Consider the following 107,540-nt stretch of genomic DNA (forward strand, 5'->3'; position numbering starts at 1 on the left):
TAGATCTGAATGAAATAAATAATCTTATTAAATACTTTTTTCTTTACATAGTTGAATGTGCTGACAACAAAATCACACAAAAATAATCAATGGAAATCCAATTTATCAACCCATGGATGTCTGGATTTGGAGTCACACTCAAAACGAAAGTGGAAAACCACACTACAGGCTGATCCAACTTTGATGTAATGTCCTTAAAACAAGTCAAAATGAGGCTCAGTAGTGTGTGTGGCCTCCGCCTGCCTGTATGACCTCCCTAAAACGCCTGGGCATGCTCCTGATGAGGTGGCGGATGGTCTCTTGAGGGATCTCCTCCCAGACCTGGACTAAAGCATCCGCCAACTCCTGGACAGTCTGTGGTGCAACGTGGCGTTGGTGGATGGAGCGAGACATGATGTCCCAGATGTGCTCAATTGGATTCAGGTCTGGGGAACGGGCAGGCCAGTCCATAGCATCAATTCCTTCCTCTTGCAGGAACTGCTGACACACTCCAGCCACATGAGGTCTAGCATTGTCTTGCATTAGGAGGAACCCAGGGCCAACCGCACCAGCATATGGTCTCACAAGTGGTCTGAGGATCTCATCTCGGTACCTAATGGCAGTCAGGCTACCTCTGGCGAGCACATGGAGGGCTGTGCGGCCCCACTAAGAAATGCCACCCCACACCATGACTGACCCACCGCCAAACCGGTCATGCTGGAGGATGTTGCAGGCAGCAGAACGTTCTCCACGGCGTCTCCAGACTCTGTCACGTCTGTCATGTGCTCAGTGTGAACCTGCTTTCATCTGTGAAGAGCACAGGGTGCCAGTGGCGAATTTGCCAATCTTGGTGTTCTCTGGCAAATGCCAAACGTCCTGCACGGTGTTGGGCTGTAAGCACAACCCCCACCTGTGGACGTCGGGCCCTCATAACACCCTCGTGGAGTATGTTTCTGACAATTTGAGCAGACACATGCACATTTGTGGCCTGCTGGAGGTCATTTTGCAGGGCTCTGGCAGTGCTTCTCCTGCTCCTCCTTGCACAAAGGCGGAGGTAGCGGTCCTGCTGCTGTGTTGTTGCCCTCCTACGGCCTCCTCCACGTCTCCTAATGTACTGGCCTGTCTCCTGGTAGCGCCTCCATGCTCTGGACACTACGCTGACAGACACAGCAAACCTTCTTGCCACAGCTCGCATTGATGTGCCATCCTGGATGAGCTGCACTACCTGAGCCACTTGTGTGGGTTGTAGACTCCGTCTCATGCTACCACAAGAGTGAAAGCACCGCCAGCATTCAAAAGTGACCAAAACATCAGCCAGGAAGCATAGGATCTGAGAAGTGGTCTGTGGTCCCCACATGCAGAACCACTCCTTTATTGGGGATGTCTTGCTAATTGCCTATAATTTCCACCTGTTGTCTATTCCATTTGCACAATAGCATGTGGAATTTATTGTCAATCAGTGTTGCTTCGTAAGTGGACAGTTTGATTTCACAGAAGTGTGATTGACTTGGAGTTACATTGTGTTGTTTAAGTGTTCCTTTTATTTTTTTGAGCAGTGTATATGTCCAAAATAGGGGAGGGTTGTCAAAGTTTTATATAATCTAGGTTTGACATGAAGGTCAGTCATATATATATATATATATATATATATATATATATATATATATATATATATATATATATATACACACTGCTCAAAAAAATAAAAGGAACACTTAAACAACACAATGTAACTCCAAGTCAATCACACTTCTGTGAAATCAAACTGTCCACTTAGGAAGCAACACTGATTGACAATAAATTTCACATGCTGTTGTGCAAATGGAATAGACAACAGGTGGAAATTATAGGCAATTAGCAAGACACCCCCAATAAAGGAGTGGTTCAGCAGGTGGTGACCACAGACCACTTCTCAGTTATTATGCTTCCTGGCTGATGTTTTGGTCACTTTTGAATGCTGGCGGTGCTTTCACTCTAGTGGTAGCATGAGACGGAGTCTACAACCCACACACGCGGCTCAGGTAGTGCAGCTCATCCAGGATGGCACATCAATGCGAGCTGTGGCAAGAAGGTTTGCTGTGTCTGTCAGCGTCGTGTCCAGAGCGTGGAGGCGCTACCAGGAGACAGGCCAGTACATCAGGAGATGTGGAGGAGGCCGTAGGAGGGCAACAACCCAGCAGCAGGACCGCTACCTCCGCCTTTGTGCAAGGAGGAGCAGGAGAAGCACTGCCAGAGCCCTGCAAAATGACCTCCAGCAGGCCACAAATGTGCATGTGTCTGCTCAAACGGTCAGAAACAGACTCCATGAGGGTGGTATGAGGGTCCGACGTCCACAGGTGGGGGTTGTGCTTACAGCCCAACACCGTGCAGGACGTTTGGCATTTGCCAGAGAACACCAAGATTGGCAAATTCGCCACTGGCGCCCTGTGCTCTTCACAGATGAAGCAGGTTCACACTGAGCACATGTGACAGACGTGACAGAGTCTGGAGACGCCGTGGAGAACGTTCTGCTGCCTGCAGCATCCTCCAGCATGACCGGTTTGGCGGTGGGTCAGTCATGGTGTGGGGTGGCATTTCTTTGGGGGGCCGCACAGCCCTCCATGTGCTTGCCAGAGGTAGCCTGACTGCCATTAGGTAGCGAGATGAGATCCTCAGACCCCTTGTGAGACCATATGCTGGTGCGGTTAGCCCTGGGTTCCTCCTAATGCAAGACAATGCTAGACCTCATGTGGCTGGAGTGTGTCAGCAGTTCCTGCAAGAGGAAGGCATTGATGCTATGGACTGGCCCGCCCGTTCCCCAGACCTGAATCCAATTGAGCACATCTGGGACATCATGTCTCGCTCCATCCACCAATGCCATGTTGCACCACAGACTGTCCAGGAGTTGGCGGATGCTTTAGTCCAGGTCTGGGAGGAGATCCCTCAAGAGACCATCCGCCACCTCATCAGGAGCATGCCCAGGCGTTGTAGGGAGGTCATACAGGCACGTGGAGGCCACACACACTACTGAGCCTCATTTTGACTTGTTTTAAGGACATTACATCAAAGTTGGATCAGCCTGTAGTGTGGTTTTCCACTTTCATTTTGAGTGTGACTCCAAATCCAGACCTCCATGGGTTGATAAATTGGATTTCCATTGATTATTTTTGTGTGATTTTGTTGTCAGCACATTCAACTATGTAAAGAAAAAAGTATTTAATAAGATTATTTCATTCATTCAGATCTAGGATGTGTTATTTTAGTGTTCCCTTTATTTTTTTGAGCAGTATATATATATACACACACACACACAAGTCATATATATATATATATATATACATACACACACAGTACCAGTCAGAAGTGGAATATGGAATCATGCTGCAACCAAAAAAGTGTTAAAAAAAACAAAATATATTTGAGATTTGAGATTCTTCAAAGTAGCCACCCTTTGCCTTAATGACAGCTTTGCACATTCTTGGTATTCTCTCAACCAGCTTCATGAGGTAGTCACCTGGAATGGGTTTAAATCAACAGGTGTGCCTTGTTAATTTGTAGAATTTCTTTCCTTCCTAATGTGTTTGAGCCAATCAGTTGTGTTGTGACAAGGTAGGGATGGTATACAGAAGATAGCCCTATTTGGTAAAAGATCAAGTCCATATTATGGCAAGAACAGCTCAAATAAGCAAAGAGAAACGACAGTCCATCATTACTTTAAGACATGAAGGTAAGTCAATCCGGAAAATCTCAAGAACTTTGAAAGTTTCTTCAAGTGCAGTCGCACTGTTAGCCAGCCTGCCAGCTTAGTGGAGTCTGCCGCTAGCACAGTCATTGTAGTCAGCTCAGCTATCCCCATTGAGACCGTGTCTGTGCCTCGATCTATGTTGGGCAAAACTAAACATGGCGGTGTTCGCCTTAGCAATCTCACTGGAATAAAGACCTCCATTCCTGTCATTATTAAAAGAGATTGTGATATCGCACATCTCAAAATAGGGCTATATAATGTTAGATCTGTGTTGGCCTGACTGAAACATGGCTTAAGCCTTATGAATTTACTGTGTTAAGTGAGGCCTCACCTCACTAGATACCATATCCCCCGCGGAGGTGTTGCTAACATTTACGATAGCAAATTTCAATAAAAAAACAAAAACATTTTCATCTTTTGAGCTTCTAGTCATGAAATCTATGCAGCCTACTCAATCACTTTTTATAGCTACTGTTTACAGGCCTCCTGGGCCATATACAGCGTTCCTCACTGAGTTCCCTGAATTCCTATTGGACCTTGTAGTCATGGCAGATAATATTCACATTTTTGGTGACTTTAATATTCACATGGAAAAGTCTGCCGACCCACTCCAAAAGGCTTTCGGAGCCATCATCGACTCAGTGGATTTTGTCCAACATGTCTCTGGACCTACTCACTGCCACAGTCATACTCTGGACCTAGTTTTGTCCCGTGGAATACATGTTGTGGATCTTAATATTTTTCCTCATAATCCTGGACTATCGGACCACCATTTTATTACGTTTGCAATCTCAGTAAATAATCTGCTCATACCCCAACCAAGGATCATCAAAAGCCATGCTATAAATTCTCGGGCAACCCAAAGATTCCTAGATGCCCTTCCAGACTCCCTCCACCTACCCAAGGACGTCAGAGTACAAAAATCAGTTAACCACCTAACTAAGGAACTCAATTTAACCTTGCGTAATACCCTAGATGCATTCGCACCCCTAAAAACCAAACAAAATTGTCATAAGAAACTAGCTCCCTGGTATACAGAAAATGCCCGAGCTCTGAAACCAGCTTCGAAAAAATTGGAACGGAAATGGCGCTACACCAAACAGGAAGTCTTCTGACTAGCTTGGAAAGACAGTAGCATGCAGTATCGAAGAGCGATCACTGCTGCTCGATCATCCTATTTTTCCAACTTAATTGAGGAAAATAAGAACAATCCAACATTTATTGTTGATACTGTCGCAAAGCTAACTAAAAAGCAGCATTCCCAAAGAAAGGATGGCTTTCACTTCAGCAGTGATAAATAAATGAACTTTTTTGATAAAAAAAATTCTGATCATTAGAAAGCAAATTACGGACTCCTCTTTAAATCTGTGTATTCCTCCAAAGCTCAGTTGTCCTGAGTCTGCACAACTCTGCCAGGACCTAGGATCAAGGGAGAGACACAAGTTTTTTAATACTATATCTCTTGACACATTGATGAAAATAATCATGGCCTCTAAACCTTCAAGCTGCATACTGGACCCTATTCCAACTAAACTACTGAAAATGCTGCTTCCTGTGCTTGATCCTCCTATGTTGAACATAATAAACGGCTCTCTATCCATCGGATGTGTACCAAACTCACTAAAAGTGGCAGTAATAAAGCCTCTCTTGAAAAAGCCAAACCTTGACCCAGAAAATATGAAAAACTATTGGCCTATATCGAATCTCCCATTCCTCTCAAAAATGTTAGAAAATGCTGTTGCGCAATAACTCACTGCCTTCCTGAAGACAAACAATGTATACTAAACACTTCAGTCTGGTTTTAGACCCCATCATAGCACTGAGACTGCACTAGTGAAGGTGGTAAATTACCTATTGATGTCATCAGACCGAGGCTCTGCATCTGTCCTCGTGCTCCTAGACCTTAGTGCTGCTTTTGATACCATCGAACACCACATTCTTTTGGAGAGATTGGAAACCCAAATTGGTCTACATGGACAAGTTCTGGCCTGGTTTAGATTTTATCTGTCGGAAAGATATCAGTTTGTCTGTGTGGATGGGTTGTCCTCTGACAAATCTACTGTAATTTTTGGTGTTCCCCAAGGCTCCGTTTTAGGACCACTATTGTTTTCACTATATATTTTACCTCTTGGTGATGTTATTCAGAAACATAATGTTAATTTTCAATGCTTTGCGGACGACACACAACTTTTCACTGCTATGCAACACACATTGGTCCTGCCGTACATACCTACACGTACGCTACGATCACAAGATACAGGCCTCCTTACTGTCACTAGAATTTCTAAGCAAACAGCTGGAGGCAGCGCTTTCTCCTATAGAGCGCAATTTTTATGGAATGGTCTGCCTATCCATGTGAGAGACACAGACTCGGTCTCAACCTTTAAGTCTTTATTGAAGGCTCATCTCTTCAGTAGGTCCTATGATTGAGCGTAGTCTGGCCCAGGAGTGTGAAGGTGAATGGAAAGGCACTGGAGCAACGAACCGCCCTTGCTGTCTCTGCCTGGCCGGTTCCCCTCTCTCCACTGGGATTCTCTGCCTCAAACCCTATTACAGGGGCTGAGTCACTGGCTTACTGGTGCTCTTCCATACCGTCCCTAGGAGGGGTGCGTCACTTGAGTGGGTTGAGTCACTGACGTGATCTTCCTGTTTGGGTTGGCGACCCCCCTTAGATTGTGCCATGGGGGAGATCTTTGTGGGCTATACTTGGCCTTGTCTCAGGATGGTAAATTTGTGGTTGATGATATCCCTCTAGTGGTGTGGGGACTGTGCTTTGGCAAATTGGGTGGGGTTATATCCTGCCTGTTTGGCCCTTTCCGGGGGTGTTGTCAGACGGGGCCACAGTGTCTCCCGACCCCTCCTGTCTCAGCCTCCAGTATTTATGCTGCAATAGTTTATGTGTCGGGGGGCAAGGGTCAGTCTGTTATCTGGAGTATTTCTCCTGTCTTATCCAGTGTCCTGTGTGAATATAGGTATGCTCTCTCTAATACCCTCTTCTTTCTTTCTTTCTTTCTTTCTTTCTTTCTTTCTTTCTTTCTTTCTTTCTTTCTTTCTTTCTTTCTTTCTTTCTTTCTTTCTTTCTTTCTTTCTTTCTTTCTTTCTTTCTTTCTGAGGACCTGAGCCCTAGGACCATGCCTCAGGACTACCTGGCCTAATGACTCCTTGCTGTCCCCAGTCTATGAACATTTGAACATCTTGGCCATGTTCTGTTATAATCTCCACCCGGCACAGCCAGAAGAGGACTGGCCACCCCTCATAGCCTGGTTCCTCTCTAGGTTTCTTCCTAGGTTCTGGCCTTTCTAGGAAGTTTTTCCTAGCCACCGTGCTTCTACACCTGCATTGCTTGCTGTTTGGGGTTTTAGGCTGGGTTTCTGTACAGCACTTTGTGACATCAGCTGATGTAAGAAGGGCTTTATAAATACATTTGATTGATTGATTGATTGGTCTGATGAGTCCAAATTTGAGATTGTTGGTTCCAACCGCTGTGTCTTTGTGAGACGCAGAGTAGGTGAACAGATTATCTCCACATGTGTGGTTCCTACCGTGAAGCATGGAGAAGGAGATGTGATGGTGTGGGAGTGCTTTGCTGGTGACACTGTCTGTGATTTATTTAGAATTCAAGGTACACTTAACCAGCATGGCTACCACAGCATTCTCCAGCGATACGCCATCCCATCTGGTTTGCGCTTAGTGGGACTATCATTTGTTTTTCAACAGGACAATGACCCAACATACCTCCAGGCTGTGTAAGGACTATTTGACCAAGAAGGAGAGTGATGGAGTGCTGCATCAGATGAACTGGCCTCCACAATAACCTGACCTCAACCCAATTGAGATGGTTTGGGATGAGATAGACCGCAGAGTGAAGGAAAAGCAGCCAACAAGTGCTCAGCATTTATGGGAACTCCTTCAAGACTGTTATATAAAATATAGACCCAGACCCAGCTCCATTAGCAGTCCATGTTGCTGCCCTTATTGGAGCCCTCACAGACCAGCTCCATTAGCAGTCCCTCTTGCTGTCCTTAGTGGAGCCCTCACAGACTCAGCTCCATTAGCAGTCCCTCTTGCTGTCCTTAATGGAGCCCTCACAGACCCAGCTCATATAATCTATTTGCATGATTTCATATAAGGCACAGAATATGTAAGGCTAGGTTTTGGGGGAAATTATTTGGTAAAAAGATCTGAGTGTGTCCCTCTGTCTCTGCACCTTCATCCTTCTCAGGCTCGCCCTCTGCCGACCTCTTTACCTCAACGGCCATTGAAAAATTTGAATTCATGACAACATAACCAAGACCACTGCCCTCACTGTTCTTCCACCATTTCATCTATCATCCTCAGAGGCTCTGGGTCCTGAGTGATGTCATTGTCCCAGGCAGTGGTGGTTCTAGCTTGTATGGCTCCCTGGGCGAACCCCATTCTGCACTAACTGTCATTTTTATTCAGACATGTGGAACAACACAAATAAATAATCATAACATTTAAAACTATATAAATTTAAAATTATATACAAAAATAAGACTCATAAATATTGTTTTAAAAGTAACAAAGACAAATAGAAACAAATTGTAGTATATAAACCCAAACAAAAAAGACGGCTGGCAGGTAGCCTAGTGGTTAGAGCATTGGGCCAGTAACTGAAAAGTTGCTAGATTGAATCCCTCAGCTGACAAGGTAAAAATCTGTTGTTCTGCCCCTGAACAAGGCAGTTAACCCATTGTTCTTAGGTTGTCATTGTAAATAAGAATTTGTTCTTAACTGACTTACCTAGTTTTAAAAAATTACACTATTGCTAACAAAAAACACACAAATAAAACTAAATTGCTCAAATCCTATATCACACAAATAGAATAACATACTTATGAAGAAGAAGAGAACCTGATTTTTACACTACTGCACTTCCAACAAGAAACACACAAACTAAATTGCACAACTAATTGCATTAGTACTGTACAAATTTAGAGGTGCGTTATTTGATAGATTCTCCCGCTCCCCCAACCTTGGGCTTCCAGAGGGGAGACCTGAGGTAAACCTACCCCCGCCTCCCTCCCCATCTCGTACTTCTGAGTCGGAGACCTTCCCAGGCAGTAGCCTGCCTAGCTCACAAACTAGAATCAGGGCGCCCACTCCGACAAGGTTAATTGACCCACAGTCCCACACAGTGACATGATATCATTGACGTGACGTGCAAATAAGCGATATAAAACCGATCGTGCAAATGTCACCATTCCGAATATTATAATATAATATATATTATTGTTATTATATATATTTTTTAATTGTGCGGGCGCCCCGTGCCACCCCCGGCAAGATACCGCCCTGGGCGGCTGCCCATGTTGCATATACCTAAATCCGCCACTGGTCCCAGGCATTGCCCTGGTGTTAATAGCATGGTATCTATTTCTCCACTTCTCCACCATCTCCTGGAGAAAATCCATGTCTCGCTTTGTGTTCATCTAGTGACCTGCCCCTCAGTGTCATGTGCCTCCACAGTGTGGTATAGAAGCTCAAGGAGGCCCCCTACTGTCCACTCCCTGCCTTTGTGTGAGTTTACAGGGAGGACCATGACAAAGGCATGGGGACCTGGTTGACACATGGACATCCTGGCTTCTATGCTGCAGTGGACAGTGGTGGAAAAAGTACTTACTTGAGTAAAAGTAAAGAAACCTTAATAGAAAGGTTTATGATCTAGGGTTAGGTTTAGGGTTAGGGTTAGAATTAGTGTTAGAATTATGATCTAGGGTTAGGTTTAGGGTTAAGGTTAGAATTAGTGTTAGGTTTATGATCTAGGGTTAGGTTTAGGGTTAAGGTTAGAATTAGTGTTAGGGTTAGGATCTAGTGTTAGGTTTGGGGTGTGCTAAGGTGAGAAGAATAAGAGTAGGTGGTCAGTCTGTTTAAAGTGTTCAGCAGTCTGAAGGCTAGTAGATAGAAACTGTCTCAGCCTGTTGGTATCAGACCTCATGCTCCAATAATGGAGAGAACAGCTCATTGCTGGGGAGTGTGGGGTCCTTGATGATGTTGCGGGACTTCCTCAGACACCATTTCAAGTAGATGTCATGGATGGAACACGGACCCAATGATGCACTAGAGTGCCTTGTGAACACGGACCCAGTGATGCACTAGAGTGCCTTGTGAACACGGACCCAGTGATGTACTAGAGTGCCTTGTGAACAGGGACCCAGTGATGCACTAGAGGGCCTTGTGAACACGGACCCAGTGATGCACTAGAGGGCCTTGTGAACACGGACCCAGTGATGTACTAGAGGGCCTTGTGAACACGGACCCAGTGATGTACTAGAGGGCCTTGTGAACACGGACCCAGTGATGCACTAGAGGGCCTTGTGAACACGGACCCAGTGATGCACTAGAGGGCCTTGTGAACAGGGACCCAGTGATGCACTAGAGTGCCTTGTGAACACGGACCCAGTGATGCACTAGAGGGCCTTGTGAACACGGACCCAGTGATGTACTAGAGTGCCTTGTGAACACGGACCCAGTGATGTACTAGAGGGCCTTGTGAACACGGACCCAGTGATGTACTAGAGTGCCTTGTGAACAGGGACCCAGTGATGTACTAGAGTGCCTTGTGAACAGGGACCCAGTGATGTACTAGAGGGCCTTGCGGTCGTGGGTGGAGAAATTCCTGTAGCAGGCCGTGATGCAACCGGTCAGGATGCTCTCGATGGTGCAGCGGTAGTATGTTCTTCGGCCGCCTTAGAGACGCTGTTGAGCCCTCTTGACAAGAGTGGTGGTGTTGCTGGTCCATGTCAAGTGCTTGGCGATGTGGATGCTGAGGAACTTAAAACACTCTCTATGGCAGTCCCATTGATGTGGATCGAGGCGTGTTCTCTCCTCTGCTTCATGAAGTCAACAATAAACAAATTTAAATACAATGTGAGACAACTAAAAACAATACGCTGAAAAGCTTTGAAATAAATCAGTAACTGACCATTGTGTCTGGAAGCCATTTAGACCCTCTCTCTCCCGGTGTGGACTTCCCTGAAGTATACTCATTCAACCTGGCTATCACTTCCATTCATTTAGGCTCAGTATCGAAGGAAACGGTCACCCCCCAGGCTTTGTCGACACTCTTCTACACTCTTCAATGTCATTTCGTGTGATCGTTCAACAGCCAAAGATCAAATTTCTCCTGACTGTAATATAAAGCCACCCACGTTGCTGAGAAATGCAATAATTTATTTTCCAGTAAAGATAACACATATCTAACTATTTCTTTAAACAGTAAATTACATGGACTGACACATACAGGGCCTTCAGATGTATTTACACCCCTTGACCTTTCCCACATTTTGTTATGTTAAAGCCTGAATTTAAAATGGATTAAATTTAGATTTTGTGTTACTGGCCTACACACAATACCCCATAATGTCAAATTGGAATTATGTTTTTAGAATGTTTACAAATTAATACAAAATGAAAAGCTGAAATGTCTTGAGTCAATAAGTATTCAACCCCCTTTGTTATGGCAAGCCTAATTAAGTTCAGGAGTAAAAATGTGCTTAACAAGTTACATAATAAGTTACATGTACTCACTCTGTGTGAAATAATAATGTTTAACATGATTGTTTGAATGACTACCTCATCTCTGTATCCCACACATACAATTATCTGTAAGGTCCCTCAGTCGAGCAGTGGATTTCAAAACTAGATTTAACTACTAAGGCCAGGAAGGTTTTCCAATGCCTCCCAAAGAAGGGCACGTATTACTAGATGAGTAAAATAAAAAAGCAGACATTGAATATCCCTTTGAGCATGATGAAGTTATTAATAAGGCTTTAGATGTTGTATCAATACACCCAGTCACTACAAAAATACAGGCACCCTTCCTAACTCAGTTGCCAGAGAGGAATGAAAACGCTCAGGGATTTCACCATGAGGCCAAACAGTAGCAGAGTTTAATGGCTGTGATAGGAGAATAATGTTGTTGATCCATCCTCAGTTAAGTTACTCCACAATACTAACATAAATAACAGAGTAAAAAGAAGGAAACCTGTACAGAATAAAACATTTCCAAAACATGCATCCTGTTTAAAATAAGGCACTAAAGTAAAACTGCTAAACATGTGGCCAAGAAATAAACTTTATATCCTGAATACCAAGTGTTATGTTTGGGGCAAATCCAACACAACACTGAGTACCACTCTTCATATTTTCTAGTATGGTGGTGTCTGTATCATGTTATGGGCATAGCCGTGGGTGTGCTGAGGGTGCTGCAGCACCCTCTGAAAAATCTGAATAAAACATATTTTTAAATAAACAATTCACAAAGGTAGTTCACTGGGCCTCCCAAGCGGTGCAGCGGTCTAAGGCACTGCATCTCAGCGCAAGAGGCGTCACTACAGACACTGGTTTGATTCCAGGCTATATCACAACCGGCCGTGATTGGGAGTCCCATAGGGCGGCGCACAATTGGCCAAGCGTTGTCCGGGTTAGGGTTGGCCGGGGTAGGCCGTCATTGTAAATAAGAATTTGTTCTTAACTGAATCCAAGTATTTGGTTTCCCTCTCTAAGCGGTGTATGTTGATGTTGTGTTTATTGGCCTTGAAAGACATGTTTTAAGTTTAATGTCATTAGCCATTTATTAATGTACATATACAGACCACTTCACTTGTTCCACATTCTGTTACGTTACAGCCTTATTCTGAAATTGATTAAATCGTTTTTTTCCCCTCATCAATCTACACACAATAACCCATAATGACAAAGCAAAAACATGTTTAGAAATGTTTGCAAATTTATTAAAAATAAAAACCTGAAATATATCATTTACATAAGTATTCAGACCCTTTACTCAGTACTTTGTTGAAGCTCCTTTGGCAGCAATTACAGCTTTGAGTCTTCTTGGGTATGACGCTACAAGCTTGGCACACCTGTATTTGGGGACTTTCTCCCATTAATCTCTGCAGATCTTCTCAAGATGTGTCAGATTGGATGGGGAGAATCTCTGCACAGCTATTTTCAGGTCTCTAGAGATGTTCGATCGGGTTCAAGTCCGGGCTCTGGCTGGGCCACCCAAGGACATTCAGAGACTTGTCCCGAAGCCACTCCTGCGTTGTCTTGGCTGTGTGCTTAGGGTCGTTGTCCTGTTGGAAGGTGAACCTTAGCCCCAGTCTGAGGTCCTGAGCGCTCTGGAGCAGGTTTTCATCAAGGATCTCTCTGCACTTTGCTCCGTTCATCTTTCCCTCGATCCTGACTAGTCTCCCAGTCCTTGCCGCTGAAAAACATCCCCACAGCATGATGCTGCCACCACCATGCTTCACCTTTGGTTTCCTTCAGATGTGACGCTTGGCATTCAGGCCAAATAGTTCAATCTTGGTTTCATCAGACCAGACAATCTTGTTTCTCATGGTCTGAGTCTTTAGGTGCCTTTTGGCAAACTCCAAGTGGACTGCCATGTGACTTTTATTGAGGAGTGGCTTCCATCTGACCAATTTACCATAAAGGCCTGATTGGTGGAGTGCTGCAGAGATGGTTGTCCTTCTGGAAGGTTCTCCCATCGTCTGTCAGAGTGACCATCGGGTTCTTGGTCACCTCCCAATGCCCTTCTCCCCCGATTACTCAAGTTTTGGCTGGGCGGCCAGCTCTAGGAATAGTCTTTGTGGTTCCAAACTTCTTCAATGTTAGAATGATAGAGGCCACTGTGTTCTTGGGGACCTTCAAAATGTTTTGATACCCTTCCCCAGATCTGTGCCTCAACACAATCCTGTCTCGGAGTTCTACGGACAATTCCTTCGACCTCATGGCTTGGTTTTTACTCTGACATGCACTGTCAACTGTTGGACCTTATATAGACAGGTGTGTGCCTTTCCAAATCATGTCCAATCAATTGAATTTACCACAGGTGGACTCCAATCAAGTTGTAGAAACATCTCAAGGATGATCAATGGAAACAGGATGCACCTTATCTCAATTTCGAGTCTCATAGCAAAGGGTCTGAATACTTCTCTAATAAGGTATTTCAGTTTATTATTATTTTTTAATACATTTGCAAGTATTTCTAAAAAACCTGTTTTCGCTTAGTCATTATGGGGTAGTGTGTGTAGATTGATGAGGAAAATGTTTTATTTAATCCATTTTAGAATAAGGCTGTAACGTAAGAAAATGTGGAAAAAGTCAAGGGGTCTGAATAGCCGCTGTACACAGGCCGCCCAATTCAGATTTTTACCCCCCACTAATTGGTCTTTTGACCAATCAGATCAGCTCTTTTGCCAACAATTGGACAAAAGATCAGAATTAGCTGCCTGTGTAAACGCAGCTAAAGGGCATGCTCTGTGTAGTTCTGCAATTAACCATCAGCTGACCTAAGACAATGACACCGTGGTCTCATTAGAATGACATCATCGGTCTGAAGACAGTGTGGTTCTGTTGCATAAGTACACATTGAGAAATTCATTCAGACAAATTCAAACAAACTGAAAGAATAAGAATTGCCTGATTAAATCCTTTATTATTCTTGTTTAATTAAAGAAACAACAGATACAAATAGACTTAGAAAAAAGACAAATGTAAATTGAGTCAAGATGCCACTTTTAAGTGAACAACTTTCATGCCAAAAAGGTTCAAATTTCAGTGTTGAAATTCTAACATTACTTGTTTCTTTAGTTCGAGAACTTTAACAAAAATAAGAAAATCAGAAATTAGTGGGATTTTTTTGCAGTACAAACCTCCAGTGTTAGAAAATGTCAAATAGTGTTAACTTCTCTGCATTTGTCCTGTTGATCTGGAATAGATACACCATAGGCTGCGTTTACACAGGCAGACCAATTTGGATCGTTTCACCACTAATTGGTCTTTTCATGTAAAATCTTTTTCAGAGCTGATCCGATTGGTCAAAAGACCAACTAGTGAAAAAAATATCAGAATTGGGCTGCCTGTGTAAACACAGCTGACTGATAGATACCTGAGGGAGTGGTGGGACTGCACCAGTGCCTGATGGGTACTGTAGTTTGGAATTACAGTATGGGAAGGACACTGGAGATGAGATAAAACGTATGGCCCACAACTTAGAACAGGGCCCGTATCCACAAAGCCTCTCAGAGCAGGAGGGCTGATATAGGATCAGTTTAGCCTTTTAGATCAGAATTAATGAGAATATATGGAAAGATCCTAGATCAGCACTCCTACTGTGAGACTGTGGATACGGGCCCAGATCTCTCCTAAGCTACTGTAACAGTTGTATTGACAGTTGAGAGATGTAACAGGAGTTGTAACAGAGGTATCGAACACAGAAGCATCATGGGACACGGAGTCTATTATTAAACATGGGGCCCTCTTAACTATTACTGTAACAATAAGCAGAGTCTCATGGAACCCCCATCTCTTCAGCCTTAACACTAACTATACCTTATCAACTAACCCAAAAAAACACTTGTTTCCAGGATTCTATACTGAGAAATAAACAGGAGTTCCTTTTCTTTTTTAACAGAGGGCAGATGTATGTGAATCTGACTAAATCAGTCTCCCACACCACTTGCCAATCCAAATGTACTATAAGAGGGCTGAGGAAGCGTGGTCTGCCTAAGTTCACACAATATAATGAAGCTGCACTCTTAAGGCTTGCATGAATCTGTCCTGGTTAAAAACCATTTAAAACGCTACAATAAAATAAAAGAACATTATCAACATACGGAGAAAAGCTGGCGACGACGTAACACAGAATGGGTGTCTTCTCCAGACAAGGGATGATGATGACGATGTGCTGCTGCTTTTGTTGCATGTTGCACTCAAGAAATACCAGTCACCTGTAATCTGACGTCTGCTTTCATGTCAATCCCAGTTTGTAAAGGAAAGTCAGCACCCTCCCTAATACAACCCTTCAGATCACAGATGGGACGGGTCATCAGAGTGTAAATAGATAAACAATGTGAGATGTGTTCAAAGCAAGTGCAGGTGTGTTGGAAAGCAAGTGCAGTTGCAGTGCCTGAGCCCAGGGTGGTGCTGTGGCATGCAGGGAATAGCAGCAAAAAATAAACAACGGGGCAAAAACCTCCTTCCTGTGCAGCTCAGGACCTGTAAGCAGCTTTTAGTAACATATCGCTGGCTACTGAGATGTAGAACAGTACTGTTAGGGACGGTATTATAAATTGCTCTGGATTAGAGCTTCTGTTAAATGACACATGTACATGTGTCATTACAATTCAATAAGATCCTTTTGCTCCTGCACCATGTCAACATACACCAGGGCCTAATAAACATACCAGTACTAACATGGAGAAAATTAAACTACCCACAGTGCACCATTACAGATTAAGGATTGGTGGAGTGTGTCTGAGTACAAGACTTTAGTAGATGAAGAGATGAGGTAGGAATGGAATTTAGTAACCAATCAAATCACTCTTGCTTAAGAGATGAGGTAGGAAGGGAACTTAGTAACCAATCAAATCACCCTAGCCTAAGAGATAGGAACTTTGTAACCAATCAAACAGTCACCCTTGCAGAGGCAAACATTACTAGAGTCTACAGCTGGAGAGGAGAATCAGTAGCGAGTGCATTTCATCTATAAAAGGGTAGGTGGGGTTATAGTCTGTTTTGACTGGAATTGGTTATTATAAGAGTCACACTGACACCGGGGGGTGGTCGAGCTGTGTAAAGACACCGGGGGGTGGTCGAGCTGTGTAAAGACACCGGGGGGTGGTCGAGCTGTGTAAAGACACCGGGGGGGTCGAGCTGTGTAAAGACACCGGGGGGTGGTCGAGCTGTGTAAAGACACCGGGGGGTGGTCGAGCTGTGTAAAGACACCGGGGGGTGGTCGAGCTGTGTAAAGACACCGGGGGGTGGTCGAGCTGTGTAAAGACACCGGGGGTGGTCGAGCTGTGTAAAGACACCGGGGGTGGTCGAGCTGTGTAAAGACACCGGGGGTGGTCGAGCTGTGTAAAGACACCGGGGGCGGTCGAGCTGTGTAAAGACACCGGGGGGCGGTCGAGCTGTGTAATACAGAAGAAAAGTTGTTCACTCAGGAAACTGGCTAGTCATAAAATGGCATGGTAATGTGTGTGCAGACATCTACTTGTGAGCAAGCATGGGAGAATGCGGTAAAAACCTACATAACATAATAATTAGTCAGAACTTGAGGGCGTTGGAACAGTGGAGTTGAATATCATGTCAAAGATAACAAAATGTTATTAAGTAGTTAGTTAGCGTGTAGTTAATGAATACAGAGCCCTTACTGTAGTCTTAACACATAGAAACCTGCCTCAGTATTTAAAACACTGGAAGTCCCATCTCTGCTGTTGTACATAGCCCAGATGAAAATAAGTGCCGTAGTAATATTCAATAGTGACCAGAATGCATAGACTTGTAGAATCATGGAAACGCCCCATTATATTTGATCTTGAATCTGGACAACAAATATAAAAGGGGGCGGGCTCCCACAGCAGAGATAGGAAGCACAGTGAAAAATAAACACCTTTTTCTTAGAGGTTAAAAGCAAAGTGAAAACCAGGCTGAGCCTCAAGAAACTGGTTCCCATTTGAAGTCCAGTCATTTGGTAGAATGTGGGGGAGATGTACTGTATGTTGTTACAAGAGGAGAACACTAGTAACAGAAAAAAATCAACAACAAAAAAAGGACCAGAGCATGTGACAGGAAGAGGAAGTGGGCAGCTCAGAACAGGAAGTGGGCTTGCTTCTGTGTGGTGAGCTGATTAGTTGTCTGGTGGTGAGGACCCCAGTGGTCAGGAGGTGAAGAGTGGGCGGGGCCGGGGACATCCGAGGGAGTTGTTAAGGGGGCAAAGAGCCTGGTCATAGCCTCTCCTTCTGCCCTCTCCTACTCCCCAGAGAGCTGGCTCCAGACGGTCTCATACCTCTCTCTTTCTTTCCTCTCATTATCCAGATCTCTCTGTTTTATCTCTAGGTGTAATGTTTTGGTCCCCTACAGATCTATCTGTTTTATCTATCTATAATGGTTTGGCTCCCTCCAGATCCATCTGTGGTATCTCTAGGTGTAACGGTTTGGCTCCCTCCAGATCCATCTGTTTTATCTCTAGGTGTAACGGTTTGGCTCCCTCCAGATCCATCTGTGGTATCTCTAGGTGTAACGGTTTGGCTCCCTCCAGATCCATCTGTGGTATCTCTAGGTGTAACGGTTTGGCCCCCTCCAGATCTATCCGTTTTATCTCTAGGTGTAATGGTTTGGCCCCCTCCAGATCCATCTGTGGTATCTCTAGGTGTAACGGTTTGGCACCCTACAGATCTGTTTTATCTCTAGGTGTAATGGTTTGGCCCCCTCCAGATCTATCCGTTTTATCTCTAGGTGTAATGGTTTGGCACCCTACAGATCTGTTTTATCTCTAGGTGTAATGGTTTGGCCCCCTCCAGATCTATCCGTTTTATCTCTAGGTGTAATGGTTTGGCCCCCTCCAGATCTATCCGTTTTATCTCTAGGTGTAATGGTTTGGCCCCCTACAGATCTATCGGTTTTATCTCTAGGTGTAATGGTTTGGCCCCCTCCCCGGTGTGCTGACTGCACTTGCAGGACAACAGAATAGAGGGAGGGGAAATGCAGGAGGACCGTACAGCAACCAACAAGGGGGAGGTAGAGGTCTAGTTCTGTTTCTTGGACCCCTCGTCGCCGTAATTGGAGCCTGTCTTCTTTACCTCGGTGACACCGATCAGGCGCCGGATGGCTATGGAGGCTGAAGAGGACCAAAAAGAAAAAAACAGAGAGATGAGGGACCAAATCTCAAGAGGCAAAAAAACACTCACAATATTATAATATTTACTTACATGTAACTTTGTTGTCAGGAACTATACACATTAGTCAACATTTCAGTTACATTCATGTCTGTGTTGGAGTTAGCTACTGCATAACGCTCATTGTTATTGGATCAAGGTCCCAGGCCAAGGTAACAGTGGAGAGGAAGTGCTTGCGGCTGTTGTGTACCCTCTACTCACCTACGATGAGGAAGAGACTGAAGCCGAGGATGAGGAGGGGGGAGCCGCTGACCACCACCCCGCAGGCGAAGTTGATGAGGGGTGAGAGCAGCAGGGCCGCCCAGAACAGGAAGTTGAGTAGCGTCCACAACCGGCGAGGAGGGGTGATGGTGGGACCCGGGAAAGTGCCCTCTTTATGGTAGTGCTCCTGCAAAGCATCCTGGAGAGACAATGTCAAGGTACAGTAGGTGGCTACTACCAAACCTGGTAAAACATTATGTTGTTACTTCAAAATAAAGGTAGGTGTAACTCATCTGATATGAGTTTATATGTCTGACTTCTACAGGAAAGAAAGCGTCTCTACATTTAACACTATTCAGTTAAACCTCAAGCACCAAAAGAGCCTTACCTTCTCCTGGTAGAGTTTATGAAGCCAGTTGGCACACTCCTTCTCATCTTCTGGGATCTCCTCTACAGGGAACCGCCTGCAGGCCAGAGAAGAGGAGACAGGCAGTCAACACAATGCAGGAGATAGCAGGAGAATGAGCGTCTGCCATGGCAACAGAATGCAGGAGAATGAGCGTCTGCCATGGCAACATCTCACCACCAGGGAGCAAACTGACTCAAGGTTCAGATGGGGGTTCCTCATACAGTAAAAGTAGGACTGGGCCATAAAAAAGCATCTGTTTTTGCCACACACACCAGGCTACTTTTCCCGTTTAACCTCACACAGGGCTCATTCATGCAGGGAAGCCGTCTTGATCTGCCATCTAATAAAAAAGGCAACGAAATGGAGCCTTTGAAGGTCTCTCAATGTTGTTATTCAAATGGTCTCTATGACTGAAAAGTTTTGCTTTTACATGACGCAATTAGACCTATGCAGGGCTTAAAGAAGAAAAAAATCCCATGACTGAAAACTTAAGTTGATCTCAGATCAATCGTCTGGCCTCAAGTTAATAACCTCCCCTTTCATGTCAGAAAGTCATGACCATCATGCTTTTAGGGAAAGAAGATCATTTTGTGCATGTATCAAACTGCGAGTTTCACCAATTCCAGTCCCTTGATCACGGGGTCTTCCCTGGGATCATTTTTATGAAGGACCGAGAAACTCAGTTCTGTTTACTTTTTAAAAGGGACATTATACTCCAAAATTAAATGAAAATTAAATCATGCTGACACCATCTAAAGTATAATTTCCACCTCTAGAAATGGGCCTCAATATGCATGCCAGTTCAGTGCACCCAGCGTAACAGAGAAAATACAAAATTTGAGAACACATTTATTTGGAAATATATTTTGTAGAACAAACATGCTGCTGTTGGTATTAGGCCATCTCCAAACCAATATTTTCATTTCAGGTCCACAATGATCTCAGAAACAACCTCTCCAGAATCCATATGATGGAAATACGTTACAGTGACAGAGAACTTTAACCCCCGCAAATGGCTCTCTGTAGTCTTACAGTTTAGCCTATTTTATTTAACCTTTACTTAGCTAAGCAAGTCAGTTAAGAACAAATTCTTATTTACAATGACGGCCTACCCCGACCAAACCCTAACGACGCTGGGCCGCCCTATGGGACTCCCAATCACGGCCGGTTGTGATACAGCCTGGAATCGAACCAGGGTTTGTAACGACGCCTCTAGCACTAAGATGCAGTGCCTTAGACCGCTGCGCCACTCGGGAGCCCCCAACTCCCTGTAAGAGTTGATGTCTCTGTAATCTTACAGTTTAGTCTCCTCCCTATAAGAGTTGAGGTCTCTCTGTTATCTTACAGTGTAGCTGATGTTGTAACAGAAACCTGATACTCTGGTATTTAATGATGGTCCCCGGGACATGAGTCAGAGTCATGCTTTTCACCGCAGCTTTTTTGTGACCTCTCTGCCCTCTCTCCACCCTTTCTCTCCCTCTCGCTCATCCTCTCTTTACCCATGTGTGTTGGTTAGGACATGACATGACTATCCCAGCAGCACAAGACTCCAGCTGAGTTAAGCAGTCCATTGTCTCTCTATGATAAATACCAATGTGCTTGGAACAGTGCCAACGGGCTAACAGAGCATCATGGGCTTCCATTTGAAACAGCTCCAGTAATAATCACAGGGTCATACCTATTGATCCGTACCCACCTGATTCTCATATCTGCCAGGTATTTCTTGCCGTTGATGATGCCCAGCAGAGTGGGGACTTGGTGGTCTTTAAAGTTCAGAGTGACATCATACACAGCAGACACTAAAAACAGAAGATGACAGACACAAGAACAGAAAGTCAGTGTGTGTAGGGTTCTCCCCAGGATGTTTTAAAAAGGTGGTGCTGTAGAGTACGGCGTTTTTGAATGGCTGTAACTGCCATTTTCTGCAATCTAGAGCAAGAAACAAACCTATTAGGGTATGGTGCCTGGCCTTAAATGATAAATTTAAATATGTACAAGGTGGCGCGGCCAGTCATCACAAGGTGGCGCGGCCAGTCATCACAAGGTGGCACAGCACCCGTCTTCCATTCTTTGGGGAGAACCCTGGCGTGTGTGTGAATGCATGCCCCACCTGTGCCCTTGAGGCATTTGAGTGCGGTGGTGAAGCCTTTGGTTCTAGGCAGCAGATGGTATTTGAGCTTGGGCAGGCCTTTACTCTCTGCTACCTCCATACTGATCTGGTGCTTCTTCTCTGTGAAGCGGGTGCCTTCACAGTACAGCAGGAACTACAGAGAGAGAGAGACAGAGACAGAGAGAGAGAGAGAGAGAGACAGAGAGACAGAGAGACAGAGAGACAGAGAGACAGAGAGAAATACAGCGAGACACATTGAGCTTAAAAGAAACACTAAGACAAAGTTAAAAATACAGATAGACAAGACGCAAACAACAGGTTTAGACAACACTCCCGTTGAGGTGACCTCCTCTCATCTCTGTCCCTATCAAACTCCCCAACAGGGCCAGGGTGAGTTATGGCCTCCTCTCATCTATGCCCCTATCAAACTCCCCAGCAGGGCCAGGGTGAGTTGTGGCCTCCTCATCTCTGTCCCTATCAAACTCCCCAGCAGGGCCAGGGTGAGTTACAGATCAAGTGCATCTCCAGGAAATTCTGCTCTAAATAAAGTCCTCATCTTATCTCAATCTCCATCGGGGCTGTGCTTTGGCAAAGTGGGTGGGATTATATCCTGCCTGTTTGGCCCTGTCCGGGGGTATCATCGGACGGGGCCACAGTGTCTCCCGACCCCTCCGGTCTCAGCCTCCAGTATTTACGCTGGAATCATTTGTGTCGAGGGGCTAGGGTCAGTCTTATATCTGGAGTATTTCTCCTGTCTTATCCGGTGTCCTGTGTGAATTGAAGTATGCTCTCGCTCTCTTTTTCTCGGAGAACCTGAGGACCATGCCTCAGGACTACCTGGCCTGATGACTCCTTGCGGTCCCCAGTCCACCTGGTCGTGCTGCTGCTCCAGTTTCAACTGTTCTGCCTGTGGCTATGGAACCCTAACCTGTTCACCGGATGTGCTACCTGTCCCCGACCTGCTGTTTTCAACTCTCTAGAGACAGCAGGAGCAGTAGAGATACTCTGAATGATCAGCTATAAAAAGCCAACTGACATTTACTCCTGAGGTGCTGACCTGTTGCACCCTCTACAACCACTGATTATTATTATCTGACCCTGCTGGTCATCTATGAACGTTTGAACATCTTGGCCATGTTCTGTTATAATCTCCACCCGGCACAGCCAGAAGAGGACTGGCCACCACTCAGTCTGGTTCCTCTCTAGGTTTCATCCTTTCTAGGGAGTTTTTCCTAGCCACCGTGCTTTTACACCTGCATTGCTTGCCGTTTGGGGTTTTAGACTGGGTTTCTGTACAGCACTTTGCGACATCAGTTGATGTAAGGGCTTTATAAATACATTTGAATTTAGAGTGGGCACAGCATTAACAGACCCAAGGACTCCATTTGGGCACAGCGTCATCAGACCAGACATCCTCATTCAGACAGACAGTCACTGTGGCCCATTTCAAAGAAACAGTAAACACTCAACATGTTGTCAGAGCTGACCTGTCCCCGTGTCAGAGCTGAGTTGGTGGGGGTTTTTCGAGGTGTCACTAAAAATCAGATCAGACCACTTAATTAGCCGAAGCCCTCTGGTAGTTCCTGGTAACCGTTAACGAGCATCAGAAGTGGAATCTTACAGCCCGAGCGACAGCATGTGTCTAAACCTCTCTAAAGAGGGCCTTTAGGAAGCAGGCCAGAGTCACACTGACCTATAATCCTGTGGTGTCTCGGCCAGTTAAAGAGCACCAGAGATACAGTAACCAGATCTGATCAAGACTGAACTCCTGGACCTAGTCCAATGACTTGTTATAACAGGCTGGGCCAGGATAGAGAAATGTAGCCCTATAACTAAGGAGCCTGAGTAATCTGGGCCAGGATAGAGAAATGTAACCCTATAACTAAGGAGCCTGAGTAATCTGGGCCAGGATAGTTGAAATATAACCCTATAACAAAGGAGCCTGAGTAATCTGGGCCAGGATAGTTGAAATGTAACCCTATAACTAAGGAGCCTGAGTAATCTGGGCCAGGATAGAGAAATGTAGCCCTATAACAATGGAGCCTGAGTAATCTGGGCCAGGATAGAGAAATGTAGCCCTATAACAATGGAGCCTGAGTAATCTGGGCCAGGATAGAGAAATGTAGCCCTATAACAATGGAGCCTGAGTAATCTGGGCCAGGATAGAGAAATGTAGCCCTATAACAATGGAGCCTGAGTAATCTGGGCCAGGATAGAGAAATGTAGCCCTATAACAATGGAGCTATACTCACCCACATAAACTCAGGGTAGTCTCTGAGTCTTTCTAGCCCTCTGAACACAGTCTCTCTGTCCTCCTCCCACTTCCTCTTACAGAACACAATCTCCAAGAAATACCAGGTCCAGCCAATCAGAGGCACCTTCAGCAGCTCGTGTTTGGCCAGCACCTTGGAACTCTAGGTAAACAAACATGGATCATCAGGTCAGAAAAAAAGGGAGGGATGTGAAGAACGCTGGTCCACCTCAATGGTCTACAGTGGCTCCCTCAACTACTGTCCTGTTGATCTGCACTGAAAACACAGGACAAGTCAATAGGACAGGCCAATAGAGTGACAGAGAATTGGAGCGAGCCAGTGAGGGTTGAATATCATTACTGACCCCTAGGACTCCGTATCGCTCACAGATAGTCCAGCCGCACAGGAAGTCAATCTCATAGTTGTGGTTAAGGATGATGATGACGTGTTCCTTGCCGAACTTGTCCACCGTGGCCTGATCTGTGTAGAGGGTGCACTGTGTTCCCGACCACCACTCCAGCAGCATCACCAGCTCTGTACAGGACAACAGGGTCAACACATTCACATCTATTCCCCGCCAAGATCCTTGTTGGATCGAAACGTTGTCCATAAAAGGTGCTAATTGGGAGGTTATTCAGTATGAACTCTGTCACCACTAAATCTACTCTGTCAACATCAGGCCACAACTTGCTTTCTATTACACAGTCTCATACAAACAACTCCATGGCAACAAATAGAAATGATTGACTCTACTAGTCAACTGAGTCACTTATCAATATCACAAGATCCATTCTGTTACAAGGTCTCCCTTTGAGGTGTGACAAAAAGACTTCATATTATACACACAACGCATTACGTACTAACGACGTCTCACCAGGATCTCACAAATACCTAGTCAAACGCACGCACGCACGCCCACACACACAAGGATCTCACAAATACCTAGTCAAACGCACGCACGCACACCCACACACACAAACACCAGGATCTCACAAATACCTAGTCAAACGCACGCACGCACGCCCACACACACAAGGATCTCACAAATACCTAGTCAAACGCACGCACGCACGCCCACACACACAAACACCAGGATCTCACAAATACCTAGTCAAACCGCACGCCGCCCACACACACAAACACCAGGATCTCACAAATACCTAGTCAAACGCACGCACGCACGCCCACACACACAAACACCAGGATCTCACAAATACCTAGTCAAACGCACGCACGCACGCCCACACACACAAACACCAGGATCTCACAAATACCTAGTCAAACGCACGCACGCCCACACACACAAACACCAGGATCTCACAAATACCTAGTCAAACGCACGCACGCACGCCCACACACACAAACACCAGGATCTCACAAATACCTAGTCAAACACATGCACGCACGCCCACACACACCAGGAACTCACAAATACCTAGTCAAACGCACGCACGCCCACACACACACAAACACCAGGATCTCACAAATACCTAGTCAAACGCACGCATGTCCACACACACGAGGATCTCACAAATACCTAGTCAAACGCACGCACGCCCACACACACACCAGGATCTCACAAATACCTAGTAAAACGCACGCACGCCCACACACACACCAGGATCTCACAAATACCTAGTCAAACGCACGCACGCCCACACACACACCAGGATCTCACAAATACCTAGTCAAACGCACGCACGCCCACACACACACCAGGATCTCACAAATACCTAGTCAAACGCACGCACGCACGCCCACACACACAAACACCAGGATCTCACAAATACCTAGTCAAACGCACGCACGCACGCCCACACACACAAACACCAGGATCTTACAAATACCTAGTCAAACGCACGCACGCACGCCCACACACACACAAACACCAGGATCTCACAAATACCTAGTCAAACACACGCATGCCCCCAAACACAAACACAAACACCAGGATCTTACACAGACACAGGACAATTGCAGCGTGATGACTCACGGCTCCAGAGGGAGTAGGAGAGCCTGGTGTTGATCCTGCGGTACAGCTGCTTGTTGAGGGGCCACAGGACGCACGTCAACAGCTGGATGAAGTTGATGAGGAGGCCGCTCACCACGAACACAAAACCCAGCAGGAGCTGCAGAACAAACTGGGTCTTCAGGTAAGCTACCAGACCCATGGCTGCTGCTGCTACTACTGAGGAGCACTCCTCTCCTCTACACACTACGACAACCTGGGGGAGGAGAGAGGAGAGGGGGTGTGCAGGAGGATGGAGAGAGGCAGGGAGGAGAAAGTTGGTAAGATAAAAAGGTGTCATGGAGAAAAGAAAGAAATTAAAAAGAACAGAAGAGGAGAAATTGGTCAAAAAAGAAACAAAGCCCAGGTTGCTACATTAGATGTGGTTGTAAAAGCAGAAATGAAGCCCAGGTTGATACATTAGATGTGGTTGTAAAAGCAGAAATGAAGCCCAGGTTGATACATTAGATGTGGTTGTAAAAGCAGAAATGAAGCCCAGGTTGATACATTAGATGTGGTTGTAAAGGCAGAAATGAAGCCCAGGTTGCTACATTAGATGTGGTTGTAAAGGCAGAAATGAAGCCCAGGTTGCTACATTAGATGTGGTTGTAAAAGCAGAAATGAAGCCCAGGTTGCTACATTAGATGTGGTTGTAAAGGCAGAAATGAAGCCCAGGTTGATACATTAGATGTGGTTGTAAAAGCAGAAATGAAGCCCAGGTTGCTACATTAGATGTGGTTGTAAAGGCAGAAATGAAGCCCAGGTTGCTACATTAGATGTGGTTGTAAAGGCAGAAATGAAGCCCAGGTTGCTACATTAGATGTGGTTGTAAAGGCAGAAATGAAGCCCAGGTTGCTACATTAGATGTGGTTGTAAAGGCAGAAATGAAGCCCAGGTTGCTACATTAGATGTGGTTGTAAAGGCAGAAATGAAGCCCAGGTTGCTACATTAGATGTGGTTGTAAAGGCAGAAATGAAGCCCAGGTTGCTACATTAGATGTGGTTGTAAAGGCAGAAATGAAGCCCAGGTTGCTACATTAGATGTGGTTGTAAAGGCAGAAATGAAGCCCAGGTTGATACATTAGATGTGGTTGTAAAGGCAGAAATGAAGCCCAGGTTGCTACATTAGATGTGGTTGTAAAGGCAGAAATGAAGCCCAGGTTGATACATTAGATGTGGTTGCTCAGAGAGAAGATTAAAGAAATACATTTCAAAAAGGGATGATGTGTGTGGTTGGTTCTGAGAGTGATTCGAGAAGACATCAAATATTCTTTAATTCTTACCAAGCAAGGTGGGTTCTCTTTATAAGTCCCTCTCGCACAGCCCTTCACTCAGTATTACAGACCTGAGACAGAGAGACAGAGAGGTCAATATAAAAAGGCAAAACAAAGGGCAGGAGACAGAAAAAGTATACTGTACGGTTGCACAACAGGAAGAGGTAATGAGGAAGCTGGTGTAGCCAACCTCATTAACAACCAGAATCTACTGAACTGGAAGCCATCAGAGACCAGAGGGGAAACATACAGTTTCCCACTAAATCTTTCTGGCAGAGCATGATAATGTGCTATACTGTGTGTGTGTGTGTGTGTGTGTGTGTGTGTGTGTGTGTGTGTGTGTGTGTGAGACAGAAGAGTATGAGTATAGGTCCATCACAGACTGAAGTGACAGTGTTTGACAGACAAGGAGGATTACATTTTGTGTCACAGCAAATGCATGCGTTTTAGTGTCTGTGTGTGTGTGTGTCTGTGTCTGTGTGAGTACAGTGACTATCAGTCTTTGTGATGTAGACCTACGCTCAGTCAAACAGAGCACTGAGTCACAACATCACACAGCCCTCCAGCCCACCGTGACCTCCCGTGCAGGCTAGCCTGGTCCCAGATCGGTTTGTACTCCCATGTCATTGCCAAGACAATTCCATTATGCAGCTGAGAGCAGAAACAGATCAGGCGTCATGCACTGCAGACAGGATCAACCCTGAATACCAAGAGCTTCCTCTGCACACTCCACCTCTCCTTTTCATTCTATTACATCCCTCCATTCGACTAACTCCTTAACCCCTACTCATCCTCCCCTTCATCCCTCTAATCTCACATTCAACTATCCATTACCTCTCCATCTCTTCACTTGTCTCTCATCTTTCCCTCCTGTTCTCTGAGGTGTTTAAGCTCTGGTTTGGGTTATAGACCAGACAATGCCTGGAGGCTGCATGCTCTCATCTCATAGGGGATAGAATGTGATGTAAGGGTGTGTATCAGTGAATCTCTCAGAGGAAAAAGTATTTTGTTCCCTCACAGGACAGGACAACCATGTCGTCTCCATTTTTCAGGGACCAACACACCAGCTAGCCAGAGAGGGAGGAAGAGAGACAGAGATTGTGTGCAAGTGTGATGATATGTATGTCTGTTCGTGTGTAGAATAATTTGACAAAGTGGCAGAAATAGCAGAGGGTCATTCAACCTCAAAAAGCACCAGAAAGAGGACTTGGACACCCACCATCTCAGATTGTTCTGTTAGAAACAGAAAACATAAAAAAATCCTGCAACATTAATTTGTTTAAATTTAATTAGATCTCTGAGAAATTAATCTGACTGCACCTAAATTGGCCATTATAGACACTAAATATAATATATATACATGATAGGATTCATATAATATCCAATAAATATAGTGCCTCGCTAGCGCTGCATAGTCTAGCTCTCCTCTTCCCTGAGATATCATCATCATCATCATCATCAGCCAAATCAGACTTTAACTACAGAAATTATTTCAGAACAATCTGAGATGGTGGGTTTGTCATGGCTAGCTGAAATGGCATGGAATGACCCCAGAGTCTCTAGATCACAAACACGGTTCCTTCCTCAGTACAAATAAGTTTTAAGAATCGGTTGTCGTCTCACGGGCTCTCGAGTGGGCGGAGCGGTCTAAGGCACTGCATCTCAGTGCTAGAGGCGTCACTGTAGACACCCTGGTTCGATCCCGGGCTGTATCACAACCGGCTGTGATCTGGAGTCCCATAGGGCGGCGCACAATTGGCCCAGCATCATCCGGGTTAGGGGAGGGTTTGGCCGGGGTAGGCCGTCATTGTAAAATAAGAAGTTGTTCTTAACGGACTTGCCTAGTTAAATAAAGGTTAAACAAATAAAAAAAACATCACTGAGTTTATCTATATTCTTCGTAGCTGTCAATTTACAACCACAAACCGATGCTGGCACTAAGACCGCACTCAATGAGCTGTATACGGCTACAAGCAAACAGGAAAACGCTCATCCAGAGGCGCCACTCCTAGTGGCCATTAACTTTAATGCAGGGAAACAAATCAGTTTTATCTAATTTCTACCAGCATTAAATGTGCAACCAGAGGAAAGAAATAACTCTAGACCACCTTTACTCCACACACAGAGACACCTACAAAGCTTTCCCTTGCCCTCCATTTGGCAAATCTGACCATAATTCTATGCTCCTGATTCCTGCTTACAAGCAAAAACTAAAGCAGGACGCACCAGTGACTCGGTCAATACAAAAGTGGTCAGATGAAGCAGTTGCTAAGCTACAGGACTGTTTTGATATCACAGACTGGAATATGTTCCGGGATTCTTCCGATGGCATTGAGGAGTACACCACATCAGTCACTGGCTTCATCAATAACGTCGTCCCCACAATGACTGTACGTACATACCCCAACCAGAAGCCATGGATTACAGGCAACATCCACACGGAGCTAAAGGGTAGAGCTGCCGCTTTCAAGGAGCGGGACTCGGAAGCTTATAAGAAATCCCGCTATGCCCTCCGACGATCCATCAAACAAGCAAAGCGTCAATACAGGAATAAGATCAAATCGTACTACACTGGCTCTGACGCTCGTCGGATGTGGCAGGGCTCGCAAACTATTACAGACTACAAAGGGAAGCACAGCTGAGAGCTGCCCAGTGACATGAGCCAACCAGACGAGCTAAATTACTTCTATGCTCACGTCGAGGCAAGTAACACTGAGACATGCATGAGAGCATCAGCTGTTCCGGACGACTGTGTGATCACGCTCTCCACAGCCGATGTGAGTAAGACATTTAAACAAGTCAACATTCACAAGGCCGCACGGTCAGACGGATTACCAGGACGTGGTACTCCGACCAACTGGCAAGTGTCTTCACTGACATTTTCAACATCTCCCTGTCTGAGACTGTACTACCAACATGTTTCAAGCAGACCACCATAGACCCTGTGCCCAAGGACACTAAGGTAACCTGCCTAAATGACTACCGACCCATAGCACTTACGTCTGTAGCCATGAAGTGTTTTGAAAGGCTGGTCATGGCTCACATCAACACCATTATCCCAGTAACCCCAGACCAACTCCAATTTGCATGCAGCACCAACAGATGATGCAATCTCTATTGCACTCCACACTGCCCTTTCCCACCTGGACAAAAATAACACCTATGTGAGAATGCTATTCATTGACTAGAGCTCAGCATTCAACACCAGTGCCCTCAAAGCTCATCAATAAGCTAAGGGCCCTGGGACTAAACACCTCCCTCTGCAACTGGATCCTGGACTTCCTGACAGGTCACCCCCAGGTGGTAAGGGTAGGTAACAACACATCCACCATGCTGATCCTCAACACGGGAGCCCCTCAGGGGTGCGTGGTCAGTCCCCTCCTGTACTCCCTGTTCACCCATGACTGCACAGCCAGGTACGACTCCAACACCATTAAGTTTGCAGATGACACAACAGTGGTAAGCCTACAGGGAGGAGGTCAGAGACCTGGCCATGTGGTGCCTGGACAACAATCACGTTGAGGGAGAGATTAAGACAAAGAAGAAGATTGTGGACTACAGGAAGAGGAGGACCAAGCACACCCCCATTCTCATCGATGGGGCTGTTGAGAGCATCAAGTTCCTGGGTGTCCACATCACCAACAAACGAACATGGTCCAAGCACACCAAGACAGTCGTGAAGAGATTTGGCATGGGTCCTCAGATCCTGACTGGTTGCGTCACTGCCTGTTATGGCAACTGCTCGGCCTCAGACCGCAAGGCACTACAGAGGGTAGTGCGTAAGACCCCGTACATCACTGGGGCCAAGCTTCCTGCAATTCAGGACCTCTATACCAGGCGGTGTCAGAGTAAGGCCCTAAAAATTGTCAGACTCCAGCCACCCGTCATAGACTACCGCACGGCAAGCGGTACCGGAGAGCCATGTCTAGGTCTAAAAGGCTTCTTAACAGCTTCTACCCCCAAGCCATAATACTCCTGAACAGCTAATCAAAGGGCTACCCAGACCCCTCCTTTACACTGCTGCTACTGTTTATTATCTATGCATAGTCACTTTAACTCTACCTATATGTACATATTACCTCAATTACCTTGACTAACCGGTGCACATTGACCACTGTACCGGTACCCCTTGTATATAGCCTCGCTATTGTTATTTTACTGCTGCCTTTTAATTACTTGTTACTTTGATTTTCTACTTAACCAACAATGTTTTTTAAGAAAAATATGTTAAGGGCTTGTAAGTAAGCATTTCACTGTAAGGTCTACGTCGGTTGTATTCGGCGCATGTGAAAAATATCATTTGATTTGATTTAGTGTGTCTGCTCTATCCAGAAGTGTCTGCTCGTTATTTAAACCATGGCAATTAAATAACCCAACAGTAAATAGGGGTTCAAAATTCAAATACCTAGTTCAAATACTCCTTAGTCAACAGCTCAAATAGGCTACTGAGTGACTAGTCCACATACTCCATAGTGGATTGGCTACTTCACTGATAGTATTCCTAAATACTTTAAATTCCCCATGATGAATTAATAGTAGGCTACATTTATATCAGTAGCCAGCTGGCCCTTTGCACTAGGAGGAATCTTGGTACTGGTTCCTCCTCTTCAGACACGAGGTAGCCGCCGAGCCAACTCCTTAGGTGACTACCCCGACAGCTGCTGAGTAGGGCCGGGACCATGCCAGTACCGCAATATTCGTTCGCATCGTTGCAAGGAAACAAAACAAAGTGTATTGAATTTCCTTAGGAAAACAGCCCTGATGTTGGATACAAACATTGTTGTCATCCATAGTCAACATTTATTCATTTTCCAAGCTATAGAACATATTTTACATATAATAACAGGGTTTTAAAGAACCAAAAGAGAGTTGCTTTGTGTTTTCATTTTTGCCACGGAAAAAAACATCACGATACTGGTATCGTCACAGGCTATCTGAAGATCCCATCTCACTCTAGGCTGGCCAGACACCATCTGGAACAAACAGAGTTATGACCAATGACCCCAGAGGAAGAGAGAGTGGTGGGATACTGTTACAAAGACAGACTATTCTCTCACTCAGTCAAGTCATTGGCCAAGTCTGAAATGATCCCCTAGCCCCAATCCTGAGACGCTTCTGAACCATGTGCTATAGATAATGTCTTCAGAAAGCATGCGCACCCCTTGACTTTTTCCACATTCTGTGGGGTTACAAAGTTGGTTAGGACTGATTTGAAATGGATTTAAAAAAAATTAAAATTTTGTCAATGATCCACACAAATTCTAACATTTGTATATAAAAAAAAAATGAAGTATGAAAAACACTAACATATCTTGATTAGAGCAGTATTCAACCCCCTGAGTGAATACATGCTAGAATCACCTTTGGCAGCGATTACAGCTGTGAGTTTTTAAGTGCCTTATTGCAAACTTGGTGCATGTTCTGGAATGTTGTTGATCCATCCTCAGTTGTTTTCTCCAATCACAACCATTAAACTCTGTAACTGTTAAATCCCTGAGCGGTTTTCTTCATCTCTGGCAACTGAGTTAGAAAGGATGCCTGTATATTTGTAGTGACTGGGTATATTTATACACCATCCAAAGTGTAATTAATAACTTCATCATGCTCAAAAGGGATATTCAATGTCTGCTTTTTACCCATCTACCAATAGGTGCGAGGCATTGAAAAGCTCTTTGGTCTTTGTGGTTGAAATTCACTGTTCGACTGATGTACCTTACAGGTGATTGTATGTGTCGAGTACAGAAATGAGGTAGTCATTCCAAAAAAATCATGTTAAAACACTATTATTGCACAGAGTGAGTCCATGTAACTTATTATGTAAACCTTGTTAAGGACATTTTTACTCCTTTATTTAGACGTCATAACAAAAGGGGTTGAATACTTAATTACTCACAACATTACAACTTTGTATTTTTATTCATTTGTAAACATAATTCCACTTTGACAGTATGGGGTATTGTTTGTAGTCCAGTGCCACATTTTTTAAATATTTTTAATACATTTAAATTCAGGCTGTAACAACAAAATGTTGAAAAAGGAAAGGGGTGTGACTACTTTCTGAAGGCACTGTAGCTCCATCATTCATCCTTTGCTCAAGCCATGAAATGACCCTCTCCATCTTCAGAGGATGCAGCTTTCAAAGACTTGACCTCTAAACGTTTGACCTTTCATGATGTATTGCTTTTTTTGGGGGGATGCTCGAGGCACTGAGATTCTATGAAAAGCTCTATAGAAATGTCAAAAAATGTAAATAAATCATCATGTTAATGCCATATTGGGTAGGACTACCCCCCACCCAATCATCTCAGATCTAGGCCTACAGGAATAGTCGAGCCCAGTGGTGTCCAAACATTAGGACTGTGTGTATGTGTGTGGGCCAAATTGGAATCTCAGTGGTAAGGTCCAGATGGTCCAGGCACATCTGGGACTGGGATCAGGTAGCCAAACAAGTCAATTCCTAGCCACTTTGAGATGGACACCATTTGGGAGGGAATCTCCCCTCATCCCACCAGGTGAAACATAGAAAGGCATTGGAATTCAGTAATAAAATCACCTACATTTAGGACATTAACCAGAGAGTATCAGAATGAGAGCTGCCTGTGTATCCTTGTAGTCAAAGCTTCCAACTGAGACCAAAGGACAAGGCTGTGTGCTTTGAGGTAAGATAAAGTAAAGAGCGCGTTCTCTCTCTCACACACACACACACGACCACTGGATCAACTTATTTTCCAACTCACTGCAATAAATATTGGAAGAGAATGCTTCCGGTGTGCATTTGTGCACTTAGTGAGAAAAATAAACAACAAAAACAACAATTGGATCACCTTAAAGACTCCGCCCCCTTTGACATCCTCAAAAGGACCATATGGTCACATAGTTACCATGGCAACAGACCCAGGTGTAACACACTAGGGTTATGGGTATTATACATGATCTTCCTGCATCTTTAGCTTCCAGTTTCGAGTTACCTCTAGCTTTCTTTCCCTCTCTCCATCAGTCTGTCTTTCAAGTCAACCAGGGCACAATGTAACACACCTTGTTCCAGGATCATCTGCAGGACCAGGGTTGGTTATCACTGCCTCAGGACTACAGCCCTCAAAGCATCACATAGTAGGTCATCTCTATGGGAAGCAATACCAGTGGGATCCAACTCAAGTAAACCGCCAGCCTGAGCTCCCACCCCGGCCTGAGCCTGAGCTCCCACCCCGGCCTGAGCCTGAGCTCCCACCCCGGCCTGAGCCTGAGCTCCCACCCCGGCCTGAGCCTGAGCTCCCACCCCGGCCTGAGCCTGAGCTCCCACCCCGGCCTGAGCCTGAGCTCCCACCCCGGCCTGAGCCTGAGCTCCCACCCCGGCCTGAGCCTGAGCTCCCACCCCGGCCTGAGCCTGAGCTCCCACCCCGGCCCCTCGCACATGCCTGGGAGAGGATGACAGACACTGGGTTAAAGCTGCGTAGGAAAATAACTGCTGCCCGTCCTTGATCACCTGGCAGCAGGTTCACTGGGGGTTATGGTTATCTATTCTACAAAGGCTAGAGCCCTATTTAAAAATCGGTTTCATTTTTTGCCTGATTCCATTTCATTTTCACCGCATTCTGGTTTTTCCTCTCCCAAGTTTCTGTTTTTCCCCCCAGTTTTCAGGTTTCCGCTCTACAAAACAATGCTTAAACCACATCAGGACACCACTTTTGAAATGTTGACCAATGTAAGAACTTTAGATTTTTGGGTGTAGTTACCCTTTAATTCAACTGTGTACCAGCCAGAGACTGGCTGGTCTGGGTAGCAATATTTCTGTAGCACTCATGTGACTGCAGAGTTTGCAAAACAAATGACCACTGGATTTATGCAAATAATCATGACACCGGTCTGCCAGGTAGGCATAGGCTTTTCGGAAAGCATTTCCATCTACCAGAACACTGCTTTCACGACATTAGCATCATCACTAACAGCTACACACCGTGGTAGACACACACACACACACAACTCTTCAGAAAGTTGCAGGAAAATACAGATCACTGATGCATTTTGTTCATGTCTTCAACATATTTAGTTCAATACATTTACTTCAATTTAACGTAAATAAATTAGAAATGTAATAAGTTAATAGATTAACTTGGGAAAATGTTTCGTATTTTCTAATACATTTAGTTGATTTCCTACTAAGCTATTCAAAGTAAAGGAGGCTCATCAAATAGCCAGACTAAGCAGAGAGAGCAAAGCTGCCCGCCGGGGAAGCCAACAAGACCCCTTGAGTTGAACATACAGTACCAGTGTCAAATTATGATTCACACATGCAGGAGGCGAGAGACAGAAAGCCTGTCAAAGTACCACTGATGTGATGCACATCTCAATAGGTGGTTCAGTTATCCTCATGACATGGGACAAGCGGGGAGATGGGCACTGTCAGACAAACTCCTTAAAATGGCCCACTCCTTGAAGTTTGCAGTTGTGTCTAAAAACCCTAATTTTTCCCAAAACATTTATTTACCCATACGCTTTTATTTTATTTAACTAGGCAAGTCAGTTAAGAACAAATAACTTACCTATAATGACAGCCTACTGGGGAACAGTGGGTTAACTGCCTTGTTCAGGGGCAGAACGACAGATTTTTACCTTGTCAGCTCGGGGATTTGATTTAGCAACCTTCCGGTTACTGGCCCAATGCTCTAACCACTAGGCTACCTGTCGCCCTGAAAGCTGAAATATGTAACTTTTTGGGCGACCCGATCAAATTCACATAGAAATGTGAGTTATAGATCAGTCACTCATTGAAGGAAAGTCTAAAAAGTGGTAGGTCTGTTCTGTGCGCGATTTCTGTTTCCCGTTCTTAAAATGTATTTTGTGCGTCTTTTACTTTCAGATTTCTACACCAGCTTCAAAACAGCTGAAAATACAATATTTTTGGTTATGGAAAATATATTTCACAGCAGGTAAGATGCTACAATGATTTTCTACACTATAGTTGCTTGTTTTGTCAAAAGCTGAAAATAGGCAAACTATTAAAATGCTAGCAAACCGGAAATGGCAGAGCGATTTCACCATAGTGCACATTACCGTATTTATAAGTGGGATATTGTTTTAAAACAGGAAAAGTTCAGAAATAGCTGGTGTGTGTCTTTACCTTTATTGTCCATAATTTTTGGTTATGAGACTATAGGATTATTGTGCCAGCCCTGTGTTTGTGTGCATGCGTGGCTACGTGTTAGAGTGCATTGAACAGGCTAGCTGTCTGTCCTGGCTCTCCCTTTCAGTGTGCTTTCTAATTCACCACAAGGACATGCTTCGTAAACAACGGGTGTAGACTAACAGTGAAATGCTTACTTGCAGAGGGAAAAAATGAGAAATAATAGAAAAATAATAACAAGGAATAAATACACAATGAGTAACGATAACTTGGCTATATACATGGGTTACCAGTACTGAGTCTGTGCAGGGGTACGAGGTAATTGAGGTAGATATGTACAGTGCCTTCAGAAAGTGTCCTTTTGCCCATCTTAATTTTTTATTAGACAATCTGAGATATGGCTTTTTCTTTGCAACTCTGCCTAGAAGGCCAGCATCCCAGAGTCGCCTCTTCACTGTTGATGTTGAGACTGGTGTTTTATGAAGCTGCCAGTTGAGGACTTGTGAGGCATCTGTTTCTCAAACTAGACACTAATGTACTTGACCTCTTGCTCAGTTGTGCACCGGGGCCTCCCACTCCTCTTTCTATTCTGGTTAGAACCAGTTTGTGCATTTCTGTGAAGGAAGTAGTACACAGCATTGTACGAGATCTTCAGCTTCTTGGCAATTTCTCGCATGGAATAGCCTTTATTTCTAAAAACAAGAATAGACTGACGAGTTTCAGAAGAAAGTCCTTTGTTTCTGGCCATTTTGAGCCTGAATCGAACCCACAAATGCTGATGCTCCAGATACTCAACTAGTCTAAAGAAGGCCAGTTTTATTGCTTCTTTAATCAGAACAACAGTTTTCAGCTGTGCTAACATAATTGCAAAGGGTTTTCTACTGATAAATTAGCCTTTTAAAAGGATAAGATTGGATTAGCTAACACAACATGTCATTGGCACTTAGGGGTGATGGCTGCTGATAATGGGCCTCTGTACACCCATGTAGATATTCGATTAAATATATATATATTTCTTTATGCTGTTTCCAGCTACAATAGTCATTTACAACATTTACAATGTCTACATTGTATTTCTGATCAATTTGATGTTATTCTAAAATGGATAAAGAAAAGTGTTCTTCTTTCAAAAACAAGAACATTTCAAAGTGATCCCATACTTTTGAACGGTAGTGTAGGTAGGGATAAAGTGACTAGGCAACAGGATAGATAATAAGCAGTACCATCAGCGTATGTGATGAGTCAAAAGTGGGGCAATGCAAATGGTTAACTATTTAACTAAATAGCTACCCGGACTATTTATCAGTCTTATTCCTTGGGGGTAGAAGCTGTTCAGGGTCCTGTTGGTTCCAGACTTGAGAGGGAAGTGGTGTTGTCGTGCCTTCTTCACGACTGTGTTGGTGTGTGTGGACCATGTTAATTCCTTAGTGATGTGGACCCAGAGGAACTTGAAGCTCTCGACCTGTTCCACTACAGCCAATGTGGATGGGAGCATGCTCGTCCCTCCATTTCCTGTAGTCCACAATCAGCTCCTTTGTCTTGCTGACATTGAGAGGTTATTGTCCTGGCACCACTGCCAGGTCAATGACCTCCTCCATACAGGCTGTCTCATCGTCATCGGTGATCATGTCTACCCCCGTCGTGTAGTCAGCAAACAATGGTGGTGTTGAAGTTGTGCGCGATCACGCAGTCGTGGGTGAACAGAGAGTACAGGAGGGGATTAAGAACACACCCCTGAGGGGGGCCCCACCCCGTGTTGAGGATCAGCGTGGCGGATGTGTTGTTGCCTACCCTCAGCACCTGGGAGCGGCCCATCAGGAAGTCCAGGATTCAGTTGCAGAGGGAGGTGTTCAGTCCCATTGTTTACACAGGTGTTTGGAGTCGCAGATAGCTAATTAGCACAGTTGGTCCACTGTCTAACGTCTGTTTTCCTTAAACATGTTGGCTCATTTATCAGAACATTTTGCCATATGCATGTAGTTTAACAAGTGGTTTATTTTGCTCTTCACTCAGTCACTTAGTAGCCTAGGCCTACTCCCAACCAAAAGCCTGTGATTTCATTTTTTTTTTGCTCGATCAGCGTGTAGGTAACTCCAAAAGCCCCAGAAGGTTGTGAAAAATGAACACGAGAATCAAATGCTTTCAAAAATAGGATTGCTATTAATTTCTATCGGTATTAAGATAAGAAACCCTCCCTCACAAAGTGAGAGGGTAGGAATGAAATGAAACATCCATCAAAAAAAGCATCAGCTTGGGCTCTGTTTTAGAATATCACTTTTTGATATGACAGCGATTCCAGCGAATATTATTTGAATTTTATTCTGTTATATTCTTACTATAAAATAAATGTGTGATGACTGATTGGGGTAGGTGTGTCTTGTCTGTTTGAACAAAATAACTTCATTTAGATGTAATATAATTCAACTCAAAATATGCTAGGCCTGTTTTAAATGGGATCCCCACAAGGTTGTGTGCTCTCTCCTCTCCTGTACATACTAATGACTGTTGTAGCAAATCTGAAAATGGGCACATCAAGTTAGTTGATGACTGTCATTGTCAGTCTACTACAGTATGGAGAGTCTGAGCATGGGCCTGTGGTAGATGACTGTGTCATGGGGGAGCATGGGCCTGTGGTAGATGACTGTGTCATGGGGGAGCATGGGCCTGTGGTAGATGACTGTGTCATGGGGGAGCATGAGCCTGTGGTAGATGACTGTGTCATGGGCCTGTGGTAGATGATTGTGTCATGGGGGAGCATGGGCCTGTGGTAGATGACTGTGTCATGGGGGAGCATGGGCCTGTGGTAGATGACTGTGTCATGGGGGAGCATGGGCCTGTGGTAGATGACTGTGTCATGGGCCTGTGGTAGATGACTGTGTCATGGGCCTGTGGTAGATGACTGTGTCATGGGCCTGTGGTAGATGACTGTGTCATGGGGGAGCATGGGCCTGTGGTAGATGACTGTGTCATGGGCGAGCATGGGCCTGTGGTAGATGACTGTGTCATGGGCCTGTGGTAGATGACTGTGTCATGGGCCTGTGGTAGATGACTGTGTCATGGGCCTGTGGTAGATGACTGTGTCATGGGCCTGTGGTAGATGACTGTGTCATGGGCCTGTGGTAGATGACTGTGTCATGGGCCTGTGGTAGATGACTGTGTCATGGGCCTGTGGTAGATGACTGTGTCATGGGGGAGCGTGGGCCTGTGGTAGATGACTGTGTCATGGGGGAGCATGGGCCTGTGGTAGATGACTGTGTCATGGGGGAGCATGGGCCTGTGGAAGATGACTGTGTCATGGGGGAGCATGGGCCTGTGGTAGATGACTGTGTCATGGGCCTGTGGTAGATGACTGTGTCATGGGGGAGCATGGGCCTGTGGTAGATGACTGTGTCATGGGGGAGCATGGGCCTGTGGTAGATGACTGTGTCATGGGGGAGCATGGGCCTGTGGTAGATGACTGTGTCATGGGGGAGCATGGGCCTGTGGAAGATGACTGTGTCATGGGGGAGCATGGGCCTGTGGAAGATGACTGTGTCATGGGGGAGCATGGGCCTGTGGTAGATGACTGTGTCATGGGGGAGCATGGGCCTGTGGTAGATGACTGTGTCATGGGGGAGCATGGGCCTGTGGTAGATGACTGTGTCATGGTGTGAGAACTGCTTCCTCCAACTGAATGTCTCCAAAACTAAAGACATGGCCAATGACTTTAGATGGCAGCCACTGAACCCCACACCCACTGTGGTTATGGGAAATGGCATTGGGCTGGTCAGTACCGACAAGTGCCTGGGAACAGTGTTGGACAACGTATTGACGTTTGACGAGAACACAGATGCCGTCTGTAAGGGACAGCAGCGTCTTTTTAAATGTTTTATTAATGATGACACTGTTAAATGAGTTCTATTGAATCCGTATTGATGTTCTCGATGGTGGCCTGGCTTGGCAATCTTAATGTTTGCAACAGAAATAGGTTGGACAGTGTGGTTAAGGTGGCCGGCCAGGTCATCGGGGTGCAACAGGCACGGCTCTCATTCAGGAAGTAAGTGGTGAGGAGAGCTAACAGTATCCTAGACTGTCCTGATCACCCTCTCATTGACCATGTTGCACTCCTCCCCTCAGGTCATCGGTTTAGACTTCCCAAAGTCAAGAGCAACAGATACAGGAACACTTTTATCCCACAGGCCAAACATTTCTGAATCTGCACATGAAATGTCTATTTATTGCTGCAATTTTGCAGACTGATTAATCCTTTTTTTTTATCGATCTCATTGTTTCATGTTATGTGTATATCGGTTGTATAGTTGTCACCCAATTGGGACAATTACGTAAGATAAGATGGTGCTGACAGAGGGCTGCCTCGCTTCTTCTAGTCCTTGTTAAAAAAAAAACTTTTCCCTAAGCATTTCGCTACACTTGCAATAACATCTGCTAACCATGTGTATGTGACCAATAAAATTAGACTTGATTTAAAGATAACTTAAGTGCCTTGCTCAAGGGCAGAACGGATGATTTCCCCACCTTGCCAGCTCGGGATTCAAACAAGAAACCTTTCGGTTAGAGCGTTGGGACATTAACCGAAAGGTTGCTTGTTTGAATCCCGAGCTAGCTAGGGTACCTGCCGCCCTTGTTACTTTATGTATTGTATGTCTTTGTTCTCCCCAACGAAAAAAAAGATGGGGGGAAAAAAGCGGAATTGTTTGAAATTAACATTTAAATCTTAATAAAAACGAAAATAAATTGTATTAGTCTTAATGTTTATTTATCTTTATTTTATTTAACTAGGCAAGTCAGTTAAGAACAAATTCTTATATGCAATGATGGTCTACCAGTCAGCAGCACCTGCATTCTGGCATGGGCGGTACAAAAATGTGTATGCGGGCAAGAACGGGGTAAAAATGGGCCTATTTGTAAGGGTGTCGTAAACAATGCACACATTTATTTTTAAAGCAAAATACCATAAATCCTATGTGAAAACAGTATGAGAGTCACGATCATGGGCTACAACTAGCATTAAAACTAATAAAAAGAAGTACCTATAATATTTACATAGTTACGAATATATCCATCCATATGGTGATATTTCTAAATAGTTAAAACACAAACAGAATGTTTTTAGTTAAACATTTTAAATAGTGCTTTCTTAAATTCACTCAAGGAGATTCATTTTACTGGTGCAATAGAATAAAAGGGATTTTGCACCGTTCAGAAGCGCAAAGGCACGCTGGAGAGTTTGCACTAAAGTAACCCCGAGGTGGTACGACAACGTACGCATGCCAAGTCAGCGCAACTGACACAGAACAACACATGCCGTGTCACCGGAACCCAGAGAGTGGATCAGGAATTGCATATTATTTTAGCACAAAGATGTTTGTGATATTCAGTTTGCGAATTCTTCATCAATACACTTCGCACATAATAACCTTAGCTGCATAGCAAGCTTGAAACTCACTAGCTAGATGATTTCTCAGCAAACGTAACTACAAACATCAAATCATGATGCATGAGGAGACCAATCTAGTTAGTTAGTTATTCGTCTAGGAAACGAATATGAGATTGTATTGCTGTAGCATGGAAGGTATACAACTTCACAATAAATATTTTTATTCTAGCTATATAGCGTTAGCTAGCTACCCAACAGCAAGACAACACTAGCTAACGTTAATATTAACCCTTGCTGTAATACGGCGTGAAACGCTAGCTAAAGTTGACGTTACCTGATTTCGGCGTGGGCTGGATCTCCGGATTTGTTTCAGTTTTGCAGAAGCTAGGATTTTCACTAGTGCTGCCACCTTGGTTCCTTTTAGATTCCTATATAAAGTATTCTCAGTAGCTAGCTAATTCACTCAGGATGGTTGCTATTGTTTGTTGCTGAAGCTCCAATAGTGTGTGATTGCGGGCCGCAATTCGGGGCGTTCAAGCATGTGGGCATTCCTGCATATGCAGGAACGCCCCCCCTCGAGCATCCCATTGGTTCCTTCATGAACGCCCCCCACCTCGTGCATCCGATTGGTTCCTGCATGAACGCCCCCCTCGAGTATCCCGTTGGTTCCTGCATCAACGCCCCCCCTCTAGCAAGACATCTTCAAGCTTGTGTGACTCTTTTGAATGTGGGTCAAAAGAGAAATAAAAGTATTATGGGAGTTTTTACCCCTGCCTCCTGTGTACCGGAGTCCTCCTAGCGGGTATAATACGAATCGTGGATTCCGCATCCAAGGTGTTCAACTGTTGTTTTCAACGTAATCTACTCACGTTCACAAATGCCAATTTCCGGACCTTCTAAATAAAATAAATTTGAATTTATCACATGCACCGAATACAACTGGTGTAGACTTTACAGTAAAATGCTTGCTTACGAGCCCATCCCAACGATGCAGAATAGTAACTAACACAAGTGGAATACAATTAAATACACAAGAATGGAGCTCTATACAGGAAGTATCAGTACAAGATCAATGTGGAGCTATATACAGGAAGTATCAGTACCAGATCAATGTGGCTCTATATACAGGGAGTACCAGATCAATGTGGAGCTATATACAGGAAGTACCAGTACCAGATCAATGTGGAGCTATATACAGGGAGTACCAGTTCCAGATCAATGTGGAGCTATATACAGGGAGTACCAGTACCAGATCAACGTGGAGCTATATACAGGGAGTACCAGTACCAGATCAATGTGCAGAGGTACGAGGTACTTGAGGTAGATATGTACATGAAGACAGGGCAGATAATATGTACTTATCTACCTCAAGTACTTTGTACCTCCGCACATCGATATGGTACTGGTACTTCCTGTATTTGAGGTAGACATGTACATGAAGGCAGGGTAAAGTGACTAGGCATCAGGATAGACAATAATAAGGTATTTGAGGTAGACATGTACACGAAGGCAGGGTAAAGTGACTAGGCATCCGGATAGATAATAATAAGGTATTTGAGGTAGACGTACATGAAGGCAGGGTAAAGTGACTAGGCATCCGGATAGACAATAATAAGGTATTTGAGGTAGACATGTACATGAAGGCAGGGTAAAGTGACTAGGCATCAGCATAGATAATAATAAGGTATTTGAGGTAGACGTACATGAAGGCAGGGTAAAGTGACTAGGCATCCGGATAGATAATAAGTGTAAAATAAATAACAGAGTAGCAGCAATTGATGAGTGTAATAGTGTGTATGTTTGTTTGTGTTGTGTCAATATGCATGTGTGTGTTATGCGTGTGTGTGTGCGCGCATGAGGTGTTTCAATGTGTGTGTAAGTTTTTATTTATTTATTTTATTTCACCTTTATTTAACCAGGTAGGCAAGTTGAGAACAAGTTCTCATTTACAATTGCGACCTGGCCATGATAAAGCAAAGCAGTTCGACACATACAACAACACAGAGTTACACATGGAGTAAAACAAACAGACAGTCAATAATACAGTAGAAAAATAAGTCTATATACAATGTGAGCAAATGAGGTGAGATAAGGGAGATAAAGGCAAAAAAGGCCATGGTGGCAAAGTAAATAAAGTATAGCAAGTAAAACACTGCAATGGCAGATTTGTAGTGGAAGAAAGTGCAAAGTAGAAATGGAAATAATGGGGTGCAAAGGAGCAAAATAAATAAATAAATACAGTAGGGGAAAAGGTAGTTGTATGGGCTAAATTATAGATGGGCTATGTACAGGTGCAGTGATCTGTGAGCTGCTCTGACAGCTGGTGCTTAAAGCTAGTGAGGGAGCTCAGTTCAGGGCTCAGTTCTAGGCCCTCTCCTATTCTCGCTATACACCAAGTCACTTGGCTCTGTCATATCCTCACATGGTCTCTCCTATCATTGCTACGCAGACGACACACAATTAATCTTCTCCTTTCCCCCTTCTGATAACCAGGTGGCGAATCGCATCTCTGCATGTCTGGCAGACATATCAGTGTGGATGACGGATCACCACCTCAAGCTGAACCTCGGCAAGACGGAGCTGCTCTTCCTCCCGGGGAAGGACTGCCCGTTCCATGACCTCGCCATCACGGTTGACAACTCCATTGTGTCCTCCTCCCAGTGTGCTAAGAGCCTTGGTGTGACCCTGGACAACACCCTGTCGTTCTCTGCTAACATCAAGGCGGTGACCCGATCCTGTAGGTTCATGCTCTACAACATTCGCAGAGTACGACCCTGCCTTACACAGGAAGTGGCGCAGGTCCTAATCCAGGCACTTGTCATCTCCCGTCTGGATTACTGCAACTCGCTGTTGGCGAGGCTCCCTGCCTGTGCCATTAAACCCCTACAACTCATCCAGAACGCCGCAGCCCATCTGGTGTTCAACCTTCCCAAGTTCTCTCACGTCACCCCGCTCCTCCGCACACTCCACTGGCTTCCAGTTGAAGCTCGCATCTGCTACAAGACCATGGTGCTTGCCTACGGAGCTGTGAGGGGAACGGCACCTCCGTACCTTCAGGCTCTGATCAGTCCCTACACCCAAAGAAGGGCACTGCGTTCATCCACCTCTGGCCTGCTCGCCTCCCTACCTCTGCGGAAGCACAGTTCCCGCTCAGCCCAGTCAAAACTATTCGCTGCTCTGGCACCCCAATGGTGGAACAAGCTCCCTCACGACGCCAGGACAGCGGAGTCAATCACCACCTTCCGGAGACACCTGAAACCCCACCTCTTTAAGGAATACCTGGGATAGGATAAAGTAATCCTTCTAACCCCCCCCAAAAAAAAATAAAAGATATAGATGTACTATTGGAAAGTGGTTGTTCCACTGTATATCATAAGGTGAATGCACCAAGTCGCTCTGGATAAGAGCGTCTGCTAAATTACGTAAATGTAAATGTAGATAAGTGTTTCCAGTTTCAGAGATTTTTGTAGTTTGTTCCAGTCATTGGCAGCAGAGAACTGGAAGGAGAGACGGCCAAAGGAGGAATTGGCTTTGGGGGTGACCAGAGAGATATACCTGCTGGAGCGCGTGCTACAGGTGGGTGCTGCTATGGTGACCAGTGAGCGGAGATAAGGGGGGACTTTACCTAGCGACAGTGTGTGTAAGTGAATGTGTATATAAAGTCTAGTGAGTGTGCTTAAAGTCAGTGCAAGATAGTGCAGATAGTTTGGGTACCAATAATTCACTCTTTAGTAGTTTGGCTTTTTAGCAGTCTTATTGCTTGGGAGTAAAAGCTGTCTCGGAACTGGTTGGTGCGAGAGCCGATGCTCCGGTATCGTTTGCCGGCCGGACGGTAGCATAGTGAACAGTCTATGGCTTGGGTGACTGGAGTCTTTGGCAATTTTCCGGGCCTTCCTCTGACACCGCCTGATATAAAGGTCCTGGATGGCAAGGAGCTCGGCCCTAGTGATGTGCTGGGCTGTCCACCCCACCCTTTGTAGCACTTTGAGGTATAGCACTTTGTAAAAAGGGATTTTATAAATACATTTTATATGATTTGATTGCCAAGCGGTGATGCAGCCAGTCAAGATGCTCTCCATGGTGCAGCTGTATAACCTTTTGAGGATCTGAGGGCCCATGCCAAATATTTTCAGCATCCTGAGGGGAAAGAGGCGTTGACTAGGGTGTCTGGGATGATGGTGTTGATGTGTGTCATGACCAGCCTTTCAAAGCACTTCATAATTACAGTTGTGAGTGCTACAGGGTGATAGTCATTTAAGCAGGTTACCTTAGAGCTCTTGAGAACAGGGACAATGGTGGTGAACTTAAAACATGCTATGATTACAGACTGAGACAAGGAGAGATTGAAAATGTCTGTAAAGACACCTGTCAGCTGGTCTGCGCATGCTTTGAGAATGCACTCTGGTATCTATGTTGAATCTGGTTTATACGGACCAACATCACATGCACACCAACATCACATGCGCACGAGCACTTGTTAACAGAACTGCGGGAAAACAGTGCCCGACAGGCGGGGATGAAGGATACTGTCTACCATTGTTGCCCTCGCCTCTTCTTCTTCTGTGGGGTCTACATTTCCTGGTTGTAAGCAAACCACAATATCCAGAATTCTTAGCAATTTCAGGACGTAGTAACGCCCTTGTCGAGGTGGATCCCTTTGAGAATGGGTGTCAACAGGTAGCTAGCGTTACTCACTGGACCAGTCACTTGTTTATTAAACATCAGCTTGTGAATCACTATTTACTTTCTTTTGTGTAGACAACAGTAAAGTTTAGTCATGGTGTGGTGCTCAGTACCTAGATGTGCAAACTACAAGCAAACACAGGCTGCTGGGGCAACATTTAATCGGTTACCTTACTAAGAAGTCGAGCAGCGGAAACTCAACTAACTTAGTTAACTTGCTAGCGAACTACATTTGTTAATCTAAACCAACATCTAGCTAGCAATCATAATACGCTGGCTAGACATTCCAAAGCAAATCACTGTATACTGAACAAAAATATAAACGCAACATGTAAAGTGTTGGTCACATGTTTGATGAGCTGAAATAAAAAATCCCAGAAATTGTCCATACACACAAAAAGCGTATTTATCTCAAATTTTGTGCACAAATTTGTTTGCATCCCTGTTAGTGAGCATTTCTGCTTTGCCTAGATAATACATCCACCTGACAGGTGTGGCATATCAAGAAGCTGATTAAACAGCTTGATCAGTGATAAGATGGCGCCGAAGAGGACGGCTGACGTTTTACATGCTCTGAACCAACCGTGCTATTTTGTTAGTTTTATTTTGTACAAAAAGTTTGCTGCTACTGTCTCTTAAGACCGAAAATAACTTCTGGACATCAGAAGTTAAAAATAAAATAAAATTGATGACCTACGATTACGATTATCCTACCAACGGGACATTAAAAACTGTAATATCTTATGTTTCACCAAGATGTGGCTGAACGACGACACGGATAATATAGAGCTGGTGAGATTTTCCATGCACCGGTAGAACAGAGACACTACCTCTGGTAAGACGAGCGGTGGGGGTGTGTGTCTTTTTGTCAATAACAGCTGGTGCGCAATGTCTAATATTAAAGAAGTCTCGAGGTATTGCTCACCTTAGGTAGAGTACCTTATGATAAGCTGTAGACCACACTATCTACCAAAAGAGTTCTCATCTATATTATTTGTGGCCATCTATTTACCACCACAGACCGATGCTGGCACTAAGACCGCACTCAACCAACTCTATAAGGCCATAAGCAAACAAGAAAATGCTAATCCGGAAGTGGCGCTCCTAGTGTCCGGGGACTTTAATGCAGGCAACCTTAAATCAGTTTTACCACATTTCTACCAGCATGTCACATGTGCAACCAGAGGGAAAAAACTCTAAACAAAACTACATGTATTTAATTATAATTTTTTTGTAGGGGGGAAAGTAACAGAACTTAAAAAAAGAATGATACGTTTATATCTATTTTTATGTTTATCTCACATATAATTTAAAAGTATGCATTAAGGTGTCTGTAATAGAATAAAAGTGGCAAAAACAAATGTACACATGAATAGATGCATTTCTACAGCTTCCAAAATATTATTTTACAATGGCGGAGTGCCAAGATGGAGGCCTCCATGGTAACCCCCTGTCAGTCATCTAGTGTATATAAAAAGCAATGGTGACAAGCGTCGATGACCCATCATTGGAGAGCACCATCCCTCCCTCAAAAGAAAATCAGAGCAGAGAAGATATCAAACTCCCTGTCCGGTACCTATCATTTAGCAGTTCCCATGAACTGAGACACAGCAGTTCAGATACAGACAAATGGAGAGAGACTTTCTAAAAGACAATTCTGGGAATGTTGCATTGTATTGCTTCATTGTTAGACACAGTCAAGAAGATTCATGCTATCCCCTTATGATTATTGTTGGTCCTCTGTACAGTCCAGGCCTGAGTAGCAAGGGATGGATCAGGGAGATAACTGTCTCAGAGGCCCTCTGCTGGTTACTGTAACTAACCACACCCTCCTCTACCTCCAATGGGGGTCAGGTGTTGGTGGTGTAACCAGACAGTGTTGTTGCTGGGCAGACACTCCTGACATGGTTACAGTCACACACCCCAAACAAAAAGCATGACTTGTCATTTTGGTTGTAGTTGCCTTGACACACCAGAGTGATCATCTTCACTTGGCCTGCCTGTTTATTTGGGTCAATGCAGGCTATCCACATTGGGATTAGTGCAGTGATCTGATGCTGTGAAACCTGACCCTATAATCTCACCAGAGTACAGGCCCCCACCCAGATGGTAAAATGATTCTCTGTAATATTCCTCCAATTTATTTAATCTCCAACATTCACCTTTTGTGGCATAGTCATATCCATTAGTTCAAGCACAAACAAAATAATATAGAAAAGAGATTCAAAGGTGGCATAAATCATTCATTTCCAGGCACCAATACCTGTGGGATCAATTAATACTGCAAAACAAAGCTAAAGACTGGCCCTATCAACACTCTCTTATAGTACTGTAGAACAGAACACTACTGATCTCACTGTAATCCCACTCAAGGGAGACATAGCAACATGAACATGAGGCATAGAGACCGGTGGGTTTAATTAAAATAATATTTTATTATTCCTCATCATTTATCAGAGCTTCAGCTTTGGCACTTATCTTTCTAACATTGTATAATAAATATTTATTTCATTACCTTTGCAGGCATAGATACAAAACATTCAACGACGGTATTCCTCTAAACGACTCCGCTAAGGCCAAATTGTACTTTTTCTTACCAATATAGGCCTGTGTTCTAGTAACGATATGAAAATAGTAAGACAATCAAGACCATGAAAAGCATTAAATGATTAACATTAATAATAAACATGTTTATCAAGATTATCTGTGCAAATATTGTTACCTCAGTTTGAAATGTGTAAGACATTTAAGAATGACAAGCATTATTATAAGGACAAAGTACATTAATAGTAAAATAAATGTATGAATCATTCCCATCATAAAAAGTATGAAAACAAAAACGTACAAAGAAAATGGACAATTGAAAATCTGATGATCAAACGTGCACGGATTAGTACTGCATAACATGCTTCATGGTAGCACAAATGTAAGGTGTCACTGGATCTGATAAAAGCCTATGATGCATTACCAAACCCATAACTGAAGCGCAGAGATTTTCCTGGTCAGCCCACATTGTAAGGGGAAACTCAGGGCTAATACCTATGCCATATTGAGGGCCAATCAGGTATCTATACAGTCACTATTCTGATGTGTGGTAATATCCACAACCTGTGTTTGTTACTCTAAGATAGGGTTTCTGAAACTATGGGTCGGGACCCAAAGTGGGCCCTGGGTAATGTGAGGTGGGTTGCGAGTTATGAGAATACATCAATAAAATCAGACACTATTCTTAATTTGGGTCATTAGAGGATGAATTGGGTTACGGGAGGACGGTCAATTTCTCAACTGGATCTCAAGCTGAGAAAAGTTAAACAACCCTGCTCTAAGACTATCTACTATGTTTTCAAATGGGTGACAATGCTCAGGTCATAGTAAAGACACATGGCAGTGACTAAGTAAATGTGTGTGTGTGGTGTGCAGGTCAAATACTCTGATGTCCATCATGAAAACAGTGCTCACTACAAGATCCTATAAGGCAAGATGACACCTCATGATGTAAAAGTCCTATACGTCTATTTATGAGGCGTTGGGTGTTATAAGATGGTGGCCTCCACTACGATGTCCGGGTCCTCAATGTCTTTTTTGCTCTGGACCATTCTCAGCTCCAACTGAGCAGGGTTGGGTCTCTTACCAGGGCCAGCCATCTCTGATGGAGAGGAGGAGAGATGTTATAGTGGAATATACACTAAACAAAAATATAAAACGCAACATGTAAAAAGAGTTGGTCCCATGAGATAAAATAAAAAAATCCCAAAAATGTTTCATACGCACAAAAAGCTCTCAAATGTTGAGCACAAATTTGTTTACATCCCTGTTAGTGAGCATTTTTCCTTTGCCAAGATAATCCATCGAACCTGACAGGTGTGCCATATCAAGAAGCTGATTAAAAAGCATGATCATTACACAGGTGCTACTTGTGCTGGGGACAATAAAAGGCCACAAAATGTTGTAGTTGTGTCATAACACAATGTCACAGATGTCTTAAGTTTTGGGGGAGTGTGCAATTGGCATGCGGACTGCAGGAATGTCCACCAGAGCTGTTGCCAGAGAATGTAATTAATTTCTCTACCATAAGCCACCTTTGTTGTTTTGGAGAATTTGGCAGTACGTCCAACCAGCCTCACAACTGCAGACCACGTGTAACCACGCCAGCTCAGGACCTCCACATCCAGCTTCTTCACCTGCGGGATTGTCTGAGACCAGCCACTCGGACAGCTGATGAAACTCGGGGTTTGCACAAACGAAGGATTTCTGCACAAACTGTCAGAAACCGTCTCAGGGAAGCTCATCTGTGTGCTCGTCGTCCTTACCAGGGTCTTGACCTGACTGCAGTTCAGTGTCATAACCGACTTCAGTGGGCAAATGCTCTCCTTCAATGGCCACGGGGGCGGCAGGTAGCCTGGCGGGTAGGAGCGTTGGGCCAGTAACCGAAAGGTTGCTGGATCGAATCCCCGAGCTGGCAAGGTAAAAATATGTCATTCTGCCCCTCGGCAAGGCAGTTACCCACAGTTCCCTGGGCACCGATGACGTGGGAACTGATGACATGGATGTCGATTAAGGCAGCACCCCCACCTCTCTGATTCAGAGGGGTTGGGTTAAATGCGGAAGGCACATTTCAGTTGAATGCATTCAGTTGTACAACTGACGAGGAATCCCCCTTTCCCTTTTCACTGGCACGCTGGAGAAGTAAGATCGTCACGGATGTATCCCAGTTCAACTGTACCGGGCAGATGGCAGACGGCGTGTATGGCGTCGTGTGGGCGAGCGGTTTGCTGACGTTGTGAACGGAGTGCCCCATGATGGCGGTGGGGCTATGGTATGGGCAGGCATAAGCTATGGACAACGAACACAATTGCATTTTATCAATGTCATGCCATTCGTCCGCCGCCATCACCTCATGTTTCAGCATGACAATGCACAGCCCCATGTCGAAAGGAACTGTACACAATTCCTGAAAGCTGTAAATGTCCCAGTTCTTCACTGGCCTGCATACTCACCAGACATGTCACCTATTGAGCACGTTTGGGTTGCTCTGGATTGACGTGTACAACAGTGTGTTCCAGTTCCTGCCAATATCCAGAAACTTTGCACAGCCATTGAAGAGGAGTGGGACAACATTCCAAAGGCCACAATCAAAACAGCCTGATCAACTATGTGAAGGATATGTCGTGCTACATGAGGCAAATGGTGGTCACACCAGATACTGACTGGTTTTCTGATCCATGCCCCTACTTTTTTTAAGGTATCTGTGACCAACAGATGCAAATCTGTATTCGCAGTCATGTGAAATCCATAGATCAGGGCCTGATTTAATTTATTTCAATTGACCGATTTCCTTATGATCTGGAACTCAGTAAAATCTTCGAAATTGTTGCGTTTGTTGTGTAGATTAGACAGTCATACAAACAGGCAAGTAGAGCCTTGTATATGATCTCACCGTTGGCATAGGTGATGGTCCTCTTGATAACATGGTGCAGGACTGAGACAGTCTTCTCACAGGCAGCCTAAGAGAGACAAGTATGTTAGAAAAGATAGACTAGTCCATGGATCAAACCACATTGATTACATTATTAAGGATAATGTAGCTTGGTTGTTATCTCTGCACTGATATACCCAGTCCCCTGTATTACTGACCTTCAGGTCATTAAAGCAAAACAGAGGACACCATTGTGTTCGTGAGAGTCTCATCTTTCCAAAGAGAGGTCATAATATTTTCTATGCCAAGCCGTTCGGACACTACAGATGATTTTGTGAGAAGACCGTTTTTTTGGGATGTCTCGTAGTCTGACAAACACCAATCCAGCTCTATCACCTTTCACCGCAGATGCAGAAGGGCGACATAGGCGGATTGACACCAATCCAATGCAATAATAACTTCTCCATCTTAAAACTGACATTTTTACGTTGTGGAGTTTGATATGCTCATAGAGAACGCTAAGCTCCTCTGCCGTCAGCACTTGCCCTTTCCAATGAGCATAACCTTGGAAACAAGAGAGGTTAAGGGTCAGAGGTGAGGGATCACCTTAAGAGAAAGCATACTCAACTTTACTCAACTGATTGATCGGTCTGCCGATGCCTGCTATTATCCTGAATAAAAAGTTCCAACAACAAAGGGGGTGTTGTTTATTGAGGGAAGAGTGTGGACTGGTAAGTTGGCCAGATGTTTTTTTAAAGGAATTCCAGAGGCAGATTTGGTTGCTGAGGTAATTATAGAAACACTGATCTCTCAGTAATCAATCAATATAGTCTGTCTGTGATCAGTTCTTATGACCAGCAGCAGGCAACGTGAAGTCAGCAAGCAGTTATTTAGGTTTGGATTTGGTCGATTTTTGGGAGCGATAAAGAAGCTGAGAGACAATCAAACATGCTGACAGAGGAAGACTGATTACAATCTCCATTGTTAGACATTCAGTTACCTGCATTAATCATTCACTAGCATCTCTCCCTCTGACATTGGGCTGAGGACATAGCAGCTCATTGAAGAAAACAAGCCATTCACAACTGAGCAAGAAACAGGCCCAGCAACGATTCTAATCTCTAAACAATTCTAATAAACCTCCTGCTGGGGGTATTACTGACCTTTAGGTCATTGGGGTGGTGGTGACTCCAGGCCAGCAGCATGGCAGTGAACAGGTCCCCCGTGCCCACAAAGACTGCATCCACCTTGGGCATCTCAATACGAATCTTCCGGGAGGACTTGCTCCCATCTGGCCTAACTGAGGAAAGGACACAGTGTCAGTATGAGTCTTACCTTTTAACATGTTGGCAAGTTAAACTTTCACCCTCCCTCCCAGCCCTTGCCTTACCCATTTTCTGGCTCCCAAGGGCCACCAGGAACTGGTCCCCATGAGGAGAGGCCAGGTCTGTGCTGGTGAGGACCACCGTATCAGGACCCATCTGATGGAGCAGCTCCATCACCTGAGAGGGCAAGAAGCCTTCATTATAAGTCAAGATTAAAACCATCATCATGTGTATTAGCTCTATAATGGACAATGGGACCCACGTCAAGAGCGTCTTTTTCTGTGCTGATCGTCCTCCCCGTCAGCAGCCTAAGAGACACACGCAGAGAGGTTACAGTACAGGCACAGAGGTGCTAGACATACTTGCACACATGGCGAATGTAATTCCACATTAGTCCAGAGGGTGTATTTTGCAGGCAAATCAAGTCAAGCTGTGTGTGATTCTGAATGCATAAACCAGGGCACAGTTCCCTTAAAGTGTTGGGGAAAGCTTTGGTCTGCTGCTTTATGAATAAAACATAAGGGAAGAAAGAGTTTGTGACCTATAAGAGTTATTATAAACTGGGTGCTTTGAGCCCTGAATGCTGATTGGCTGAAAGTCATGGTATATCAGACCGCATACCATGGGCATGACAAAAAAAAAAAGTATATTTACTGGTCTACTTACGTTGGACACCAGTTTATAACAGCAATAAGGCCCCTCGTGGGACTTGTGGGATATGGCCAATATACCACGGCTAAGGACTGTATCCAGGGCTGTATCCAGGTACTCCACATTGAGTCGTGCATAAGAACAGCCCTTAGCCGTGGTATATGGGCCATATACCACACCACCTCGGGCCTTATTGCTTCACTTTACAAAGGGCTAAGAACAGCAAATAGGTTTTTCTCTGAGGTAGTAATACTGTAGTAAGCATTCATGGTCTCATTACTGTAACAGCTATATTATGACATATTGTGCAGCACTTAGCAACTTAATACATGTAAACCGATGTATCCTAGTAGCCACTGTACTCACTCTGCCTCAAACTGGTCAAGTGTGAGGATATCAGCCACTGTACTCACTCTGCCTCAAACTGGTCAAGTGTGAGGATATCAGCCACTGTACTCACTCTGCCTCAAACTGGTCGGGTGTGAGGATATCAGCCACTGTACTCACTCTGCCTCAAACTGGTCGGGTGTGAGGATATCAGCCACTGTACTCACTCTGCCTCAAACTGGTCGGGTGTGAGGATATCAGCCACTGTACTCACTCTGCCTCAAACTGGTCGGGTGTGAGGATATCAGCCACTGTACTCACTCTGCCTCAAACTGGTCGGGTGTGAGGATATCAGCCACTGTACTCACTCTGCCTCAAACTGGTCGGGTGTGAGGATATCAGCCACTGTACTCACTCTGCCTCAAACTGGTCGGGTGTGAGGATATCAGCCACTGTACTCACTCTGCCTCAAACTGGTCGGGTGTGAGGATATCAGCCACTGTACTCACTCTGCCTCAAACTGGTCGGGTGTGAGGATATCAGCCACTGTACTCACTCTGCCTCAAACTGGTCGGGTGTGAGGATATCAGCCACTGTACTCACTCTGCCTCAAACTGGTCGGGTGTGAGGATATCAGCCACTGTACTCACTCTGCCTCAAACTGGTCGGGTGTGAGGATATCAGCCACTGTACTCACTCTGCCTCAAACTGGTCGGGTGTGAGGATATCAGCCACTGTACTCACTCTGCCTCAAACTGGTCGGGTGTGAGGATATCAGCCACTGTACTCACTCTGCCTCAAACTGGTCGGGTGTGAGGATATCAGCCACTGTACTCACTCTGCCTCAAACTGGTTGGGTGTGAGGATATCAGCCACTGCTACGACTTTGTCTCTGTAAACAGGCAGTATATTCTCAGGGACATACTGGAAAAGAAGAGGGTAGAATGTTCATGAGTGGTTTGAACAGGACTATAATAATAATAATAATAATAATAAGAATGGACTATACACATGGATAAATCTATAATAAAAGGGCTATAAAAGCATGGATACTAACCATAGAGCCTTGGTCTCCCATCACTGGATCACACACTGATAACACAAAGAAAGAAAATATGGAATACACTCACACCCAAGCGCTACATCCATCCACAACCTTGCTGAGCATAGCTACAGTGTATGGGATACACATCTGTGTGGCAATAGTTACTCACCATATACCAGTTTGGGATTCAACCTCTTCAGCTCTTGAACAATGTCCACCACTGTCTCTAAGAAAGATGTGTCCCTGGTGTACCCTTGGGGAGGAAGAGATCTCTGAATTACGCAAAGGTCACTTCGAAAGTCACAAACCTCATGTGTAAACTTAATAAATAAACGTATTCCAAACTTTACAGAGCATAGGTTAACCCAAAAGAGTCTAAACTGGGCGATTAGGAATTTTAAGATCCCTTGAAGTAACAAAAAAATGAATAATAATAGTAATAATTTATTATTTGATGACAAATTATATTTGTCCTTACTGCATCTCATTCCATAATTATGGGCATTAATATGGAGTTGGTCCCCCCTTTGCTGCTATAACAGCCTCCACTCTTCTGGGAAGGCTTTCCACTAGATGTTGGAACATTGCTGCGGGGACTTGCTTCCATTGAGGCATGAGTATTAGTGAGGTTGGGCACTGATGTTGGGCGGTTAGGACCAGCTCACAGTCAGCGATCCAATTCATCCCTAAGGTGTTTGATGGGGTTGAGTTTAGGGCTCTGTGCAGACCAGTCAAGTTCTTCCACACCGATCTTGACAAACCATTTCTGTATGGACCTCGCTTTGTGCACGGGGGCATTGTCATGCTGAAACAGGAAAGCCACAAAATCATCTAGAACGTCATTGTATGCTGTAGCGTTAAGATATCCCGTCACTGGAACTAAAGGGGCCTAGCCTGAACCATGAAAAACAGCCCCAGACCATTATTCCTCCTCCAACTAACTTTACAGTTGGCACTATGCATTGGGGCAGGTAGAGTTGTCCTGGCAGCCGCCAAACTCAGATTAGTCCGTCGGACTGCCAGATTGTGAAGCATGATTCATCACTCCATTGAACGCGTTTCCACTGCTCCAGATTCCAATGGCAGCGAGCTTTACTCCACTCTAGCCAATGCTTGATATTGTACATGGTGATCTTAGGTTTGTGTGCGGCTGCTTGGCCATGGAAACCCATTTCATGAAGCTCTCAACGAACAGTTATTGTGCTTCCAGAGGCAGTTTGGAACTCTGTAGTGAGTGTTCCAACCAAGGACAGATTACTTTTACCCTGCTTCAACACTCGCCGGTCCTGTTCAGTGAGCTTTTGTGGCCTGCCACTTCGCGGCTGAGCCGTTGTTGCTCGTAGACGTTTCCACTTCACAATAACAGCCCTTACAGTTGACCAGGGCAGCTCTAGCAAGCCTGAAATTTGGTGAACTGACTTGTTCGAAAGGTGGCATCCTATGACGGTGCCACATTGAAAGTCACTGAGCTCTTCAGTAAGGCCATTCTACTGCCAATGTTTGTCTATGGACATTGCATGGCTGTGTGCTCGATTTTATACACCTGTCGGCAAACGGGTGTGTCAGATATAGTCAAATCCACTCATTTGATGGAGGGATGTCCACATACTTTTGTATAGCGTATTAGCCCATAGAAAATAAATAAATAATATACTTGTTGGCAATCACAGAGGTCAGACGTTTCTTGTAGTTGGCCACCAGGTTTGCACACATCTCAGGAGGGATTTTGTCCCACTCCTCTTTGCAGATCTTCTCCAAGTCATTAAGGTTTCGAGGCTGACGTTTGGCAACTCGAACCTTCAGCTCCCTCCACAGATTTTCTATGGGATTAAGGTCTGGAGACTGGCTAGGCCACTCCAGGACCTTAATGTGCTTCTTCTTGAGCCACTCCTTTGTTGCCTTGGCCGTGTGTTTTGGGTCATTGTCATGCTGGAATACCCATCCACGACCCATTTTCAATGCCCTGGCTGAGGGAAGGAGGTTCTCACCCAAGATTTGACGGTACATGGCCCCGTCCATCGTTCCTTTGATGCGGTGAAGTTGTCCTGTCCCCTTAGCAGAAAAAGACCCCCAAAGCATAATGTTTCCACCTCCATGTTTGACGGTGGGGATTGTGTTCTTGGGGTCATAGGAAGCCTTCCTCCTCCTCCAAACACGGCGAGTTGAGTTGATGCCAAAGAGCTCCATTTTGGTCTCATCTGACCACAACACTTTCACCCAGTTGTCCTCTGAATCATTCAGATGTTCATTGGCAAACTTCAGACGGGCAAGTATATGTGCTTTCTTGAGCAGGGGGACCTTGCGGATTTCAGTCCTTCACGGCGTAGTGTGTTACCAATTGTTTTCTTGGTGACTATGGTCCCAGCTGCCTTGAGATCATTCGACAAGATCCTCCCGTGTAGTTCTGGGCTGATTCCTCACCGTTTTCATGATCATTGCAACTCCACGAGGTGAGATCTTGCATGAAGCCCCAGGCCAAGGGAGATTGACAGTTCTTTTGTGCTTCTTCCATTTGCGAATAATCGCACCAACTGTTGTCACCTTCTCACCAAGCTGCTTGGAGATGGTCTTGTAGCCCATTCCAGCCTTGTGTAGGTCTACAATCTTGTCCCTGACATCCTTGGAGAGCTCTTTGGTCTTGGCCATGGTGGAGAGTTTGGAATCAGATTGATTGATTGCTTCTGTGGACAGGTGTCTTTTATTCAGGTAACAAGCTGAGATTAGGAGCACTCCCTTTAAGAGTGTGCTCCTAATCTCAGCTTGTTACCTGTATAAAAGACACCTGGGAGCCAGAAATCTTTCTGATTGAGAGGGGGTCAAATACCCATTTCCCTCATTAAAATGCAAATCAATTTATAACATGTGTTTTTCAGGATTTTTGTTTTGTTTTTCTGTCTCTCACTGTTCAAATAAACCTACCATTAAAATTATAGATTGATCATTTCTTTGTCAGTGGGGAAATGTACAAAATCAGCAGGGGATCAAATACTTTCCCCCCCCTCACTATCTATCTAACCACTTATTTTTTGGCACTAAACAGTCTAAGCCCTGTCTAACCCGGGAGAGGGGGGGGGTTCTACTAAACTATATGGAATTGTATTATGAAGTATCAAAATATTTGATGAACATTTTTATTTGGCCTTAGGGCTATTAGCCCATACAAACACATTGAATAACAGAAGTGTCTGTCCTATATCTGAGAGTTATAAGAAAGATTAGGATTAGTAATTTTGACATGTATTTAACCCCTTATATTTGGTACTAAACAGTCTCCATTTATTTTTTGAACTGGCACCAGGGGACCATCAGACGAATCTTGTGAGGCCTGTGGGCGTACTAGAGCAAAACAATGTGTTCGTGAGTCTCATCTTTGCACAGAGGGGTCATATTAAATGTATAGCCCAAACTCTTCGTACCCTACAGACAGAAGTTGGCAGATCGGCTGTACCGACTTCAGATGAGTCCCAAGACGCTTGTGGGCATCAGAGCAAAATGGAGAACACCATCATATTCGTGAGAGAGGGGTCATAATATTTTCTGGGCCAAACCGTTCAGATGCTACAGATGACTTTGTGAAAAGACCAGTTTTCGGGATGTCTCATGGTCTGACAAACACCGCTCTAGCTCTGTCACCTTTCATCGCAGATGCGGAAGGTCAACATAGGCGGATGTGGTGGATTGAGATGCATCCAATGCAAAAAAAAAAAAAAAACACAGATCGCCATCTTAAAAGCAACATTTTTATGGGGATTTTTTGTATTATACTAATTTGATTTCCGCGGGGGTGCGGCCATCGACCTTAGGGGGTTAAAGATCAACACAGCCATAACAATCCTACATACTATCCTAGAAATGTTATAAAAAATTGATTAAAATGGCAGAATCCATATTGCCAATAGAAAGTCTCACCCGTGAGGATGTAGTCATAATGGTTGACGTTGTTGAGTTTGATACCCTCATAGAGAACGTTCAGCTCCTCTGCCGTCAGCACTTGCCCTTTCCAATGAGCATAACCTTGGAAACAAGCGAGGTTAAGGGTCAGAGGTGAGGGATCACCTTAAGACATAAAGCATACTCAACTTTACTCAACAGATTGATCGGTCTGCCGATGCCTGCTATTATCCTGAATAAAAAGTTCCAACAACAAAGGGGGCTGTTGTTTATGGAGGGAGAGTGTGGACTGGTAAGTTGGCCAGATGTTTTTTTAAGGAATTTCAGAGGCAGATTTGGTTGCTGAGGTAATTATAGAAACACTGATCTCTCAGTCATCAATCAATATAGTCTGTCTGTGATCAGTTCTTATGACCAGCAGCAGGCAACGTGAAGTCAGCAAGCAGTTATTTAGGTTTGGATTTGGTCGATTTTTGGGAGAGATAAAGAAGCTGAGAGACAATCAAACATGCTGACAGAGGAAGACTGATTACAATCTCCATTGTTAGACATTCAGTTACCTGCATTAATCATTCACTAGCATCTCTCCCTCTGACATTGGGCTGAGGACATAGCAGCTCATTGAAGAAAACAAGCCATTCACAACTGAGCAAGAAACAGGCCCAGCAACGATTCTAATCTCTAAACAATTTTAATAAACCTCCTGCTGGGGCAAAAAATAATACAGTCCCGGGTTTCAAAGTTCAAACGTCTAAGGAATGTGTTTATTCACTTTAACCCTGAACATGAGTTTAACACATTTAATGGAAATGATAGTTAATCATGAGCAGGGGCTAGGACTTAAACAGTTGGTCAGTCATTTGTATTTATTAGGGTTCCCCATTAAATGCTGCCAAGGCAGCTACATCACATAAAATATAAAACATTACATCATATAATATTATTACACCACTATATATCTACAATACAACATGGAAGGTGAAACTCCAAGAAAAGGCTGCACTTACACCATTACCCAAATCATTTGTTGATGGCAATGAGTGATTTGCACACAAAATAATCTAGGTTTGAGCACAGACCTTATTGAGGCCAAAGTGAAGTGTTTGGGCTACAAAATGTCTGTCTTCTTTTATCCCACATTATCACTCTCCCTCCTTACAGTCACTCCTTCCTTGTCCTCCCCAACACCTTTCTGTTAGTCTTCCCTGTAGGTAGTGAACTCACTGACACATTCAGGTTTCACTTCAGCCAGATAACTTTACCAGATTACTCTATAAAACATTAAACAGACAGGAGAGCAACTCACTGAACTATCAAATTAGATACTAACTACACTGTACACAAGATAACAAATATGGTGACCACAAGCTAGGCCTATTTGGTTGAATCATGAAGAGACATTCCAGGATTAAGAATGCATGAGGGGAAAAATAAAATGTTTCAACCAGGACACACACAGGCTTCCCACTGAGTTTAGTGGAGGCCCCCTTGGCCCAGAACCAAGAACAGAGAGATAAGGGGGACTTGTGGGGTGAAAGGGAAAAGTAGAGGAACAACAGGGCTCCTTCTATAGTTTGTTCCATTAAACAGATTGGGCTGAGGGCTGTAGGCCTAACTTGACATTGATCTTCTCACCATCAAAGGATTCACTGTAGAACATTTAGTCCTTTCATCAACTACCAAGCCCCATATTGGGAGGTCAAGTCATGATTTAAGATAATGTAGCCTACTAATAGTTGAAATGCAACCATCCCAGATGTGATGGCGGACTCTCTGTCACGGATGCCATGGTTGCCCTTAGTTTGAAGATGTAATCTGGAGACAGGTGTTTTATACAACAGCCTTCGGTGTGTTCTCTTTTCGACTCAGTCTGCATATTTGCAATCAAACGCCAGAATGTTCTCCATTTCCTGAGCTATCATACTCTAATTCCACTGATTTCAAAACTCGGTCCTCCAGAAAGTGGAGAGCAACACTTATACAGTTCTACTATGTGATATCTTTTAAAAGAAAAATTAGCATTAGAAAGGATTACCTACACATACTGACCAGCTCATGTTATAGACAGAAGCATGCTACATGGCAGACCAATCCGAACTCATCTCTCGGCATGTCCAGCCCACTTATTTTTTCAGCCAATCATGGCTAGCGGGAAGGTTGCTTTTCTTTTTCCGTGGCTAGTCTCGTAATTTAACCATTTTTATTTGTATTTACATATGGCATACAAGTTTGTTATTAATAAGGCACATTAAAGTTCACATGTTCCAGAAGGCATTTTGATAAAAAAAATTAAGTTTACATTCAAAGGGTAGTGACGGGTGACATACGCATAGTTTCCTGAAACGAGTCACAAATACACTATACCATTCAAGATAGGGAATGTTGTCAAATAAATCATATTCAACGTTCTATTCATAGTATTTATAAATAAATAAAAGACAGCATTAGGATCAAGGATAATTATTGAAATAATAAATCTTCAAATATAAGGAACAGGAAAACAAAAATACTTAAAAGCCTGAAATGAGGTAGGAATCAGCATGGTTGGGATAAAAACAGCAAACAGAAGACAGAAGGCACAGTATGTGGGTATATTGTGAAGGAAGGTGGGGTGTGTGTTTGTGTTTGGAAAAGTCTGGAGTTAAGTGAGTGAAAAAATAAAATGGTTGCAAATGCCAGAGCCCATGTGTGTCTGCGAGCAGGAGTTGTGACAGAGAGAGCTTTCAATTTTGTGCAGATATGGGATATACATTTTAAAATAGATTATAAATAAAGTTTTTTTTATTTGTCTTATCATGATGGAGCGGTCCCCAACCCTGTACCCTAGTCGCCCACCTGAGCGACCCACACACAAAGGAGAAATCCTTATCTGTTTTATAGGCCTACTGCAAGTATATGCAGCCAAGACAGAACGATAAACTCTGTCAGAGACCCACTAAAGCAGCACTTACCCCTCAAGAGTCTGAGCCTGCCTGGCAGGGTTGGTACAACAAAGCCAAAGCCCCCTGATGGGTGAGCATAATAAGGAATTTCTCAAAGCTGCTAATGAGAACCTTGATGACCTTGTACCTAGCAGGTGGGGATTCCGGTGTGGTGCCCCCACCCAGGTAGTGGCAGTGCAGGCAACTCTAGCTGCAGTAACCCATGGGGAGTGGGTCACACTCGGACAATCAGAGAAGGGGAAAATTCTTATGTCCCTGGTGGCACAAAATAATCATAAGGTCTGACTGCTCAGAGAGGCTTGGGAAAATGGTCACAACGGGGGACTGGTGTGTGTGTGAGCGCCATCAGCTAGAACTTCAGATTGATTAATCAAATCTCACCATTCTAGCATGCCTTCTCAAACAACTACAACTGTATATGCATTCGCACATCAAGTCTTCTCTTGAATTGGGCTCGGGATGGAACAACTGTTGAACATCCGAGCTTGCGGTTGTTTGTGGGGGAAGGGCAGGGAATGTGTGTATCCCACATCTGTTGCTATGGGGTAATGATGTTTTGTTTGCCGAAATAATATTTGCTTGCCAAATGTAATTTGTCATGCCAATCCTGGTTATAGGTAACAATCTTTTGTATGAACTGCCAACATTATGACGCATATTATTAGTTCATTGTGGAAATAAAATATGCAAGATTTTTTTACACAGACACACACACACAGAGTACCAGTCAAACGTTTGGATACAGCTACTCATTCAAGGGTTTTTCTTAAATTTGTATTTTTACTATTTTCTACATTGTAGAATAATAGTAAAGACATCAAAACTATGAAATAACACATATGTAGTAACCCCCCCCCCAAAAAAGAGTTAAATAAATCAAAATATATTGAGATGAGATTCTTCAAAGTAGCCACCCTTTGCCTTGATGACAGCGTTGCACACTCTTGGCATTCTCTCAACCATCTTCACCTAGAATGTTTTTCCAACCGTCTTGAAGGAGGTCCCACATATGCTGAGCACTTGTTGGTTGTTTTTCCTTCACTCTGCGGTCCAACTCATTCCAAACCATCTTAATTGGGTTGAGGTCGGGTGATTGTGGAGGACAAGTTATCTGATGCAGCACTCCATCACTCTCCTTATTGGTCAAATAGCCCTTACACAGCCTTGAGGTGTGTTGGGTCATTGTGCTGTTGAAAAACAAATGATAGTCCAACTAAGCACAAACCAGATGGGATGGCGTATCGCTGCAGAATGCTGTGGTAGCCATGCTGCTTAAGTGTGCCTTGAATTCTAAATACATCACAGACAGTGCCACCAGCAAAGCACCCCCATCATCATCACACCTCCTCCTCCTCCTCGCTTCACGGTGGGAACCACACATGCGGAGGATAATCCGTTCACCTACTCTGCATCTCACAAAAACACGACGGTTGGAACCAAAAATCTCAAATTTGGACTCATCAGACCAAAGGACAGATTTCCACCGGTCTAATGTGCATTGCTCGTGTTTCTTGGCCCAAGCAAGTCTCTTCTTATTGGTGTCCTTTGTAGTGGTTTCTGTGCAGAAATTCAACCATGAAGGCCTGATTCACACAGTCTCCTCTGAACAGTTGATGTCGAGATGTGATTGCAGCATTTATTTGGGCTGCAATCTGACATGAAGTTAACTCTAATGAACTTATCCTCCGCAGCAGAGGTGAGTCTGCGTCTTCCTTTCCTGTGGCGGTCCTCATGAGAGCCAGTTTCAGCATAGCGCTTGATGGTTTTTGCAACTACACTTGATGAAACTTTCAAAATTCTTGAAATGTTCCAGATTGACTGACCTTCATGTCTTAAAGTAATGATGGACTGTCGTTTCTCTTCACTTATTTGAGCTGTTCTTGCCATAATATGGACTTGGTCTTTTACCAAATAGGGCTACATTCTGTATACCACCCCTACCTTGTCACAACACAACTGACTGGCTCATACGCATTAAGAAGGAAAGAAATTCCACAAATTAACAAGGCACACCTGTTGATTGCAATGCATTCCATGTGACTACCTCATGAAGCTGGTTGAGAGAATGCCATGAGTGTGCAAAGCTGTCATCGAGGCAAAGGGTGGCTACTGTAAGATTATTTCGAAGATAAATACACAACGCAGAAGACGAGAGGTCAATTGAGTACTAACGATCAATGGAAATAGTGTTTTTTCTGTAATATCAATGGGTCAGAGACATAACTCATAGCAAGTTCTCATTGGTCCAAATTGTTTATACATAGAACCTGAAATAGGATAGTTATTTGGCCATTGGCCCAGTTTTATTGCAAGGAATTCTAATTGGTCAACCACAGGCTAAGGCTGGGTTATGAAACTACATCATGTCCCTTTGTTCTGTGGATAGAATCACAGGAAAGAATCACTGAGGACAGGGGAGCATGAACATCTACCATCTACCTCCCGCATGATTTGTTCTCTTTGAATAAACATATTTTCCGCCCCCTGCTTTGGGGTCTGTGTTATTGGAGAATAACATCAACTGCTATCACTACTTTGAAGAATCTAAAATATATTTGGATTTGTGTAACACTTTTGGATTCAATAATTATTTTTCTAAATATCTACACACAAGACTCCACAATGACAAAGAAAAACCTTACTTACATAGGTATTCCGACCCTTTGCTATGAGACTCGAAGTTGAGCGCAGGTGCATTCGGTTTCCATTGATCATCCTTGAGATGCTTCTACAACTTGATTGAAGTCCACCTGTGGTGAATTCAACTGATTGGACATGATTTGGAAAGGCACACACCTGTCTATATAAAGGTTCCACAGTTGACAGTGCATGTCAGAGCAAATACCAAGCCATGAGGTCGAAGGAATTGTCTGTAGAACTCCGAGACAGGATTGTGTTGAGGAACAGATCTTGGGAAGGGTACCAAAACATTTCTGCAGGATTGAAGGTCCCCAAGAACACAGTGGCCTCCATCATTCTTAAATAGAAGAAGTTTGGAACCACCAAGACTCCTAGATCTGGCCGCCTGGCCAAACTGAGAAATCGGGGGAGAAGGACCTTGGTCAGGGATGTGACCAAGAGCTCCAGAGTACCTCTTGAAATGAACTTTCCAGAAGTACAACCAACTCTGCAGCACTCCACTAATCAGGCCTTAATGGTAGAGTGGCCAGACAGATGCCAATCCTCAGTAAAAGGCACATTACAGCCCGCTTGGAGTTTGCCAAAAGGCACCTAAAGGACTCTCAGACCATGAGAAACAAGATTCTCTGGTCTGATGAAACCAAGATATAGCTCTTTGGCCCGGAATGCCAAGCGTCACATCTGGAGGAAACCTGGCACCATCCCTACGGTGAAGCATGGAGGTGGCAGCATCATGCTGTGGTGATGTTTTTCAGCAGCAGGGACTGGGAGACTAGTCAGGTTTGAGGGAGAGCTGAACGGAGCAAAGTACAGAGAGATCCTTGATGAAAACCTGCGCCGGAGCACTCAGGACCTCAGACTGGGTCGAAGGTTCACCTTCCAACAGGACAACAACCCTAAGCACACAGCCAAGACAATGCAGGAGGGGCTTTGGGACAAGTCCTTGAGTGGCTCAGCCAGATGCTGGATTTGAACCCAGTCAAACATCTCTAGATAGACCTACAAATAGATTGGGCTGAGGGCTGTAGGCCTAACTTGATATTGATCTTAACTTCTCACCATCAAAGGATTCATGGCAACAAACAAAAAAAACTCTTTCATCCACTACCAAGCCCCATATTGGGAGGTCAAGTCATGATCTAAAATAGATCATGTAGCCAACTAGAAGTTAAAATGCAACCATCCCAGGGTTCAATCTCTGAGTGAATGGCATGTACTCTATGAACCCATTACTGAACTGTTCAGTATCTCCCTTCTTTCTGTACAGTTAATAGATTATCAATCATTAACTGTAGGACTATCTCCAACACCTTACTGGATTTAATGTAAGTGCAATTGCTCAGATAGAAAAGTACTTTCTCTGAGTTCATGTAATGCAAAGTTGAAAGAGCGATTGTTTAGACTGCAGGGTAATATACGAGTTCACTGCCTCATCATTTCACTCCAAACATTCAGTCTTTCATGACTTAACTTTGGAAAAAATTTTTGGGAATTGCACTAGTTAGAGACAAAAACACATTTTGAATAAGCACAAAACGCTCAATTCTTCTCTCCGAGTGAACACTGTTTTACTTTACAACAAATGGGTGGACATCCTCAAATTGGAGGGAGACGTTAAAAAAAAAGGGCTCACCAAAAATGTAGAGGGTGAGGCTAGTGCTACACACTGTGGTTACTAAATACAGTCACTGGAATCTTGAATGTGGGCTGAGACAGGGGTTGGCCGAGATGATATTGACTACTGATATGGGCCAAAAAGAATCCCACAACCAGGGATACATTCCATAAGTGACTCGTTTAAGGAAACTAGGCATATACAGGATAGTCTTTTTTGGGGGGCAGAAATGCCTTCTGGAACATGTGAACTTTGCCAGTCACATTTTGTTAAAGGTCCCCAACAGTTTGCTGCAGCTAGCAACTGGAACGAGCTGCAACAAACACTCAAACTGAACAGTTTTATCTCAATCTCTTCATTCAAAGACTCAATCATGGACACTTACTGACGGTTGTGGCTGTTTTACGTGATGTATTGTTGTCTCTACCTTCTTGCCCTTTGTGCTGTTGTCTGTGCCCAATAATGTTTGTACCATGTTTTGTGCTGCTACCAAGTTGTGTTGCTACCATGTTGTTGTCATGTTGTGTTGCTACCATGCTGTGTTGTCATGTGTTGCTGTCTTGCTATGTCGCTGTCTTGGGTCTCTCTGTATGTAGTGATGTATTGTCCCTCTTGTCGTGATGTGTGTTCTGTCCTATATTTATATTTTATTTTTAATCCCAGCCCCCGTCCCTGCAGAAGACCTTTTGCCTTTTGGTAGCCCGACATTGTAAATATGAATTTATTCTTAACTGACTTGCCTAGTTAAATAAAATAATGTGTCTTAATAACAAACTTGTATGCCATATGAAAATACAAATAAAACAAATTAAATGACGATTCTACTTGGTTTAGCCATGGAAAAAGACAAGAACCTTCCCGCTAGCCATGATTGGCTGAAATGAGTGGGCTGGACATGCCAAGAGATGAGTTCGGATTGGTCTGCCATGTAGCATGCTTCTGTCTATAACAAAAGCTGCGCTGTATGTGTAAGTAATCCTTTGTTGCTTTTTTGAGAGATATCACAAAGAACTGAAAAACATTTTTTTAATGCTCTCCACTTTCTGGAGGACAGAGTTTTGAAATCAGTGGAATGCCCAATGGAAGCAGAGTATAAAAGGGATGGAGAATTCATGTGTTTGTTTGCAAATATGCAGGAGTTGAAAAGAGAACTCACAGAAGGCTGTTGTATAAAACACCCGTCTCCAGATTACATCTTCAAACTAAGGGCAAACATGGCATCCGTGACAGAGAGGGAGAAGCATCCATCTAGAGTCTAGCTAGCTACATTTTCAGATATTATAGGTTTAAAATTGTCAAATGTCCTTTTCATTGCAAGTTAAAGCGTACTGTTAGCTAACTAGCTAATGTTACGTGTAGGATCTGTGTAGTAATATTATTTGTATCTCAGACCCATTTGTATTGCTAGTTATATCCTAATGTTAGATAGCTAACATTGAACATGGTTGGTTAGTTTTAGCTACCTGTAGATTCATGCAGGGTAATAATATTATGAGTTGGGATTATGGTTCACTGTTTAGCTAGCTACATGTGTAAACAAAAGACTCCATTATGCAAGTAACCATTTCAATAGAATGTTTATGACGTCACTGTACTGTTTACACCTTCTATATCCTGTGCATGTGAAAAATAAACTTTAATTTTATTTGATATAGTGTGCGTTTACCAGAGACGGTAATGTGAAGAATAACATGATCGTCACCAAAGTGAAATTAGGATACACCGTTAGGCCAACGAGACAATGCCCTGCTTTTATTTTGTCACACTCATAACCGTAAACTATTTTCTGGAATTAGCTCGCCATTAACATGTAAATAATGATCTTGTTGTGAGTTTATTTTCTTGTAATAATGAATACAAATGATCTAAAGTGAAGACGTCAGCAATATGGTATGACCATTGTTTGAACTGGCTAGCCAGCTAACGTAACAAGCTAGAAACTAACCAAAAAAATAGTTTAGAAAGATGCTTTTAGTTGCCTGGTTTGCTAGATTGACATGTACTAAATTCATTTTTAAACGGATTGGTTTATTGGTGTTAAAATACACCAGATATGCTATTTTGAACCACCAGGCTGCTGATGTCATGCAGCCTGTCGTTTGAGTGTTTATACTTTTCTACTGTCGTCCGACAATGATCATGATGTCACTGTGACAACTGTTTACAGACATATCGATAGTCGTAGTATTAAATCAGTCTTTAGTCTTGAAATCTTTGGTTGTTTACTACACTACCTTACTCACGCTGTTTAGCACATGGCCTCACATGTGAATCCTTAAAGAGATGGGTGGGGCTAAGGCTTAAGAGGGTGTGAACGATGCTGAACGAGTGTAGACAAAGAAGAGCTCTCCAGTAGGTGTACCAAAACATTCAAGGGCCATTTTCTCAAAGTGGGGTTTATCATCTTTCAAAGCAGAATTACTTTCGTTGTTCCTCAACTGTAGTCTATGATGTACCATTTTCTACCTCTGAGTCTCTACTTTTATCCAATATAAAAAAACACAATTTCGAATGTTGCTACATAAGACCAAATGGTGTGGGATAGGATTTAATTTGATTCTTGATAACATTTTCTTCTAGTGTACTTCTTATACATAGCCTGTTTACCAGCTGTTTCTGTCAAATGTTATATTGAAAAACGAGCACGGAGTTACTGCCCTGCACGCACCTGTGTGATTGGAGAATTGCACTGAGTTGATGGAGTCCACTTCGAACCCAAGCACCTGTGAGGGGAGACAAGCAGATCATAACAATGCTTGCAAATATTACATCACTTTCGTGGGTTTATGACATATCTTTCTTCATGAACACACACAATCAAATTAAACGGCCTGCTACTCGGGCCCAGGAACTAGAATATGCATATTATTAGTAGATCTGGATAGAAAACACTCTGAAGTTTATAAAACTGTTTGAATGATGTCTGTGAGTATAACAGAACACATACGGCAGACAAAAACCTGAGAAAAATCTAACCAGGAAGTGGGAAATCTGGAGCTTGTAGTCTTTTCAAGTCATTGCCTATCCAACACACAGTGACTTAGGGTTCATTTTGCCCTTCCTAAGGCTTCCACTAGATGTCAACAGTCTTTAGAACCTAGTTTCAGGCTTTTGCAGTGAACAGAGAGTGAACAAGAAGGCCGGGGAGTTGGTGACTCAGGGAAGGACATGAGTTCATTGGCACGGTTTCACGTGATGAGGTAGCTGTGTTCCAAAATGTTTTTCAAGACATTGGAATCGTCCGGTTGGAATATTATTGAAGTTTTATGTTAAAAAGGCCCTAAAGATTGATGCTATACAATGTTTGACATGTTTCAACGAACGTAAATATAACTTTCTTTTTTTTTTTACTTTTCGTCGTGAATATTTGGGCGCGCTTCCTACATTTGGAGTAGCTTACTGAATGCGCAAAAAACAAGGAGGTATTTGGACATAAATGATGGACTTTATCAAACAACAATTATTGTGGACCTGGGAATCCTGGAAGTGCCTTCTGATGAAGATCAAAGGTAAGTGAATATTTATAATGCTATTTATGATTTTAGATGACTCCAAAATGGCGGATATCTGTATTGCCTAGTGTATGTTTCTGAGCGCCGTACTCAGATTATTGCAAAGTGTGCTTTCCCCGTGAAGCTTTTTTGAAATCTGTCACAGCGGTTGCATAAAGGAGATGATTATCTAAAATTCTTTGAATAACAGTTTCATATTTTATCAACGTTTATGATGAGTATTTTTGTAAATTGTTGTGCTGATTCATCGGCAGTATTGGAGGCAAAATATTTTCTGAACATCATGCGCCAATGTAAAATGCTGTTTTTGGATATAAATATGAACTTTATCGAACAAAACATACATGTATTGTCTAACAATGAGTCCTAGGAGTGTCATCTGATGAAGATCAGCTAAAAGTAAGCACTAACCTTTGACGAATTTCTGGTATTTGTGATCCCTCTCCTGCTTGGAAAATGGCTGTGGTTTTTCTTATGTTGTACCTGTCCTAACATAATCTAACTTTATGATTTCGCCGTAAAGCCTTTGAAATCGGACAATATGGTTACATTAAGGAGAAGTGTACCTTTAAAATGGTGTAACATAGTCGTATGTTTGTGAACTTTGAATTATGACATTTTGTTGATTTGAATTTGGCGCTCTGATTTTTCACTGACTGTTGAATAGTGTGAACCGTGGGTGCCCAAAAGAGGTTAAAATATCAAAACAAACTCGCAACCATTTACATTAATTTGGGGACAGGTCGAAAAGCATTAAACATGTTTGGCAATTTAGCATCCACTTGCTTGCTAATTTGTCCTATTTAGCTAGCTTGCTGTTGCTAGCTAATTTGTCCTGGGATATAAACATTGAGTTGTTATTTTACCTGAAATGCACAAGGTCCTCTACTCCGACAATTAATCCACACATAAAACGACCAACCGAATCATTTCTAGTCATCTTTGAACTTATATGGTGATTGCATTTAAACTTTCATAGTATTACCACTACCACTGGCAAAACAGTTCGTCTTTCAATCACCCACGTGGGTATAACCAATGAGGAGATGGTACGTGGGTACCTGCTTCTATAAACCAATGAGAAGATGGGAGAGGCAGGACTTTCAGCTCGATCTGCGAAATAGGAACGACTTCTATTTTAGCCCGTGGCAACGCAGACGCTCGTTGGTGCAACAATTGAGTAACATGGTTTCTAAATTTATTTTGCGACGTGTCCGGTCTGGTCAGCATGTAACTCTGTGTTGTATGTGTCGAACTGCTTTTGCTTTATCTTGACCAGGTCGCAGTTGTAAATCAGAACTTGTTCTCAACTGGCCTACCTGGTTAAATAAAGGTGAAATATATATATATATATATTTATTTTTTTATCCTCTGGCAAGTATAGGCTACACTATTGTTATTCTGAATGACTATTCCGAATTTCTCCAACCTCTTCTATTCGCTAAATACACTACAGGTTACTGTACGCCCATGTAAATTTAGCTAATTCTGCTAATCTAACCAGTTTTGCGAATCTTTCCTAACCCTTGGATACTGTATCTCCTCTTTCTCAGCATGTAGCCAGGCCACTCGTTCAGAGTTGTCGAACGTGCATACATTGCAAACCCCCAGCAAGTAACGTAAACATATTCATTTCTTACCTGCAATGGAAATGTTGCCGATTTATTCCCGACGTATCCCCTGACAACATGACTCTGAATAGATAACACACGACACTCCATTTCAAGGATGTAGTTAAAAATGAAGCTACGAGGGCTGTGGAATAAGATGTGTTCCGTGTACGAGCTAACGAGGCTCACTAAGCAAACAATCCTGTAGACTACACGAGCGTATGCGAAAACTCCACTGTATTATTCAACTGTAGACTACAATAAGGACACGACACAGCATTGGCGATTCAAGAAGACTGACTGGCTGCAATATTGCAGGCAACTTTATGGACACCTAAGAAAAGTCACCGGCGCCTTAAAGTGGATAATGATTTAAGTTTCTAGTACAAATAAATGATTCACACAAACTATTCCAATGTAAACTGACATGCATCCTGATTCAATCATATGTTACATAGGGTCGGAGTCAAACACATTATAATTGAAAGGCAGGGATACAGAAGTGTGGTCCTTTGAACTAGAGTTGCGAAATTCATTTATATTGCAAGCTGTTGCTACTGCCACTGGCTGTCAGCAGGGGTCAGCATAACATACACTGTACATTCAGTATTGCTACTTCTCTGATTATAACATAACATGATGAAAATAAGAAAGAGCTTAATGGTTGTCATTGTCTATCATCAGCAATTATTGTAGCTAATATTTAAAATTAAAAGAATGATCACTGTGTTTTTTATTATCAATCAACAATTCACTTGTCTGAATGATATTTCTATGTCAGACGTTGTCTGTTCAAGAACGCAGCTCACACACATATGTCAGTCTCATAAAGATGAAGACAAGAGGGTCCAAGAGTTTTCCCTTGTTTTATCTCAATGATCAGTCTCACTTTTTACAGACTGAGGGTCTACACAAGAAACGTCCTGTTTCACCACCAGTCTTGAATCTGGTCTTAGAGACTAAATGATCAGCCTAAATGCAACGAATCACACTCTCTGTGTGTCTCTGACTGCAGGCCAGCTTAGACCAGTGGTTATGCCTGATATTCAATCTCAGTGACACTGATACTGTAGTGTACGCTTACGCATGTCAGGTGGGCAGAGTGATATAACCTGTCTGGTGGGCAGAGTGATATAACATGTCTGGTGGGCAGAGTGATATAACATATCTGGTGGGAAGAGTGATATAACATATCTGGTGGGCAGAGTGATATAACCTGTCTGGTGGGAAGAGTGATATAACATGTCTGGTGGGCAGAGAATGATGCATGATATAACATGTCTGGTGGGCAGAGAATGATGAGTGATATAACATGTCTGGTGGGCAGAGAATGATGAGTGATATAACATGTCTGGTGGGCAGAGAATGATGAGTGATATAACATGTCTGGTGGGCAGAGAATGATGCATGATATAACATGTCTGGTGGGCAGAGAATGATGATGAGCGATATAACACATCTGGTGAGCAGAGAATGATGAGTGATATAACATGTCTGGTGGGCAGAGTGATATAACATGTCTGGTGGGCAGAGAATGATGAGTGATATAACATGTCTGGTGGGCAGAGAATGATGAGCGATATAACATGTCTGGTGGGCAGAGAATGATGAGTGATATAACATGTCTGGTGAGCAGAGAATGATGAGTGATATAACATGTCTGGTGGGCAGAGAATGATGAGTGATATAACATGTCTGGTGGGCAGAGAATGATGAGTGATATAACATGTCTGGTGGGCAGAGAATGATGAGTGATATAACATGTCTGGTGAGCAGAGAATGATGAGTGATATAACATGTCTGGTGGGCAGAGAATGATGAGTGATATAACATGTCTGGTGGGCAGAGAATGATGAGTGATATAACATGTCTGGTGGGCAGAGAATGATGAGTGATATAACATGTCTAGTGGGCAGAGAATGATGATGAGTGATATAACCCACCTTTGTATTCTTTTGATCTGATAAAGCATGCATCTTCCCTGTCAGAGGCAATATTGTAGTTTATTATGTATATACAGTGGCTTACGGAAGTATTCACCCCCTTGGCACTTTTCATATTTTGTTGCCTTACAACCTGGAATTAAAATAGATTTTTTGGGGGTTTGTATCATTTGATTTACACAACATGCCTACCACTTTGAAGATACAAAATATTTTTTATTGTGAAATACAGCTGCAAGTCTCTTGGGGTATGTCTCTATAAGCTTGGCAGATCTAGCCACTGGGAATTTTGCCCATTCTTCAAGGCAAAACTGCTCCAGCTCCTTCAAGTTGGATGGGTTCCGCTGGTGTACAGCAATCTTTAAGTCATACCACAGATTCTCAATTGGATTGAGGTCTGGGCTTTGACTAGACCATTCCAAGAAATGTAAATGTTTCCCCTTAAACCACCTGGCTACCCCTTCCAACATCTCAGCACCCCCTGCAGCAACTTGCCCATGGACAGATACTCCAATCTCCGCTGTGGAGCTTTGCAGCTCCTTCAGGGTTATATTTGGTCTCTTTGCTGCCTCTCTTATTAATGCCCTCCTTGTCTGGTCCATGAGTTTTGGTGGGCGGCCCTTTCTCGGCAGGTTTATTGTGGTGCCATATTCTTTCCATTTTTTAATAATCGATTTAATGGCGCTCCGTGGGATGTTAAAAGTTTCTGTTAATTTTTTATAACCCAACCCTGATCTGTACTTCTTCACAACTTTGTCCCTGACCTGTTTGGAGAGCTCCTTGGTCTTCATGGTGCCGCTTGCTTGGTGGTGACTCTTGCTTAGTGGTGTTGCAGACTCTGGGGCCTTTCAGAACAGGTGTATATATACTGAGATCATGTGACAGATCATCTGACACTTAGATTGCTCACAGGTGGACTTTATTTAACTAATTATGTGACTTCTGAAGGTAATTGTTTGCACCATATCTTATTTAGGGGCACCACTTTTCCGTTATTTTTTAATTTCACTTCACCAATTTGGATAACTTGGCCTCCACAATCACCCGACCTCAACCCAATTAAGATGGTTTGGAATGAGTTGGACCGCAGAGTGAAGGAAAAACAACCAACAAGTGCTCAGCATATGTGGGACCTCCTTCAAGACGGTTGGAAAAACATTCTAGGTGAAGATGGTTGAGAGAATGCCAAGAGTGTCCATTACATGAAATCCAAATTAAAATCAACTTAAATTACAGGTTGTAATGCAACAAAATAGGAAAAACGCCAAGGGGGATGAATACTTTTGCAAGGCACTGCAATGCCTTTGGATCACACAATTTCAAGCACCTATGTATGTCAAAGACAAACTGACACAAATACGCATACCCAAACAACGTCATTAGGTTTATCTACAGTGAGGGAAAAAAGTATTTGATCCCCTGCTGATTTTGTATGTTTGCCCACTGACAAAGAAATGATCAGTCTATAATTTTAATGGTAGGTTTATTTGAACAGTGAGAGACAGAATAACAACAAAACAATCCAGAAAAACGCATGTCAAAAATGTTATAAATTGATTTGCATTTTAATGAGGGAAATAAGTATTTGAACCCCTCTGCAAAACATGACTTACTACTTGGTAGCAAAACCCTTGTTGGCAATCACAGAGGTCAAACATTTCTTGTAGTTGGCCACCAGGTTTGCACATATCTCAGGAGGGATTTTGTCCCACTCCTCTTTGCAGATCTTCTCCAAGTCATTAAGGTTTCGAGGCTGATGTTTGGCAACTCGAACCTTCAGCTCTCTCCCAGATTTTCTATGGGATTAAGGTCTGGAGACTGGCTAGGCCACTCCAGGACCTTAATGTGCTTCTTCTTGAGCCACTCCTTTGTTGCCTTGGCCGTGTGTTTTGGGTCATTGTCATTCTGGAATACCCATCCACGACCCATTTTCAATGCTCTGGCTGAGGGAAGGAGGTTCTCACCCAAGATTTGATGGTACATGGCCCCGTCCATCGTCCCTTTGATGCGATGAAGTTGTCCTGTCCCCTTAGCAGAAAAACACCCCCAAAGCATAATGTTTCCACCTCCATGTTTGACGGTGGGGATGGTGTTCTTGGGGTCATAGGCAGCATTCCTCCTCTTCCAAACACGGCGAGTTGAGTTGATGCCAAAGAGCTCCATTTTGGTCTCATCTGACCACAACACTTTTACCCAGTTGTCCTCTGAATCATTCAGATGTTCATTGGCAAACTTCAGATGTATATGTATATGTGCTTTCTTAAGCAGGGGGACCTTGCAGGCGCTGCAGGATTTCAATAGTTCTCGGCATAGTGTGTTACCAATTGTTTTCTTGGTGACTATGGTCCCAGCTGCATTGATATCATTGACCAGATCCTCTCGTGTAGTTCTGGGCTGATTCCTCACTGTTCTCATGATCATTGCAACTCCACGAGGTGAGATCTTGCATGGAGCCCCAGGCCGAGGGAGACTGACAGTTCTTTTGTGTTTCTTCCATTTGCAAACAATCGCAACAACTATTGTCACCTTCTCACCAAACTGCTTGGCGATGGTCTTGTAGCCCATTCCAGCCTTGTGTAGGTCTACAATCTTGTCCCTGACATCCTTGGAGAGCTCTTTGGTCTTGGCCTTGGTGGAGAGTTTGGAATCAGATTGATTGATTGCTTCTGTGGACAGGTGTCTTTTATTCAGGTAACAAACTGAGATTAGGAGCACTCCCTTTAAGAGTGTGCTCCTAATCTCAGCTCGTTACCTGTATAAAAGACACCTGGGAGCCAGAAATCTTTCTGATTGAGAGGGGGTCAAATACTTATTTCCCTCATTAAAATGCAAATCAATTTATAAAATTTTTGTCATGTGTTTTTTCTGGATTTTTTGTTGTTGTTATTACATTTACATTACATTTACGTCATTTAGCAGACGCTCTTATCCAGAGCGACTTAGAAATTGGTGCATTCACCTTATGATATCCAGTGGAACAACCACTTTACAATAGTACATCTATATCTTTTTTTTTGGGGGGGGGGGTTACAAGGATTACTTTATCCTAGCCCAGGTATTCTTTAAAGAGATGGGGTTTCAGGTGTTTCCGGAAGGTGGTGATTGACTCCTCTCGTGAGGGAGCTTGTTCCACCATTGTGGTGCCAGAGCAGCGATCAGTTTTGACTGGGCTGAGCGGGAACTGTGCATCCGCAGAGGTAGGGGGGCCAGCAGGCCAGAGGTGGATGAATGCAGTGCCCTTGTTTGGGTGTAGGGCCTGATCAGAGCCTGAAGGTACGGAGATGCCATTCCCCTCACAGCTCCGTAGGCAAGCACCATGGTCTTGTAGCAGATGCGAGCTTCAACTGGAAGCCAGTGGAGTGTGCGGAGGAGCGGGGTGACGTGAGAGAACTTGGGAAGGTTGAACACCAGACGGGCTGCGGCGTTCTGGATGAGTTGTAGGGGTTTAATGGCACAGGCAGGGAGCCCCGCCAACAGCGAGTTGCAGTAATCCAGACGGGAGATGACAAGTGCCTGGATTAGGACCTGCGCCACTTCCTGTGTAAGGCAGAGTCGTACTCTGCGAATGTTGTAGAGCATGAACCTACAGGATCGGGTCACCGACTTCATGTTAGCGGAGAACGACAGGGTGTTGTCCAGGGTCACGCCAAGGCTCTTAGCACTCTGGGAGGAGGACACAATGGAGTTGTCAACCGTGATGGCAAGATCATGGAAAGGGCAGTCCTTCCCCGGGAGGAAGAGCAGCTCCGTCTTGCCGAGGTTCAGCTTGAGGTGGTGATCCGTCATCCACACTGATATGTCTGCCAGACATGCAGAGATGCGATTCGCCACCTGGTTATCAGAAGGGGGAAAGGAGAAGATTAATTGTGTGTCTTCTGCGTAGCAATGATAGGAGAGACCATGTGAGGATATGACAGAGCCAAGTGACTTGGTGTATAGCGAGAATAGGAGAGGGCCTAGAACTGAGCCCTGGGGGGCACCAGTGGTGAGAGCACGTGGTGCGGAGACGGATTCTCGCCACGCCACCTGGTAGGAGCGACCTGTCAGGTAGGACGCAATCCAAGAGTGAGCCACGCCGTAGATGCTCAACTCGGAGAGGGTGGAGAGGAGGATCTGATGGTTCACAGTATCAAAGGCATCAGATAGGTCTAGAAGGATGAGAGCAGAGGAGAGAGAGTTAGCTTTAGCAGTGCGGAGAGCCTCCGTGACACAGAGAAGAGCAGTCTCAGTTGAATGACCAGTCTTGAAACCTGACTGATTTGCATTAAGAAGGTAATTCTGAGAGAGATAGCAAGAGAGCTGGCCAAGGACGGCACGCTCAAGAGTTTTGGAGAGAAAAGAAAGAAGGGATACTGGTCTGCAGTTGTTGACATCGGAGGGATCGAGTGTAGGTTTTTTGAGAAGGGGTGCAACTCTCGCTCTCTTGAAGACGGAAGGGACGTAGCCAGCGGTCAAGGATGAGTTGATTATTCTGTCTCTCACTGTTCAAATAAACCTACCATTAAAATTATAGACTGATCATTTCTTTGTCAGTGGGCAAACGTACAAAATCAGCAGGGGATCAAATACTTTTTTTCCCTCACTGTATATCTGTACTTTTCCCTGATAAACGTATTCAAAAAAAGTATATTATACCAACTAAAATCAGGTTAGTATTACAGCATTCTAATGGTCTATCTTTGAACATGAAACACTGTATCTGGTGTAATCTGGATTTAAACAATTTGTCACATGGGAAGCAGTGGAGGCTGCTGAGGGGAGGATGGCTCAAAATAATCTCTGGAATGGAGTCAATGGAGTGGTATCAACCACATTGATTTGGACAAGTATCACGGGTTAGATGCACTTTGACAGCCGTAACACCACAATTTGGCTGGTGGGTCTGTTGAAAAAGTGGGCCAATCGGAGGGACAGTGTGCGTGCCTAACTTCACTGTCCCTGAGTGGGGCTTTGCAGTCAACATGGCAGAATGGAACTGGTGCCCATTGATTTGTATCTAATGATGCTCACCAGCTGTGCCCCGTCTGATGATGATGTTACTGGCTATGTTTATACTGGCTGTGTTTATACTGGCTGTGTTTATACTGGCTGTGTTTATACTGGCTGTGTGTATACTGGCTGTGTGTATACTGGCTGTGTGTATACTGGCTGTGTGTATACTGGCTGTGTGTATGGATTATCACTGTGCAGATACAAACAAGGACCAGGGCAGTCGACTGCGAGGCCTATGGAGGTTGTCTATGAAAGACTCAAAGCAGATAACCAAAGGTGAGAAAAGCATGGGATGAAATATCAAGAATCTTGTGCCTTCTTGCAAGAGGCCAATGTTATTACCAGGGTCCAGAGTCTTCACTGTAAACTCTTGGCCCTAGAAACTTTAAGATAATGACCTCCCTACCTGTGGCAGATGATGTTTGTTCATTAGGAAGTTTAAAGGTTGAACAATCAATCACCTGCTGTGAAGTTTCTCTGCCAGACAGCTTTTAACTGCTCTGACTGAGGTCACTTTGTTTAGATAAATATTTGTACCTTATGTAATTGTGTCTGGGCCAGGCTGCCATGATCAGCTATTAAAATACATCAACCTTGGCTTTGCAGTCACCTTGAGAGATCGGACCTTCCCTACCTAATACTCTTACTGTACAGCAAACTTAAACAAAAGAGAAGGAAAACAGAACTATAGATCCACTGATGAGATGAGTGTGTCCACAATTTTATTCCCCCCCCTCTCTCTCTCTCTTCGGTTGTGCCACTTCCTCATCCAATCAAAGGAATGGTCAAACAACAGCTGCTGTACTGCTGTGTTGGGGTTGGATACCATCTCCAGATCCTGGCAACTGTCACCATACAAGACAGATAATAGGGGCTGATGCTGTTTTAAGAAAACTGTCTTAGTTCATCTGTGAGAATTAGTTTGCAATCAATATTCTGTCTGTCTCTGTTTTCTGCTCTCCCTTCGTCTTACTCTCCCTTTCCTGTTGGCCCAGTAAGACTCAGTGCAGCTCTCCTTTTCCTCTGTTTGTCCAGTAAGACTCAATGCAGCTCTCCCTTTCCTGTTTGTCCAATAAAATGTAACACAGCACAGGGACGGTGACTGCAATCAAATGCCTGGGTGAGTGAATATTTAAGGAAAGTGGGAAACTATACACAAAGCTTCCAGATTATTTGGGGTTTTATTAACAGCATGTGTGTTTGTCTGCAGAGTGTGGCTCCAGACCCCAGTTCAGCAGTCGTATGGTTGGGGGCAATGTGTCAACACACTTCTACACGTACACGCACAAACACAATCCCACACCCCTCATACTGTTTCTCCCTCCTCAGGTTTGCATTCCCCACACCGTTGGCAGTGCATGTAGGATTGACAGATCAGGCAGGTGAATGGGGCAGAGCAGCCGGTGAATGGGGCAGAGCAGCCGGTGAATGGGGCAGAGCAGCCGGTGAATGGGGCAGAGCAGCCGGTGAATGGGGCTCAGGCTCTGGCAGTGGAGAAGATTATCTAGCAGCCCAAGGCTCTGGAATGCGACGTCGCTCTGGTGAAGCTGGTCCAGCCATTCACATTTAATGGTAGGTAAGGACCCCACTGTCTTTAACGGTAGGTAGGGAACTCACTGTTTTTAGACATACTGTATCTCTGATCTCTCTCCATGTGAGGGATGGAGGCTTTGTTTCTGTATTAACCTTAATCTTTTCCCTCCAACCCTCGTTTTCTCCCACACTGCCCACTCTTTATTTTAAACCAACACACCCCCTCTTCTCTCAGGGTCCCCTGGGCTCTCAGGGTCGCCTGGGCTCTGACAGCGACATGTCATTATGTGTATTGTCTGTCTGTGATTGAGGCCACAAGGCTCATCTACACCCATACTCTTGTTTCCCTGTGACCCTCCATCTCTGCTCCAGCTCACTTCTCACTATTGAATGCGTTGCTTAGTAGCCATGTGTTAGTTGCCCCAGGAATAAGATTTAGGTTCATAGTAAGTAGTCAATAGTCTCAGCGAACTCTCACTTTATCACTATTTTAAACCCATGTGTTTCTGGGAAGTGTAGTTTGTTTCTCTGAACCGTCCTCCCTCCCTGCTCCCGGTGTTGTGGAACCCATCTGCCTACCTAACTTTGGGGAGGACTTTGAGGACGGGACCATGTGCTGGATCTCAGGCTGGGGGGGCACTTCATATGGGGGTGAGTCAAGGCTGTTAAGCATGTCACATGCTGTTTCTTTATTCACACTTACAGACCAGTAGTCAGTCTAGGGGTCATAATGTTTTTCATAAGTTTAAGCTCTGTCTGAGTGTAGTCTGCTAGTGATTCATTATTCTCTGTCCAGGTCCCTTTCCTCTCCAATAAGGTGTGCAGCACTCCGGGGGTCTACCATCAATATATCCCCCGGGATGATCTGTGCAGGTTACCTGGAGGGAGAAACAGACTCCTCCCAGGTACTGTAAGCCCATGGTGGTGAGCCTTAGTGCAGAGTGGGACATTTTTGACAATTTGGTGTTAAATATACACATGCTGATATGTTTTCATTAATGTTAAATATTTGTTGTTAAACATACTTATACCATGGCATTGTTGAATACTCTTTTCTGATTGGCTTGAAGGGGATTCTAGAGTGTGCATTACTTCCCTATAATGCACTGTATTTTTACATGATATAATTCAATGGCAATAGTTAATTTTTACATGTTTTGTTTGAGCTGCTTTTGAAAGCAAAAGTTGAATTGAAAACAGTATTGGTATTGTTGAATTCGTTTTTTCATAATAGCAAGCTATGTTTGATGGTTCAGTTAGTTAAACTAGCAAGCCTGTTTGTTTGGTTACCACAGTAACTACTGTAGCTATGTAGTAAACTTGCTAGCTACTTCAGTGGATGTTGAACACATAAATATTGGCAAATGAACACATTTCTTGCGGCAAATGTGTTAAATTATAACCATGCTATTAAAGGGATAATCAACTCTGGGATCTATAGCCCCTCATTGATCATCCCTTACATAAAGGCTGATATGTTTTTATAGCTGTTAAAATATTAGCATGCAGGTGTCTTTTCCGGTTGTCCGTTTCCCTGTGTAGCTGTTTGTTGTTGTGTCTGTGAGGGCCTGGGGTTTTACTGTTGTGTTTGTGGTCCCCAGGGGAACAGCGGGGGCCCTCTGGCCTGTGAGGACTCGTCAGTATGGAAGCTGGTAGAGGCCATTAGCTGGGGCCAGGGCCGTGTCGACAGGAACAAGCCTGGGGTGTACACTCGAGTCACCCCAGTCCCTCAAATGGATCCACCAACAGATGGAGGTTAGGAAGGGGAGCAGGGGTTGGGGATTGGATCCAACAGATGGAGGTTAGGAAGGGGAGCAGGGGTTGGGGATTGGAGCTGGCAGGGTTTATGAGAAGGTCGGGAGTTTTGTCCTGACCAAGAACTCTTATCAGGGGACCCATTTATTAGGGGTTAGTGAGGAGAGAGCCAGAGAGTTGGAATTCAAAAATTAATTATTGAAGGAGCAAATAACTGAGGACTAAATTCCTCAGTGGGTGTTCAACAAAGCACAGACTACTTGAAACACAGTGAAGCAGAGAGACTTGAACCATAGGCAGTGCAGCAGTTGAGGGAGAGAAAGGGTGCAATGCTTAAGCCTCCCCTGCTTGTCTTTCAAATTCCGTTTCACGAGCCCAGTTGTTCTCCTGTCCATAAATTCAATGAACTAAGATGAACAGCTGTGTTTTATTCAAATATTGTGCCTTCTATCCCCCAAATCCAGCATCTGGCTGTACAGTAAAGTACAAGGCTGCGCTCAGATATTAAATGACACATATAAAGTAAGAAATCATTTCAGCTCTATTCATTACAATTGTATCTAAGTTCAGTGTGTTGCACATTGGTGAACGTAGATCTGATTTTGTTGGGCTCTGTGTGTGATGTCGGCGCTGCGCTCTCGAGCTCGTTCAGAACTGTTTCCATTTGAACGAGGTAGGCTGTGTTCTCTCCTGGCCTCCCCTTTTTTAAAGGTATAAAATTCACTCAATGGACATTGTAACCTCTGTAAACGTACTTTACTCATAACAATATTGGTCACATACAGTGTAAACGATGTCTTTGTGTGGTGTCAGGATTTTATAAGTTTGTCTTCCTGCGGTATTATGACGAAGATAATGTTAGCGCCTCGCTAGCGTTCTGTGGCTAGCTACAGTATGATTAGTTCATTTTCATCTTCTGACAGCGGAGGCACAACAAATATATAGACTGCACGACATCCAATCCTGATGTCCCCTTTCCTTGCTTTTGCCCTGTGATCCTCATATGGAGATACTGTATGAAATATGTGTGGTTTTTTTCTAATCATGAAACAGTTCTGTGGTAGAGTAAATAGCCATTTGGCTCATTCATTGAACTAAGGTTTTTCCATTGAACATCCTTTTTAACATAGGATTTTGATATTCTATTGATGGTATTAATTAAGAACATGGTTCATATTTGGACAGTATATGTGATTTCATAGCTCTTTTTAGGGTCAAAGACGTATAAAGCTTTTCAAAACCTTAAAAAATGGACAATCCAAGATGGCAGCGGAGTAGGACGTATATATCTGTCTTTGTCTTATCCCTTGTCTTATCCCTTGTAAATAGCCGGTCTTTATCGTATACATCTCAATTTCTATCTATGAACTAAATATACTTTCCTGCAACCCGCCTCACTCAATGTGGTACGGATCTGCTATTTTTATTCCTTATAACTGAAACTTCCATCAGGAGCTAGCCAGCTAACTAGCCCCTCGCCTTTTTTCCCCCGGCATCAGCCAGCCTTAGCTTGGATAACACCTGCCAGTCTTGCACAGCGCAATATCAACCCAGAGCATATCGGAATGCTTTTCTCTACCATATATCACCGGATTCCTGCCGCTCTGGATCATTACACTGGATCATTACTCCGGATCATCGCAGCTAGCTAGCTGCAAACGAGTGGCTACAGTTAGCTCACGCCTCTGTCCCGAAGCAAGCACCAGCTAGCCTTGAGCTAGCCTCGAGCTAGGCCCATATACCAGCTAATTCTAGGGCTACAATACCTCCTTTACCAATTGGCCTGGACCCTTTATTGTCGACACGGAGAACCGCCGATCCATCACGACTGGACTGCCGACGTGATCGCCCAATGTGATCTCAACAGGCTATTCTGTTACGATATCGCCACAGAATCATCTACTAGCCCCGGCCCGCTAGCTTTTCTGAACACTGTGTCCCCTGCTCGCCCAGCATAGTAGTGACTACCGAACAGCACCCTGACTCACCTATTGCTGCTCTTTTGACCCTATGATCACTCGGCTACACAGCTGATGCCCCCTGGACTGTTTCAATAACACGGTAGCTCATTTTGTTTACCTGTCGGCCCCAGCCTTGAACTCAGGTCCTGTAACTGACCCGCTCTGCCCATTCATAGCCATTTACCCGTTGTTGTCTTAGCTCTCCTGATCAACACCTATGATTGCTTTATGCCTCTCTCTAATGTCAATATGCCTTGTCTACTGATGTCTTGGCTAGTTTTTATTATTTTATTTCACTGTAGAGCCCTCAGTCCTGCTCAAAATGCCTCAGATAGCTCTTTCGTCCCACCCCACACACATGCGGAGACCTCAGCTAGGTTAATTGATGCCTCCAGAGATGAAACCTCTCTCATCGTCACACAACGCATAGGTTTACTTCCACTGTACTCACATCCTACCATACCCTTGTCTGTACAGTACATTATGCCTTGAATCTATTCTACCATGCACAGAAATCTGCTCCTTTTACTCTCTGTCCCCAACGCACTAGACGACCAGTTCTTACAGCCTTTAGCCTTTAGCCATACCCTTATCCTACTCCTCTATTCCTCTGGTGATGTCGAGATTCCCCCAGGCCCTGTAGTCCCCAGTTCCACTCCTATTCCCCAGGCGCTATCATTTGTTGACTTCTGTAACCGTAAAAGCTTTGGTTTCATGCATGTTAACATCAGAAGCCTCCTCCCTAAGTTTGTTTTATTCACTGCTTTAGCACACTCTGCCAACCCTGATGTCCTAGCCATGTCTAAGTCCTAGCTTAGGAAGGCCACCAAAAATTCTGAAATTTCCATCCCCAACTACAATATATTCCACCAAGATAGAACTGCCAAAGGGGGTGAGTTGCAATCTACTGCAGAGGCAGCCTGCAGAGTTCTGTCATACTATCCAGGTCTGTGCCCAAACAGTTCAAGCTTCTACTTCTAAAAATCCACCTTTCCAGAAATAAGTATCTCACTGTTGCTGCTTGTTACAGACCCCCCTCAGCCCCCAGCTGTGCGCTGGACACCATATGTGAATTAATTGCCCCTCATTTATCTTCAGAGTACTGTTAGGTGACCTAAACTGGGATATACTTAACACCCCGGACGTCCTACAAAGGCTTCTCAACAGTTTTTACCCCCAAGCCATAAGACTCCTGAACAGGTAATCAAATGGCTACCCGGATTATTTGCATTGTGTGCCCCCCCACAACCCCTCTTTTACGCTGATGCTACTCTCTGTTTATCATATATGCATAGTCACTTTAACTATACATTCAAGTACATACTACCTCAATTGGGCCGACCAACCAGTGCTCCCGCACATTGGCTAACTGTGCTATCTGCATTGTGTCCCGTCACCCACCACCCACCAACCCCTCCTTTACGCTACTGCTGCTCTCTGTTCATCATATATGCATAGTCACTTTAACCATATCTACATGTACATACTACCTCAATCAGCCTGACTAACCGGTGTCTGTATGTAGCCTCGCTACTTTTATAGCCTCGCTACTGTATATAGCCTGTCTTTTTAGTGTTGTTTTATTTCTTTACTTACCTATTGTTCACCTAATACCTTTTTTGCCCTATTGGTTAGAGCCTGTAAGTAAGCATTCCACTGTAATGTCTACACCTGTTGTATTCGGCGCACTTGACAAATACACTTTGATTTGATATTTGATCTAAGCTAGATGCCCTCAATCTCACCCAAACTATCATGGAACTTACCAGGTACAACCCCAATCCGTAAACACGGGCACCCTCATAGATATCATCCTGACCAACCTGCCCTCTAAATACACCTCTGCTGTCTTCAACCAGGATCTCAGCGATCACTGCCTCATTGCCTGCGTCTGTAATGGGTCCACGGTCAAACGACCACCCCTCATCACTGTCAAACGCTCCCTAAAACACTTCAGCGAGCAGGCCTTTCTAGTCGACCTGGCCCGGGTATCCTGGAAGGATATTGATCTCATTCCATCAGTAGAGGATGCCTGGTTATTCTTTAAAAGTGCTTTCCTCACCATCTTAAATAAGCATGCCCCATTCAAAAATGTAGAACCAGGAACAGATATAGCCCTTGGTTCACTCCAGACCTGACTGCCCTCGACCAGCACAAAAACATCCTGTGGCATACTGCACTAGCATCGAATAGCCCCCGCGATATGCAACTTTTCAGGGAAGTTAGGAACCAATATACACAGGCAGTTAGGAAAGCAAAGGCTAGCTTTTTCAAACAGAAATTTGCATCCTGTAGCACAAACTCCAAAAAGTTTTGGAACACTGTAAAGTCCATGGAGAATAGGAGCACCTCCTCCCAGCTGCCCACTGCACTGAGGCTAGGAAACGCTGTCACCACCGATAAATCCACGATTATTGAGAATTTCAATAAGCATTTTTCTACGGCTGGCCATGCTTTCCACCTGGCTACCTCTACCCCGGTCAACAGCTCTGCACCCCCCACAGCAACTTGCCCAAGCCTCCCCCATTTCTCCTTCATCCAAATCCGATAGCTGATGTTCTGAAAGAGCTGCAAAATCTGGACCCCTACAAATCAGCTGGGCTAAACAATTATCCCCACTTTTTTCAAGTCCTGTCTGGTTCAGCGACGGTAGGTTTATGCCCATGGGCAACGTTGTTGCCGGTGATGTCTGGTGAGGACCTGTCTTACAACAGGCCTACAAGCCCTCAGTCCAGCCTCTCTCAGCCTATTGCGGACAGTCTGAGCAGTGATGGAGGGATTGTGCGTTCCTGGTGTAACTCGGGCAGTAGTTGTTGCCATCCTGTACCTGTCCCGCAGGTGTGATGTTCGGATGTACCGATCCTGTGCAGGTGTTGTTACACGTGGTCTGCCACTGCGAGGACGATCAGCTGTCCATCCTGTCTCCCTGTAGCTCTGTCTTAGGCGTCTCAGAGTATGGACATTGCAATTTATTGCCCTGGCCACATCTGCAGTCCTCATGCCTCCTTGCAGCATGCCTAATTGTTATGGGAATTAAGTTATCAATGTTCTTAAACCAAACTTCAATTCTGGTTGATTGAAGCAGAAGGAGAACCAGCCTACAATGGTCAAAACGTTTATTTATGAGAGCTCTATAATCCATACAATGTACAAAGCCTTTTATATTAACACACACACCCAAATGAACTCACATCAGTAGAGAACTCCACCCCGCTTTAGGCGGCTGTATTTTTCCACAGTACGCATACATTCCTTATCAAACCTTGCCACCTGTCTTCTAATCTCCTGCCAACTAAGCCATTCCCAGGCCGTTGTTTCTCTCCCTAACTTAGGGAGGCCTCTTCTCCTGTTCCTTTCCCAAGGTCGTCTTATCAACTCTGCCCTGCTCATTTTGAAGTGGTAACAGTGTCTTAGTCTTAAACAGTGTCTTAGTCTCCTCACACACTGTATTGGATTATAGTTTTTAACATATTATTATAGCCTTATAATTACTAATACATTTCAACATGTTATATGGTTTCTGAGTGAAATCATTTAGTCAAACCTTTAATCATATAATTTCCATTAGACTAAGGCACGTTCACGCAGATGAGCAAGGACCCTGGGCATGTTTCTTTTGGTGTTTTTCAGAGTCAGTAGAAAGGCCTCTTTATTGTCCTAAGTTTTCATAACTGTGACCTTAATTGCCTCCCATATGTAAGCTGTTAGTGTCTTAACAACAGTTCCACAGGTGCATGTTCATTAATTGTTTATGGTTCATTGAACAAGCATGGGAAACAGTGTTTAAACCCTTTACAATGAAGATCTGTGAAGTTATTTGGATTTTTACAAATTATCTTTGAAAGACAGGGTCCTGAAAAAGGGCCGTTTATTTTTTTGCTGTGTTTATATCCATGCTTAGACTGGCAAAAATATAGCTACCCAGACATTTTATTTTGAATACCACATATTTGATGTGTCATGGGTACAACTCAAAATTTAAAAAAAGTTTTTTTTACAAAAACTTCCTGCCTTACACTGTAAACAAATGCTAAAATCTATGAAAATATCTTTCACTTCATCCTTTGAGATTTGTTTTTGTCTCTCTCAGTCAACAAAATACATTTATTGTATTTTAATATAAAATACTGGTGTTATACTGTATGACAATATTTTGTTACCCTGAATGACACATCACAACAGCTCACAAATATTGATTAAATGTGATTCCTTCAGCAATAACAATAATTTCGGCACTGCTCAACTTGGTGCAGCCAGTTAAAGTGATGCCTCACAAGAGCATCCCTTTTCTCGTTGAAGTTTAACCAGGTCAAGCCACGCGCTCGTTTCAGTTTTTTTCACAAAATTTGTGAATGACCTCTCTCCGTTGCTTGATTTCTCCCTTTGCGGCTGTTGTGGCTGTTCCCATGAAAATTGGCATGAAAATTGGTGCATTCTCTCCAGGTAGGGCCAGCTCTATTTCATCATAGCAACACTTTGCAAAAACACGGTACATGCATTGCTTGTTCTTGATATCACAGACAATGGAAGACAGTAACTCGAAACCGCTTGAGGTTTTTAGCAACCCGCTTCGGGTCAACCTGTCATCTTGAAGTTTCACATTCTCGTAATCGAGACATGCACAGGTGTTGCGGTCAGAAGAAAGGACTTTGTTTCTGTCCATTTTGAGCCTGTAATCAAAACTACAAATGCTGATAATCCATTTACTCAGCTTGTCTAAAAAAGTTTATTGCTTCTTTAATCAGAACAACAGTTTTCAGGTATGCTAACATAATTGCAAAAGGGTTTTCTAATGATCAATTAGCCTTTTGAAATTATAAACTTGGATTAGCTAACACAACGTGCCATTGGAACACAGATGGTTGCTGATAATGGGCCTCTGTATGCCTATGTAGATATTCCATAAAAAAATCTGCCGTTTCCAGCTACAATAGTCATTTACAACATTAACAATGTCTGCACTGTATTTCTGATGAATGTGATGTTATTTTAATGGACAAAAAAATTGTTTTCTTTCAAAAACAAGGACATTTCTAAGTAACCCCAAACTTTTGAACGGTAGTGTATATAAAAAAGAATCTCATTTGTCATCTTCAATATTTAGAAAACTTAAATCGGAGCCTGGAAAACAAAGCTGTTAGCTTGAATAACAAACATTTTATACATAAATATTCCATTCAAAACAAGAGGCCACAAAAAAACACATACTGCTTATGTTTGTATATGAAAATAAGCATCTCTTTTTTTTCTCATAAGCTCTGCTGGCCCACAGGGCCCATGTGAAAGCCTGGGAGTCAGTCATTTTCAGAGTGGGCACATCTACTCAGACACTGGCATGCAAAGTGAACAAAGCGACTATTGCTACAACTTCAAAGTGTTGGCATCGAAAAAGAGATGACAGTTTTTCTCAGACACATACAAGCATTTTTTTATTAATGTTGTCGATTTTCAAAAGTGTTCTCAAGTCAGTTATCAACAGTAAAGGCATTTTTTAAAATGTAGTTTGGTCTCAAAATACATTCATTAAAACTACAGTACCAGTCAAGTTTGGACACACCTACTTTATTTAAAAAAAAAAAAAATCTACATTGTAGAATAAATGTGAAGACATCACAACTATAAAATAACACCTATGGAATCATGTAGTAACCAAAAAAGTGTTAAACTAATCAAAATATATTTTTTATTTGAGATTCTTCAAAGTAGCCACCCTTTGACTTGATGACAGCTTTGCACACTCTTGGCATTCCCTCAACCAGCTTGGAAAATTGCTCACCTTTTATGCATATTTCACAAAACAATTTCATACACATCAAATCCAATATTATTTCATATAAAAAAAGGAAAGTCAGCACATTGTGTGCAGGAATCATTCATGTGTCTGTATTCAATACTGTGCAAAGGCTTAGACTTTACATCGGCAAGCAGCAACAGGAATCATTCATCAGCATCCTCACAATCCAAGTCAATGTATTCAATACTGTACAAAGGCTTAGACTTTATTCACTTTACAGTGCATTTTGTATTCATTGATGGCAATTGTATTTACAGTTTTGCAAAAGTGGGTTTAAGACATGCAATCCAGGGACAAAGGCGAGAAAATGATCAGTCTACAAATGTATTTAATCATTTGACCATGGCTGTTCTGCTATTGGTACGTTTAACTACAGTTCCAAAAAACACCAATGAGAAAAACTGTAAATGAAAAATAAAAAATTTATTCACTATTTATTAACGGAGAGTACAAACTTGCTTCAGTGTAATTTTTTTGAACACTTTGTGATTTGTTTTGTTTCTCTTCTTTTTGTCTTTTGGAACTTTCAATAATATTATACAAAAACATAGACTATATAATGAAACATGTTTTCTTATTAAATGAAACTACTCACACACAGCACACTGTTCAGTAGAGGGACATCAGAAGTGATCCTGTATGTGTTGTGGTTGTGCTCCGGTAAACCGATTGACGCGCGCGTATGTGTGACTTAAGCCTTAAATAACCATATTAACTATATGTAGAGTGAAATAATGATCCTGTTACCAGCAGCATCCTCATTGCCAGCAAGTTGATCCATCTGACCTAATAAGTCGCTCTGGATAAGAGCGTCTGCTAAATGACTTAAATGTAAATGTAAATAAGATGTGTGTGTAGGCTACACTATTTCCTATCTATAATTATCATGTTTACTGAGTGGACTCTGAATTACCACTTGTGACCTAGGCCTGTCTTTTCAATAGATTTTGATGCAGTTACTTTTAAATACAACCAGCATAGTGTCATGTACAATTTGCACATGAGCCAGGGGTTGTGTGTTTGTGTCGTCTGTTGAACTATTTACTGAATATTGCATAACCTGTAGCATTTATCGTGTAAAGAGGCTAAATGGATTCTTTGGATGCGAATCAGAGAAGGGCAGAATAGAGGAGATGATTGTGGACTACAGGAAAAGGAGGACCCCCATTCACATCGACGGGGCTGTAGTGGAGCAGGTTGAGAGCTTCAAGTTCCTTGGTATCCACATCACCAACAAACTAGAACGGTCCAAACACACCAAGACAGTCGTGAAGAGGGCACGACAAAGCCTCTTCCCCCTCAGGAAACTAAAAAGATTTGGCATGGGTCCTCAGATCCTCAAAAGTTTCTACAGCTGCAACATCGAGAGCATCCTGACTGGTTGCATCACTGCCTGGTACAGCAATTGCTCGGCCTCCGACCGCAAGGCACTACAGAGGGTAGTGCGTACGGCCAAGTACATCACTGGGGCTAAGCTGCCTGCCATCCAGGACCTCTACACCAGACGGTGTCAGAGGAAGGCCCAGCCACCCCAGTCATAGACTGTTCTCTCTACCACCGCATGGCAAGCGGTACCGGAGTGCCAAGTCTTGGACAAAAAGGCATCTCAACAGTTTTTACCCCCAAGCCATAAGACTCCTAAACAGGTAATCAAATGGCTACCCGGACTATTTGCATTGTGTGCCCCCCCCCCCCTTTTACGCTGCTGCTACTCTCTGTTTATCATATATGCATAGTCACTTTAACTATACATTAATGTACACACTACCTCAGTTGGCCCGACCAACCAGTTAGCACATTGGCTAACAGGGCTATCTGCATTGTGTCCCACCACCCGCCAACCTCTCTTTTATGCTACTTCTACTCTCTGTTTATCATCTATGCATAGTCACTTTAACTATACATTCATGTACATACTACCTCAATCAGCCTGACTAACCGGTGCCTGTATGTAGCCTCGCTACTGTATATAGCCTCGCTACTGTATATAGCCTCGCTACTGTTATTTTTCACTGTCTTTTTACTGTTGTTTTTATTTCCTTACTTACTTTTTGTTCACCTAATACCATTTTTGCACTGTTGGTTAGAGCCTGTAAGTAAGCATTTCACTGTAAGGTCTACACCTGTTGTATTCGGCGCACATGACAAATAAACTTTGATTTAATTTGGAGTTTGACATGGAATGCATAGTGATGATGTAGTTATGGTTGTATCCAGCAGATGGAAGCACATGAATGGTTGATGTAGTTACGGTTGTATCCAGCAGAGGGAAGCACATACATAGTTAAAATGTAATTCACAGTTTGAAGAGATGTTTCAAGAAAACTTCAAACAGCTATGAGCCTGTGCTTCATTCTGACCATTGAAAATGTATTAGATAAACGTATCATACATTTTGTGATAGGCCTACTCCTCCATAAGGAAAGTGGCTAAGCTTATCTAATTCATGTTCTTTGGTGTATTTACTCAACCGGATTTGTTTGAAATCAGATTTTTTGTCATTAATTTCCTTGAACTGTACATTTCTGGGCACATTGTTTGAATCTGTTTTATAAAACTTTTAAAGATCCTGATATTTCCGTGTTTTTCTCAAAATCCATGCACCGTCTTATCGCTGAGGCTACAATGTTTGTGTGTGATTCTGTACTTTTCCATTTGCATTTAAGCTAATCAAAAAACATTTTTTTGTCACTTTTTAATTTGTTTTGCAATTGTGGTTGGCTGATTGAGAATGAGGACTGGCAGTGCTCATACATGGTCATATAGGCTACTGTATCATACAGCTTGAGGAGAGACTGGTATCAAAAATAACCTGTATTTACATTTTTCTGCTGTGACGCAATACCTACGCCAGCCTTTTTTTCCACAATTCTTGATGACCATCTCAGTTTAGTCATCTCGTTATTTTATTGGCGGCGTTGAATGTTTCTGTGGTGACACAGCTGACCTGTTTAATGGGGTTCTCACCTCTCCCAATGCTGACCTTTATCAGACAGCCAAGATAAATGAGAAGCGTCCAGACAAAGCATTTCTGCTTGTCAGACTATGCTGATTGCTCCCACAACCTCTATTTACTGTGATGTCAACAAAACGTAATGGCCATGTTGTGGATGCATGTCATACAATATTGAGGGACATAAAACTGTCCCCAAAATGTTTTGCTCTTGTATTATTTTTCTCAGAGTGAAATATGTTCAAGTCAGTCCCCCTGTTTTCTTCCCCATTTGCTGCATGTAGAATATGTTGTTCCAATGAGTCAGTCAGTAAATTTAGTCACTTAGTCAGTCGGTCAGTCAGTCAGTCAAATCAAACCAAATGTATTTATAAAGCCCTTTTTACATCAGCAGATGTCACAAAGTGTTTATACAGAAATCAAGCCAAAACCCAAATGCAATGCAGATGTAAAAGCATGTGGCTAGGAAAAACTCACTAGAAAGGCAGGAACCTAGGAAGAAACCTAGAGAGGAACGAGACTCTGAGTCAGTCAGTCAGTCAGTCAGTCAGTCAGTCAGTCAGTCTCTCACACCCTGAGCTGTTTCACCTGTCTTTGTGCTTGTCTCCACCCCCTCCAGATGTCGCCCATCTTCCCCATTGTCCCTTGTGTATTTATACCTGTGTTCTCTGTTTGTCTGTTGCCAGTTCGTCTTGTTTCATCAAGCCTACCAGCGTTTTTCCCTTACTCCTGTTTTTTCTCTCGTCTTTCTTTTCTAGTTCTCCTGGTTTTGACCATTCTGCCTGCCCTGACCCTGCCTGCTGTTCTGTACCTTGTGACACTGCCCAGGTGTACTGACCTCTGCCTGCCCTTGACCTGTCGTTTGCCTGCCTCCTGTTTTTGTAATACACTTTGTTACTTCGAACTGTCTGCATCTGGGTCTTCGCCTGAGCCGTGATAGTATGAACTGGCCACAATGAGCGCCGGAGAGAGGGAGCGGGAGTAGATGTGACACACTCAGTCAGTAAGTCACTTAGGTAGTCAGTCAGTCACTTAGTCAGTCAGTCACTTAGTCAGTCACTTAGTCAGTCACTTAGTCAGTCAGTCAGTCACTTAGTCAGTCAGTCACTTAGTCAGTCAGTCAGTCAGTCAGTCCCTTAGTCAGTCACTCAGTCAGTCACTTAGTGAGTTAGTCACTTAGTCAGTCACTCAGTAACTTAGTCAGTCAGTCAGTCACTTAGTCAGTCACTTAGTCAGTCACTCATTCACACAGTCAGTTAATCAGTCAGTCACTCAGTCAGTCAGTCAGTCAGTCAGTCAGTCAGTCACTTAGTCAGTCACTTAGTCAGTCAGTCAGTCAGTTAGTCAGTCAGTCAGTCAGTCACTTAGTCACTTAGTCACTCAGTCAGTCACTTAGTCACTTAGTCAGTCACTTAGTCAGTTAGTCAGTCAGTCAGTCACTTAGTCAGTCACTTAGTCACATAGTCAGTTAATCAGTCAGTCAGTCCCTTAGTCAGTCACTCAGTCAGTCACTTAGTGAGTTAGTCACTTAGTCAGTCACTCAGTCACTTAGTCAGTTAGTCAGTCAGTCACTTAGTCAGTCACTTAGTCACATAGTCAGTTAATCAGTCAGTCAGTCACTTAGTCAGTCAGTCAGTCAGTCCCTTAGTCAGTCACTCAGTCAGTCACTTAGTGAGTTAGTCACTTAGTCAGTCACTCAGTCACTTAGTCAGTTAGTCAGTCAGTCACTTAGTCAGTCACTCATTCACACAGTCAGTTAATCAGTCAGTCAGTCACTTAGTCAGTCAGTCAGTCACTCACTTGGTCACTCAGTCAGCCACTTAGTCAGTTAGTCAGTTAGTCAGTCAGTCAGTCACTTAGTCAGTCACTTAGTCACATAGTCAGTTAATCAGTCAGTCAGTCACTTAGTCAGTCACTCAGTCAGTCACTCAGTCAGTCACTTAGTCAGTCACTTAGTCAGTCACTTAGTCACTTAGTCAGTCAGTCACTTAGCCAGTCAGTTAGTTAGTCAGTTAATCAGTCAGTCAGTTAGTCAGGTAGTTAGTCAGTCAGTCAGTCAGTAAATAAATTCATGTCATGCTCATAGAAGTCTAAACGTTAACTGTGTTGCTCTGGAAAATATAATATTTTGGAGAGAACAAAAGGACATCTGATCATTAAAACTATTAGCCATGGCTTTGGAAAATGAATGCCTGTCTCTTTGCAGATGCCAGACAGCCTTTCTCAAGTCATTCAAAGGCACAATTAAGACTTGTCTCTTACAGTACAATGGAGGCATGTCTCTAGTGAGGCATTGGTGCTTTCTGCTCTGCAGCTGATTGTGTTCTCTACCCGACAGACCTATTCCTCCCTTATCTGTATTCACTGGAGCCCCATCCTCACTCTCTCCATAAATAGCTTTATCACCTTGAAAGGCGATTGTTGTAACACAGCAGAACTCACAAATTCGACTAATTCAATCAGAACTCTTGTGTAATAACATAACACAACTCTAACACAACTGTTGAGTAATAACACAACTCTAACACAACTGTTGAGTAATAACACAACTCTAACACAACTGTTGAGTAATAACACAACTCTAACACAACTGTTGAGTAATAACACAACTCTAACACAACTGTTGAGTAATAACACAACTCTAACACAACTGTTGAGTAATAACACAACTCTAACACAACTGTTGAGTAATAACACAACTCTAACACAACTGTTGAGTAATAACACAACTCTAACACAACTGTTGAGTAATAACACAACTCTAACACAACAATGATCAATATATCTTCATGCCGCATAGATTCCCATTGATTGGAAATACTTGGTTGCATCATTATTAAAGGTTAGCCCTGCTACAAAGACCAACTCTGTTCAATTACAAAGAAGATTGGGCAAGCGAGGAGATACATGCTCATTATTATTTACAGGAGTTGGTATGGGTAGTCTGATAGACTATTTCGGGATAAAGAGCTCTCTGTTTTCTCCCTATCTCTGTAGACTTAGATTCTTGTTATCTTTGTTTCAAGGTCAATGCTGCAACCTATAGCAAAGTAACTAGTGTAGTTCCATTGGGAAAATAGATAGCAAAGTAACTAGTGTAGTTTCATTGGAAAAATAGACTGCATTGAAACTTAGAAAATACACAAATTAAACAACACTCCTCTTTATCTCTACTAACAGTCTCATTCACTGACTCAAGCACACACCTTCATACCCAGACCCTCATAACACACCCTCATACCCACACCCTCATACACCCACATACCCACACCCTCATACCCACATCAAAATACCCACTCTCACACACCCTCATTCACACACCCTCATACCCACTCCCACACACTCACACCCTCATACGCACACACCCATACACCCACACTCCCACACTCACACCCTCATACCCACACCCACACACCCATACACTCACACCCTCATAGCCACACCCGCATACCCACAGTCTCATACCCACAGTCTCATACCCACAGTCTCAAGCACACAGCCTCATAGCCACACTCTCATACCCACACCCTCAAGCACACACCCTCAAGCACACACCCTCAAGCACACACCCTCAAGCACACACCCTCATACCCACACCCTCAAGCCCACACCCTCATACGCACACCCTCAAGCACACACTCTCGTAACCTGAAGAGCTCTATATCACCAGAGAACATTGTCATGTACTGGGTGTCCATAGTTATCAGAGTGTCATTGATTTTGTGGAGATGTGGTAAACTTCGGTTATTTATCTCCATGGCCTAATTAAAGATTCAGAGGGGACCTTGTCTCTGTGTTGATGTTGTGTCCCAGGGGGTTGTGTAATTCTGCTAACAAACAGGTTCAGCCAGGATGCTGAAGTGGCACTCCACTGCTGGCATCCATGCTGATGGGGGTCGCTTCCTTCATCTGACCTCTGTGAGCTAACTGTACCTCAATGTCTAGGACTCCACACGACCTAGAAATTAACTCACCAATTTACGTATGCATATGGCACACCCCAGCTGTCAATTTATGCCAATGCCCCTTGAATTAGCCATGAAAAACAATTAATTTTCTCAGAGAGTTGATTAGGAGTTTTCACAATGACCCTTACCACAGTCTTTTGTGTCTGAACACTAGCTGACTTTGTGGGTAGTGAGGCAGAGGCATGGATAGAATTCAACTGGAAGTGTGCCCAAGATTAAAACAAGGTCTTGCAAATTTAGCTAATATTCCAGCAAGTAATCACTTGAGTTGGTTAGTTCATTGATCTGACAGTTGTGGTTTGCATGTCTTTCTTTTCGCACCTGTTTGCAGAAATTTACCTGCCATAGGGCAGTTAGGGAAAATGCCCGGTGGGTCCGTTCATCTCATTGGAGAGAATTATTACATGTTTTTATTGTAAAAAGAAAATGGGCCTGATAAGAAATGTTATTATGATTTTTCTGGCTAATGGCCTGCTGTCCCATTTCATAGACACCGGCCCAGAGTATTTTAGTGGACCGGCCCATTTGGCCCTGATGGGCTGATATGTAAGAAATTCCCCAGACGATTTATGGTACCAGTTCTGTCTGTTTGTGAATCAATAGTTGGCTGTAATGAAGTTAAAAATAAACAAGTAGTTGGCTACTAAAAGTAATACTACTTAATTATTTTATTTAGTTTCTGGATAGATCTATACAGTTTCCCTGTAAGTCTTTTTTTCTTCTTATGACATAAACCTACAGTGAGGGAAAAAAGTATTTGATCCCCTGCTGATTTTGTACGTTTGCCCACTGACAAAGAAATGATCAGCCTATCATTTTAATGGTAGGTTTATTTGAACAGTGAGAGACAGAATAACAACCAAAAAATCCTGAAAAACGCATGTCAAAAATTTTATAAATTGATTAGCATTTTAATGAGGGAAATAAGTACTTGACCCCCTCTCAATCAGAAAGATTTCTGGCTCCCAGGTGTCTTTTATACAGGTAACGAGCTGAGATTAGGAGCACACTCTTAAAGGGAGTGCTCCTAATCTCAGTTTGTTACCTGTATAAAAGACACCTGTCCACAGAAGCAATCAATCAATCAGATTCCAAACTCTCCACCATGGCCAAGACCAAAGAGCTCTCCAAGGATGTCAGGGACAAGATTGTAGACGTACACAAGGCTGGAATGGGCTACGGTGACAACAGTTGGTGCGATTATTCGCAAATGGAAGAAACACAAAAGAACTGTCAATCTCCCTCGGCCTGGGGCTCCATGCAAGATCTCACCTCGTGGAGTTGCAATGATCATGAGAATGGTGAGGAATCAGCCGAGAACTACACGGGAGGATCTTGTCAATGATCTCAAGGCAGCTGGGACCATAGTCACCAAGAAAACAAGTGTGTTACCACGGCGTAGTGGTAACACACTACGCCGTGAAGGACTGAAATCCTGCAGCGCCCGCAAGGTCCCCCTGCTCAAGAAAGCACATATACATGCCCGTCTGAAGTTTGCCAAAGAACATCTGAATGATTCAGAGGACAACTGGGTGAAAGTGTTGTGGTCAGATGAGACCAAAATGGAGCTCTTTGGCATCAACTCAACTCGCCGTGATTGGAGGAGGAGGAATGCTGCCTATGACCCCAAGAACACCATCCCCACCGTCAACCATGGAGGTGGAAACATTATGCTTTGGGGGTGTTTTTCTGCTAAGGGGACAGGACAACTTCACCGCATCAAAGGGACGATGGACGTGGCCATATACCATCAAATCTTGGGTGAGAACCTCCTTCCCTCAGCCAGAGTATTGAAAATGGGTCATGGATGGGTATTCCAGCATGACAATGACCCAAAACACACGGCCAAGGCAACAAAGGAGTGGCCTAGCCAGTCACTTAGAAAATCTGTGGAGGGAGCTGAAGGTTTGAGTTGCCAAACGTCAGCCTCGAAACCTTAATGACTTGGAGAAGATCTGCAAAGAGGAGTGGGACAAAATCCCTCTTGAGATGTGTGCAAACCTGGTGGCCAACTACAAGAAACGTCTGACCTCTGTGATTGCCAACAAGGGTTTTGCCACCAAGTACTAAGTCATGTTTTGCAGAGGGGTCAAATACTTATTTCCCTCATTAAAATGCAAATCAATTTATAACATTTTTTACATGTGTTTATTTTGGATTTTTTTGTTGTTATTCTGTCTCTCACTGTTCAAATAAACCTACCATTAAAATTATAGACTGATCATTTCTTTGTCAGTGGGAAAACGTACAAAATCAGCAGGGGATCAAATACTTTTTCCCCTCACTGTAACATAACGAGGAACTTTAAAACACGTATCTAAATTCAGCCTGCCGTGCTGTACTTTGGATGACATGGCATCTTCAGCATGACAGTAACAGCCTATTGCTCTGCTATCTGCTGAAGTTAAGTGGCAGCTCTGGAATAAGCCTCTTGCCAAGTATTAAGTAGAAATCAAGGCAGCTTTCGACAGCCTCCTCATACATTTAGTTGCTTCTGCGTCTCAACTACAATTAAAGCCTCCATTAGATCAGCCACAAGCATGTCAGGTTGACATTCCTATGATTAAATAAAGCTATTGTTATGTAACTTGTTATATTTTCCTTTTTTTATTTGTTAAAGATAAGTTAAATGGAAATAGTTTCCAAGGTAAAATCTTGAAGTGATTGCTAACGTTAAGTATGAATGCAGTATTCTTTGTGACGGGTTCTTTCTCTTCTCAATCTATTTTCTGCACCATTCTTTTACCTCTTTTGTATCCCATAAAGCAGACATACCCACAAAGGAGTTAAAACCTTTATTTTTTGTCAGGAGAGAGCAACCGTCTCTTTTGTACGGTGTGCAGTGCTGCAGAGCAAAAAGCAATTTGGAATTACAGAAGCCCAGACACTGATTAGCATTGGTAGGTTGGCTAAAAATGACTTTTTAATGACCAAAACATAACATATTTATGATTTTCTGTTTGCAGCATATTTTTTAATGAATTTTCTGTCCTGAAATTGCAAGTAAATAGTGAGTGTGTGTGTGTGTGTGTGTGTGTGTGTGTGTGTGTGTGTGTGTGCTGTCTGTGTGTGTCTGTCTGTGTGTGTGTGTATGTATGTATGTGACGTTAGTAATGATAATAGACTTTTGCCACTATATATTCAGTCAAATAACTGACCAGTCGTGTTACGTAATGTCCCCACTGACTGAGGATCTATTTGTTGTATCTCTTGCTTTCCCATGTCTCTCAGACCCAGCAAAGCTCTGTAAGGAGACAATCAATGTCTATCTCTGGCTCACTAACCTTCCTCATTTTTTTTCATCTGTTCAACTGACTTCCAGTGGACCTGCCAGTATTCCTAGATGAAACTGGCAGAGATTCCAGCTCTGCAGATGTTGATGCACCAACTGCTCTCAACAGCTGTTCTGGCCCGTGACACTCAGGAGGGAGACAATTCCAGCAGAAATGTCATAGAGATGATGCCGGGGGTTTAGCCTGTGAAATTACTGTGTCCCGGTAAATCCAGAAACCCAATGAGATTTCTATATTTACCATCAATAATGTAGGTCCTAAACAGTGGATATTCAACCCTATCAAATAGTTTGGTCCAGCATCTAATAAAGCAGCTGTCACCATGGAGATGTATCTGGCTGAAGCACAGTGTTGGAGAACAAGTCTTTTCTCCTGATGGATTTCTAAGAGGTTCTCTGGTGGAGATGAAATTGGCTATTCACTCTGGGGACTGAATGTTGGAGAGGCCACACCGGGCAAATGACGGGCAGACATCTGTGTGCATTTTATCAGCATTATGCAGAGTAAAGCATCCAAAGTGTACATCTGGGTTTGTGCTCAGCCTTATAGAAAATTATAAAAGGGAGTTGTTCTGATATTCCAAAACCATATTTCCTGTGCAGGTAACATGTACTGTAGAAATACTGAATAAGTAAAAGGTTAGGTTTAGTCTAAACCTATTAAAAATATATCTCAAGTTAAACTGACAAATACAGTTTAACAATGGTTTGGAACAGATGCTCTGTAACATAATACACATTTCCTTTACTTTAAGGTTATTGTGAATTCCGATTAGTTCATATTCTCGTTATACACATTTTCAGTGTGCACAAACCCATTTTGGTGCTGGTTGATTAGCTCTACAAAGCCCACAGCACAATCATCCCCTGACTCTCCATGTCTCTCAAAGCAGCAAACTAGCAAACTGAAGTTAGTAAGCTTCCCTTTACCCCATTCTCATTATTCATTTGAGCTCCCCCAGAGAAACAAACACTGCCAGAGGACAACGCAGCTGGAGCATCAACAGACAGAGGGTACAACCATTATCATGAAACCCAACTAACACCTCGGGCAGCACAGTGTGGGTTCCTTGTGGAAACTGCTAAACACGTTCTGTTGGCACAGTGTGTAATACCATTTCATTGTATGGTGAGGCTGATAGAGCAGAGGACATCTGACATGAAGAGGATTGAGAAGAATCATTCTTCTCCGCTAACGCTTCAAGAAAATAGTTCCTTCTGCACAGGGTAAAGACGTCAGATAGATATCTAATTTGGGATGAGATTGAGTTGTCAACAAATGGGAATTTAATTTGAAATAAATCACATTTTATAACTTTATCAATGATTTGCGAAATCTAGGTTAAATATATGTTTACGTTGATGACTCGTTCACCTGTGGGGGTGCCACAGGGTTCAATTATCGGGTCGACACTTTTCTCTGTATACATCAATGATGTCACTCTTGCTGCTGGTGATTCTCTGATCCACCTCTACGCAGACGACACCATTCTGTATACTTCTGGCCCTTCTTTGGACACTGTATTAACTAACCTCCAGACAAGCTTCAATGCCATACAACTCTCCTTCCGTGGCCTCCAACTGCTCTTAAATGCAAGTAAAACTAAATGCATGCTCTTCAACCGATCGCTGCCTGCACCTGCCCGCCCGTCCAGCATCACTACTCTGGACGGTTCTGACTTAGAATATGTGGACAACTACAAATACCTAGGTGTTTGGTTAGACTGTAAACTCTCCTTCCAGACTCAGATTAAGCATCTCCAATCCAAAATTAAATCTAGAATTGGCTTCCTATTTCGCAACAAAGCATCCTTCACTCATTCTGCCAAACATACCCTCGTAAAACTGACTATCCTACCGATCATTGACTTCGGCGATGTAATTTACAAAATAACCTCCAACACTCTACTCAGCAAACTGGATGCAATTTATCACAGTGCCATCCGTTTTGTCACCAAAGCCCCATATACTACCCACCACTGCGACCTGTATGCTCTCGTTGGCTGGCCCTCGCTTCATATTTGTCGCCAAACCCACTGGCTTCAGGTCATCTATAAGTCTTTGCTAGGTAAAGCCCCGCCTTATCTCAGCTCACTGGTCACCATAGCAGCACCCACCCGTAGCACGCGCTCCAGCAGGTATATTTCACTGGTCACCCCCAAAGCCAACTCCTCCTTTGTCCACCTTTCCTTACAGTTCTCTGCTGCCAATGACTGGAACGAATTGCAAAAATCACTGAAGCTGGATACTCATATCTCCCTCACTAACTTTAAGCACCAGCTGTCAGAGCAGCTCACAGATCACTGCACCTGTACATAGCCCATCTGTAAACAGCCCATCCAACTACCGCATCCCCATTATGTTATTTATTTATTTTTGCTCCTTTGCACCCCAGTATCTCTACTTGCACATTCATCTTCTGCACATCTATCACTCCGGTCTCTATCACTCCAGTGTTTAATTGCTAAATTGTAATTATTTCGCTACTATTGCACACACTGTATATAGACTTTTTTCTATTGTGTTATTGACTGTATGTTTTGTTTATTCCATGTGTGACTCTGTGTTGTTGTTTGTGTCGCACTTGTTTGCTTTATCTTGGCCAGGTCGTATTTGTTAATGAGAACTTGTTCTCAACTAGCTGTCACGTCCTGACCAGTAAAAAGGGTCATTTGTCATTGTAGTTGGTCAGGGCGTGGCAGGGGGTGTTGTTTTTGTGTGTTTTGGGGTTTGTTTGTTTCCAGGGGATATGTTCTAGTTTTCATTTTCTATGTTCGTTTTTCATTGTGTGGCCGAGTATGGTTTCCAATCAGAGGCAGGTGTTGTTAGTTGTCTCTGATTGGAAGCCATACTTAGGCAGCCTGTTTTTTCCTGTGGGTTGTGGGTGGTTGTTTCCTGTATAGTCTGAGAACCTTACGGAACTGTTGATTGTCGGTTTGTTATTTTTGTTTAAGTGTTCACTTTATTACGATAATAAAAGAAGATGAGCACTATACCCGCTGCGCTTTGGTCCCCTTTCATCGACGCTTGTGACACTAGCCTACCTGGTTAAATAAAGGTGAAATATTAAAATAAAAAAATCAACCAGTCACATCGATGACTCATTCAATCAACCAGTCACATCGATGAATCATTCAATCAACCAGTTACATCGATGACTCATTCAATCAACCAGTCACATCGATGAATCATTCAATCAACCAGTCACATCGATGAATCATTCAATCAACCAGTTACATCGATGACTCATTCAATCAACTGGTCACGTCGATGACTCATTCAATCAACTAGTCACGTCGATGACTCATTCAATCAACTACTCACCTCGATGACTCATTCAATCAACTAGTCACGTCGATGACTCATTCAATCAACTGGTCACGTCGATGACTCATTCAATCAACCGGTCACGTTGATGACTCATTCAATCAACCGGTCAGGTCGATGACTCATTCAATCAACTAGTCACGTCGATGACTCATTCAATCAACTAGTCACGTCGATGACTCATTCAATCAACTAGTCAGGTCGATGACTCATTCAATCAACTAGTCAGGTCGATGACTCATTCAATCAACTAGTCACGTCGATGACTCATTCAATCAACTAGTCACGTCGATGACTCATTCAATCAACTAGTCACGTCGATGACTCATTCAATCAACTAGTCACGTCGATGACTCATTCAATCAACTAGTCACGTCGATGACTCATTCAATCAACTAGTCACGTCGATGACTCATTCAATCAACTAGTCACGTCGATGACTCATTCAATCAACTAGTCAGGTTGATGCAATGTGATCACATTGAAGTTTGTTGAAAAAATGAGGAGAGAATGTTAACTCATGAGGGCCATTTTCTATGTGCCAATTTTTGAACCAAATTTTTTGAAAATACTAAACTAAGTCTAGCAATAACAAGCTCGCTCGTATTTAATGGAAAACATAAGTGTTATGTGCATGTACTGTACATTGAGTAGATAACATGAGTAGAAAATATATTCTGTTTGACCAAGCCATATTGTGTTACCACAGAACACTGTCTTATGGCACAATGAATTACACCTCAGAGTGATCGGTCACAGTTAAATAAAACTGATGCTTGTTTGTTTTCCCCTGTAGGTCAAAATAGATTAGAACTTGACTGACATGATAATTACAGACGCATTGTTGCAGCCTTTAAAAAAAAAAAAATCTGTTTGGCCAATAGGCAAAAACAAGCAAAAAATATTATTAGGCAAACATTATAACAGGTATTGAAGTGCCAGTAAGTTCTGAGAATGGTACGAAATCATACTAATAAGCCATTATTTTCTTATTTCTTAACGAGATTACATGGGTAGAAACCCACAATAAAGGTGAGTGAAAGTACTGTACTTTGTGAGTGCTGGGGAACAGATTTATGCCCGTGTGCCCTCTTTTTAGATCATTTTTTGAAATCCATCAAATGAGTCACTATGTTGATTTTAGAATTTCCATTAACACCTGCCAATCCATCACAGTTTAGTAAATAGGTTTATACCATGTTTTTATAAGACACTTTGAGGTATTGCCATCAATCACAGCTGCAGTAATATGGTAATTTAGCCTACCCAATCCCTCTGCACCCATTCATGGTCTAGACGTATATACACTACCGTTCAAAAGTTTGGGGTCACTTAGAAATTTCCTTGAGGAGTAACATGAAACATTCTCAATACAAAGGCATGGTAAAAAAGGAAGGAATATACCAATGGTTAAAGTAACTGTCCAGTGTTTCCAGATTTCTATGAAATATGACCTATATTTAATTACAATATGAGTGAAATTATTTTCCTTAAAAATAAAAATGAATTGAGTATGTTCAAAAGCAGCTTTTCTGTGCTGGAATGGTGTGTGAATACCCCAACAACAGAATGGTGTGAGAATACCCCAACAACAGAATGATGTGAGAATATCCCAACGACAGAATGGTGTGAGAATACCCTAACAACAGAATGGTGTGAGAATATCCCAACAACAGAATGGTGTGAGAATATCCCAACAACAGAATGATGTGAGAATATCCCAACAACAGAATGATGTGAGAATACCCCAACAACAGAATGGTGTGAGAATACCCCAACGACAGAATGGTGTGAGAATACCCCAACAACAGAATGATGTGAGAATATCCCAACAACAGAATGATGTGAGAATATCCCAACAACAGAATGGTGTGGGCGTGCCTCTATAACAGAATGGTGTGGGCGTGCCTCTATAACAGAATGGTGTGAGCGTGCCTCTATAACAGAATGGTGTGAGCGTGCCCCAACAACAGAATGGTGTGAGCGTGCCCCTATAACAGAATGGTGTGAGCGTGCCTCTATAACAGAATGGTGTGAGCGTGCCTCTATAACAGAATGGTGTGGGCGTGCCTCTATAACAGAATGGTGTGGGCGTGCCTCTATAACAGAATGGTGTGAGCGTGCCTCTATAACAGAATGGTGTGAGCGTGCCTCTATAACAGAATGGTGTGAGCGTGCCCCTACAACAGAATGGTGTGAGCGTGCCTCTATAACAGAATGGTGTGAGCGTGCCTCTATAACAGAATGGTGTGAGCGTGCCCCTATAACAGAATGGTGTGAGCGTGCCCCTATAACAGAATGGTGTGGGCGTGCCTCTATAACAGAATGGTGTGGGCGTGCCTCTATAACAGAATGGTGTGGGCGTGCCCCTATAACAGAATGGTGTGGGCGTGCCTCTATAACAGAATGGTGTGAGCGTGCCTCTATAACAGAATGGTGTGGGCGTGCCTCTATAACAGAATGGTGTGAGCGTGCCTCTATAACAGAATGGTGTGAGCGTGCCCCTATAACAGAATGGTGTGGGCGTGCCTCTATAACAGAATGGTGTGGGCGTGCCTCTATAACAGAATGGTGTGGGCGTGCCTCTATAACAGAATGGTGTGGGCGTGCCCCTATAACAGAATGGTGTGAGCGTGCCTCTATAACAGAATGGTGTGGGCGTGCCCCTATAACAGAATGGTGTGGGCGTGCCTCTATAACAGAATGGTGTGAGCGTGCCTCTATAACAGAATGGTGTGGGCGTGCCTCTATAACAGAATGGTGTGGGCGTGCCTCTACAACAGAATGGTGTGAGCGTGCCCCTATAACAGAATGGTGTGGGCGTGCCTCTATAACAGAATGGTGTGAGCGTGCCTCTATAACAGAATGGTGTGAGCGTGCCTCTATAACAGAATGGTGTGAGCGTGCCCCTATAACAGAATGGTGTGGGCGTGCCTCTATAACAGAATGGTGTGGGCGTGCCCCTATAACAGAATGGTGTGGGCGTGCCTCTATAACAGAATGGTGTGAGCGTGCCTCTATAACAGAATGGTGTGAGCGTGCCTCTATAACAGAATGGTGTGGGCGTGCCTCTATAACAGAATGGTGTGGGCGTGCCTCTATAACAGAATGGTGTGAGCGTGCCCCTATAACAGAATGGTGTGGGCGTGCCCCTATAACAGAATGGTGTGGGCGTGCCTCTATAACAGAATGGTGTGAGCGTGCCTCTATAACAGAATGGTGTGGGCGTGCCTCTATAACAGAATGGTGTGAGCGTGCCTCTATAACAGAATGGTGTGAGCGTGCCTCTACAACAGAATGGTGTGGGCGTGCCCCTACAACAGAATGGTGTGAGCGTGCCTCTATAACAGAATGGTGTGAGCGTGCCCCTATAACAGAATGGTGTGGGCGTGCCTCTATAACAGAATGGTGTGGGCGTGCCTCTATAACAGAATGGTGTGGGCGTGCCTCTATAACAGAATGGTGTGGGCGTGCCCCTATAACAGAATGGTGTGGGCGTGCCTCTATAACAGAATGGTGTGAGCGTGCCCCTATAACAGAATGGTGTGAGCGTGCCTCTATAACAGAATGGTGTGAGCGTGCCTCTATAACAGAATGGTGTGAGCGTGCCCCTATAACAGAATGGTGTGAGCGTGCCCCTATAACAGAATGGTGTGAGCGTGCCTCTATAACAGAATGGTGTGAGCGTGCCTCTATAACAGAATGGTGTGAGCGTGCCTCTATAACAGAATGGTGTGGGCGTGCCTCTATAACAGAATGGTGTGGGCGTGCCTCTATAACAGAATGGTGTGGGCGTGCCTCTATAACAGAATGGTGTGAGCGTGCCCCTATAACAGAATGGTGTGAGCGTGCCTCTATAACAGAATGGTGTGGGCGTGCCTCTATAACAGAATGGTGTGAGCGTGCCCCTATAACAGAATGGTGTGAGCGTGCCCCTATAACAGAATGGTGTGAGCGTGCCTCTATAACAGAATGGTGTGGGCGTGCCCCTATAACAGAATGGTGTGAGCGTGCCTCTATAACAGAATGGTGTGGGCGTGCCCCTATAACAGAATGATGTGAGCGTGCCTCTATAACAGAATGGTGTGAGCGTGCCTCTACAACAGAATGGTGTGGGCGTGCCCCTACAACAGAATGGTGTGAGCGTGCCCCTATAACAGAATGGTGTGAGCGTGCCCCTATAACAGAATGGTGTGAGCGTGCCTCTATAACAGAATGGTGTGAGCGTGCCTCTATAACAGAATGGTGTGGGCGTGCCTCTATAACAGAATGGTGTGGGCGTGCCTCTATAACAGAATGGTGTGAGCGTGCCTCTATAACAGAATGGTGTGGGCGTGCCTCTATAACAGAATGGTGTGAGCGTGCCTCTATAACAGAATGGTGTGGGCGTGCCTCTATAACAGAATGGTGTGAGCGTGCCCCTATAACAGAATGGTGTGGGCGTGCCCCTATAACAGAATGATGTGGGCGTGCCTCTATAACAGAATGGTGTGAGCGTGCCTCTACAACAGAATGGTGTGGGCGTGCCCCTACAACAGAATGGTGTGAGCGTGCCTCTATAACAGAATGGTGTGAGCGTGCCCCTATAACAGAATGGTGTGGGCGTGCCTCTATAACAGAATGGTGTGGGCGTGCCCCTATAACAGAATGGTGTGGGCGTATACCGGTAATAAAAAAAATTCATGCAAGTAGGCCGCTGATTGGCCAGCTGATCCTCCGGAAGAGACATCATCCACAATGAGGAAATAGCAAGCATTTTTGAAACGGTCTGTTTGAGATACAAGTTTGAGGTGAGGTTTTTGCTTAGTGTTTTTTCTCCAATTTATGCTTTGGCTACAAATACAAGCATAGTATGAGTCAACAACATTATTTGGGTGACTTAACAGACTATGAACTTTTAAAAGTGAGATTTTCACTGGCCAGTTACTCTATTGTTGTTTTCTTCAAATAGCATGTAGCAATTTCTACTTTATACCGCTGATATGGGGAGGCAGCTCGTTTCAGTAGAGTTGGTTGTCCCATGATGGCAGCCTTAGCTTTATCTCACTGGAGGCATATCACAACTCCAGAACTAACTGAGGAAAAGGAGCTTGTTTTGCTGCAGAACCAGCATAGAAAATCACTTGCCTTCCAGGACATAAGCCCTCTTGAGACAGGCTCTTTATTGCCATTAAATCTCAAACTTCTCTAACAGCAGAATATC

At 43.6% G+C, this 107,540-nt stretch overlaps 2 protein-coding genes across 2 annotated transcripts; both read right to left on the minus strand.

Moving 5' to 3' along the window:
* Positions 1-14,148: 14,148 nt before the first annotated feature.
* LOC106582438 (1-acyl-sn-glycerol-3-phosphate acyltransferase gamma) lies at positions 14,149-41,721 on the minus strand. Its single transcript, XM_014165550.2, has 10 exons — positions 41,497-41,721; positions 26,674-26,735; positions 25,377-25,608; positions 23,748-23,917; positions 23,384-23,545; positions 21,132-21,285; positions 20,718-20,820; positions 19,001-19,076; positions 18,613-18,811; positions 14,149-18,353 (listed from the first exon to the last, which is right to left on the minus strand). Exons 3-10 carry the CDS (start codon positions 25,552-25,554, stop codon positions 18,262-18,264), a joined length of 1,134 nt encoding a protein of 377 aa, XP_014021025.1. The 5' UTR covers positions 25,555-25,608; positions 26,674-26,735; positions 41,497-41,721; the 3' UTR covers positions 14,149-18,261.
* Positions 41,722-48,260: 6,539 nt separating this feature from the next.
* Positions 48,261-71,154, minus strand: LOC106582439 (pyridoxal kinase). The gene is made up of 11 exons (XM_014165552.2): positions 70,850-71,154; positions 68,366-68,420; positions 58,519-58,623; positions 54,779-54,862; positions 54,622-54,656; positions 54,403-54,488; positions 52,849-52,894; positions 52,652-52,763; positions 52,425-52,561; positions 51,283-51,349; positions 48,261-49,491 (listed from the first exon to the last, which is right to left on the minus strand). Exons 1-11 carry the CDS (start codon positions 70,928-70,930, stop codon positions 49,379-49,381), a joined length of 921 nt encoding a protein of 306 aa, XP_014021027.1. The 5' UTR covers positions 70,931-71,154; the 3' UTR covers positions 48,261-49,378.
* Positions 71,155-107,540: the final 36,386 nt, after the last annotated feature.

Source organism: Salmo salar, chromosome ssa21, assembly GCF_905237065.1.
Source record: "Salmo salar chromosome ssa21, Ssal_v3.1, whole genome shotgun sequence".
In the NCBI taxonomy this organism is placed as follows: Eukaryota; Metazoa; Chordata; class Actinopteri; order Salmoniformes; family Salmonidae; genus Salmo; species Salmo salar.

Bases quoted from the DNA above. Each gene is read 5' to 3' on its own strand.
- LOC106582438 (XM_014165550.2), bottom strand. From the start codon at position 25,554: ATGGGTCTGGTAGCTTACCTGAAGACCCAGTTTGTTCTGCAGCTCCTG. The intron at 21,286-23,383 runs GTGAGTATAGCT...CTCTCTCTGTAG, and splicing joins ACTACCCTGAGTTTATGTGG to TTCCTGCTGTACTGTGAAGG. The intron at 18,812-19,000 runs GTAAGGCTCTTT...TTGTCTCTCCAG, and splicing joins ATAAACTCTACCAGGAGAAG to GATGCTTTGCAGGAGCACTA.
- LOC106582439 (XM_014165552.2), bottom strand. From the start codon at position 70,930: ATGGAGTGTCGTGTGTTATCTATTCAGAGTCATGTTGTCAGGGGATAC. The intron at 68,421-70,849 runs GTAAGAAATGAA...CTCCCCTCACAG, and splicing joins CGGCAACATTTCCATTGCAG to GTGCTTGGGTTCGAAGTGGA. The intron at 52,562-52,651 runs GTAAGGCAAGGG...TCCTTTCCTCAG, and splicing joins CCTTGGGAGCCAGAAAATGG to TTAGGCCAGATGGGAGCAAG.